Source organism: Brienomyrus brachyistius, chromosome 22, assembly GCF_023856365.1.
Source record: "Brienomyrus brachyistius isolate T26 chromosome 22, BBRACH_0.4, whole genome shotgun sequence".
Lineage (NCBI taxonomy): Eukaryota > Metazoa > Chordata > Actinopteri > Osteoglossiformes > Mormyridae > Brienomyrus > Brienomyrus brachyistius.
The window spans coordinates 13422683-13549075 of NC_064554.1; the positions used below are offsets into that span (position 1 = coordinate 13422683).

The 126393-nt window shown below is 45.0% G+C and overlaps 17 protein-coding genes across 39 annotated transcripts; 7 read left to right on the forward strand and 10 right to left on the reverse strand.

Moving 5' to 3' along the window:
* Positions 1-11462: 11462 nt before the first annotated feature.
* LOC125717969 (lipid droplet assembly factor 1-like) lies at positions 11463-15425 on the forward strand. Of its 15 annotated transcripts, none has more exons than XM_048991397.1 (5): positions 11463-11748; positions 12782-12915; positions 13543-13711; positions 13813-13951; positions 14121-15425. In XM_048991397.1, exons 2-5 carry the CDS (start codon positions 12820-12822, stop codon positions 14182-14184), a joined length of 468 nt encoding a protein of 155 aa, XP_048847354.1. In that variant the 5' UTR covers positions 11463-11748; positions 12782-12819; the 3' UTR covers positions 14185-15425. The 15 variants fall into 15 exon arrangements, with proteins under 15 accessions (XP_048847354.1, XP_048847358.1, XP_048847359.1 ...); XM_048991401.1 differs by having other exon boundaries at positions 12785-12915; XM_048991402.1 differs by having other exon boundaries at positions 12799-12915.
* LOC125717968 (ER lumen protein-retaining receptor 2-like) lies at positions 15255-20736 on the reverse strand. The gene is made up of 5 exons (XM_048991387.1): positions 20508-20736; positions 18774-18874; positions 18164-18322; positions 16972-17224; positions 15255-16503 (listed from the first exon to the last, which is right to left on the reverse strand). Exons 1-5 carry the CDS (start codon positions 20596-20598, stop codon positions 16469-16471), a joined length of 639 nt encoding a protein of 212 aa, XP_048847344.1. The 5' UTR covers positions 20599-20736; the 3' UTR covers positions 15255-16468.
* Positions 20737-21986: 1250 nt separating this feature from the next.
* Positions 21987-25883, forward strand: si:ch211-139g16.8 (immunoglobulin superfamily member 6). The gene is made up of 6 exons (XM_048991386.1): positions 21987-22135; positions 23007-23318; positions 23772-23866; positions 24029-24082; positions 24890-25000; positions 25425-25883. The coding sequence occupies exons 1-6, from the start codon at positions 22081-22083 to the stop codon at positions 25476-25478; spliced, it is 681 nt and encodes a 226-aa protein (XP_048847343.1). The 5' UTR covers positions 21987-22080; the 3' UTR covers positions 25479-25883.
* Positions 25824-29897, reverse strand: mfsd13al (major facilitator superfamily domain containing 13a-like). The gene is made up of 6 exons (XM_048991373.1): positions 29420-29897; positions 28347-29087; positions 28086-28240; positions 27326-27409; positions 26420-26563; positions 25824-26276 (listed from the first exon to the last, which is right to left on the reverse strand). The coding sequence occupies exons 1-6, from the start codon at positions 29576-29578 to the stop codon at positions 26135-26137; spliced, it is 1425 nt and encodes a 474-aa protein (XP_048847330.1). The 5' UTR covers positions 29579-29897; the 3' UTR covers positions 25824-26134.
* A 33-nt stretch (positions 29898-29930) lies between these two features.
* Positions 29931-38227, forward strand: cdr2a (cerebellar degeneration-related protein 2a). The gene is made up of 6 exons (XM_048991374.1): positions 29931-30249; positions 31233-31345; positions 32432-32580; positions 33355-33573; positions 34762-35528; positions 35618-38227. The coding sequence occupies exons 1-6, from the start codon at positions 30168-30170 to the stop codon at positions 35653-35655; spliced, it is 1368 nt and encodes a 455-aa protein (XP_048847331.1). The 5' UTR covers positions 29931-30167; the 3' UTR covers positions 35656-38227.
* A 458-nt stretch (positions 38228-38685) lies between these two features.
* On the reverse strand, positions 38686-51864 carry sdr42e2 (short chain dehydrogenase/reductase family 42E, member 2). The gene is made up of 11 exons (XM_048991406.1): positions 51186-51864; positions 50775-50870; positions 50271-50328; positions 49317-49435; positions 48156-48231; positions 45478-45560; positions 43402-43539; positions 42901-42966; positions 42613-42676; positions 41806-41879; positions 38686-39714 (listed from the first exon to the last, which is right to left on the reverse strand). The coding sequence occupies exons 1-11, from the start codon at positions 51531-51533 to the stop codon at positions 39496-39498; spliced, it is 1341 nt and encodes a 446-aa protein (XP_048847363.1). The 5' UTR covers positions 51534-51864; the 3' UTR covers positions 38686-39495.
* Positions 51865-60411: 8547 nt separating this feature from the next.
* Positions 60412-69496, reverse strand: vwa3a (von Willebrand factor A domain containing 3A). The gene is made up of 24 exons (XM_048991358.1): positions 69332-69496; positions 68685-68759; positions 68384-68492; positions 68092-68230; positions 67525-67628; positions 67175-67255; positions 66985-67079; positions 66432-66551; positions 66028-66102; positions 65796-65937; positions 65495-65672; positions 65336-65406; positions 65018-65167; positions 64824-64911; positions 64506-64607; positions 64255-64352; positions 63997-64143; positions 63403-63511; positions 63002-63146; positions 62112-62256; positions 61570-61721; positions 61356-61479; positions 61154-61251; positions 60412-60515 (listed from the first exon to the last, which is right to left on the reverse strand). The coding sequence occupies exons 2-24, from the start codon at positions 68726-68728 to the stop codon at positions 60452-60454; spliced, it is 2580 nt and encodes an 859-aa protein (XP_048847315.1). The 5' UTR covers positions 68729-68759; positions 69332-69496; the 3' UTR covers positions 60412-60451.
* A 4719-nt stretch (positions 69497-74215) lies between these two features.
* On the reverse strand, positions 74216-79459 carry mosmoa (modulator of smoothened a). Its single transcript, XM_048992299.1, is given in 4 exon segments — positions 74216-74553; positions 75136-75298; positions 75300-75349; positions 78460-79459. Coding segments are annotated over 4 exon segments (657 nt in total). The 5' UTR covers positions 78566-79459.
* A 1505-nt stretch (positions 79460-80964) lies between these two features.
* Positions 80965-87387, reverse strand: LOC125717960 (cytochrome b-c1 complex subunit 2, mitochondrial). Its single transcript, XM_048991375.1, has 14 exons — positions 87236-87387; positions 86462-86539; positions 85936-86085; positions 85491-85555; positions 85149-85205; positions 84277-84401; positions 84092-84189; positions 83951-84008; positions 82633-82728; positions 82353-82552; positions 82104-82184; positions 81939-82015; positions 81649-81802; positions 80965-81191 (listed from the first exon to the last, which is right to left on the reverse strand). Exons 1-14 carry the CDS (start codon positions 87266-87268, stop codon positions 81108-81110), a joined length of 1356 nt encoding a protein of 451 aa, XP_048847332.1. The 5' UTR covers positions 87269-87387; the 3' UTR covers positions 80965-81107.
* A 1116-nt stretch (positions 87388-88503) lies between these two features.
* snu13a (SNU13 homolog, small nuclear ribonucleoprotein a (U4/U6.U5)) lies at positions 88504-90071 on the forward strand. Its single transcript, XM_048991405.1, has 3 exons — positions 88504-88661; positions 89080-89200; positions 89498-90071. Exons 1-3 carry the CDS (start codon positions 88659-88661, stop codon positions 89758-89760), a joined length of 387 nt encoding a protein of 128 aa, XP_048847362.1. The 5' UTR covers positions 88504-88658; the 3' UTR covers positions 89761-90071.
* A 142-nt stretch (positions 90072-90213) lies between these two features.
* si:ch211-256e16.3 (kelch-like protein 20) lies at positions 90214-96451 on the reverse strand. Of its 5 annotated transcripts, XM_048991367.1 has the most exons (11): positions 96292-96451; positions 94560-94863; positions 93928-94254; positions 93625-93768; positions 93318-93504; positions 93080-93226; positions 92876-93004; positions 92510-92686; positions 92276-92422; positions 91738-91903; positions 90214-91194 (listed from the first exon to the last, which is right to left on the reverse strand). In XM_048991367.1, the coding sequence occupies exons 2-11, from the start codon at positions 94827-94829 to the stop codon at positions 91026-91028; spliced, it is 1863 nt and encodes a 620-aa protein (XP_048847324.1). In that variant the 5' UTR covers positions 94830-94863; positions 96292-96451; the 3' UTR covers positions 90214-91025. The 5 variants fall into 5 exon arrangements, with proteins under 5 accessions (XP_048847324.1, XP_048847321.1, XP_048847322.1 ...); XM_048991364.1 differs by having other exon boundaries at positions 92510-93004; XM_048991365.1 differs by having other exon boundaries at positions 92510-93004; positions 94560-94875.
* An 825-nt stretch (positions 96452-97276) lies between these two features.
* anks4b (ankyrin repeat and sterile alpha motif domain containing 4B) lies at positions 97277-101292 on the reverse strand. Its single transcript, XM_048990453.1, has 2 exons — positions 101025-101292; positions 97277-99005 (listed from the first exon to the last, which is right to left on the reverse strand). The coding sequence occupies exons 1-2, from the start codon at positions 101183-101185 to the stop codon at positions 97871-97873; spliced, it is 1296 nt and encodes a 431-aa protein (XP_048846410.1). The 5' UTR covers positions 101186-101292; the 3' UTR covers positions 97277-97870.
* A 787-nt stretch (positions 101293-102079) lies between these two features.
* LOC125717478 (peroxisomal membrane protein PMP34) lies at positions 102080-106202 on the forward strand. Its single transcript, XM_048990457.1, has 9 exons — positions 102080-102370; positions 102915-102975; positions 103129-103195; positions 103443-103597; positions 103709-103825; positions 104246-104391; positions 104471-104566; positions 104924-105006; positions 105085-106202. Exons 1-9 carry the CDS (start codon positions 102296-102298, stop codon positions 105230-105232), a joined length of 948 nt encoding a protein of 315 aa, XP_048846414.1. The 5' UTR covers positions 102080-102295; the 3' UTR covers positions 105233-106202.
* Positions 106203-106215: 13 nt separating this feature from the next.
* Positions 106216-109317, reverse strand: dxo (decapping exoribonuclease). 3 transcript variants are annotated; one of them, XM_048990456.1, is made up of 7 exons: positions 109242-109317; positions 108496-108933; positions 108047-108273; positions 107639-107858; positions 107336-107471; positions 107133-107227; positions 106216-106680 (listed from the first exon to the last, which is right to left on the reverse strand). In XM_048990456.1, the coding sequence occupies exons 2-7, from the start codon at positions 108921-108923 to the stop codon at positions 106566-106568; spliced, it is 1221 nt and encodes a 406-aa protein (XP_048846413.1). In that variant the 5' UTR covers positions 108924-108933; positions 109242-109317; the 3' UTR covers positions 106216-106565. The 3 variants fall into 3 exon arrangements, with proteins under 3 accessions (XP_048846413.1, XP_048846412.1, XP_048846411.1); XM_048990455.1 differs by having other exon boundaries at positions 109141-109302; XM_048990454.1 differs by having other exon boundaries at positions 108496-109308.
* Positions 108741-111961, forward strand: stk19 (serine/threonine kinase 19). 2 transcript variants are annotated; one of them, XM_048990459.1, is made up of 7 exons: positions 108741-108865; positions 109772-109861; positions 110401-110546; positions 111003-111238; positions 111317-111414; positions 111489-111636; positions 111730-111961. In XM_048990459.1, exons 2-7 carry the CDS (start codon positions 109774-109776, stop codon positions 111773-111775), a joined length of 762 nt encoding a protein of 253 aa, XP_048846416.1. In that variant the 5' UTR covers positions 108741-108865; positions 109772-109773; the 3' UTR covers positions 111776-111961. The 2 variants fall into 2 exon arrangements, with proteins under 2 accessions (XP_048846416.1, XP_048846415.1); XM_048990458.1 differs by lacking the exon at positions 108741-108865 and adding an exon at positions 109426-109582.
* A 168-nt stretch (positions 111962-112129) lies between these two features.
* On the reverse strand, positions 112130-117447 carry LOC125717481 (ras-related C3 botulinum toxin substrate 1). The gene is made up of 6 exons (XM_048990460.1): positions 117105-117447; positions 115189-115260; positions 114920-115037; positions 114627-114689; positions 114371-114530; positions 112130-114277 (listed from the first exon to the last, which is right to left on the reverse strand). The coding sequence occupies exons 1-6, from the start codon at positions 117137-117139 to the stop codon at positions 114147-114149; spliced, it is 579 nt and encodes a 192-aa protein (XP_048846417.1). The 5' UTR covers positions 117140-117447; the 3' UTR covers positions 112130-114146.
* Positions 117448-118226: 779 nt separating this feature from the next.
* On the forward strand, positions 118227-120308 carry LOC125717482 (small integral membrane protein 10-like protein 2A). 2 transcript variants are annotated; one of them, XM_048990463.1, is made up of 2 exons: positions 118227-118791; positions 119173-120308. In XM_048990463.1, the coding sequence occupies exon 1, from the start codon at positions 118591-118593 to the stop codon at positions 118777-118779; it is 189 nt and encodes a 62-aa protein (XP_048846420.1). In that variant the 5' UTR covers positions 118227-118590; the 3' UTR covers positions 118780-118791; positions 119173-120308. The 2 variants fall into 2 exon arrangements, with proteins under 2 accessions (XP_048846420.1, XP_048846419.1); XM_048990462.1 differs by having other exon boundaries at positions 118335-118770.
* Positions 120309-126393: the final 6085 nt, after the last annotated feature.

Sequence of the window (126393 nt, forward strand, 5' to 3'; positions counted from 1 at the left end):
CTTACTGTTATAAGGTGTCATTAGTATATAAATTTTGTTAAATTGTGTCCAACAATTTACATATGATGAATGACTGCAAAGGTCTTCTGTTAAAGTTGAATGTAAAACTAGGAGTTTCACACACAAGATTCACATCTTACAGTGAAAACACACACACACACACACACACACACACACACACACACACACACATATATATATATATATAAACACATATATATTCATACACCTTCCTTTCATGTATAACTTACTGACATGTATGGAGATTGTTGCATGTTTGACATTTGTTTTTCTTCAATTGCGATAGATATGAATGTAGCTCCGCACATGAGCCTGAATTTGTCTGGTGACTAAATTAGTTTCCTCTAAAAGCTCGTCTACGCCTGATGCCGGGAGGTCGTGTTTTCTTCTTTGACACGCTGTAATAACTCCGGTGCACAGTCACAGCTGCCTCATCTGTACCTCAGTTGTCTGTTTTAAGACTGTCATTAACATTTAGAAGGTATATTCTAAAAATGTAGAGTTGTCATTTCCTGGTAAAAAGGCATTGGCCATCCATCCATCCATCTTCTGTACCCACTTGTCCTATGCTGGCTCCCTGGGGGTCCGGAGCCAATCCTGAAAACTACAGGCGCGAGGCAGGGAACAACCCAGGATGGGGCGCCAACCTATTGCAATTTGAGGTAATATTAATGACTATTACCACATTCGGGAAAAGAGGCATTTCACAATATCTGCCAGTAAAAAAAGAAACAAACAGTTTGTTCTACTTAAATGACCAATGATCAAACTTACCTGACGGCGACTGAGGTGAATGTCTGGCCTCCCTGGCCAAGGGCCCCTCGGGAAGCTACCCAGGGGCCCTTGGGGTGCAGGGGGCCCATGGGGCCCCTAGCCTAAAACAATTTGCAACGCTTATCAACAATGTATTTTCGTTTGTCTATTTTAGAGGGCCTACATTCTTTGATCCTCTGCCTACAAGGGCCCCTGACCCTATAGGGAGGGCGTTTGGCTGCCAAGGGCCCTTGAATTGTGGTGGTGGTGGTGGGGGTGGGGGGGGCCTCGCGAACGTTTTGCCCGGGGGCCCACACAACCCATAATCCGTCCCCGCCCTCGGTTCATTTCGAAAGATATTGCGCCACCAGGTTTCCTTTGTTAATCTTTTACAATCATCTTGCAGGAACTTTCAAGCAATTCTTCTATAAATAATTTTGTTGTAAAAAAAGGGAACCTAGTTCATATTAAATCATGCAAATCGGTAATAATATCAGATCCTTCTGCGAGTGGGTAACCTTTGCAAACAATCCAGGGTTTTTATAATTATTTTCTCAGAATTTCCATGTCTTTCCTTTTTTCATAAAGCTTTGAAACAACTTAATCTTCGCCGACTGTGCGCTTAATACCACAGTCTAGCCTTTATCGGTAAAGTATAATTAGCATTGACAGCATTCACAGTGTTTTAATTAACAATTCTGCCTGACTCCGCATTCGCCTCGTATGTTACGCAAGTAAATAGGTGGGTATTTGATATCAGGCAATCAGACCTGCACTGAACAGCCTGAACAGATTCTCTGGCTGAATCAATCTTAGAAAAATCGGGGGCAAATTGTTTGTCATTTTACCTGCTACTTCTCTTATTTAAGAAGCTACTGGAAGTTCAGAAATACAGCTAGATTTTCCAACCTGTGTGGACAGTGACGATGTTGCTATGGGGATAGGTGAAGTTGATTTTATTTTTTATTTTTTTTCCGGTTGTCCTCGGTTGCTAAGCCGGTAGTTCAGCCTGGCTACGCAGCTCACACGCGGCGGGGGTAACCCCCAGGTACGTCGCCTCCCTGAAGCCGTCGCCTTTATCCCTCTCGTGTGTCAGTGTCCGAACAGGGCAGAGAATGTGGATTCTGACCTTATTTTTGGACTGTGGGAAACACAGGAACGCAGCAGATACCTGGTCCACTAAAACTGACGCCAGTGACCTTACAGTGTATAAGAAGCCTTAAAGCGTAGAGGTTGGGTGAATTAAAGGACACTATTATGCCCTGAGGTGCACAACTATGTGAAGTTAAGGAGGACTGAAAGTAGAAGGGTATTTTTTTCTATTCCTTTAACTCTCCTGCAACACAAACAAGCCTTGACTGAGTCAACACACAATCCTGTTTGCCAGAGATGATGTCAGTGCAACCATGGCAACCATTCAACCCCCCCCATCCCCTTCCACTGTATGGGCAGCAGTCCAAGTGGTATTTCTCTTTACCACAAACACTGGATCTCACACCTCTATAATAAATAAGTTCTTCTCAAGGAGAATCAGACTGCCACAGGTGGTTTATGTGTGTGTGTGTGTGTGTGTGCGTGCATACAGTGGGAGGGTGTTTGCATGTTTGTGTGTCCTGGCCGCAGTGGTGCTGTGTTCATATTGCGTGTGTGTGAAGTGCGTATGTTCTGCACGGCAATTATTCGAGTTTTTAAGAGGAATTTAAGACCATTGTTGGGACCATTAGGAGAAGGAGAGAGGGACAGAGAGAGAGAGAGAAGGACAGGAGGTGAGAAAGAGTGGGAGGGGGATAGAAAAAGTGTGGGAGAGAGGGGGGAGAGAGAGGGAGACAAATGGAGAGAGAGAGAGGGAGAGGAAGAGAGAGAAGGACAGATATAGAGAGTGGGGGAGAGAGAGGGAGAGAAATAGACAGAGAGAGAGAGAGAGATAGGAACAGAGAGAGAGAGATATATCAAGTGTGTTGGGGGGGGTCCATATCTTATCTGGAAAAGTCTGGAAAAGATGCACACTGCCCTGGTGCATGATGGGAGATGAGAGACAGCCATGGCTCTTTCAGCCCCGCCTTCTTCACGATTCAGTGACGCACACGAGGGCACGACCTGCTCAGACTTCCAGCAGCACCTTATCCCCCAGCTGGGCTCCACGCATTCACTGCGGACCGAACTGATTTTAATGCACAGTGAATCCTGCTTCCTCGCCTGAAGATGTGACTTGCTTTGGGACGGCACACGCACACACAAACACACACATGAGCACACACACACACACACACACACACACGCACACACAAACACGAGCACACACACACACACACACACACACACACACACACACAAGCACATACAAACACACGGGCGAACACATACTCGCTTCGGGCACATTGTGGTACCTGTCCATTTACGGCAGACGCACTTCCTATGCAAACACTGGCCTATTTTTAGAGCCGGTGCACCGGTGGCTCTGAGACGCCAGCTAATGTAGGAGACTCCACTCAGTCTTCCAATCAGAAGCCAGCTAACGTAGGAGACTCAACTCAGTCTTCCAATCAGAAGCCAGCTAACGTAGGAGACTCAACTCAGTCTTCCAATCAGAAGCCAGCTAACATAGGAGACTCAACTCAGTCTTCCATTCAGAAGCCAGCTAACGTAGGAGACTCAACTCAGTCTTCCAATCAGAAGCCAGCTAACGTAGGAGACTCAACTCAGTCTTCCAATCAGAAGCCCCGTAACAGACATACCATGAAATAACAAGGGTATTTGTAAAACAAATGTACGTGTAAATCTCCAGTCATCCTCTCTCATGTGATGTGTTTGGAGATGCAAAACATGCATCCTGTAGAATGACTGCAGATCATAATTACAGAGCTGATAATACTAAAGAGAACTTGCTTGTGAACATCAGCACTAAATCACATAACGACAACATGAAGAACAATGAATAGTCTTTTTTCCGTATTTGTTACAGCGTCTTTTTTAGAGCACAAAGGACACTGCGAAAGACTCGACTGTTATCATCGACAGCTGACACTGCAGCATCGAAATCTGCCGTCGTCTGCCTACAGGTCTGCAGCACGATGCACTAACGGGCTGTGTGGCTTTGGTGGCAACAGTCGAACGATCGGTATCCTGGAAACAGCAGCGCGTTAAGGAGACAGGAAGCCGATCCAGGAGTTTCTGGGGCCGACGACGGTACAGCCAGACCTACGTCAGCTGCAATGAAGAGGCCTAGAAGCGACAAGTAAACCAAAGACTCCAGAGCTCAGGGTTCTTCCCTAGACTTTTGGTGCCTTTTGCTTTAATAGGCGGAGCTGAGAAGGACATGCGTGGCTTTCTGAGTGACATCGTCTACAACCCCAGGGTAACATCCATTGCCCTGAGTCTGAGAGGGGGGTTCGGTGCGGATTAAACCAAAAATGAGTTTACTTATCAGGGCAAGCTCTTCTTAGGGAGCCACTGTGCGGTGTTGTGCTTAAACATCAAACACACATTAAAATGAAGGAATACATATTACATATACATATATGTATGTACTGTATATAGATATATATTAGACTGCAGTGCAAACTTTCACACAGAGACACTCGCAGTGACTTGGGGTGATACGCACACACATGCCAGCAAGGCCAGTGGACACCTTCTTCCCCCCCCACCACGAGGATCCAGTTCTTCCTTATTAGCGGGTCATATTTCCCAGCCGTTCGCTTGCGTAAGGACAGTGCAGAATAGAACAGGAAGGTGAACAGATTAATAATCACGGCCTGTTGTTTTTCCTATCGGGTCAAAGGCCTTTGAAAGAGGAAAGCACCGGTCCCAAGTCGACATGGACTCGCAGATCTCTCGCAACAAACACTTAAGAACGTTAATGGAAAATTGAGCGTATTCCTCCCTACTCAGAGACATCCTTTGTGCGGCTGTTTCAACAGGCCGCTTATATGTGTAACCATAGTCCTTTCTGTTGCTAGGTAAGTGTCTCCCCGCCCCTCGTCCCGATTGGTCCCTGCACGTCTGGTGTCTCCGCCCCCTTCAGAGGCGTGACCTCCACAGGGATTCCAGCTGCTGCTGCCCGGAGGTGCTTAAACCCTCAGCTGTGATGACGTGCCAGGGCTCGCCGGCCGTGGGCGGCCCCAGCGCGCAGGTGGACGTCAGTGACGCGAAAGGAACCAAAAAAAGAAACAGGCAGGGAATCCATTTCCAGAACACACACCTATGGCCTTTTAACAAACCGGAGCCATTAGCCAGCAGGGTTCACCAGCGCACAAACGCAGAGGCAGCGTGTACACAGCATAAACGCGAACGATAAACACAGAAGAAATACAAAACATGCTTCCACAAATCGTAACGGTTAGCATTAGCATTGCTTAGTGTTTTAACGCTTCCACAAACCTCATCAGGTTTCCCACCCCAGCCCAGTCCAGTTAAACGGTGCTGTGAGCTTCTATGGCTACGACCTTCTACGGAACTCAGCGGACAGTCATCTTGCCCAGGCCTGAGTGAGCAAACTGGAGCAGTTGGGCGAAAAAAGCATAGCCAGGCAGGCTCTGGGGGGGGGCGTGAAGGGGGTGTGGGGGGCAGCAGGGGGGTGCATGACTGACAATCATAAAGGTCTGACAGGTGCTAGTCAGCTAGCCAGTAAAATGAGCTGCATGGCCCGTTCCAATCTACACAAGACCTGGAGAGATCCACCCAGAGCCCACAGCTATCAGGAACCAGGCAGGCGGTGAAGAGCAGTCCCGTGTTTCCTGTCCTCTGAGGCTATCTAAATGTCACCACTGTTACCTAATCTGGTTAAACATATAGCTCTTGGTGGGGGTTGGGTGAGGGCAGACTGACGAGCCGAGGCCTTCTGTTAGGGGGCCAGTGTCCCCGCCTTGGTCGTCATGACGATCGCTTCCCCCCGCCCTAAGCAGAACACTTTCTGCACACTTTCTACCCCTGATCTGGCACCCGAGAGTGAAGCATCATGGGTATGAGTCATTGTCTCCTAGGGGGCGCATGATGAGAGTGCCCAGGGAGTCACTCAGCGAGTCACTCATCTACATCAATAAACCTGTAAAACAATAATAAATACATCTCTAATAATTTATTATTACACATTGATATGACTAACACAAGCCACACTTTCAAATATAGCTTTACAGTATAATAAAATTATATTGAGTTTAATATATTCAAATAGCATTTTTATCTGACCAGTAGGGGGTGCTATTGCACCCCCTGCACTAGCAACCTGCCAGGCCTTGAGTTCCAGCCAGACCAGATCCAGATCCAACCCAGACCTGAGACCCCGACTGAAAAGAAATCTGCTCGGGAGTCTTCGACCTTAATCCAAGCATCCAGGGAGCTTCCCTGCGGCGCAATCTGCCTTCACCTACGACATGAATGCCAGCCGAATGAGCGAAAGCCGTCAAGGGGCACATACATGTCCATGCCTGTTGGCAGTGCTGCTGTGAGCCGGTGGCTTTACACGCCTGCCTGGCTGGTTCATCCAGGCCTGCTGCACCAGCAGATCTGTGGCCTGTAAAATGTCACGCACTCCCCCACCCCCACACCCCCCTGGGTAACATCTCACCCAGCCCAGAGCAACAGCTTGAATCCTGCAGAAGCTAAGCATCTATTCCACGTTTTAGCCAGTTCCAGCCAGTTAAAGTTTCTCAGAAGGCACTGGATTCCATCTCACACACCGGCTCACACAGCTACGTGAGGACACCTCTGAGCACCCCCCACCCCCCCGGTCCCATTTCTCATGCTCAGCACACATGCAGACAGCACCAGGAAGGGCCACAGAACTGTCCCCTCCAACCATGTCTTGACGGCGGTCTACAGGTTTAAGCACCGAAGCTGGACAGATTGGACCATATCAACTTGCCCAGCTCATTATCTGCAACTCAAACCTGCAACTCATCGCTGAGGGGATCCTGTCTCCCTAAAGGTCACGCTAGCAGCACACCATGCAAACAGAAACACATCTCCATCCGCCACCAAGAGCCTTTGAGAGTCCAACACTGTCAGGCTTTAAAGCCACAGAAAGCCTCACGTTCAGGTTTAACACAATCATTCCCGCCGCAGGCTGCTCAGCGATGCATGTTTCCCATGTTTTTCTGAATTGCGACAGAAATCAGCAATTCTGCCATTATGGGATATCCCAGAATGCACCTCTGTCAGCATCACACCATCCCATCACCGGCAGACAAATATAAACAAACGAAATACTGCCAGGAGCTGCAGAGCTACAGCGGCAGCCGTATGCTGGAGGAGGGTGGGAGGGTGGGAGGGGGAGGGGGAGGGATCCGAAGGCTTGAGCCTCGCCATTGGCTGGCCGTCCGTTTCCACGGTTTCCACGGCCAAGGGTCATAAGCAGACGCAAGGCACTCATTCTTTTTTCATCTCACGCCCCAGGGATTCGCGGAAGGTTCTCATCTCCTGACCTGCATTAAAAATAAAAAACAGAGAGCAAACAGCACTCAGTAAATTTATGGATTAACACTTTCTCAGCAGCAAAGGCATCCCGTCAGTGTGGAATAAGCCTGCACATGACAATTATTTGCGGTACGTTTACGACTGACCTGGAGCGAGTGAGAGCTGAGATTTCTTTGGTTGTTTTTTCCTGCTTTGCATATTGAGACCAAAGTTTGTGCTTCTGTGCTTGTTTATGACATAGAGGCTGGGGGGGGGGAGGCAGAAGCCTGCGGGGAAAAGCTAACCTGTGGGGGGGGGCGTCTATCCATCTGGTGCTGGATCTCGGCATTCGCTCCAGGGTGAGCCTGACGTGACGAGTGGTTATAAATCACGTCTGCTGGGCCGTGATCCCATGCCCTCCTAGATCGTTACGGAGAGTAGTGGCTGTTTGGAAAGCTGCCACAGATCCACCCCTAATAACAACCCCACACCTGTATCATCATTCCTGCACCCTCACTGCCCCCCCCCCCCCCCCCCCCAAATATATTTAGTAAATATATTGGTATGCAGTCAAGCAGGCTGCAGCTCATTTCTGTGGCAGCTTTGGGGTCACTTGGGTCAGAACCAGTCATGCCAGGCCCAGGATGTGCAAGGGAGGAAGAGGCGGAGCTTAATGGCGGTGTAACCAGGCAACCGGGTCTGCCGGTCACCTATGGCTAAAGAGGGATTGTGAGTCACATGCGGTCAGTAGGTGAGCAGCTCAAATCTGAGAAGCAAATACAGCCAAACTGATATATAAGACTTTGCGGAAATCTATCCATCCATCCTTATTCTGATCGCTTGTCTCGGACAGTGTGACGAGGGGGGGGGGGGGGGGGGGGGTCCAAAAGATGAGTAGAAGGTGTCGGATAAAAAACATGACAGACTGCTAGGGGAATTTACAGGAATGGTTGTTGGCAGAAGTTATCTGGATGGGAATGGGTGAAGTACGTCGTGAGGAAAGACGGGATTAAATGCAGCATTTAACTGGAGCAACAGCCTGTTTTCACTGGGAAGCTGGCCAGCATGCCCCTCCCCCAACTCCCTTTGCTCCGCCCACAAGGGAGCTGTCAGCACTGCTACCCTCCACAAATGGGTGCATCCTGACCAAGGCCACAGAATGGAGGGCACCTCCATCACTCCTCAGGGAGCAAGGCTGTGGTTTTGGCCAGGAACGGGACACGGACACCAGGAAACTTCATATCAAGAAGCAAGGAATCTGACACAAGCCTGAGATGGTCCTTAGTCATCGTTATTCTTTACCCTCAGAGCCGACGGCATTTAGTCTGTTTGATGACTAGCTGGGGAAATAGACCTTTGGGCCTTGAATGAGCTGAACTCCAGAAAAACAGTCTTTGGCCCATTCGACGGGAGAATGTGGGCTCCCTGCCTCCCTGTGACTGAAAGCCGCGGTGATATTTTCTAAGAGAAGTCCATCCATCCATCGTCGGTGGTGGGAGTTTCAGGCACAGGGACTCAGAAAAGACCCAGAACTGAAGCCAAGGACTCGAATGAATTACCAAAGACCAGTCGGCCCTCTTTAGACAGTGCAGAAGAAAGCAACTCGTAAACGAAAGTGAGACTGACAGGAGACACGAAAGTAACATCACTGAAGAGAAACCGTTTCAATTATATTTCTTATGTTTGACATGATAACGAGAGCCGCAATTGGTCATACATATTTTCGCAGCATGGCATAGCAACCCTATAAATACAAGCGTTGTTATTTCTAGATTCCGAAACATCGGTGTTTAAACGGCAAGAAGAATCCATGCGTGCTGACGATCAGAGCGGAAGGAGAGGACAGGAAAGGCCAGAGGATGTCAGCCTCCCTGCATGTGGAATCTCTTCACTCCCTTCACTCCATGAAGGTAAAATGACAAGCTTTGCACTCAGCTAAGAGCAGAGACGTCTGTGGAGCGATGGACAGTGAAATACACTGAGACCTTCAGAAGCTGTGGGAGAAGCCGTCTGAACGCACCGTCATTTACATGTATTACACAATATAATCACTGTTGGGGTGCAGATTTCTTTTGATATCAGCACTAGAATAACTAAATAAGAATAAGAAAAACATCCACCGAGTAGTTTAGATATATCCAGTACCAGTATCCAGTACCATTATCCAATACCAGTATCCAGATTTGTGTATGCAATCCATCCATCCATCCATTTTCCAAACCGCTTATCCTACCGGGTCGTGGGGGGTCCGGAACCTATCTCGGAAGCAATGGGCACGAGGCAGGGAACAACCCAGGATGGGGGGCCAGCCCATCGCAGGGCGTGTATGCAATCGAAAAAGTAAAAATCCTTCTTCCAGCTACCCACCACAGGTTTCCATTAAACCAGAAGCCTGTCCCAGTAAACACAGGACAGAGGGAACCCTGACAGGAGGCCTGACCACAGTGACCCACACAATCGCACACTATGCAAATCAGACACAGCAGTTGACCTAGACTGCACGTCTTTGGCCGGTGGGTGGAAACCTGGATTACCTGGAGGAGGCCCATGCAAACACGGGTGGGGGCAGGCAGACATGCAAAGTCTGCCCACACGGTCTCAGTCGCCCATCATGGTTTCCGTTTCCATTCTCCAGGTCGCTGTTTCCAATTTACGGCTCGAAAGCGGATCCCGGGCGTCTTTTCTGAAAGACGTCGACGGTCCCTCCGTTTCACCTCCTCCTGCTGCCCCCCCCACCATAGCCGCTGTACTGGCTTGACTCTTCCGTCTACATGTGCATGATTTGGCTCATCCGAAAGAGGATTATGCCTGGTCACCGGGTTTGTTAAGCTCCCCCCATCCCTGACCCAGCTGTGTCCTTCCTCTTACCCACAGCGACTCCTTGGACAAACAAGTTTATTCTATACAGCTCCACCCAAAATGTACAATACAGGGGAGGGCGCTGCTGGACCAACGACCCCCTCGTATGTCTTTCTTTGCATTACCTGTGTGTTAAATATATTAGCATTACTTGTTACTTTTTTAAACAGTAATTTTTTATTTCTATTGCTGTTGATCTGTCCTCATCCGTCTTCACCGTTGATCGTCGTTGTGCAGCACTTTAGATTAACGATGGTTATTTTTAAATGTGCTATTTAAATAAACTTGACTTGACTTTTTGTTCGGCGACATAAGAGTCTGGATATCCTGCTTACAAAGCAACCTGGGCTGCTACGTCCCCAGTCGTGGGGGAGGGGGGGGGGGCATCGAATTACCCTTAATTACCCACAGACTGACAGATCTGGCCAGTCGCAAACACCAGGGGCAGAATGTGTACAGTGAAGACGCAGAGATGGCCCAGGCTCGGGGTATTCCTGTCCCCACCCTCAGAAGGAGGAACCGTACTAAGAGACCATGCAGAATACGTCCCATCATGGAGCCATCATCCTGCATATGTTGAGTGGGCTTTGCCGTCTCAGGGAACGCGGTGAAAACCCATTCCATGCTTCTGCTAGCCAATTATAGTAACTCTCTCTAGGGTAGCATAGCTGGGCATGTATGTGACATTTGATTTGATTGGCTGATGGTGCCGCATGACGACGAGGTTCCCTTGCTTTGCTTTGGAGGCTTATTTGAAAACATAATGGCAACATAATCAATCATTACTCACGGCTCGAGAGGCAAGGGCACACCACAATGCCTGTGTCCTCCACTAAACACGGCATCAGGAGCCGAACAATGGAAAACAGAACGGAGAACATTAAATGAGTTCAAAGTCCCATTTTAGCACACGGCTAAGCAGTGAACATAACAGTCATTTATACTGGAAGCAGCCGCTCTGTGAGAGGGGTCACAGGGCAGTCTGAAAGTACACTCTGGGAACGGAAAGGTACTCTGGTTAAATGTGGGTGTACTCTGGCGACAATCCAAGACTTAGACCCAAATTAAACGCCGGAGACAGCTGGAGCCCGGCTTCTCGCGCAGGGCACGGGACCAAAAACAACGCAGCATGCCATGTGCATCCAGCCTGAATTATATTTGCTGGATAAACAGGGACAGCATTACACTTGAACATTGTCCATGTTTAGTGACGTGTATATGCATCAAAATGCTGAACTTTTTTTTTTTTTTTTAATTAAATGCTGTTCAGCTATGTATTTCTTACATTAGTATCACAAAACATGCTCTTTCAAGGCTGGAAATTGTCATTAAGTATAAAACCTGTATAATTATTTGAAATGAGAATTGCGATTTTCATTCGGTAGGGCACCTACATGACGTCATCAGTATGCGTCAATAATATGACATTTTCAGATTAAAACAATATATAAAAAGTGATCTCCGCCAGGCTCCAAATATTGAGCTCCGGGTCAACGGGATCGGCCTCTCGGAACCCCATACCAAGCCCAAGGGATGACCAACACCAGGGGGCGTAATGGGAAGCATAACCAATACCACCAAACATCAACACCAAAAGATCCATGAATCTTGCCTGGATGCATTTCAAGTGCCTGCTAAATCTGCATACTTGACCGATTTTCTCTATATCTTTTTAAATAATTATTTGACATTTACTGCCATCATTTTCCTCTCTTCAGAGAAGTAAGCTACATGAAATAAAAATTACTCATCCTTAACGTCATAGTGCAATGCTGCCACCTCGCGTTACATTATATATCTCGTATATTGTGTTTAAATTACTATTTACTCATTGCGTTCTATTCGTAGGAGTTTTCTGAACCAGCCCAGAAGTTTGCGGTTGATTTTTTTATATTTTGCTGCGGATGTTTATTGGATTAGACAAAGAAAAGTACAGTAAAGGCATTATACAGTAGGTGCTCAGAAGATTGTAATCGGGCGTGCTGTCGGAGAAGCTGCAGTGTTGTGTTTGATGTACGCGCTGTTTCATCAAAGCCTGGATTATAGATCCCGGAGTTTCGGTAATTCCCGTTTCGGGCCGCGAACCGCCGCCGCCGCCGCGAGTATGTTTTTAGCGGTGAGAATTTCCCCACGATTTTTGCCCTTAATAACCAGCTGCTTATCAATCACTCACCATTTCTCCAGCTTCTTTACTGCCTAATATATTCAATGCACGTTCACCCGTCAGAAGACAATTGACTTTGGATTTCTCGGTTTCTCATTCAGATTTAGGGGTACAAACACAGGCCTGTATTAATCCCACGTGTCCGTCCATTTATTTTGTTGATTGCGTTTATGTTTTCAGTACGTATACCCACTAAATAATGCGTAAATAAGAAGTATTTTCAGCCGGAATTTTAGCAGTTAACTACGGATCCACCACGAAGGCATTTGCGCCTCTGAAATGATGGAAACGTATCGGAAACATGGGCCTAGTTATTTAAATATATGTCCCCCTTTGCATGTGCATGGAACTGTCCGCTTTATTGTCGCTGCAAGTTAGTAAAACCGATGTATTAAATAAAAGTTGTTTAAAAATAAGATAATATGGAATAACACAGCAGATTTTGCCGGAATATAGGTAATTTTAATTAAGAAAAAAGTATTTTGGTATTGCTTTTATTCATTAAAATGTCAAAGCAACGTTGCATTTGAGGGAAACGCACGGAATACTTAAGTACAAACGAAGTGTGAATTAATGACACTCTTTTTAAAGCAGGTATTTCCCCGCAGCGATCTGCACCCTGTGAACGCATGGCTGGCAGTGAGGAGCCCAGCGTAACTCGGCTGCTCATGCAGACGCACCACAGACTTCACAGCGGCTTAGGCCGCCTGACCCACGACGCCAGGGTCAGTCTGGAGGGGGGTGGGGGACTTTGCAGGGGGGAAGGGCGCTGAAGGTTAAACGGGGCATTTGGGGGTGTACAGAGGTATATTTTGGTATTGTGACATGAGTCTGTTTAACATGTGAACAAGGACACACAAAAGAGGAAGCTAACAATCTAAATGCACAGCAGCGATGACATCTAATGTTTCCACAGAGCAATTATACAAAATTAGAAAACAAGTACAGAAATGAATCACGTTAACACTAATTGGTAACATTATATAGTTTAATGGCATTATAGGTCTTAAATGCTTTATGATTTTGTATAGCATTTATAGAACTGTAATATTATTTAATTTCATTCAAGAACTGGAAACATTTTAGGGTTGTAAGATGAGTCTTTATCCCATTTGTTTTCGGCAGAAGGTAACTATTTACCTAAACGCTTACTGAGCCCTGACTCGATGTTTGCGCTTTCAGTGCAAATTCTTCACAATTTTTTCTTGTTTGTATTATTATATCATATAGTGGTTTGTTCTCTACTGTTGTTTATCTGTAGGCTGTGACAAATACACTTTCCTGGCGTGGGATCAATGAAGCCTTAACTTATCTGATTTTATCTTATCCCACTTCTGTTGCACTTGCCCCAGGTGGCTGAGTTGCTGGACACCTGGCTGGGGCAGTACCTCTCCTCCCATCCATTCCTAGCTCTCACCCTGATGCTGTTCCTCGTCATGTCCACAGTTCCGATTGGTCTCTTCCTTATGTTTGCTGCAGCCACCATCCTTGCCGCCAGCGTCGGGGCTGTTATACTGGAAGGTAAATGAGTAGAAGTTGTTGCAACTTTCAGAAATAAGCATTTAAGTTGAGAGACCACTGACTGGCAATTCTTTTTATTTGTTCGTTGGCTTCCTCTGCAGGGGTGGTTCTCTGCCTCGGGGGGGCTACTCTCCTGTGTGTGCTCTGCTGTTTGGCTATTGCCGCCTTCATGGTGTCTGCTTTCCTCACTGCCGTATACATAACCGGATCCACTGTGCTCCACCTATACTACACTCACCGGTATGGTAGGACTCGTCCATCTGGTATTTGAGTTAGTACCTGGGTCAAGAGAGGCGTGGAGGGTGGAGTCATTATTTAACATAACCGGAGATAATGATTCATCTGCAAGCGATGTTGGGATCTCTCGGCACGTGCGAACTCCTCATGGCTCCGTAATTTACTCCCACAGCTTTTTGCGAAAGGAGGAGCTGCCAGCAAGTCTGAACACAGAGGAGGTGAAGAAAACTCAGTGAGCAGGTTTTGACAAACATCAGCCTGTCTCCAACCGGAGCAGCATGCATGGGCGCCGCTGGACCCCTTTGACTGGTGAACCAAGTAAAATCTCATGATCAAATCATTTGAGTAATGGGGGGTGGCCTGTGCCCCAGTAGAGATTTATTTCTACATTTCCCCTGCCAGCATCTTCTGCTGGACCTGTGTGTCCTAGAGCCTTTCTGGCTGCGGTTTCACAAGCAGGAAGTGACATGCGCTGAGAATCCCCGGGGGCGCCCCACTGCCTCTATGTTTACTCAGCGTCAGAGTGTGATGTAGGTGGGAAGTTCTGCTGGGGGGGGTGGGATCCCAGGGATTCTGTAGCTGTTGCCATTTATTTTCACAAACCTGAGTTCAGAAACGATTCAGTGAGTAGATTGAGATTTTTTTTTATGTATAACTAGTGGAATTGTTTTCAAGTTTTACTAAGAGATCGTTTAAACATTATTGGAAGTTAAGCCAGTCAGCGTTATTTTGCAATATAGAACAGATTATGTACCATTGTCTTAAATGTAGTTTTTAGGTCAAGCACAGTGATACGGAGTTCAATTTCTGAATGTGCTGTGGAAACCAGTTCTACTAATAAATCCAGTATGTGGGAGTGTTGGAATAAAATCAGCAGTGAGGAACGTCAGGAATTTAGCCACCAGTGGATCTTTGAGAATGAAATGAATGTGAGTGACAGACAGGAGCAGCAAGTGTGCAGAGGTTTTACAGAAGGACGTTAAGGGAAAGAACAGACGCATGTCAATGTGGCCAGAGCCCAATTCTGACTGTTTTATATTGTTTGCAAAAGATGCCATAACTGAGGTTAACTCAATGTTTGGTCCTTGGCCTGCTGCCACACTTCTGAACTGCCATTCTTTGAAAATCGTGTTAGTAAATCTTTGAAAAAAAATCTATGGGTGTGAGACATTTTCAATAATGTTTTGGCTGCTAAGTCATTACATTTCAGTTTTGTTTGTTAAAACAACCCCCTAACAATTGCTTCTCTGATTACTTACAAACTCCATTTACTTTGCCTGGTACAAATTTAACTCCTGGAACTCAAAACGTTTCCCATAAAATCTTTATTGGAGGTGTTCCCACGGCGTAACATGCAATGTACAAGAAACAAACAAACAAAAAGCTGTCGTCAAAATGTGGAATCTAAATAATTCAAAATGAATTCCTCACAAACTTCCAGGATTTAAAAAAAAAAAATGCATAACTGTCCACAAATTGGCATTTTAGTGTCTCCACTTTACTAATTAATCTTTGCATTCATAAATTGATCGGAGGAAAGTAACAATGTTCTTCCTAGTTATCCCAGTAGGGGGCACTAATCTCCCTTTAAGCAACTTTGGCCCTGCCAAAATCCATCGATTCAGCCAAGTCAACATGAACACTCTAACAGACCTAATCATCCATCAACAACATAGCAGTCTTCAGACAAAAGCCACAAGCACCTGCATGACGACAACCCAAATCACACACTGCACACCCGAGCCTGACATTACGCGAGACGGCCAACTTCAACCGGCAAAATTAATGTGACACCTCCGGACACACTCCAATCAAGGATTCCAGAATAGCAGCTGGGTAAATTAAGTGAAACAAGGGCTGTTTTGGGTCAGTTACACAATTAAAAGAAAAGGCTTTGTACAGCAGGAAACCCACATGGAAATAAGAATTTGATGCAAAGACATTTTACTCACACATTGATGGGAAAAAAACTAAATTCTCTATCTCCATCCTGATCACACAGACAGATTCCTCCCGTACTGAGGAACGTAGATCTGGCCTCCATGTGTGGGCGAGTGAGTGAGTCTCCCTAGGATTCACCAGTCAGGAGATTCTTTACCAAACCCCCCCCCCCCCATATCAGGTCAAACGATCAACTGAAGGAAAAATAAGACTCCAAGAAACCTAAAATGGTCTCAATTTAAGCACGTTGCTTTGTCACACTTGTACATTTTCGAAAAGCATGTTTAGCCAGAGTGCACCTCCTACATAGAAAACCACATTCCCCATTATTTTCTATTCATTAAAAAAAAAAATACTAATAATAATATAGACAAAGATGTAAAACACATCCGAGACAGAAGCCTGGGGGGCGGGGGGGGGTCACCCCGGTTTTCCAGTACTGCGGGCCGATGGGACGCAAGTCATCCTGCCCTCCTCCTCGGCTGCCCTGCGACAGTGTAGTAGCTTGACCACACGCGCGCCCCCCCCCATCCCGTGGCTCTGCTCAGAGTCACTGCAGCGTGACCGGGGGAGGGGCATTTATGCTGGAAGGCTCAGCTTCTTCCCCTTCAGCACTGTAGAGGGAGCAGAAGGAATTAGTCAGCAAAGTTACTTTAATGAGCTCTCCACCGTAAACGTCTCGCAGGCTCGCATGTTTCAATGCGCGATGCAGCAGTCAGCCAGACGGAAGAGTTTCCAGCTTCCGGTCCTTATAAATCCACCACTCAGCGGTCAGCACTGCCACAACTCGCGTCCAAAAATATGCAGCCCAACTCAAGCGCGTACCGTTAGGTCACAATCCTTATTAGAATGGAGGACCTCATATTTAGTGAGTGAAGCAGATCGGTTCCTGGTTTAAAATTTCTCCAAACTATCCGTTTACAGTGTGGTAACTCATGGATTTGGAACGTAAAGCTGCCTGCGTTTTTTTTCCTCTCCTCTCAACAAGGTCAAGGTTCATCTCGCAAAATGCGTTTTTTTTTTTTTTTTTTTTAAATACTTGCCGCGACTGCAGTTGTGAGGCGGTGCCCACGTACGCTCACCTTTGGTGATATACAGGTAGAAGAAGTCACAGTAGAGGATGGTCTGCACCAGGCCGGCCACGACGGCGATCAGATCGAAGAATCCCTCGAAGTAGAAGCGCCAGATCCAGTTAAAGAGGTAGAGCGTGCGGTACAGGCCCAGGAAGAACAGGTAGTGCGTGGTGATGGTCTCCGCCTCGCCCGTCTTGCTGATCATGAACAGCTGGGGCAAGATGGCCACCGACTCCAGGTAGATGGAGAAGGTCCAGAGGATCTGTAACGAGGGACAGGGTCAAGATCCTGGGCTCCTAGGGGTAGCATGCTGAGATTTCTGAAGTGGGGAGCATCAGAAGTTCTGGGACTTTCCTGTGAACGGGGGCCATGCATCGTGCCTCCATTAGAAAACCATTCGAGCCCCAAACATTTCATGGGACGAGAAAAGCAAAGGACTGGACCAGGGTCGGCGTGGCGGGCCGGACGGGGAATTCTGCCCTGGTTCATTTCGTTTTAAACATCGACAAACTTTTCACAGGTTTAAAACATCATGATATGCAATACTTGGTTTATTTTGTTAGAGAGAACTAAAGTGAGGGTCTTTCCAGTTACTAAGCACTTTCAATGGTTACTTCAATGTTTGAACTGTTTTTGTCTTTATTTTGAAACTTCTGCATGTAATAATGGAAAATAAACCACAAGTATTCAGTATAGATTTGGAAACCCTGGGCGGCATGGTGGTGCAGTGGTTAGCACTGTTGCCTCACACCTCTGGGACCCGGGTTTGAGTTTCCGCCTGGGTCACATGTGTGGGTTTGCATGTTCTCCCCATGTCGTCGTGGGGTTTCCTCTGAGTACTCCGGTTTCCCCCCACAGTCCAAAAACATGCTGAGGTTAACTGGACTTGCTAAATTGCTTGTAGGAGTGCATGTGTGAGTGAATGGTGTGTGAGTGTGCCCTGCGATGGGCTGGCCCCCCATCCTGGGTTGTTCCCTGCCTCGTACCCCCCGCGACCCAGTAGGATAAGCGGTTTGGAACATGGATGGATGGATGAATGGATGTTTGCGTCATGTGGCTTTGACAAAGTTAAATACTTACTACTTTGTGGAAAACAGCAACACACACTATTGCTATTCTGCCTACAAATACTGAGATATGATTTTGCCGGAGGCAAATTTGCATCAGCACCACCCCCAAGGCCTTTCCTGAGGAAGCTCACCTCCATCGGCGCAAAGGCGTGGTTGATCAAGATGGCCAGCAAGGTCACTGGGATGAGGAGGAACTCCACCCTGAAGGTGTCATGGTTGCCGTCATAGGTGGCCTTGAACTTGGCGTAGATGAGGTAGACAGTGGCATACGAACACATAATGTAAATGACCTGAGGGCAGAAGACACAGGCGACACTGAGAAACATGCAGGGCAAGAGGGGCAGACATGTGCAATTCAACAATATTCTTGTTTCTTCCAAAACTGGGGATGTAATTACAAAGTATTACCCAAACCACAAAGCCCAAGAAGCACTAAACTTGTTCAAGAAAATTCAGCCTTTTGTCCCAATAACACATCAAGTTACACTGTGTTACATGGTAGTTAGAGGTTATGAAACCTGAGGGGACATCTGTGACTAAGGTGGGGGGGATATGATTTTTGTGTCTGTGTGCCTGTAATCAGAAGGTCGCCGGTTCAAACCCAGCCTCAGACTGCAGGCCCTTAACCCCCAGCTCCCTGGGCGCCGCTGCGAGTGGCTGCCCTTCGCGGAGTGAGGCGTAAAGATAAGAGAATAAAGCATCAATTATTATTATGATGTGAGGAACAAAAACCAGCTTTACCTTCATGACTGTGTTATAGAGGGAGATGAAGGAGGTGAAGAGGTCCAGGTAACGTGTAGTGAAAACCAACGCGAACAGGATCTGACTCTTCCCAGAAATGCCTGGAACAACAGGAACCACCCTTAGATGGGACCACAGCCGCACATATCCCAGTGCTTATTTACACAAACCGAGAGTTACGTCAGATATATTTGTAATACTGCGTCAACATCAGGGAGTCAAACATTCCCTCCGAAACTGTCTGTGGTCAAACTGCAAATCCTCAAACTCATCAGACAATAAATATCAACCGAAATACAAGTGTAGCACCAGAAGGCTTCCTGCCCATCCAACAGGATGTTACAGAAGGTAGCAGAAGTCGCAGATTTCAAAGGCATATGCGGCTTTAAAACATTCTAACCCCATAATCACTAACTTGGCTCTCTGGTAGCACCTTTTGGAGCAGGGGGGGGGGGGGCGCTCAGCCTCCCTGAAGTTTTAGGTGAGCAATTAGACACGACAGCTGTAGTCACTGAAGTTCACAGATCCGTTTACATAAAATAAAGATCACGGCCCAGCACAGGAGGGCCACACACAGCCACATAGCTTCATATGACTACCGATTTCCGGTGGACTATGCAACTCCTTATTCCAACGAAGAAACATTTGTCCAACTAGGAGAAGAGGACATCTGGGAGACTTCAGTGATTATTGTTCAACTTATTGCCATTGAAATGTAATATTTAGTCGTTTTTTAATTCAATACAGCTGCATGCTCCTCTCTAAACTAAATGTAAATAAAGCTTCTAATCAGTTTTTTTTTGGTGCACTATCAGCTGTGATTTCCTCATTCCTTTTTTTTTTGTTTTTGTTCTTGCAAGGCTGCGAATATATTCAGACAGGTGCAAAATGCTACCCGGCTCGGTGCAACAAACTCAACGACTTAATGCACATTGAAAATGGAGCAGTATGATATGGACAAACTAACAGAACAAATGTGAAAGCATCATTTTTTAAAAGTGCAAAGTGTGCGCAATGTATCCGTTTCAAGCGAGACCAGACGCGGATCTTCCCGGATGGCGCTGCCACGTCAGAGGCCTCGCGTCCCCGTCCTGTCCCCCCCAGCCAACTAACGTAACACGTTATTCAATAAAACCTAAATTAAACAAACCACGCCTAAAATACGGCAGATGCGGGCTATAGCTGGTTAAAATTGCCCACCGCCTACATGCATTTTACGTGCCAAACGCCGATAAGCTTACATGCTAACATGGCTAACCTGCAGCAAGATAAAAATGTTCTGGAAGCCGCATATGTAATTTTTAACCATAAAACACTACTAATCTCATGGTTTTTGTTAACTACCTGCACTTCAAATTACGAAAAAATGCCGTGACTGGCTGATAACACAATGCATCATGGATCGTGTTTTATTTTAATAACTATGCATCGATTAGCTTCCAACAAATATATTTCTTGGTCACAGGACAAACACAAGACGTGCAGCGAATTAAAAATCCGTGTGTGCAGGTCCATTAATCCTAATTACTGCCCAAATTTAGCGAACTTTACTAGTGCTGAATATTTCTCCGCTAAAATCAGTGACATTTCCGATCTGCTGCGCCCTTGCAAAACACTCACGGCCTATCGATCGACTTGGGGAAAACTATACTGTGTAAGTAATTTGTACATAATCTAGTCATAAATATTTGCTATTAGCCCAACTTCCCGTTTAATGTATTTTCGTGAACTTACCGGCACATGATCTGGTTTTCCATATTTTAAGGAGCAAAATAATAATGGCTGCCAAATGGGAAAGATCGCCGGTAAGCCTGAAAATGTTCATAGCTGCGCCGGATTAAGTTATCCTCCACCGGATAGAGTAACAAAGCGTTTCTAAGCCGCTGAAACAGCGAGTCTCCGCCGGCGGACCTGCAGGGCACCGGAATATGGCGAGTATCGAGCGACGTGGCCAAACGGGAAATGACAAGGCAAGCCGGGAAGGAAATCACGGTGCAGTCTGGGAATTAGATGCGGAGATCAGCAAGAAAACCTGGATAAAAAAAGGAAATCGCAGTACGAACTGGGAGTTGGATGGAGGGAACAGCACCAAAACCTTGGGGGAAAAAAATCACTTTGGGAATCACTGTGCAAACTGGGAGGGGGATGGAGAGACCGGTAGGGAAACCAGGATAGAAAAGGAAATCACAGTGAATGATAGGAGTGGACTCCGGTTTCCCCCCACAGTCCAAAAACATGCTGAGGCTAATTGGAGTTGCTAAATTGCCCATAGGAGTGCATGCGTGAATGAATGGTGTGTGAGTGTGCCCTGCGATGGGCTGGCCCCCCGTCCTGGGTTGTTCCCTGCCTCGTGCCCATTGATTCTGGGATAGGCTCCGAACCCCCCGCGACCCATTAGGATAAGCGGTTTGGAAAATGGATGGATAGGAGTGGGATGGATGGATCAGCAGCAAAACCTGGATAAAAGCGAAACTATAAACAAAAAAAAGCACGGAGCGGCTTAACAAATCAGGATGCAACCAGGGATGGGGCTGAAGGCAACGGCATAGGAGGCAACTAGGCATAGTTTGATATTGGGGGCACATACTGTATCTTAATCAGTCAAATACAAAGGTCAGTTTATTAGGGTGGGGAAATAAAAACTCACCCCTCTCACGGTTCCTGCGCCCGCATCTTGAAATACCAACACATAAACTCATCTAAAAGGGACGTACGATGCAAACTGTGAATGCACTGGAAGCAACCTATAGGACAAGACCGAAGTACAGCATTTGACGGTTCACTGTCAAATATGTCATCAACATCCTTAAACCTATTCCTCTTTTATGCTGCTGCTTATTTAATCAAATCTGGTAAAGAGATACAGTAATGCCACGGTCATCGGTACACAAGGAGACTGCTGGTCACGCATTCAGTATGATGAACAGCTATTTAGCTAATGACTTTATTTATTTTTCAAACATATACTCACACAAAATAGGGCTAGCTGCTCCTGGGACTCAGTCCACATATGATTGTACAAAATTTTCTTTGTTTCTGATCTGTTCATTCATTTTTAGATCAGACAATTATTGCTTGCTGTCCGTACAAAACGATTTGGAGGATCCCAAAACACTGCAGATCGTTTGTAGTAAGATATGTTACCACACAACACGACCGATTTCAAAAAAGTGGATAGATGAGACGCACAAGAGGAAGGAAGACGGGCATGAAACAGAAAGAGAGTTCAGTCTTATTCCTTCGTTTTGCAACAAGTCACAAGACAGCGGTAGAACCTTCAAGGAGGATCACAGGCAACGTATCAAACATGACTCTGGAAACGTCTTTAATCTCACTGTTTGCTTTCATGCTCACATGCACAGGTAAGTGCAGGAAGAACAATGAATCAGTGAGGTAAATGTTTTTTTTTCTTAAGTTCACTTATTTGTACTTTTCAGAGTGCAGTGTGTACCAGTCACTTAGCACTCAGTGCTTGTACCGAGAGGGTCACAAGGTTAAAGCCGTGTCTGGCAGAGTAATCATATATCATTTAATCCCTTGACTTCTGTAGGGATACTGGATGCTGTCTGACCTCACGGATCTGTAACTTGGAAATTGCTTTGGACTGAAGTTCCTGCTGAATAAATGTAGTTAAATTTATTGGTGACATTTACATATGTAAACTATTTAAAACTGTTTAGTTTACTTAGTTTGCTGTACTGTCTGGTGAAAAATGAATTTGTATATATCTGAACTGAAGTGTTACTTCCTCTGAGGACTGAACAGCAGCCTTAGGGTATCCTAAAAACTCAGTTTTGTCCAAAATCGTCCATTGAAATGTCATTTGGTGAGGATTCATATAATAGGTGGCTGTAAACGCTAAGATCAGTGGAGGATAAATCCAACCACAGCTTACTTGTTTCCTGTATTTTTTTTCCGGTGATGCTCTGGTAAATTGATTAGTAGATAACTGAAGTGAACTGTGACTTCCTCTATAGTCTTGAGCATTTCGAGGAGTGAAAAATGTCTCAAAGTTACAAGCCTCTTAGCCTCCTAGTTGTAATCATTGAAATGTTTCTTGAAGAGAGTCATCAATGTAAAATCTGGTAATTTTACATATTCTTAGTTCACACGTTTGATAAATTCAGATTCCCCCATTGTCGCAACTTTTGTCCCAATATAATGGGAGGGATTTTGGTCATATTGTCCCGTGTATAAGTGCCCGCAATAATCTGCTCTCCCCTGTGCGTCCAGTGCACGCGTGCCAGATCAACATCCAGCAGCAAGACTTGGTGTCCAAGTGGAGAGGAAGTGCTGAAACCACGCTTCACTGCGAGGTCAACGGCACCAGCGACTGCGTAGCTGATCGCACATGGACGTTCGTTTGGTTCAAGTTTGAGGCCAATAGCAGCAGGAGTCTTTGGTCTAAGGGGAACGCACGAGAGCTGCTCATCAGGAACGTCACCGTGAATGACAGCGGCGTGTACTATTGTGGCGTCATAGTCAACGACTTCACCCAGAGCGGGGGCCGTTATATTGGAAGGGGGACCCTGCTGGTGGTGAGAGGTCAGTGCAGGCAGCTATGCCGTGGCTAGCAATAATGGTGGCTTTTAGTCCTGTTCTCATGGTCCTTGCTGCGTACTAAACCTTATTGACTCTTTCTTTCTTTAAATAATAGATGCCACCCACCCTTATTCAGTGCCTTGGGGTGACTGCAGTTCCTACACAGCACTGTATTGCACTGTCGTGTCTTTTACTATCCAGCTATTTTGTCCCTAATTTGCACTGATGCTGGTGCTATTGTCTCTGCCCATGTACCTGGTCCCCAACCCTGAAACCACAGCACAAGAATTTGACTGTGTTCTTTGCAACAAGTGACAATAAAACCTGAAACTCGCTATGCATTGCTGATCTAGCAGCTTCTTAGTGCTCCGCCCAGCGCTAACAGGAAAATATTCTGCTCTGTTTTTGCTAACTTTGCCCTGGACCTGCATCTGCACTCCTCTGTTGGTTGAGCAGAGTACAGCCACGTGAAGCACGCTTTGGTGTGGACGTTGTTTGGCCTTCTGGCTCTGTACAGCCTGGCCCTGCTGGTCCTTCTTATCCTAAAGAAGGTAAGATAACAGCTGTTAAAGGGGCCATTAGTTGGTTCTTGTTATATGGACGCACTATCGTGGACGTAGTAAATGTCTTTTTCAGATCATGTGTCAACTCTGCAGTTTTAAGCCTGGGTTGAGCTTCACTGGGCCATAACCTGGTTCCTCTCTGTGTGTCAGATGCAGAGGAAAACGGCCACTTTCGCCGGCAGAGAACATGGCAACGGTGGGAAGGTTCGTGCTTCACTGAGATTCCGTAGCTTGTGGTTTTGTGGGAACCCGGCCTGTATTTTTTTGATGGGCGGCCAGTGGTCTGGTGGTTAAGGAATCATACCAATCGCCAAATGGTTATGGGGTCAGGTCTCAGAAGACGCAGCTTCAGGGAGGGCTGCACGACACCACGTCGCAATTGTCTGGCGCATGCGCAATAAACACCAGGGCTTCGGACGAAGGGCATAAATTTCGTCCGGATGCCGGCTTTTCGGTGCTGTATGAACGTTTACAGCAGTACGCCAATAATATTAAATACGAGGTGTACTGTGACACCCAAAAGTTAGTAATCTGAATAAATTCAGCATATACTTGGGTTTACTAAACGTGTTGGATTATTAAGTGCAATTAGCATCGTCGACGTCTTTCTACCTGGTTTATCCACAATGTCTTCTCTTCTCAAAGACGTCATGGCTGCTGGTCTGTCCCTTTCTGCACCGTCACTTCAGTGCGTGTCGCCTCTGATATACCAAAACAGTAGCATGCTCCACTAATTGAACTGAAGAAATATAAGCGTCTGCCCAATTTATGCAGATTACTAACTTTTGGGCGTCACAATGCCGGCACAAATGTTTACACCTGTCATCTAACGTCCTGGTGATTATTGCACGTGTACAGTCCTAGTGAGTGGCTCCTACACAATGGCATGACCCCAACGGGGAAGGAGTGCGGATGATCTCAGCAGCCAGTGGGGTTACGCTGAGACACGGCGACCGACGTGCATTTGGCTGGTGCGGGAATGCCGCGATTGTGACAGATCTTCCTCTGCAGGGCGAACCCAAACGATCAGCCCAGTTCCGAAGTGTGGTGCGAGAGCTGTACAGCAGGAGGAACTTGCAAAAGCACATGAAGAAACACTGCGTGACCCCTGCTCAGCCAAAGGTACCCGACGTCCACATTCTTAAGTCAAACCATACATGGAAACACAAATGACTCCGAGTTGATCACAGCCAGTTGGGAGACTCCATACAAAGAACTAGGACTTAGTTTGAATCCAAGGGAAACCCCAGTGCAGTGTTTTGACTATTCAGAGTTAAAATGTGTTTTTGCGGATGGACACAGAAACAGCCTGACTCAATAGACAAATTAAGTTCCTGTTTAGAGGTTCTCCTATTATCTGCAGGTTTAGCACTTCCACACTAACAAGCATAGTTCAAAAACATGGGCAGTTTGTTTGCAGTATGGAGCATCTCACTGTCCAGTGCTCTGTGCCTGGATACTCGTGATTGTCAGGTGTGTCAATGCATGCAGTGATGTTCCACCTGAGGCGTAATCATGCAAACAGTCCACTCTGTACCCCTTTCAGGACGAGCTGACCTGCTCTGATGCAGTGGACGAGACTGTGTACCAGAACATGTGACCACAGAATGCCTGGCCTGGAATTATGGGAAACTGGAGGAACCTGGGAAATTTTAGGCACCGCGGACCCTTAATATGGAAATGCTGCAGACTGCTTCACTGGGCAAGTCCGCTTCCAGTCAGTGATCAGCAATTCCTCCAGACCTCCGAGATCCACTTATATGTTAAGATCCTGTCAGGTTAAGTTGTAGTATCTCTACTTTAGACTCGGGGGTGATCTTTGGATGGGGGGAGGGGTAATCACCAGTGTAATGAGTATATGATCTGGCAGAATTGGTTATGCACTGTCTGTCAAACGACTATCAAAGGAACAAAAATATACATTCAGTGATGAGTAAACTTGCAGTAAGTAGTAAAACAATTAAATTTTTTATTTTTTCTATAATAAATTCTATTTCAATAGTAATGTGGTTTAATCAGTGCTTAATCAAAGGCACATAAATCAAAGATTTCAGTTTCAAAAAGATCTACGATTAACAAAAGTAAAGAATAAATCTCATGGTTAGGTCCACTGTGATCGGTTAGTGTAGGGAATTCCAGAAGCACATGACTAAAGCTGGCTTGGCACTACATGAGATGCCTTCAGTAATAGTTTATCGTGATTCATAAACGTTTCACATTTTACCCCAAATTGACATCCCTGCGGTGTTGAGCGGCTCAGGTTTCGGCGTACTTGGCATCCACTGTGTGGCTTTCTCTGATGGAGAAAGGCCTCCACACAACAGACTGCAAGAGGGCGACACACAGGGGCACCAGGCAGACCAGGCGGAACATGGCACCGTGGAGCATCTGCAGGGAGCTGGGGAGGAACCGAGAGCGACAAGGCTATGGGTACTGATGGGCTTGCAGGCTAACAGCGAGGCCACCGGGGTGAAAGCTGGCGCGGTACAGAGAGTCACCGTGACCGCTGATGGGAGGACGTGCGACGTGCTCCGAACGTACCTGGGCTCCGCCACGACGCCGACGTCCTTCAGATCCTCGTAACCGAACTTGTTGAGCAGAGTCACCACCAACATGGGCGCCAGAGACTGGGCGGGTTTAGTGAAGAGGGCGTTGGTGCCAAACACCATGGAGGACAGAGGCGAGCTGGCATGTCATGGGGGGAGGGGGAAGGTCACACTATTGCTGCAGCGCTCTGTTAAGCCCAGGTCAGTCTGGGAGCCTGAGCTTAACTCTACATAGGCATGCAGTGAACTCCATCAGAATAAGAGGACTACAAAACCAATCATTCACCATCAACATTAGGCTTGGGTGGTATGACAGTATGACGGTATCCCCCAGTATGACGGTATCCCCCAGTACTTAGGAATCCCAAAGGTATTAGTTTTAATACCGTAAAAAAAAACCGTCTTTCTATGAAATGGGTGCAGAGATGGTGTGTTGAGGCGATGTATTCTGGTGCACAGCGTTAGAGGTGAAATGAGCTTCAATAAAGGTAAAAAACACAAGTCAAAGAATAATATGCATGTAGGGTTAATGTCGCAAAAAACAAAATGCGCTGTGAATGCGTCATACACGGTTGTAGCTGCGTGATGTAGGTTAAACCTAGTGTTCAAGCAGCTGCAGATCAGGCAGTGACAGTGTCAATAAGCAAAGGGTGACGCGTCTCCTCAGTTCCCTAGTGCTGGTCCATTCGGGCTCTCCCTGATCCCGGAGTTACAGACCTATTCTGTATACTGGGGTAAAATGTCTAGAAGGCATGAAAAAATGAACAGTGCCCAAGCCTAAACAGCATCATCAACTGCTGATCATCCACTGCTGATCATTCACTGCTGATCAGATAGTCAACCAGCGATCATCCTAAAGTAGACAGAGTGGAACTGACAACATGGCAACTAAAGTGATTACCTGCGTTTGTAAGTGTGAAGATCCGAATCTATGATGTCTGCCAGGGGCAAGTTAAACAGATTGAAAGTGGCCTGAACCAGGACCCTAGAAGAAAGAGGAAGACGGCAGCGATGAAGCTCAAAGATCAAAGACTCACTGTGTCACATTTAGCAGTCTGGCACCTTAGAATCACACTGTGCAGCCCTTCCGAGTGCTGAGCAGAGAACCATTAATATCACTTATCTCCTGCACAAACAAAACTTTGAATACAGGGTATCATCTCTTAAAATACAGAAAAAGAATCCATCACACAAGAACGCTCGTATATGCACCATTATCATTCTATTTTAAAAGGTAAACAACTATTCCTCTGCTTTCTACATGACGTATGTATTTGACATTATGGCTGCTGTTACTGAGTTACTCTGCAGCAGATGAGTATTAATCAGCTGCTTATTAATAAATGTTATTTCGGTTTAATGTTTTCATGTGTTAAGCCAGTGTTTCCCAGCCCTGGTCCACATTTTTGCTCCCTCCCAGCTCCCTGCCAGACAGTCCACATTTTTGCTCCCTCCCAGCTCCCTGCCAGACAGTCCACATTTTTGCTCCCTCCCAGCTCCCTGCCAGACAGTCCACATTTTTGCTCCCTCCCAGCTCCCTGCCAGACACTCCACCTTTTTGCTCCCTCCCAGCTCCCTGCCAGACAGTCCACATTTTTGCTCCCTCTGCACACTGTAGCTGCACCTATAGCCAAAAAGAGCTAGTTGGGGCCTGTGCTCACATGTTGCAGGTGATGAAGACGGCCAGGATGTAGTAGTGGCTCTGCCCAAGCAGGAGCATGACCAAGGCAGCCCCTGCTTCCAGGTAAAAAGACAGCAGGATCAGCCTGTAATACCCCAGGCTCTGCAGCAGCCTCTGGGAACTCAGCACCAGAATCTAAGAGACAAGACGGGCAGGAAGCCGATTGACGATGAGGTGAATCAATGATGAGGAATCATTGGCGAGCAGTACAATACCATATATACCGTATAGATATTCACACCTGGGGGCAGATGAAACCAGCCCCGTACATAATGCTCTTAGCTGTTGAGGACAGGGCGTCCTGAGGGATGAGGTGTTCTGCAAATATCAGAGTGAAGTTATTGCAGAAAGCCACCATGAAGACCTGGAAAAAGTTCATGATCACAAATAACTGGAAGTCCCTCTGGGAGACGATCTGCCAGGTCATGGAGCCAATGGCGGTGAGGGAGAGCGCGGGAGCGGGGCCAGGTCGTGAAGAAGCCCCGCCCTCATCTGCACCATTCCGGGTGTCGTAGCGACTGTCGCTATGGAAACCAGTGTAGAGCATACAGCAGCAGGCCAGGACTGCCACCAGAACAGTCACACCCTGAAAGGTCCCGAAATCTTCCATGTTATGAGATAGCAGGCTGCAAAAGAGCACGCTAGACGAGCCCAGCAGGGAGGCCACCTGGCTGTACTGCACGAGCTGCAGGCGGCTCTGGTGCCGGGCCGAAATCTCAGCAAAGAGGGCGCACTGCGCTAGCAGCACGAACGTCAGCAGACCATCGAAGGCGCACAGCGCCACCGACAGGTGCAGGCCACTCATCCAGTCGCCCGCTGAATAGGTTCGCCATGGGAACCAAGCGATCAGGAAGGCCAGGCAGTACAGGGGCGCGCCGTACAGGATGGACAGTCTGCGCTGGGAGCAGCAGGGCAGTCGGGAATTGTCCTGGATGTATCCAAACAGTGGGTCATTTACAGCATTCCAGATCATGTAGATCACCTGAAAAGGGAAATACCGCACATCAGTAAATAGTTCAGGTTTAAGAAACAGGGCTACTCTACGGATGATTCCAAGGGCCCCTGAAAAATGTGGAGCATAATTGGATTAGTCTGGGTTGGGGGTCTAATATGATACGCTTTCATGGGGCTCAAAATCTCTAGCGGCACTCCGAGTAAGAAATACAATGTGCAATTATTTCCTAGACGTATGCTATTTTCATTTATATAAGGTTTAACTGTGCATGAACTGTAAAAGTCTGAAATGAGAATAAATTGCTAATATTTCGCTTTAAATTGCAAATCAAAAGTACAGATGATGTATATCCTACTCACCTGTGACCGATGGAAATCTCCTTCGGATATCTTGTACTTGTTCAAGAAAAGTTTAACGTAATAGAAGCTGAAAATGCTGTTCATCATCCCAGCTCCTACCGTGGTCATACTGTATGCTACAGCAGCCGGATTCATCCCTAAACTTACAAGGAATCTCATCACGTCTTCAGTGGATTTTAGCAAGATTTCCCTAAGGCATGTGCTGCCGTTTTTCCTTCCTTATGACCGGTGGAGTGCTCCAAAATACCAGACAAAAGAGAATCCAGCGACTAAACCTTCAGATACAGACAGCCGAAGAAGAAACTTGACAATACAAGGATTATATAAAGGTAGTACTTTCAGAAAATGACTTGCTGTACTTTTATATCCCCAAGCAAAATAAACGTGCATATTCCGTCTGAATTGCATACATATAAAAAGCACGGCTTGTTTTTCCTACCATTCAGACCTGCTTAACTGGAAGTACCGGCAACAAGCGTTTGTGCGCCTCAGCTATTGGACAATTTATATTCCGAACCCGCCTTCCTTATTAGTCATTGGTTGACAATATGATCAATCAAGTATAGTAGCGACGTCACGCCCGTAATTAGCATACTGAGGAAAGAGGCGGCTGCCACGTTGCTGCAGAGCGGGCGCGCCGCTGGAGGATGTTAATACGCCGCAAGGAACCCGGCAAGCTTGTCGCCTGAGACAACGGGACCGGCAAGAGAAGCCCGTTAAAGGCAGGCAATACATCGGCAGGGTGAAAATGTTAACCGATGTGACCCTGGAGCAGGAGTTCGAAGGCAAGAAGGATGTTTCGTGGTACGACGTGGAGGATGTGAAGCGAGGTGAGACCCTTTAAAGGATGGGGGGGGGGGGGGTTTGGAGAGAGACAAGGAACAGTGATCTGAAGGGCATCGGTCGCACCCATATAGCATGGCACTACAGCATAAAGTGTGCTGGATAGACAACGCCTTTTAACTGTTAAACCTCTTTAAATGCACTGTGTGTGGTAATAATGTTATATCCTATAATAAAAGATAAAAAAAACATGCAGTGATTTCATGTACAATGCTGTTCAGATTCTGCAGCGTTGTCTGATTTACAGCATTTGGAAAATGGTTATTACTAAAATACCAACTCGTCCTAAAGATGATTGTATTAAAGTATTGCTAAAACCATCAAACGAGACGATCTTTCTGTCTAGGATAACAGACCATTTTTCTTAACATTATATATATTAAAGCTAACTTTATCGATCTGACAAAAGGATCTCTTTAATTCCTAGAGGTTTTTCAGTTATGCTTTTGTTCTACAGCCTAGCTTCCAAATCAACGTGACATCAGAAATTACAACTGTTTTTTTTTACTACGTGCTGACATACTAAAATTGTTTTATATGTTCGAACATTTAAAGAGTGAAAATACTCTTCTTTCAAGGATAATTATTTTTCAAATATTAAGTGGTTTCTGACATTTCCTTACAAATGACACTAAAGTAAAATTCGGAGGAGTATTTGCTCCTGACAGCCGTGAAAGAATTTGTTCTAAATCGTGGAAATACAGGATTTTGCCTTTTAGTGTTAACACAATAACTATGCAAAAATACATAAGTGAGGATTATGTTTAATGGTGGATTCATATGAAACATAATTTACCTTTGTTTAAAAGCGTTTGAAGCATGAAAATGCGCTCATAATATTTGGGTCACCCCGTCCTGCGCCCGGACAGCTGACGGGCCGGTCGTCCCACCCCCACCTCGCTTGGCGTGAGTGGATGGGCGTGCGCATTCTAGCACTCAGCTCTGCCCCGTGTGCCCGTGTGCGTTTCAGACCTCCACTTGGCCGCCGAGCTGGGTAAGACCTTGCTGGAGCGCAACCATGAGCTGGAGGCGGGGCTACGGCAGATGTACTCCACCAATCAGGAGCAGCTGCAGGAGATCGAGGTGATACTCCGGATGCGGCGGCAGGACCAAAACTGCACGGGGGAAGAGAGCCGAAAGTCACCGAGCTGTCCTGTGGGGAATATTAGCCAGAGATGTGTTTGTTTTTAAAGAGGATCAATAATCTGTACTTATATTTTGGCAGACCTAACCCTCTGTGTCAGCACTGAGCTTTCGTCTAGGAAGCCACGTTCCAATAGTTCACCGGTCAGCTCATGCTGATAGCCGCAGTCTATAGAACAAAGTTTGACGTCTAACTTGACACACAAAGCGTTACATCCGCTCCTCTGAAAAACTCTGCCTTTAGCTTCCTGAAGCGACTTCCTGCTCTGGTTAGCAAGGAAGAAGGGGTTTAAACTCTGAACAGCGGGGAAATAAGCTGAAAGAAAAAACAAATAAAAGCTTGAGCCGTGCTGATCATGATTAAAAAGGAAAACTGCAACGATATTAATAAAGAAGATGTACAGAAGCAGCAGAATTTCAGAGGGTTAATAGGTGGATAATCAGCTCTGCTAGGAAGTAAACAGCAGAGATGAGGCCTGTTTTGTTCAGTGTTTTGCATTAATCTTTGCTGTCTGTAAATATGTGGCACCACATTACGCAATGTTTTTGTCATGTTTTACTGCATGGAACGGGAGCAAAAGCGTGACATTCCCCCCCCCCCCCCCCCCCCCCCCCACACCCATGCCGGATTCCTTAATGATAGATAATTACACTTGATGGTAACTTGTCAAAATGCACAAATACTGCTCCTAAAGTGTACGGCAGTGCATGATTATGAGAGTTGATGCCTTTTTGGGCGCATAGAAGTCCACTGAAGTCACCCAATCTGTGAACAACTACCAGCTAGCTAAAAAAACTATGAAGTTTATCTTATTAAACATTCAAAATGCGTAAGAAAGTTCCATAGTATACGCATAATAGTTAATGCCGACTCATGTAAGCTTGTCACCAGTAATATTAGTCTTGAGCGATATGGAACCATAAAGTCGGTTAGTAACCTGCATCTCACCACTGGCTGGCTGTCCTACCCTGTGCTCCTGTTGAACTCTCCCATACTCACATCTTCCTCTCACTCCGCCCTCTCAGTACCTGTCCAGGCAGGTGGAGCTTCTTCGACAGATGAGCGAGCAGCACACCAAGGTCTACGACCAGCTGGAGCTGACCTCGCAAAAGCTGGAGCAGGACAACCACCGGCTGGTCTTGGAGAACCGCATGGCCCAGCAGAAGATACAGTGGTGAGACAGAGCTTCGACGGCGGGGCATCTGTCAAGGAACTGGACCGTTATCATATCTCATCTTGTATATCATACTATTAGGGCTGCATGATATCACATCGCGATATAGTTGCAACTGGACATTGAACCAAGATGGCGCCGAAGATGGCAGCTTTGTCACGAGCTCCCTCAAGCAACTACACACATAGATTTGTCAAATGTCTTAAGTGTTATATATTTATACTTCTATTTTGACTGTTAATTTGTGTCATACTGTGGCTGCTTCGAGAGGCTTGCAGCTGTGTACAAGTGAAGTGACAATAAATGTGATTTGATTTGATATTTGCCATCCATCCATCCATCCATTTTCCAAACCGCTTATCCTATTGGGTCGCGGGGGGTCCGGAGCCTATCCCGGAATCAATGGGCACGAGGCAGGGAACAACCCAGGATGGGGGGCCAGCCCATCGCAGGGCACACTCACACACCATTCACTCACACATGCACACCTACGGGCAATTCAGCAACTCCAATTAGCCTCAGCATGTTTTTGGACTGTGGGGGGAAACCGGAGTACCCGGAGGAAACCCCACGACGACACGGGGAGAACATGCAAACTCCGCACACATGTGACCCAGGCGGAGACTCGAACCCGGGTCCCAGAGGTGTGAGGCGACAGTGCTAACCACTGCACCACCATGCCGCCGATATTTGCCATATGTACTATAATAATTTAAACTATGAACCAGGGCCTTTGGTCTGAGACGTTCACGCCTGCTTCTTTGTTACACTCAGCCTATCAGAGACCATTGAGGGCCTGCAGACACAAATGATGGAGCTGCAGAAGCAGGTGGAGGACCTGAAGCCTGCCCAGCCAGACAGCACTAGCCGATCCGTCCAGCCAGACAGCACTAGCCGATCCACCCAGCTGGGCAGCGGGAACAAGGATCCGTCGGAGTGGGTGTCGGGCCTGGCCTCCCCAGGCATGTGCTGCATGGTGGAAACCCCCCCTGAGTGAGTACCTCCCTCCCACCCTGCACCACCGGTGCGTCTGATCAGTGCTGTACTCTGCACACACATCGCCAAGAAAGAATCCCTGCACTGCCTTTTTCTTCTATCAGTACCTGAGAATCACAGCTCTGACCACTAGGGGGTGCTGACACGTGGCCTGGTAGTCTTGCACCATGCCTGAGAAGAAAAGTGCTTTTACACAGCAGTGGACGTCATTATTAATGGGCTTATTTTAAGGATTATTTGTAGTCGTTTTGGGCACGATGACACGATGACAGCCCTCTCGCAGATTTATCGAGCATGCAACGCGGTGATTTCCATTTAATCGTGCTGCAGGCATAAGAACACAGTCCCGTATTTTACCAAATATCTCTGTGGGCTGCATCCAGTTGTTCCTGGATACTCACATCAGCCCAAATTTCCAGCAAACACTGCACCTCTGACGCTCACCAAAGTGATCCCTTAAGAGCGATGTTTGTTAAATGTTTGCTGCAACCAGGTACCTGCAGGAATGTCTGTGTTCTGTGCTTGGGACAGCGATGGCACTAGACATGTACCGTACACAAATCCAACTGAACCGTGCCCAATCCCACCTCTTCAAGTAATTCTGGGCAGGGAAGATGGTATGGAACGATTACACTAGTCAAACAAAGTAGACTTTGGAGGTCAGACGTGCTTAGGCGTGGTATGGATTGCCTCGTGTGAGTACACTCTTAGATGGCAGTCAGCCATCACTGATGACAGCAGATAGAACACTCCAGTTCCGACAAGCTTCAAGATGACCCAAAATACCCTGTTTGAGTTAGATTGTTGACTAGATCACAGCAGGACGCCATCTTCTGGTTTTGGTTTCCTCTCCTAAACTCACAGCAGGGATCTTTTTAGGTACCAGCTAGTTCGTTTCACCACTGTAAACTGTCCCTTTGCAGAATATGCAAAATGCAGAATTTGCAAAATGACGATAATTGGAGTCAATTAGCCATCTACGGCCTAAGCGCAAGGAATTTGTTTTGCTGTAACTGGTTACTTTAAAGTAAAATAAAGTAAATTGCAAAAGTGATTAACAGCAGTGCTTCCAAAGTGAACGTGCATGTAAAATCCTCCTAGGTGTGTCGGGGATTTGGTTATGTGGTGGGCAGTCTGGGCAGGGCCTTGGTGAGCGTGACTGTAAGGGTTCATGGCTGTGACCAGACACGACACAGACTGCAGCTGGACCGAGGTCGACCTCGCCAACGCGGAGGAGGAGAACGCCGCCCTAAAGGTCTCCCTGCAGACGCTGAGGGCGCAGCTACGGGCGGAGGAGACGCGGCGGCAGGTGGCCGAGCAAGAGGTGGAGCTGGCGGCGCAGGACAGCAGCGTCCTGGGACAGCGACTGGCTGAGCTGGAGGGCTGCTGGGAGCGGCGGCAGCGGCTGGAACAGCAGGTGGAGGAGCTGCGTCGGCTGTGGAGCATAGAGGCAGCCCGGGCCAGGGCGCGGGGAGGCAGGCTGTCCTCCGAGACGCTCCTCACCCCCTTGCATGAGGAGGAGATTGACACGGGGGCGGAGTCCGGGGCAGAGTCGGAGGCAGAGTCTGACGTGGGTGGTCCTGAGGGCAGGCATCCTGGTGATGGCAATCTGCTGAGGAGCCCAAGTACCGAGGACCTTCTCCAAGTACATGAGCGCTTCTGTGCTCGGCGCTCCCAGGCCGTCCGGCCACGCGGCTCCTCCCTCCTACGCAAGGTGGACGAGCAGTACAGCGCCCTGCAGGCCCGCTACGACGCACTGCTCAGCCGCTGTCAGCAGGTGGCAGACGGGCTGAGCCACACGGCCGTACAGACCGCGGGCACCGACAGAACTCGTCGTCGCTCCACCTCCTCCGCCGAGACTCCGGGTGCCGACGTGGACACCTCCCCGCCGGAGTACAGGGCTCTCTTCCAGGAGATCTTCAACTGCATCCGCAAGACCAGAGAGGACCTGAGTGAGAACCACAGCAAACAAAGCTATTGATGTCCTGATAAAAGCTGAAAGGATATGAGCTGACACAGTGTGCCTTGGTTTACTTCCTAGGTCACCAAAACAAGACAGCTACACCAACAGTCCAATGAAAGATCACCACCTCACTCAGTTCCAGAAGAGCCCGTTTCACTGTAGTTTCTTTATAAAATGAAAAAAAAACATTGAAACTTGGATTCCGTATTCTCCCAACAGCTGACTTTGGATTCCAACTCCCAGAAGGGGGCATTAACCATCAAATTCATGCCTGTACCTACCATTGAGGGCACTGAGGTCAAGTCCTCAGTATTTTTTTTTGCAACTCCAATAACCACGATCCATCCCAGGGCACAGCTAGGAGGGGTATCACTTCTGACCTCGGTATTTTAAAAATCCTGGCTACGGCTTTGGTGACATTGTATCGATTATAATTCTGCATGATTCCATAGCACTATAACGTCTTCCTTAATAATGTTATTGTGAAGGATTATCCATTTGAAAATATTACTCATAGTCGGTGTGTTATCTGCAAGTGGTAATGAAGTCGTCTTGTCACGTAAGGAACTCGGTAAGTGTGCGATGCTGCTTGTGTTGCTTTACACTTCAGTCAACAGACCATATTGATATTACCTCTAAGCCTTTCTGCCATAGCATTGGCTGACCGCATATACTAGGTAAGGGCTCTTCAAATCTTCAGGCCCTCGATTGCAAATCCAGGCAGTGTTTTCAGTTCTCCCAGGGAGTTACTTTAATAGTTACTAACTCTGATTGGCCTGTGCTAGGTGAATTAGTATGAAGCTAAATCTTTTTTATATAGTGTGAAAACCACAACAGGTCTGATGTAAACCAATCCATACCTCAGTGGAATGTTACCTCTGCTTACCAGAGGTTACAATGAATCATTTCAGGCAACAGGTGGCGTAGTGGTTAAACACTCAGGCTTATTCCATTTTGGGAAATCCCAGTAGGGATTCTGCTGTAGTACCTTGTAACAGGTAATTTTCCCTGAATATCTCTACGGATGTCTGACTGTATAAATGCATGAAAGTGTATTAAAAATGTTTAAGTTATTTCAATCAAAGTGTTCAATGAATGGCGAAAGTGACATGTAAATAATACAATGTAACCATCTTTTACTAGAATTGTAGCAAATCGATAGGCACTAATTGATGCTTAAGCACACAATGGGTGTGTTTACCTTTTAAAGGCTATTAAGCGTATCTTACGCATCTTTAATGTTTATTACGATAAACTTGACATGGTTTTAGCTTGGTAGTTGTTCGCAAGTAGGTGTTGATTTCCGTGGATTTCTGTGGACTGAAAAGGGATCTGCCGTAGTGATCATGCACTGCCGTGCACTTTAGAACCAGTATTCATGTGCGTTACCATAAAATATGCTAATTTTCCCATGCACTGCACTTAATTTGGGACCAGTCTGTTCATCCCACAACTAAAATGTGAAGTTAAATAGTGCAGTTCAAGTTTAATGAAACAGAAGGATCTCTTCTGAAACGTACTCATCTGTTATGGATTATGTTATGGTTGATGTATAAACAGAATGAAAGGCTGAACGAGAGAGAGAGAGAGAGAGAGAGAGAGAGAACGGTGACGGATCAGCCTGACTGAGTGGAAACTGCAGTGATGAAACAGCAGTCTGGGCAGTGGAGGGTTAGGGTCACTGTAATCAACGGGCCTCTTTAGATCCTGTGTCTCTGAACTACTGTCAGCATGTATGTACGTCAACCTGCCACTGGCTGCAGACTATGGCTATAGGCGCAAATCCATGTGTGTGACACTGTGAGGAGGGATGAAAAACAGGGATTTAACGAGGACACCAAAAAAAAAGGATTGTTACATTTCTCCATTTCATGTTTGTGTATTATTTATTATGCAAGTCATTTTTGTAATCTCTGCTCTGTCCCAAGTCCACGCATCCCACTGGCCTGTCGTCGTTTCGCATTGTACTTCGTGTATAGTGGGAGCACTGGGCAGAAATACTTCGGCAGCCTTCTGAGCAGTGGGTTGATGAATTGCACTATGGGGAAAAAATGTGAATTATGTGAAAGAATGACGACAGACCAGGCGAGTAGCTTAAGCGGATTAGGAAACTGAGCCGCTGTACTTTGTTGATGTCTTTGCTGGATTTCCGTTTGGAATGGAGGTCAGGAGAACCATATGCTGTTTGGGGAATGTACCTCACCTGTATCTGCGGACGGTCCAGGTGTGACTCACACTCGCAACCAAGGGGGGTTAAGTGTCTTATTTCAGATGTTAGGAGGACACACACCAGCACACAGCCTTTAAGACCAAGGGGGAAAGCAGCTGCAACCTCCTTCCCAGTAAAGGGGAAGAGACGCCCTGCATATCCTCCAGACGCCGCTCCCAGATCAGTCCGTCCGCCCTGACCTCAGCCTCTCCAAATCTGTGCTTTGTTTTTTAAAGTTACCCAGGAATTTTAGTACCGAACACTTTTCGTAATTTCTAAGTTGCAATACTGTACATATGAGTAGTGTAAACTAACATGTAAATGCGTTTTTAATTGTTAACAAAACAGTATTGATGTCCTGCAAAAAATCCTTTCCCTGTCATATGTAAACTTCTCAAAGCTGTTGTACTGATTAGTATGATCTGCTGCTAGCATGTGCACTTACGAAAGGTAAAATAAAAGCACTGGTTATATAAAAACGCTGCGTATGTCACTGTTTCTGATGAATCCGTGCCATAGGTGATGCTGATTTATATTTATCTACTACGCTGTAATGTTAAATGCGACGTGGTTGGAGCATTTTTTTTTAATTAAAACTTGCGAGTGAAATTTCTACAGTCAGACTCATAAGATGCATAAAATTAGCGAATGTTCAATTTTGCTTTAACTCGTATAAATACCAGGATTGCATGACCGAAGGGGTAATCGTATGGTTAGCAATTAGCATGTCAGATCGTAGCAAATCATGGAAGAAGAAACTACACAGTCCATGGAGTGTGCAATTTTGTTATAGCGCCACAGCGTGGTTCGTAATGCACTGTTCCGCACGCGCCGTGGGACTATATAGTGCCTGCGTTAATTACAGAGCATTGTTTACGATTATCACCCAGCATTAAGCACAAAAAAATTACAAAAAAATGATGAAATGTGTATTTTAATCAGAATTTTCCATTTACAAAGGTTACACATCTAAATAAATTACTGATTGACTTACAACAAAGTGAAGCCTAAATTAATAAAAAGCATCAGGATAAATGATTAAGACGCTTCACTTTTTCAGCATCACTACAAAGTACCAAAACAACCCAGGCAGGTTTAATGTGTCTTAGAATATCTGATTCCCATTAATTAACTGCTGTCACTGAAAATGATTCAAATTCTCAGTTCATACAGCAATGCGATGGCTACAAAGAAACAACGATGCATAATATCAAAAATGTTACAAAATAATATTCGTATGAAACCTAGCTTTTTAAATGCATATTCATACATATAAAACTGTATGCACTCAGAGGAAATCCATCAGTTTCCCTTCATCCTAGTTTATATTATGTTGTGTCTAATTTTACAAGAAAAGAAAAACTTGTAAAGATTCCTTTTGTGCACAAGCAGTTTGGACTGCAGTGGAAATATTCAGGCCCAGTGGCATTAAAATATACGTACAAATATAATACAATGTAGCTATAAAGACAAAGCTGTGTTAGAGGCAGTTCAGTGTCCTGAGTTTATAAAATGTATGACATCATGTAGCTTCTGGAAGTGAAATGCAGAAAGAGAAGAAGCACAGGATGAGAGTGTGAGCAGAGAAGGGGATGATGCTGCTGAGGATGGGACACATCTGTCACCAAGGCATGTCATGTGACTGGTGCCATGTGACTTTAATGTCATGACTGGACCAGCAATGTGTCAGTGATACATTATGGGTGTGGCCAGAGGTGGGTGTGGCCAGAGGTAGGTGTGGGCGTGGCTAGCAACATTGCCAGCAGTATATGAGCAGAGCTGCCAGGGAGAGCAGCAGAATCAGCAGCGCGCTGTATGCGTTGGTCAGCTGTGGGTTTGGTCGCACAGGACAGGCTTGCAGGTACTGGTCCACTGAATCAGCCAGCTTGTACTTGCGGGGGTTGAAGCCCAGTTCCCGCCGTGCTTTCTCGATTCTGAAAGTGTGGGTGACAGCTATGTTCCTGACCTGGGGGGATCGATAACACCGTCAGAGAGCGATGCTCAATGTTAGCAGTGCTGTGCCTCACAATAAGCGGCTGAGTGTCCTCTGCCCTACAGATGAACTCTGTGCCTCACTGGACAAATGGCCAGTTCATCCTTCACAAAGGCATCCTGAGGGCAGAATGAAAAATGATTGGTTCAGAGAGATAACCAATCAGATTATAGAGGAGGTGGGTCCAAGCAACTCAAGGAGGCGGAACCAAGACGCCTGGTTGGTCCCACCTCCTCTACAATTTGATTGATTTTCTCTCTGAACCAATTATGTTTTCGTTCTACCCATAGAACATTTTTGTGTAAATAAAACCCCTGAAGCTCTGAGCTTTCTGAAGGTTACTGCTGGCCTGTAAGCAGCATTTATAAGTCTTAGAGCCCTGCTTCAGTTTGCCTCCTAAACAGGGTATCACTGCCATCCCCGAGAGACTGATGCTGAGATGGAAGTATCTTGAGTGTCTTAAGTTTATTATGATGTCAGCTCAAGGTCACTCCATGGCTGATGGCTTTCCTCCAGCCAGGCCTGTGCCCCGTGGTTCAGCGACTGCCCTGCCAAACGGCTCTCATGGATGCCAGTTTCATTGTATCCCCTTACCGGGCGCCAGATTGAATGTCTGTATGGAATATCCTGGGAGCGGACGGAGGTTTTTGCCATATGTGAGATCCACACACACACACACACACACACACACACACACACACACAGGCTTGTAATTATATCTTTGTGGGGACTCTCCATTCATTTCTATGGGGAAAACTCTAATCCCAACATGAGGACCTTAACCCCCACCCAGCCCTAACCTTAACCATATGTAACCAAACTAAATACAAGGCTTTTTGACATTCTTGTTTCACTGGTTTTTGTTTGCAGTCACCGATTTTTATAAAACTGAGTTTCCCCTTGTGGGGACTGAAGAAATGTCCCCACAAGGTAATAATTACCGGTGGCCAAAATAACATTTGATCATAACAATGTCATATATACATAACCCCCCCCCCCACACACACACACAGACACACACACACACACACACACACACACAAACGAGCACACAGAGCCACTGGAATAGCCGTGGAGCTACGGCATCAGTTAACTGCTGCAATTTTCCACGATCATCTCACAGCTGATGAAAAAAACCAAGATGGCGGCGTGCACCGACGCGGCGGCCCGGCGCTCTCCGTTACATTAGCATTCGTATATTCTAAAGGATGATCCAAACGTCATGTCATTGTACTTGTACAATGACAATAAAGACATCTTGTATCTTGTATTACTTTCTTTAACAAGATTCTTTACCAAGACTAAAAAAAAAGCATAGATCAACAGCTGCCCATACTTGGGAGTACCTACAGCACAGGTGACGACCCTGAAGGCCTCCATTCTGCCTGTGCTTCACAGACCTGCGGCCGCATGGTCAAATACACGTAAGAGCTACACCCCTGGAGGAAAAAGGACCCCAGCGGGACTTTTCTCATTGGTCGAACTTCAGATCACCAGTGTCCAGCCCCGCCTTATGTTTTATTCAAGCATAGTCGTCGACTTCGCAGCCGTATGACGAGTTTTGCCCCTACTAGCCCGTCCGTGTCTGTACACTCATGAAATGCTCTTTCCATAAACGTCCTGCTCATACTGACCACTATAAAGCACTTTGCCAATTGACACGTGGTCCAAAAACCTCAACCTCAAGTGCAAATGTCATAAACTATCTCACAACCCGAAAGACATTTTTTTCTTTTAATCATTTTAGACCCATAATAAAATAAGCAATCCATCCCTTTTAATTACTTGTAATTAATAATACATATAGGAGCAACAGAAACCTGGAGATAATAATTCCTCTAAGAGGTTCTCTCAGTGACCCTATCCTGGCCCTCTGGCAGACTTAAACAAAAACCTAATCAGGTACTGTAACTCAACCCTCCACTCAGCACCCCCCCCCCCACCCCAGGATTGGCAGAGCAGCGTCATGTGACATAACTGTGTCATGTGACCCAAGGTGAGTGGTGTCATCTCAGGCAGTCCTGTTCAGGGACAGTCAAGCAGAGGGGATATGGAAAGTCATACCTCGTTTCTTGTGAAGAGAAGTGGGATCTCGACCACAGGCCTCATGGCCACGTGTAGGCACTCCATCAGGACGGCTTTAGAGAGAGCGAAGAGCACAATGAAAGGGGGTTCCTGTGAAAGATCTCCATGAAAAACCCAGGAGCAGTCCTGTTATTGTAAACACTGGGAAATACAGCTCTGAACAAAAAAAAAATTAAGAGACCATAGCAACAGTTTTTGTTTCACTCACTTCTCAATTTATGGGTGTGAATTTTTTATTTTTTTTTTGCAAACTGCAACCTGGTTTTTCTCTGTTTCTCGAAGGGCCCCTTCCTTCCTTTATGGGTCTTCAGTCCTGCTTCTAGGACTCTGATATAAACTGTCCTAGCAGTGCACTTCACACCACTTAATGTTTCCCAATCTTTTTGAAGGTCACCTGATATCATCCTACAATAGACAAGAAACTGTCCGATAAGTTGATGGTCATCTCTGACGTTAGAAAGTTGCTTCTGCCCTCTACCTGGCTGGATTCTGGTCGTCCCCAGTGTCTCCTGCTTCACCTTATTCTTGTGTACTGCTATCTTAGCTCAGCATAGTTTTCTCCCTTCAGAACCATAATTAAACTAGGATTTTAAAATGCAGTTTTTAAAAAAACATGTAGAGTGGTCTCTTAATTTTTTTACCACAGCTGTGTTTAGCCATTGAGTACAACTGTCCTCAAACTAAAAGCGGACCAGTCAAAATGATGTCATTCCAGTTTTAAGTCCTGACAAGACTTGTGTCGTGACGGAATGGCATGTCAGAGATCCAAACAGATACGTTCTCTACCTGCAGAATAGACCAAGAAGACAGGGAGATGAATCGACGGGCGACTGTGACCCAGCTTCTCAAACTGTGAACAGACAGTAGACACCAAAGTGCTTGAGGGGACCTTGCACATTCTGAATTAATTACACAATCCCACTGAAAGAACGAGGTAAGCCAGACTTAATATTACCGTTTTGAAAAGAGGGCCTTTCTACATGACATCATCGAGGCACAGGACACAAGCAGGTATGAAATGTACGAGGCTACTACAGAACTCAAAAGCAAAATAACTGGCCAATCGGAACTTACCAGGGGTGTGAACCATTCAAACAGGTTCACCGCCTCGCCATCATTGATGAAGTAGGCCTGTCCACTCTGAAGCACAGTGAGATCAGCTCTTACATGCGGTCAGACACAAACAGGTGGACACACAGACCCACATGTTTATACTGTCACGTGTATTTGTATAAGTTCGTAAAAGGTGGGACAGCCACACTAACATCTGTGGTGGCATTGACCGTCTACGGCATTGATCGTTTATGGTATTGACCATCTACAGCATTGACCGTCTATGACATTGACTGTCTATGACATTGACTGTCTATGGTATTGATCGTCTACGGCATTGACCGTCTATGACATTGACCGTCCACGGCATTGACTATCTACGGCATTGACATTCTATGGCATTGACTGTCTCCCTGGTTCTCTACTTTGCTGCTTGTCCTACTAGCTGTGTAAGTCTCCTGTGCGTCTGTGGTGCTCTGGCTGTTCCGCCTCAGAGACAGCAGAGGTAGAGGAAGCCCTCACCGCCACGTAGCCCTTGCTGGGCGTCAGGCCGTCGGCAGCCAGGACGTGGGCCATGACCAAGTTGTCCACGTGCACCCAGTTGATCCGCGCCTCCTGGTTCCCAAAGCTGAAGCTGAAGAGCCGCCTTTCCACGTTCACCTGGGATCACAGACACGGCTCCCTGTGTCACACACACTCACTCGCGATGGGTCACATACACCTATGTATTACCATAAAAAGCATGGCTGCTCTTTTCGTGTAATTCGTGATCCTTAAGCCCAAATCCCTGAAACATAAACTTAAAAAAACTTATATTTGTCCTCTTAGGACACAAATACACACTCAAATATCCCCCATCACGCATGTTACCCAGACACCCACACACCTCTCACTCATTCAGCCCAAAGCCTAATCTGAGTAACATCTGGTCGTTCCGAGGCATCGGAGAGCTACATGACCCCTTCAACCATCAAAACATTTAGCTTAAATGGGGAAAACTAGGTAAATTTAAACTGAAACAGACTGATTTCGCCAAGTACAAATATGTACAGGGAATTTGTCTCAGGGGGCGGCATGGTGGTGCAGTGGTTAGCACTGTTGCCTCACACCTCTGGGACCCGGGTTCGAGTCTCCACCTGGGTCACATGTGTGTGGAGTTTGCATGTTCTCCCCATGTCATCGTGGGGTTTCCTCCGGGTACTCCGGTTTCCCCCCACAGTCCAAAAACATGCTAGGCTAATTGGAGTTACTAAATTGCCCATAGGAATGCCTGTGTGAGTGAATGGTGTGTGAGTGTGCCCTGCGATTGGCTGGCCCCCCATCCTGGGTTGTTCCCTGCCTCGTGCCCATTGCTTCCAGGATAGGCTCCGGATCCCCTGAGACTCAGTAGGATAAGTGGTTTGGAAAATGGATGGATGGATGGATGGAATTTGTCTCTGTGGATCTGGTCATGCATATTGCACACATAAATGCAGGTCTATCCATTTAACGTCCATTCATGTTAACGGCCACGGGCTAAATAATCACAGTAAAAAATAAAATCTGCGGTCAGTGTGGATCCCAGTGCGGCGATGGGGTTACTGTGCTGCATAAACAGTGCCAACTTTTCGGTAAGATATGAAACTGATTCCCTGGTCATCCGTGACTGCAAACTAAAATGCCTTTGTTTGTGTTTGTTTGCTTGTTTGTTTGTTTGTTTGTTTGTTTGTTTGGTTGGCTGGCTGGTTGGTTGGTTGGTTGCTTGCTTGCTTGCTTGGTTGGTTGGTTAGCTGGTTGGTTGGTTGGTTGGTTGCTTGGTTGCTTGGTTGCTTGGTTGGTTGGTTGCTTCGTTGCTTGGTTGCTTGGTTGGCTGGTTGGTTGGTTGGTTGGTTGGTTGGCTGGTTGGTTGGTTGCTTGCTTGGTTGCTTGGCTGGTTGGTTGGTTGGTTGGTTGGTTGCTTGCTTGCTTATCGTTAAGGTTAGGGCAGGGTCCGGGGCTAAAATTGCCAAATGTGTCCCCTATATCTAACCGGTGAATTCTCTCTTGTCCCTTCACCACATTGGCTACTGTGTAGTGAGCATGCTGGTGCAGAATGGCTGCTGTCACATCATCCGGGTGGGGGCTACACAGTGGTGGGGGTTAATGTGGCTCCCCATTGAATCTGTAAAGTGCTTTGGGTGTCTTGAAAAGCGCTATAGAAATGTAACATTCATTATCAGCTCGTTTTTCACATGGACATTGACTTCCGTACTTAACGGGATATTTAAATTCAGGTTCTATGCTGCTACGCTCCGAGCTGCTCTCGCAGTGCCGCGCGGGACACGCGCAGGGTCAGAGAAAGTGAGGTAAGTGGGGCACAGCCGCTAATCTGGGAGAGCCTCTTAGCAGCCTGTCCCATGGTGAACCCGGCCCATCTCCTGCTTACAGGGCCGGAGAGCGCGGGATATGGAGCAGGTAATGAGATCCCAGGAGCTCATTAAAACTGCATGGCCCCGAGGTACGCTCTGCCTCCCTCGACCTGGGGGGGGGGGGTCACTGCTTCCCCAGCCTGGGGGTTTGCTTAGGAGGCTAATTGCTGCAGAACCAAAGGTGGGGGGGGGGCAATACAGAGAGGCTCACCATCACCCGGTGAAGATGCCTCCTCTCCTCAGGGCCATAGATTCCTGAGGGTCGCAGCACACAAGCCTGCAGGCAGCCCCCACCTGTAAGGGAGCACACAGACACGGGCACATGGGCACATGGGCACATGGGCACACACACACACACACACACACACACACACAGACACGGGCACATGGGCACATGGGCACATGGGCACACACACACACACACACACACACACACACAGACACGGGCACATGGGCACATGGGCACACACACACACACACACACACACACAGACACGGGCACATGGGCACATGGGCACACACACACACACACACACACAGACACGGGCACATGGGCACACACACACACACAGACATGGGCACATGGGCACACACACACACACACACACACACAGACACACACACACAGACACACACACAGACACACACACAGACATGGGCACATGGGCACACACACACACACACACACACACACACACACACAGACACGGGCACATGGGCAAATGGGCACACACACACACACACACACACAGACACGGGCACATGGGCACACACACACACACAGACATGGGCACATGGGCACACACACACACACACACACACACAGACACACACACACAGACACACACACAGACACGGGCACATGGGCACATGGGCACACACAGACACACACACACACAGACACACACACACACAGACACACACACACACACGGGCACATACACAGACACACACACACACAGACACACACACAGACACACACACACACGGGCACATACACAGACACACACACACACAGACACACACACACACAGACACACACACACAGACACACACACACACAGACACACACACACACACACACACACACACAGACACACACACACACAGACACACACACACACAGACACACACACACAGACACACACACACACAGACACACACACACAGACACACACACACACAGACACACACACACACAGACACACACACACACGGGCACATACACACACGCACATACACACATACAAACATGTTTATATTCATATCTCTGCGGGGACTGTCCATTCATGTAAAGAACCCTAATCCCAACTATGACAACCTTTACCGCCACCCAGCCATAACCTTAACCAAAAGTAACCAAAATACAAGACTATTTTTAGTTTTTTTGATTGCAGTCCAAGATTTATATAAAATTGAGTTTCTCCTTGTGGGGACTGACATAATGTCCCCATGTGGTCAAAATTTTTTTTTATCACGTTGTGGGGACATTTGGTCCCTATAATGTAATATGAACATAACCCAGACAAAGACAGATATGTGGAACAAAATTTCCAAAACTCAGCCCATTTTTCGTTGTTTTTGAGGCGAGACCACTAATGACCTAAAGTCCGGCTTCCTCATCAATTGTCATAGTACTGGGAACCAAAACCCAGTCACTCCTCATATAATAGAATGACGACTTTTCCTTTCATTTCCAAAATTTCTAAAGTCCACGGATATCTTCTTGGAAACGTATCCCATGGATTGAGCAAGTCAGAGCAATATTCAGAGTATTAAGCGAATCTGAATAAATATAAGAATAGTTTTAAAATGGCTTTGGGTAGAAGTGACTGATCCAAGCCAAGCCAAGCATTAAACATCATCTCTATTAACAGTCAGATTCTAGCTCAAACAAGCTATTTGACTGATGGTACTATGTGTACTGATTTTAATGAATGTACAAATACTGACTGAACAGCTTGCTAAACAAAATGGTGTTCTAAATGAAAAGATGGGCTTGATAGATTATGTATGGATGTCCGACTGGGCATTTACATGGAAGTGTTTCCATTCGTTCTTCCTGTTTCCTGACCGACCCATAGCGTCACTTGTGTGAGTATGGATATCTCTCAAACGCCTGGCATCCGGTATCAAGTTGATGTACTACCCCTATTGTACCATCCAATGCTGCTCTAAATTTAAACCGGTATCAGGAGGTCTTTGCATATTGGATTGCAACCCGAACAGTAGATGTGCTGTTACGCAAGTCACTCATTGAAGATGACAGTGCTGGCAGGCCAAGCCACCTCATAATGGGGACCCAAGCGGCCACTGTCACTACGGGCACACCACTGCTCACATATGCCAACAGTGCCAGCCGTAATCACAGCACATACACCTCCCACACTCCTTCAGTTGGTGATCCACATCTCCCACACGCAGAGCCTAGGGGGTTCCACATCTCCCACACGCAGAGCCTTGGGGATCCACATCTCCCACACACAGAGCCTTGGGGGGTCCACATCTCCCACACACAGAGCCTTGGGGGGTCCACATCTCCCACACACAGAGCCTTGGGGGGTCCACATCTCCCACACAGAGAGCCTTGGGGATCCACATCTCCCACACAGAGAGCCTTGGGGATTCACATCTCCCTCACAGAGAGCCTTGGGGGGTCCACATCTCCCACACACAGAGCCTTGGGGGGTCCACATCTCCCACACACAGAGCCTTGGGGGTCCACATTTCCCACACACAGAGCCTTGGGGGGTCCACATCTCCCTCACAGAGAGCCTTGGGGATCCACATCTCCCACACACAGAGCCTTGAGGGGTCCACATCTCCCACACACAGAGCCTTGGGGATCCATATCTTCCACACGCAGAACCATGCACACTGTGGGTTTACCTTTCAGAGGATGGCCATTGGCTTCCAGCACCATGGCCTCGGCGATTGCCTTGGTTCGGGAGTAGTGGTCTATGTGCTGAGGTTGGGTAGAGAAACCAGTGTTAGTTGCATGTTTGGTGGTAATTCACCACCTTTTATGAGCCAAGTTTGCTGCGGTGATGTTATAAGTACTGCAAGTTAACTTAAAAAGTCCAGGTGATGGGATTCTGAGTATCCCGGGCAATGTGTGTCTAGGTGCACCACACACTCCAGTCATAGCATTTCATATTAACGTATTATCCATCCATTTTCCAAACCGCTTATCCTACTGGGTCGCGGGGGGTCCGGAGCCTATCCCGGAAGCAATGGGCACGAGGCAGGGAACAATGCCGTCACAGGTATTGCTGCATTAACATAATGCTAAAAGCAGGAACTTATCAAATCTTAGTAGACCATGTTTTAAGCAATGGCCTTTGGTTAATATGCTGGTAAAGTTGTTAAACAGTTTGTGTCCTATGTACACTATTCAACTGTTGCACCAGTTACATATTCAATTGTCCAATATATATTTAACATTTTTGATTGTTTATAAACATTTCCGCCCAATATTCGTGTAGTAATTTATTACTACTAGTGTAATACCAAAAATGCTAGGTGTTTCCACAATTTTGGCCACCAGTGTATCATATGCCGGTTTGGAATGAAATATTGTGATACGGTCGGATTTATAAGAGAACTTTTTGAGTTAAGATTATTGAATTTATAAGAGAAAATTTTGATTTAGGACAAGTAAAATGGTGTGCATCAGAATACAGGAATTATTATTAACAAGGTTATTGTTTGGGTAGTTCTGTTTATGAAGAGCAATTCGCAAAACAGAATATTATAGTGGAATGTAACCTAGGAGGTTTCTGCATATGCAATATCACCAGTTCAGAAACATATATTACAGGAGGAACATTCCATATAAGAAAATGGTGTCAATATTAGTACACATTCCCTGTCAGAATCATCATAATTTCTCTTTTATTTTATGGGATGCCCGCACAGTTTTTGTTATGGAGAAATTAATATTCTAGACATCCAAACAAGGGCGATGCTAGAGGAAAAATTATTTTTGAAGGGGGCTGAGACAAAAAATAATATAAACTGGGTATAGGACCGCCTATGCATCAGACTTACCATGTCCAAAGGTACATACGGCACAGAGTCTTCATCGCCCTCCTCTATTGGCAGTCCAGCAAAGGCTACATTCACTGTGCTGGTGTACACCAGCCTGGAGACTCCCCGCTCCAAGCAAGCTGCAAGAAATAGACATAGGTCAGCACATCACTGCACAGGAAAACACAAGCTGCCTCACATCTCTGCACAGGAAAACACAAGCTGCCTCACATCTCTGCACAGGAAAACACAAACTGCCTCACATCTCTCCACTGGCAAACAGAAGCTGTCTCACATCTCTGCACAGGCAAACACAAACTGCCTCACATCTCTCCACTGGCAAACAGAAGCTGTCTCACATCTCTGCACAGGCAAACACAAACTGCCTCACATCTCTCCACTGGCAAACAGAAGCTGTCTCACATCTCTGCACAGGCAAACACAAGCTGCCTCACATCTCTCCACTGGCAAGCACAAGCTGCCTGAAATCTCTCCACTGGCAAACACAAGCTGCTTCACATCTCTGCATAAACGAGAGACGACTAATATTTATGTACAGGCTAACACAGGCTACTTCACATCTCTCCACAGACAAAGGAGAGCAAATGTATATTTCTGCACATACCAACAAAGGCCAGTTCAGATCTCTACAAAGACAAACACAGCCTCCCTTGTATTTCTACACAGGCAAACCCAGCCTCCCTTGCATTTCTACACAGGCAAACACAGTCTCCCTCGCATTTTCTACACAGGCAAACACAGCCTCCCTCGCATTTCTACATAGGCAAACACAGTCTCCCTCGCATTTCTACACAGGCAAACACAGCCTCCCTCGCATTTCTACATAAGCAAATCCAGACAACCTCACATTTCTACACAGGCAATCACAAGGAAACTGACATCTCTGCAGAAGGTATTCCTGAGTAAAGCACTACAATAACCATCCATAATGGTTTTACAACGAGAAATAAATACCCTTGATGACATTGCTTGTCCCGCCAACATTGATAGACTCAATTTGCTCTTTCTTCAGCTGCAGAACACAGAAAATAAATTTGCACAGGTCATTATACACTTGGGACATCATTAATGTAAATATGTACCATGAATAATGTGTGAGCACTTCAGCAACGACATGAAATCCTTTATCACATCATTTTTGTCACAATAATGTCAATTCGTGCTGTAATTATATTAACAAAAAGACGGTTTACATTATGCAGAAATTCTTTAATGAAAACACTGTGCCCAACAGACAAGGAGGAGAAGGATTCAGTAATATCATCTTTATTCGGCTTTATTACTCATGTCACAGGTGAGGGGCCACATTGTTACACATCATATTATCAACAGCAGAGATTCCACCGTGACCTTGTACTAGTAAAAAGTCAACGGGGTGAGGATGGAATATCACACCATCTGTCATCATTAAAACATAACAGATGAGGAAATTCCTTGATTATTCCTTGTCCGGTTTACCTGCTCAGGTCCCGACATTCCATAGGACGCCACGTGGAAGATGCAGTCAACAGCCTGGCACACTTCCATCAGAGAATCAAAGTCCCGTACGTCCCCCTGAGAAAAGTAAGAGGTGTCACATCCATGGCCCCTGAAGACGGGAAGCTTAAATCTTGCTGTCTTCGTGTTTCCCACCCTGTTCAGGTTTTAGGCTCAATGCTCAACACCAAGTCAAGTCAACAGGATTGTGTGTGTTCAGGGGTTTCCTCTGTTCTGTGTTTTTCTCCATTCGCTGCCCCTGGGCACCCTGCCCGTTTGCTTCTGACGGGACTTTGATTAAGCAGGCTGATGGATTCGGACCCAAAGGCTTTTTAGAGGCGAAAAGAGTCACCGTGAGACAGGATGGCGGGGAAATGCGAGTGGCTGAGTTACCTGGTGGAAAGCGACGCCTTCGGGGGTGTCCCAGCGCGGTCGGACAATGTCCAGCAGGATGACCGAGTGTCCGGCTTCAGCTAGGGCCCGACCCAACCTGTGGCCGAAATAGCCGGCCCCCCCCGTCACCAGGACCTTGGACGCCACCCCCCGCCTGATGTCGCTGCCCGTGGTGTCGCTCGCCGCACAGGCCCGCGTCTGGCGCCACTCTGCTACATTTCCGTTGACTTTGTACTGAGTGCCGTTAGCCCAGAGCGCGTGCCCGTTAGCCTGACCCGTACACGCACTTCCGTTCTGCTCCAGGGCACAGGGGCTCGGCGGCCTGTGGGCCGCCCTCTCCTCATGCATCCTCCGCGCAGGTCCTGCGACTGTAGGATTAGACCGCAATAAATCAATACTATGCACCAGGATAAAAACATAGACAAGGTCAGCGTGATCTACCAGCCATTCACTCAGATCTGTGCTGTGCAAAAACTGATGTTTGAACTGGGGGGGGGAGGTACTTCAGTACCTCAAAAAGTTGGACACTTTCAGTTACTCGGCAAAAAAGGGTCGATATTCTGCCACCCGTAGCCCCCCCCCCCCCTCATCCTCACATGCCTGACCCATATAAATGCATTTGTATCAAAAATATTGAATACGTTTTCAATTCAACTCAATGCAGTTCAATTTACTGTCATTAACAATTGTGCCTCAATGCATTATTATTGCACATTGATATATTCAACACACGGCACGTTCTCAAATGTAACTTTACAAGGCAATTTCATTTTATTGAGCTTAATATGCTCAAGTGGCATTTTTACCTGAACAGTACCGAGTGCAATTGCACCCTCTGCACCCGCGCTATAAAATCGCTTACGTTTTTACTGCCATTTTGATACTACATGATGAGTCCCAGGAAAAACGTCTGCAATATAAATTATCTAAAATTTCAACATTTATTGAACACTTAGTTACATATGTCTATGCAATTTATTTTATTAGAAAAGCAATTACTAAACAATTACTAGACTCGCATCTCAATTGTGCACCATCTGTAAAAATGTAATTATATAGGCATAATTTAAATTATATAAAGAACACAGTACAATTTATCTATAATTAAAATAATGGTAAACTACTTATATTGTTAGAAAGAATAATTAGTTCTCTTATGAACGCACATATTTAATTTGATTCAAACATGCATCCTTCGCACGTACCCCGGCTCAAAGGTTGTATTCATCCTGCGTTTGAGAGGCAGTAATACATCTCTGATCCGTATGGTCAGCTCTCTCGTCACACTATTAGCCGTCGGCTAATCCTTGGACAGTATTATTAATTCATAAACAGGCACCACCAAACAGGCATAAACTTTCCCCACATTAATGCATCACGCGTGAAATTAATTAGTCTTTGCTATCAATTACAAGCACGCTTTACTTATTCATATTTGCAATGCAATTTTGCAATGCAATGCAATTTTATTTATATAGCGCATTATCACAATATTACATTGTCTCAATGCGCTTTACATTTCTGCCACGTAAAGACCCCCCAGTGAGTAAGCCAAAGGCAACGGTGGCAAGGAAAAACTCCCTAAGAGGAAGAAACCTTGGGAGGAACCAGACCCAAAGGGGGGGCCCATCCTCCAGGGGCCGGCAGAAGAGTCAAACAAAACAAGATTATATAATTTAAGATAATAAAATTTCAACTGCAGTAAACAGAAATTAATAATTATACGCTTTCTTGGCCTTTTTGATATTTTCAAAAACATTTCTTTGCACATCTTCCAACTGCGGAATATATACATATAACAATAAAAAAATCCAGGAAAAATTACTGCACTTTCATAAGTGTCATATGTTACTGCGATTAACCTAATAGAAAAATCCAGATTAAAACGTACAATCTCGAAGAACTGCTGTTCAGTCCCTCTGTTCCACATTATATGACATGAACTACCTACCAAAAATCTTCCGCTTCATCAATTTAAATTCTCTTTTTGAATGACCATTTTAATGTAACTAACTTTTTATTACGTTGTTAAATGATACATTGTAATTGTAATTTTTTTTTTTTCAGAATTAAGTGAGGTACTCATTTTAAAATGTGGCAGCAATTACAGCAGTCAACGTTTTTGGTTGAATTAAACATTTCATTGTATATGTGATCGACACAATGTCTGCAGTAACGAATGCATCAGAAGTTCCATTCAATTACTCATTTGCGTCAATATATTAAGATTCTTAATATAACATCACAGTTATTACGTTACCCTCCTGCGTCCTTCTACAAATTCACTTCCGACTCACTGCGTCGGACAGCCTTGAATACCCCAGGCTTTCCGAAGGGGTCTCCGATGCTGCTCGCTACCTGTCAATCACCTGTAGCTTTGCGTTCTCTCTTATAACTCCCTTACCGTATATCATGGAGAAGCCACGCATCTCACGTATCGTTGGTGTAGCTTGTCACAAATCTTTCATTCCTGTCCTAATTTCAGCACAAGAAATCAACTTGTTTGAGTATATTTGTGACATTAGATGATCATTAAGAAGCATTAGGCTATAAAACGGCTGTAAAACTGTGCGATAAATTGGTATTTCTGGCGGCTCAAAGTAATGTAACTGTTACATTTGTCTCCCGATTCCCAATATTTGGAAAGAGATGCAAATTACAACCATCGTAACATCAGTACCTGTAATAATATGAGAATCCATTAAGTGTTTGAATAGAGGACAGCATTTATTAATAATACGGAGCAATACAGACAGCCCTCGTGCATTCGCGCTTTGTGACTCGCGAATTCACAGATCCGCGAACATTTTATTCTGTATTTTATTAAATATTTTTAATGTGTGTATGTATTTTTGTTCTCTCTCTTTTTCGTGGTTAGCCACACATAGTATTTTTACAACTTATTTCTGTACGTCTTTACGTAATTTTTAATTGATTGAATACCTGTACCCTGTACGTACAGTACATGTTTCCTTTACCTATTTTATTGAGTTGTACCTTGGTTACGTATATGACTCCTGTCAACAAGTTTGCAGTCCTGTTCGTTTATTCATAATGTTACCCCTTACTATGAATGCAAAAGAAATCGGCAGCCAATGCCGTGTTCTATGACTTAGTAGGGGTAACATTAGTATACTGTACTGTAAAAGTGCTAGTGTGACAAATATCCGTTAGGCGATATTGTGCTTTATTTTTACATCAAACATTTGTTTTTTTTAGTTATTGTATTAAGCTAACTTTTAAATGAAATTAAAGTGTTTCGCCAGCATATTTAGAGTTTTAACTATAGAATTAAGTACATATTACCATTTTTAGTGACTCTACCAAACATTCGCGAATCATCCTCTTTCGCGACGGGTTCTGGAACCAAACCTCGCGAATCTCCGAGGTCTAACTGTATAAGAAACTGGACACACTGAGCCAGCTTGCTAACACACACTCTTTATTCCAGCTGTTTATGAATGATATATCTTCGCAGGCATGGTGAATAAATGTCCAGTTTCTGAATTATTTTCGTGACGTGAATTTTGCCCTTTCATCAGGGGAGCCCGGTGTACGGGACGCTCTGCTCACACAGGTCATGTTTTGTTTTATTATTTCAGGTATTGAGAAGTTTTCGTTTCAATGACGTAAAACCTGCTGGAAGTGTATTTGCTGAATTCGAATGCAAGCTGAACTGTGGCGCTGTCTGTTTTGTCTAGCAAAAGAAGGGAGGCATTGATTAACGTATGTGTTAAACATGTATTAATTATAAAAAGGTTATGGATAATTCTATGCTTTTTATGTATGTGTAGGTAAATATTTTTTTTTTGTTATGTTAAAAGTCCAAAAAGGTGAGGAGGGGAAAAAGCTGCCCTAACATGGCCGGAGGGGAGCCCGGTGTACGGGAAGCTCTGCTCACGCAGCTCATGTTTTCTGTTATTACTTCAGCGCTTGAGCAATAAAACACCTGAGACTCAGACCCGTGTCCAGTCCCTTACTTGCGGCAGAACTCAACGCAGAGGGGACAAGCCACGCGGCACGTGGGGAAGGGTTACATTGGTGTCATGACTCGGATTCTACAAGTATCGACGTCATCTCGATCGCCGTGGGAATCTCATCTCCTTCACCATTATTCCAAGTTGGTCACAACAGTAATGTGTGGAACACCTGATGTGCTGGGACAACTAATCAGGTTGAGTAGGACTTTAAAGGGTCGACAGTGCAAATTGTATGACAGTTATTTTTTTTTTTTTTGAGAGTTTGTACCTAGTTTGTACCTCCGGTCGCCCAGAGGAAGATGGGGGTATACCCTTCCGAGTCTAGGTTCCTCTCAAGGTTTCTTCCTGCTAGAGGGAGTTTTTCCTTGCCACTGTCGCCTCAGGCTTGCTTGGTGGGGTTCTGGCCGGTTAAATGTAAAGTGCTTTGTTGTTAAAAGTGCTACATAAATAAAATTGAATTGAATTGAATTGAATTGAATTGAATTGAATTGAATTGAATTGAATTTAATTTAATTGAATAGTTTATTGTCATGGAATCGGTAGTGAGTTCAGAGGGAACTGGTGTTTATGAGGGAGAAGCCCCACTTATGGGAATTTTTCGAGAGGGTGGTTTCACAGAGATGGGGTTCAGACACCTAAGGTAGATAGGTTGAATACCCACAGGTTTTGTTCCACTTGTGCCCGGGGTCCTTCCAGTGGATTACAAACCCCACCAGCAGTACCTTGAACTGAGCACCCTTATTTCAGAGCTGACTAATCAGATTGGTCAGTCTATTGTAGCACAACTACAGTGTGATAGGAGAGACAATGAACCAATGTCAGACAGACAGAGCAGAATCCCACTGAATTGAATTTGTCTGGGGTGAGACTTGTCATGCAGTCAGATGTCAGAGAGCCTCCAGTTTTCAGGAGTGACAGCAGTGATAAGTGCTGTGTCCGTGAATGGGTAGAAATGGCAGAGACATATCTCGCGAAAAGTAATACACCATCAGTGATAAGAGATTTTACGTAGGCTAATGGGCAAAGCTAAGGATGTGGTGAAGGTCCCATTGCGTAACAACCCATCACTTAACCATATCCAGAGTCCAGCACTGATCTTTGATATCCTGAAACAGCACTTTGGTGATTTAACCTATTCCTGCATGCCAATGGCGGACTTTTACAACACTAAACCACTACCGCATGAGGGAGTGATGGAATGCTGCCTTAAATTAAATAATGCTATTGACATTGCTGATGAATGCTTATGGAGGCAGGGACGGTCTGTTGAGGATCCAGGACGTGACGTGTCAGTGATGTTCATCAAGTATTGTCCAGACCCTATACTCTTTAACAGGCTTAGCGTTAAGGCAGCTGAAGAGTGAACAACCGCCGAAGTTCAGGAACGCACTGACAGCTATCGGCGTGAACTCAGAGCGCAGACTCAGAACGTTCCTCCAGCTGCGCGGAGACATTCTATCAGCCACAACCAGACTGTCATTATCCCATGAGGCAGAGACGCCACAATCAGAGCAGGTCAGTTCAGCCTCCCAGTTCACATCAACTCAGCTCACCCAACGCCCAGTGTCTTCTGTGGCTACTCAGCCCACCACAGAATCAGCTAATAGCCAACCTGCTCTGACCGCCACACCAGCATTTCATATAAATGGGCTACATTCTCCAATCGGCTTACTGGATCACATTATATCACAGCAGAATGTGCAGGCAGCAGCCCCAGTGCAGACATTATCACAGAGGGTCACCTCAGGGTCTTTCCATAAGAACAACTGCCAGGTTTGTGGTGATGCCAGTCATTCCACGCTTATGCACTGCAGGAGAGAGAATTTATGTCTTTGGTGCTTCACCCCTGGTCACTGGAAGAAAGACTGTGACAGACGTAGATGGAGACAGATGGGCCACGCTAACACCAGCCAGGGTCATGCTTCAGAAAACTAGGACAACCATACTTGGAGAAGGGCAGTGTAGGATGTGGACAAAAAACCCTTAAAGATGAGTTAGATCTTGAGCTTCTTGATGTTAACATCTGTTCAGCCATTCCAGAAGGATATCAAGTCGTGGTTCAGGGGTCTGGAGAGGTACTTGCCTTCAGTGAATTGTTCTACACTCAGGTGGTAGTGAATGACAAGGTTGAATTGTAGGGCATGTTGGATTGTGGGTCCATGGCTTGTACTATGAGTGAGGTGGCTGAAAGTTCACTCAGAGAAGCTGGAGCTCTTGTGGGAGAACCTCAGTCAGCAGAAAACATTATGCTTGTTGGATGTGGGGGTACTCCGGTTTCCCCCCACAGTCCAAAGACATGCTGAGGCTAATTGGAGTTGCTAAATTGCCCGTAGGAGTGCGTGTGTGAGTGAGTGGTGTGAGAGTGTGCCCTGCGATGGGCTGGCCCCCCATCCTGGGTTGTTCCCTGCCTCGTGCCCATTGCTTCCGCGATAGGCTCCGGACCCCCTGCGACTCAGTAGGATAAGCGGTTTGGAAAATGGATGGATGGATGGATGGATGGATGGATGTAGGGGAAAACAGACTCATCTCAAGTGCATATATGACTTAACACTGACTGTTCATGGAGTGAAATGCATTGTCCCTATCTTAGTAGTGTCCGGGCAGTGTGACGAGCTCATTCTTGGTTCAAATGTTCTCAAGCATCTGATACATGTTATGAAGAGCAATGATGACTACTGGAAGTTTGTATCTGTGGGATGTAGACACTCGTTCCTTGACTATGAGCATTTCTTGGATGTTATGTCGTGCACCATCAGATGGAGGGACAGCGAGGTTCCTTGCAAGGTTGGCACAGTGAAGCTGCCTCATGCAGTCACACTACTTCCCCAGTGTGAACATCTAGTGTGGGGCAAGTTGTCCAGCAGTGTGCCAGTGTCTCCGGGTAGCACGATTATCATGGTGCCTAGTACTTCTAGGTCCAGAACGAGGGACATTCTTGCTGGACAGACTATCACACCGATGTGGGGAGACCAGTGGGTGCCGGTGAAGATGGTTAATCTTTCATCGAGACCAGTCGTTCTAAAGAGGAACTCACCGATGTTTCACCTTGTGTTGCAGTGGAGGACTATGACATCCAGTAGAGCTCCTGTAAGATGGTGGGAAGGAAGCAGGAACGTGTGCTAGCTGCCACTGAGGTGAACTTTAAGTCTTGCAGTCCTTGAGGGCCAATGCCTTCTTCAGCACAATGGACTCGACTTCTGGGTTCTACAACATCCCCATGTGCGAGAAGGTAACAAGTACACTGCCTTCACAGCACCTGCTGGTTTGTATGAGTACAATAGACTGCAAGGGCTCTGCAACAGTCCAGCATCATTTATGCGCATGATGTTGAGTATTTTTGGGGATCTCAGCTTTGCCAGTCTGCCTTGTTACTTGGACAACCTTCTTGTTTTTGCTCCCACTGAAAAAGAAGCCTTGAATCTTATCCGAATGCGCAGACAAGACTCTGATCAGGTTACGATGCGGAGCAGAGTAGTCACAAGAGTCAGTAGGCTTATAGAATATATGGTCCAAAAACCCATTGTGTGGGGTCTCTTATCATTGCAGAAAACTCAGCCTGTAGCATAAGGGGTTTTCATGTAAGACTTCATCAGCTTGAATTTCAGGGGACCAAGTAAAATGGGGTGTAGACCGCACCTTAGTGTTCTTGAAGGGTAGGAGGCGTGATCAGCCTTCCCTACTGCTTTAAATCTGTTTGACGGATAGTTTCCTAATTGAACCATGAGATGAGATCTTTTGTGTGAACTGGTCCAGAGAGATTGGGGAGTTTGTCATCAGACCTTGTGGGTGTTGCAGAGAGTCTCAGGAGTGGAATGGTTTTGGGCGAAATTCAAGGAAGGGTGATTGCAGCAGTTGTTAAAATGCGATTCATAAATTCATCAAAACATTCACACTTATTATAGTATATAGATACTTTATTGTATCTTTTTAATCTCCTGCCTGTATGTTTCTGAGTCTGTGTGTGTGGGCGCGTTCCGGGGGGGGGGGGGGGGGGGGGGGGTGGTAACGCCAGCACGTGTGTGAATGTGCATGCACTGGTAAAAAGCTCTCGTAACGTGTCCGGAGGTAAGTCGTTCATGTTACGCTCAAGTGGATTAAATATGGATTAAAAATTCAATTCGAGGACGAACCAAGCTATTGTTTTGTTCTGTGTAACGCCTGTTTGGTTTTGTATGAATCCTGCAGCAAATTGGTTTTGTCTCGACGGTAGCATATTAGCGTGCTAGCTTATTGGCATGCTAAGGAGATGGTGCGGTTCCACGTTCGTGACGTGCATTTTGCCCTTTCATCAGGGGAGCCCGGTGTACGGGACGCTCTGCTCACACAGGTCATGTTCTGTTTTATTATTTCAGGTATGGAGAAGTTTTCGTTTCAATGACGTAAAACCTGCTGGAAGGTTATTTGCTGAATTCGAACTGTGGCGCTGTCTGTTTTGACTAGCAAAAGAAGGGAGGCATTGATTAACGTATTAAATATGTGGTAAACATGTATTAATTATAAAAAGGTTATGGATAATTATATGGTTTTATGTATGTGTAGGTAAATATGCATGCTAATGTTTGCATTTGTTATATAAGAATTTCAAATGATTTATTTAACTGATCAATTCGTTATTTTTTTTGTTTGTACCTGAAATTATTTAACCAGATTGTTTTTTTATTTTGTTATGTTAAAAGTGCAAAAAGGTGAGGAGGGGAAAAAGCTGCCCTAACATGGCCGGAGGGGAGCCCGGTGTACGGGAAGCTCTGCTCACGCAGCTCATGTTTTCTGTTATTACTTCAGCGCTTGAGCAATAAAACACCTGAGACTCAGACTCGTGTCCAGTCCCTTACTTACGGCAGAACTCAACGCAGAGGGGATAAGCGGCATTTGGCTTCTGGTTAAGCGGTTTCTGCGCTGGAGGCTTCATGATCCCAGTGGACCAGCATTCCACCGCTGGTGTGCCGCTGGTGTCTTTGACGGTTCTCACATGCATCGTTTGTTTGTGTTCTCACATGTAGGTTCCCCGGTTCCTGTTTAGCAGCCCGCTGCATCGGAGTCCGCCTTCTGCTTTACCCCTTCCCGGAGCCGTCCATCCAGGCAGCCCAAGCCACCCTTGTTCCCCATTTCCAGGACTGCTGGAACGGTTGGTCTCAGGGGCCAGAAGACCTGCCATGATGGGCGTTCTGCCCAGGTTGAGGTGTTCTCTCACAGACTTCGTATAAACCTGTTTAATCTGTATGATCCGAGTCAAGACAACAGTTGGGTTTCGTATGTTAAATTTCCTTTTACTGTATTTGTAAAATCTTAGTTTTCCGGAGATTGCTGGACCTCGGTCATTCCTCGATTCTGTTTCGCCAGGACGATCCGTCTGTTAAAACAGAAGAATGAAATGTCGGGGCTTTCAGTCTGAACGCTGCACAAAAAGTTTTGGTTCAGCGCAAAAAGTAGGTGTGGTTCTCAAAACACTCTCTTGCCATTTCGTTGTTGCCCCAGATTGTGGTCAGTCACAACACTGCATATTTCACACACTAGAAGACGGTAAACTTGCGCCATAAAGCTCTGGGAACTCAGACATGGACAATACAAGTTTCTCATCCATTATGATTTCTCTGACCGGCTCGATTCCTTGTTTCTATTGGTTGTGCGGCACAGTGCGTAGCGGTCAAAGTTCAAGAGAGTTGACCTGTGACCACTTGCGTTCACACGCTCGCCAGGCAGCATGCTGTGGCGTGTCTGTGCTACTCTTGCGCTTGGCTCAGCGCACCGCAAAACCATTCTTGCGCCACGCAAGCCATATAAAACCATGGGTTTCAGAGAACGCATGCTGTGTTCAGTTTGAACGAAATAAAAGACTCATTCAGGATACATCTTTAAATCAGTATACAAAGAAGCATTTTAGTTTTTATGTTATTTCTGGCTTGAAATCACCGTTCTGTGTTTCTCATGGTTGAAGCTAGATAGTCCTCCTAGTGACATCACCACCAAGACAGTGACATAAGGACCAACCTGAACACCTCTGCTTGTGCGCGGAATTGCTTCACTTTGTCTATTTCCTCTGCCAGTTTCTTCAGATCGTCACCTTCAAAAGCTGGTAGCGCTAAAAGCTAACAACCAAGGCATCAAATAAAATAACAGATCTTTTGTAGTTTCGGTCAGTCAGGTTAACACAACATCAGTACAGTCACTGTGACCAGAACCTGCCACTTACATCCTGGTCACTGTGGCTTTCCTGTAGCATTGTCTTGGTTGCCTGGATGTCACTGTTGCCCTGGTAACGGTGGAAACGACCTCCTGTTCGCTTGGCGAGTCTCTTAAGAAAGTCATTGGCTGTGCTGTCAGGATAATTATTTGGGAAACCAAAAATTAATACCATCAAGGAAAAGTATGAAGAGAGCAAAGCATGGTGGGCAAAGCAACATTACCTATCAGAGCAGAGAAGCGAGACTGTGTGGATGGTGAAACGTCTCCCCACTATCCGACTCGCTACCTCCTCCAGTACCAGACTGCAGCTGGAGTCGGGCTTTCCATCACTCAGCAGGTAGCATCCCAGGAAATCTCCAAGGCCAATGGCCACCTTGGCCACATGGACAAAATCCAGAGGTCAACATGAGTACTGGACGTGTTAATACACATGTAGAATCAATACCTCCAGTCATAGTGATGAACAGCGATAATTCTGAACGAGGGCCATGAACACGAATGGTGATAATCAAACACTGTGTGCCATGATTCATTAATGATGAGCAAACATGAGATCAGCATTTCACTTGTGTTATTCCTGACTTGTTCCTTCAGTAGTTTCTTCAGTAGTTCACAAAAGGTTTACAGAATTTGATATAGCACTGGGATACAGTCCCTCAAAGTCACACCCGTGATTTAGAACTAGCTCAGGCTCAGGTTGAGTTTGCTCACACTGTCGTGCCACATTGGTGTCATTCGTATCCGAGTGGTTTACAGAATTAACCTGCAGGGCCTCCAGCAGGCAGGTTCCTCCATAAGCAGAGAGCTGAGAGAGCCAACGCACAGCGTCCTGACAGGCCTCCTGAGATGCCTCGACCAAGGTGGAGCGCCACGCCCTGACCACATCCGAGAAGGCCAGCAGGGTGAACCTACAGCATGCACAGGCTGCTCTCAGTGGACATCAAACCCACGTCAATATCGAAAAACGTGCCCATAGTGGATCTTCGCTAAAGTCCCAGAACCAGTCACCCAACCAAGGACAGGCATCCATCGACTTATGTCCAGGTTTTGTCAACCTGGATGCATCTTGATCATTTTCAGAGAGAGATCAAACATCCTGTATAGCAGTGTTTGCCAATCCGGCCCTCGGCATCCCGACAGCGCCTCCCTCAGGACCAGATTGGGAAACACTGTTGTATAACATAAGTCACAATATCACAAACCTTTAACTAAACCTTTGTTTTGGTTCTTGACACATGTTAAAAAATGCCCATTAACGTCCACTACATCTGTTTCAGGATCTCTTGATCAATTTTATTGAGGCTGTTATGGGACACAAGTTACTTGATAGGATATAAATCGATAGGTGACTAACAGTTAACCTACATATAGTATCGATTCCATTGTTTTCAAATTACTTTCATAGTGTGATACCAGACAGTGATTGTGACATTGTAAATAAGCAGGAAATGGTTCATTTTGATTGAATACAATCAGTGAGATGCAAAAGGCTTGTTTTGCCAGCCCTATGGATCAAATTATTCCCTCATTTTTACTTTTACTTTTCTTTAAACAAGGAACTTTCAAGGTTTCAGGAGGGTGCAGGTTAAGGTTGTGCTATATTGTCAGCATTAAGGTTATGACCTTAATTTAAAAGGCCAGTCTTTCTCTTACCTCACACCTCTCTGGTGGAGCTGATCCCAGATCAGAGACTCAAGCTCCTTCCTCACATCATCCAGGCAGGAGGCCATTGACCCAGATGTGTCCAGGAGAATGCATACGTCATGCTCCAGGATGGAGCCGAACATGCACCTGCTGCCTGAGAACGCAAACAGCGGGGTGCTGGATTTAAATTAATGAAGGAGGCTTCGACATGTTTCCTGGCCTCATCTCTAAAGTGCGGGGTGGGCCACAGGAGTCTCTGAAGGGGCTGGGGGACGGGGTGTTAAGCTGTAAATATTGGCTTATTTGCAACGACCATTATGGTTGGAATCTGTTTGACTTTGGGGTGGGGCAAGTTCACGATTGGATGAGCCTACAGTGGGCGTCGCCAAAGAGTAAAAGCAGCAGCCTACCGGAAAGAAGCCAGAGCAGCCTTCGAGCATATCGCCGCAGAAGCTTCTCTGTCTGCGTGAGGTACTGAGCAAGTTCCCCTGAGGTCAGCTGCAGGTGCTTCACTACACCCTGCCCCCAGGAGGGAGGACAGACACCCCCAGTAAGCAGACCTTCACAGTGGCAAAGAGAACAGAGCTCCACGGAGACTACCAGCATGTTAGCGTACAGGATACCGTCACAGAGCATCCTACGGAAGACGATGATGTAACAACGGAGACCGTGAACATGATCATATGAGCAAGCGTCCATGTGCCACCGGGTTGAGTTTTTTGCGCACTTCACTGAATAACATGTTTCTTAAAGATTATTTTATTCATCAGTTCCCATTGAGTAGGGCAGTGTTTCTCAAACCCGGCCTTGGGGACCCCCCCCCCCCCCGACGGTCCAGGTTTCCGCTCTTTCCTGATTCTCTGGGAGTTGGGACAGAGCAAAAACATTGACCGTCCAGGGGTCCCCGAGGACCGGATCGAGAATCACTGGAATAAGGATTTACTGCACATGCTGTTCTGCTTCGGAGTACAGACACGAAACCCGATGCTTGTGGTCTCACTCACATTGATTTGGACGCTGGGGAAGACGGAGCAGTACTGGGGGGACGTGCCCCTTTGGGCCACTGCTTTCTTGTTATGGGTGCAGTCTGGCCCAGAAGCCAGCTTGTGAAGGTCCAGCTTTAGCGGCCTAACTCCAAAAATTTTTAGCCACTAATTCACAGGCATATACAAAAAAAGAAAAGACCAAAAAAGACCAGAGTTAAGAGATGACTGAGGGAAAATAAATAAAACAGGGACAAGTCTATCTGGGGCATACTGTACCTGTTTGGTTGAGCAAACGTCTTCATTCTTGGGAAGAGTAAGAGCGGGCACACGCCGCTGTACGGTTTTTGCTTTAGGATAAGTCTTGAAAACCACACCTCAAATAAGAAAAATGTCACAATGTAACTTGCCGTTTACAGCATAAGAATATGAACAGCCCACTGTTATGGCCAGTTTGATGATCGACTCGAGCAGCCTTGGCCATGACTAAGAGCAAAAGCGCTTAATGAGACACCGCGTGTCGATCTTACCCAGCTTGTTACCCTGTTCGGTGTAAAAGAGGGACAAGGAAACCTCAGGCTTCGTCTGCTTTCCTCTAGCCTTCGACATCCTCCCGCTATTCAGTGACTGTGCTTAAGATACACAAGCAAGATAAAACAAACGTTTGCCTACGATACGCTAAATTTATTACCTCCGCAAAGATAAAATGTACAAGGACTTGTGAGTGTGTTTCATATTATTGGTTGATCAACTTATTGTTGGACTCACTGAGCTCAAACGGTTTGCTTGACTCAGACCCATGGGATAGGTCACTAAATGGTCAGGCCCTCCCTGCCATTGGTTCTTACCTGGAGAAACAGCAACTTTTGCAATGTTAGGAGGCCGAACTGATGCCCTTGCACTTGAACACTCCACCATCTTGTGTGTCTTTGCATCCTGCACAACACAGGGATGGTCAACATGAAGCAGTTAGACGACCTGCTCTCTAATGACATCCACTAGCTGTTGGGCAGGGTGTTTCTTTGGACAGTGGAGCCCTTACCAGCCCAGTGAGAGTGTGGTCTGTTGCCAGAGGATTGGGACACTCTTCCTTGCGCCCTTGAGTGGGCAGAGTTGCAGCTGACTGGGTCCTCACTTGAACGGAATGCCTGACGGTAGCTCCCTGACTCATGGAATCCACCAACCGGGAGCACTGAAGGAGAAAAGTAAGACATACCACCGACTAGAATAGGCTCATTCATTAGATCGATCGCTTGCCACCAACACCAGTTAAATCACGTCTCAGGTCCTGACACTGCAGCAAGAATGAACGTGAGATATTTTCATAGCTGTGAAAATTTACTGGACCCCCCATGGACACCTTATGGAGGTAACAGGATGCCGTCTCAACTTCTCGCCTTAAAGCACTGATGTCATCGCTTTCCACAACACCTGCCAGCCAAAAGATAGACGAAAGATTAATCAAAGGTGTCTGGTTTGTACCCGTATCATTGAACAGGCGAAAACCCCATAAAAATACCTGCACCGTTGCACCAATGGAAGCGCCCAAGGCCGGCATGTGCCAAACTGCGCAACGGCAGCATAATGTCAAACGAAGAAGACAGCTCAAGGTCCTCGTCCCCTTGACTATAGAGGCAGACATGGAGTCGTAGGTCTTCACCACTGCATCGCTCATTCACATAATCCAACACCACAGTCTGCAGGAGAAACAAAGAGCATAAAACATAGTTTAGCAACATCGATGCTACACAATCGGACTGTCCATGGGGACTATCCACTTATTCTTGGCTGACCATACAGTGCAGCAAAAATCTTCTCACCATGTCTTGATCTAGTACTCCACTGGTTAACAAGTAAACGCCAAGCGTTGGAAGCTGCCCCCTCTGGTCGGTGTGCTCCACTGCATGTCTCAGGGCCTGTAGCAGGTTCCTACTACCTGAACACTGTAGGCACTGAACCCACCTAAGAAAAAAAGTAACAGAAAACCTCTGACTGGTGACTTTCGTCAGTCCCAGAGACGGGCGTTAGCAGACACACGGGCGAGTTTCTCACAGCCAGGCTTCTTGTAGGTTTTCAGCAGTCGGTGGAGCCATTGTGTCTCCCCATTGTTGCACATCTGTGCCAAACCTGTCCAAGGACACAGAGCAACTTATCGGCACATAAATTGTGGAATATGATGTATGATATCCACAATTTGTGGCTTGCCTGCGTTCCTTTTGATGATCATATAAGCAAGCAGTCATGACCCTTTGGATCTTGGTCCCCCCCCCCCCCCCCCCCCCCACATGTCAATAAACAAAAAGAAAAAAACTGCCGGATAACCTACACTAGTGTTTCTCAACCCGATCTCAACCAAAACTGTCCACATTTTTGCTCCATTCCAGCTCTATCTAGGGGCCCCCAAGGACTGGGCTTGGAAACACTGACCTACACTATGATACTAAAGCTGTACTTACGCTATTATGTTGAAGCTCTCCTTATTTGCCAGCTGTTCCTCCAACAGCAGCCTCAGGCACTGCTGAATGTTGGCCAGGATCAGGAAGTTCATCTGACACAGGTCCACCACAATCAACACTCTACAGGAGGATGAAAAACGAGAATCATGCAGGATTCAGTGAAGTACAGAATGCTGCTAGTATCAATGGTGGGGGGGGGGGGTTGGTGGTCTGGGTTGGGTGCCAAATATGATACGTTTTCTTGGGGTCCAAAATCTCCAGTGAAACCCATGAGTATCACTATAAAGTGGGACAATTTTCAGGTAGAAACCAAATTTTATACAAGCTGGTACTTCGTACTAGTGCTATACAGAGATGAATAGTTCAGATCCAGAAAGTAAAAAAGATTTTGTTTCGGCCAACCAGTTGAGTATAAAGAGCCGCAGTTACAGAGTACTCAACTGGTTGGTTGAAACAAAATCTTGGTCTGGATTTTTTACTTTCTGGACCTGAATTTTCCACCTCTGAGTGCTAATTTGCAGTGTTTGGAGTACCGGTGACTATGGGCACTTGCCTGGGCTCACACACCATCCCCCAAACCCGCCGGCTGCCAGTGTTCAGCCAGAGGACCCTCTCCTCCAGCCTACGCACCGCCTCATACACCTGCTCCTGGAGGGACACAGTCACACAACGGCAGCGATAAATCAGGGGCCGTCCGGCGTCACACTCACAGCATCCGCACATACAGCTCGCGCTTCAGCCACCTGATAGTTCTGCAGAAATGGCAGGTCCACTTGCACGTTTCTCATTGAGCCGTCGTGCCACTCAAACTCTACCATCGCCCCCTGGTGGTGTGGAAGCAAGAGGCCAAGAGAAACATGAGCACCACAGCCGCACGGAAAATGTCCCACAAACCCATCCATCCATTTTCCAAACCGCTTATCCTACTGGGTCGCGGGGGGGGGGGGGGGGTCCCACAAACCCTGAGTGTTATATGTCCTTATAAAGGATCTTTTAACAAAAATTATCACTGATCATTGCATTGAAAAAAAAAATCAGAACTGTAGAATAGGTCTTAGTTAAGCGGGTTTGCTATGTGACAAAAGAGACATACCTCATTCACTGTGGAGGTGACAGTTTTACTTTGAATGGGCCCAGACTGGGATGCAAACAAGTATGAGTTTGGAGACAGAACTGCGTAGAGATCCAGGCCCTTGGCTGTGTGTGAGAAACAGCTCAAATCCACACCTCGGTTCACCAGATTTGGCTAAAATGCTAAAGCCAGGACTGAGCAGGGTTTTCACAATAATATTCCTAACCAGATATGCTGGATCTTGCAGGTTTTATAGGATTTAATTCAGAGATGGAAAGTACAAATCCAGACCAAGGTTTTGTTCCAACCAATGAGCTGAGTCTCTGTGACTGTGACTCTTTATGTTCAACTGCTTGGTTGAAACAAAATCTTGTACTCTCTGGACCTGAACCACTGAGTTTTTGCACTGGCTCTCAATGACTTTAATAAAAACTATCATTTAGACAGTCACACTGCCCATTGTATCAGCTGTTGATCAATTGCATATCAGTATGATTCTCTAAAACCTGCAGGATCGATGTTTTATTGTGCAAAAGCCAATCGTCTCCACTCTAGGGAAGAACCACGGCAGGAGGACGGAAGGGCTACCAGTCAGTCCATTGATTTTCAGCCAGTCTGCTGATGTTCTGGGCAGGAAGCTGGGGATCTTTATATTGAGAGGTGTGTTATGATTGGGCAGTTTGGGAAGCAGGCAGGACATGGATAAAGCGTCGAATTTCACAGAAATCTGTTGGGAATTTAATCCAGCTTATTATAAAGTCGTGTAAAATTCACACTCTTATTCTCATACACTAATACGATGAGAAATGCACACCCTACACATACTGTTATATTGCACTGTAAAATGGCAGCTTGCGCTTAAGAAGACTGCAGAGCTCACCGGTTGGCTGTCAGAGTGATTGACAGCTGTGAGGAGCGGCCTGCTGTCCAATGAGCACGAAGCTGTCTCCCACTTTCTCCCCAGGGAACGTCTGCCCTGCTGTATTAAGCTGCCAGGTCAGAAGCAACATCAGGTTCTTTGTTTGTGCATCAGCCCCCTTTTACATCCTTTCTTGCTTAAACAAACATTCAGTTATACTAGGAATGTGCATTTAAATACCAACACATCGAAACGTTCTTATAGTGTTGGAATCCAGCACTTCTTGGGGTTCCAGCCACGGTTATGTGGACTGTATACTCACAGGCTTGTGGTGCATTGGGGGTCACTGTGCACATCCTGCGCCATAGTCACAGTACGGACCTCGGCAGCACGTGGTCTGCAAAAAGGGTAAACGCACACTTGGCACTGCCCATGTCTCCGTTTTCTACCGATTCGATACATGGGCACAAACTCACCTGATACGAAGTATTTAATCCAAAGTAAATTAATTACATTTTCTTTTGGATTGATTACATGTTGCAATACAATTAATTGTTGCAGACTGATTTGCACTAGTGATTTAAAAAATGACGTTAAAAATTGCAATTTATAGTTGTCCCTTAAAATGATTTTCCTGAGAAACCGCAGGACTACTTATTCCCTAATTAATGTCTTGATTTTTCATGGTAAATAAATTTGATATAAAATACCTTTAGAAAACAATACTGGAATCAGTACAAACACAAGTCTAAATATATACAACCATCACACATAGTTCGTAAAATAGTGCGTAATATTTCTCCGGTGGATTTAACTGGAAACGAACGTAAAAACTCATATTAAATTATCATATATTAACAATTAACAATAATTAAGTTACAAGGGACTACGCACACTTCTCGTACGACTGTTGCTAAGTCTACTTGAATAACTCGTCAGTAAACAATTTGCTGCATTGGTAATACTTACTGAGTCGAAAATGTTTTTATATTCTCATTCTGATTTTTTATATATTCCCATTGTGTATATCCCCAGTTCTTCAGTCACTTACATTTTCATTCTTAATAAAACGAGATCCCAGAGCCATTACTGCCGAAGTTCACCGTGCAAAGCGGAAGGCTCCGTTTGTTTGGCGTCACCAGGGAAACAGGCCATGCCCTATGTTATAGATTTAAAATTATAATAAATAAATAAGTAGATAAATAAGTGACATTATTCTCAATCTTTTGCTGTTGCTTGTACATTGTTCTGAGCAAGACCCGAATGTCAATAAAGTGTTACAAGAAAAACAAGACCTTCGTGTAATCGTTTATTACCAAATATCTTCCTTCAGAGGTTAAGAGAAATATAAATATGAATCGTCCTGTCACAAAGCAGATAAGTGCTTCGTGCCGAGAAAAAGTATTGAAAATGTATATCCGAATCTCAAAGTCGTAGTTACTTTAAATTATGGCGTTTAAAAATTAGACTAGTGCATTTCGGTTGTGGGTAGTAGTATTTCTTAAATATTCTAATTATATCCTATTATTTACATTTTTTGTTAAATGTTTTAGGCGAAGCGGACAGCCAGCACACCGATGCCATTTTTCGATGAGATTAAAGTTTTGATTGCCGCCTGCAGAGGGCGCCAGAGCTCCACTTTTCAGTCAGGGTTCAAGCTTAGGCTGATTTCGTGCTATAAATATGCATGTTTTACTAAATCACTATGTTGCTATGGTTTGGTTATAAAATTAGTCTGACATGTTTCTACAAATAATACTCCCTATTAAATATCTGGGTTATAATTCTCTGATACTTATTTCTCTGATTCGTTTTCTGCTTCACTAAGCAAATAGACTTTTCTCATCACCTTCGGATTAGCAGTTGGCTGGATAGTTATGATATATGATGTATTTCTGTTGTGCCACCTGATGAAGCAGAGGCTCTCCTCGTATCTCCAGTTATGAGCGTTCTTAATGTGTTCTCGAGCCAAAGATAAGCGACACGTGGTTAACCATTCCGAACGAGTCCAGCGATCACAGAGAATAAACCCACTTGTTTACAAATATTCTATGTGGCTTTGTGGGCAAGGCATCGGTGTACTGTAAGTGAAAGATTTGTGTTTAAATGTATTCGTGATGATAATGATGACGCTTAACTTTTGTAGCCTCTTTCTCAGGATTCATATTTATTCTTTTCTTCTTCTGTTTAGTAGTTTTATCCAAACTGACAATCCTTTTCTTCTACTTCTAACGGAACCAAGCCAAATTGCGCATGCAGAAATATTGCAGAGTGCTATAAGCATTCACTGCACTATGATTTCTTTCAGTATGTACAACCAATTTTCAGACGGCAACATACTTTAAGCAACGAAACACATCACGTTACTTTGTGGTGCTCTGAGTGAGTAAATTGTTTATGGAAATAAAAAATGATCGGTGCAGATTTCAGTAAGGCAACAGGTCCAGCAGAACCTCACAAAAAAATGCAAAAGAATAACATTTATCTAGAATAACTGAATATATTTGAATGCCACTTTATCATCATACCGACCATTTCCATCCACCACCTTTATCCCGATACAAGGAACTTCAGTGAAGCAAAACATTTCCTGCCTCACTAACAGACAGCAATGCACCGCTCATCTTGACTTCAGTTGTTTACTGGATAAGTATGGAATAATACGTGTTTTTTGGGGCAATGTCTTAATATTTGATCAGTTCCAGTTTGTCACACATAGAACTGTCTGCAGTGTAAAACTGATCCATCAAATACTTTTTGAGTTATTGCATTAAAAAGTGTCTGTCACGGGGGCAGACTAGTCCTAAAACCAAATGTAGACCAGTGAATACAATAAGGTATTGTAACTTTGGAGAATAAATGGAATACACGTTTACTCTTACTAATGGCAGCATTTTTATTCTTTCGAAGTCCTACAGCAGCAGCTTAAATAAAATGCTCAATTCTTGTGATATGAAATCCGTACAGTTTAGCCCTGTTAAAAATCACATGCAATTGTCCCCCAGTATTAATGCCACTTCAATAATGTTAAAGCACAAAACATATGAATCGTCCAAACTATGCTATGAGAACGTTCACTGGTGACTACCGATAATTAGCTTCATGATTTTTTGTGCTGAAAATAATGAACAGTGCAAAGCAAATACAGTATAATACGGTAAGCTAGTCTTTGACAGCAACAACAAATTCTTACGCCACTTAATTATTCCCGTTAAAACCATTTTATTGCCGCGCAAGTTTCAAAATGGAACAGTAATGAGGGATGGCGCTTAGGAAAAATGAAGCAAAATAAATCTGACTGTGGCCGTTTCCCTTCATGGATTCGTCAGACTCAGGGTAGAGACGAGCCTTTCACTTTTCGTCGGGTGGTCTGAATCCCTGATTAGTCAATAGACAATCGTTCAATGAGAGCGGTAATACCGTAGTATAATTCTGGACCATCACTATTACAGACAAGGCAGGCGAGTCTTCATACAATATAGACACGGCAGTCTCCAACACTTTTCTTACCCAACATAAGATAAGATTCTTAAATTAATAAATAGTTTATTTGTTAACATAATCAGTTCTACGGCAAACAATAATTAACAGTAACACAGTAAATAGAAACCAAACAAGACTGTTATCTTTCACTTTGTGCAAAGCGAACCACAACATTCTGAAAACAGTGCAGCATACAGGGGGCCGTGCAGCATGTGCGCGCTCACAGTCGTAGTGCAGCACCACCGAAGTCAAAACACCGAAATCCTTCTCGCACCAAATACTCGGGGCTTCACTGACTGAAACGTGACTTCACCGAACAAAAAAAAATGTAAACCAAAGAAGAAAAAAAAAGTTAGAGAGAGAAATGAGAGAAAATTATGTTTCAGGTGAAAATTTAAGGGCCAGTTCTGACCTAAAGCCTTTTCGACGGGAGCGATTTACCAAATGCACTAATTGCTGTATGAAGACTTCACAGTTGCATTAATGATAACGTTTGCATTGCTGTATTTTTGCATAGTTGATGTTGGTTTTAGGTACTAGATTTAAAACAATAAATAACTTACATAAATTATATAACTACCTAAGCGCCACAAAATAACCAGTTCTGCTACTTAAGACGCCGTTCATACTATTGTATGTATACACATTTTGCACAGAAACAAAACTACTTGTGCTACTGTCTGTACTGTATAAGAATGTCGTGTTTACAATTCAGCGACAAAAAAAAAAACAAACATTGGTTTGAATATCGTTGAGGGATGCAGAAAAAATTTTTGCCATGTTCATGGACACACTGTCATTTGTAGAACTGGCTCATTAGAAGCAAAAACATTATTGTAAGTTCTACCCTGAATGGAGGCTATAGTGAAGTCAAGGCCCAAGCAGGATTTTCTACATCTATGACACAAATTGCTCTCCCTGCAAAGAAACCAAAATCTATCAGTTGGTTTTAGCTCAGCTGAAGTCTATGAATGAGGATGTTTGTGACATGTATCAAGTTTACATTAAATTTTACATTCATACAGGCTGGCCCGAAACATTCGCAATTTACATAACTGATCTCGAACTTTCACTAGGCATCATATCCAGTCAAACGTGTAGGAATGGGGAACAAAGATTCCAAAATCGTCTGCAGTTTAAAACGCAAATAAATAATTTTGAATAGAATAACATTAAGTTAAACCCTTCATACGTACAATGTAAGAAGAAAAAATAATTTCGAAGAAAGGACGCATTTATTAGTTAGGTATGCATGTCCCTGTATCATGTAAGCTACGGGAAGCTGGCATTTGCTGAAGCAGAAGTGATGCCAATGCTGCGGGCAGGAGAAAATTCATTTAGTTTAATTGCGTCCTTTTAATCTCTCATTGAACTTCCCCCAAAGTCCCTGTGGTGTGAGGATACGTCAAAGAATTAACAAGCATGAAAGAGACAAAAAAAAAAGAAAAGAGTTTGAATCACATGAGGTAAACTTTTAAAATGCGTTTGCGGGGCTGATTCTGCAGTCGGCTTCAGGAAGTCAATGCCCAACGGTCTCTCAAAAACACAACTGTACAGAAACTTGCCGTCCTCTTTACAATATTAAACAAGTCATGGCACAACAGCAAATCCATAACAAAAAAATAAAGGGCTCTGGATTTCGAAATCAATGATATATTGAGATTTTAAAAAATAAAAGAGGTATTCATGTTGATCAAAAAAAAATAATAATAGGAGATTAAAAGACTTCTCCATTACACCTACAACAGCTGGGGGGGGGGGGGGGTAGGGCGAGTCCATTTGGTTTGGAGACCTAGAAGCAGGCCAGTCGGTACAGAGAGCTTATTTTCAATAAGCCTGCTCAGTTAAACTGGATCCGCAGTCCTTCACACAAAGCCTTCGGTTCCATTCACATCCACTTACGGATCTCCTTTTCAGGTCCCGTAAGCCTAGAACGTTTGAGTGCCATCACAGTCCAGCCCAGAGTAGCAGCCCTGTGTGCTTTCACTGATCCCAGAACAGCTGCACCATAGGAGGACTCAGAAGAGGTGGGAATCGGGAAGCAGAGGTTATGAAAGCCACACCTCCTACTTTTGCACTGTCACTTGTGTCTGGCATTCTCCAGCGCCCCACCCCCCTTCTCCAGGGACCAGGACTCCGACCAAACCTCCCCCTACACTCGGGGCGATTCCTGTTGGACCTGATCTTGAGACTCCAGGCTTCATAAACACCTCTGTGAACGGACAAAAAACAAAAAAACCCAACAGGGACATTAGGGAGTGTGGTGGAGTCGGCCTTCGCAGAGGCGACACCCTTTCAGGGCTATGCTCCTTCCCCAGGGACGCATGACAAGCGAGTGCAGGCTTTAAAAAAAAGCACAGGGAGGAATGCTTATAGCCAGATGTCCTTCATCCGCATTTGGCTCGCTAATTTGTTATTTCTGGGTGCCCAGCAAACCCCCCACCCCACCCCCGCCCCCCCAATCGACACCCGTGCTCCAGTCGGATTCGATCTCTCTCCGGTGCCAAACGGCAGAGAGACACAGTCAGCCAGGCAGGCACACTTTCCAGCGAAGAGCAGTCCCACGATGGTGAAGAAGATGGAGAGCACAAAGAGGACGTACGAGGAGCCCACCACCGTGTTGTTCGGCAGCTTGTAGGGCTGCCCCCCCACCTCGCTGATGTAGAATCCGATGGGGAAGATCAGGGCCGCCATGCAGAAGAGCACCACTGCGGAAGAAGGGAAGAGCGTGTTGCTCACGTTTCGAGGAGGAATGCTATCAGGGAAGGGCCTATGAAACAGAGGATCTTGTTGCTAAGGCGACAATCTTATAAAAGACTAAAAAAAATGGACAATTACTTGCACTAATGCAGACATACACAATGAGTCACAAAATTCGCCATCAAAATATCTAAGACCCATCTAACAAAACACTTCCGTCAAAGCGAATGCATTTCGTTGCGTCTCCTTTTTGGGTGTCTATATGGACTCCAGTGTTGCAGTGCTATCAGTGACACTGGATGCTTCACACATCCCTATATGCCATTTGGAATAAGCCAGACACAGGACTGGGAGACCCAGAGACACTCAGGGGGGAAAACCAGTGTGCAGAGAAGGTAGACAACTAGAGGAGGCGGGACCAAGACATCTGATTGGTTAGTCCTGCCTCCTATAGTTGTTTAATCCCACCTTCTCTATAATCTGATTGGTTCTCTCTCAACCAATCATTTTTCGTTCTGCCCTCAGACTCCCACGGATCCCAGAGACACACCCATCCAGGCTACAGAGGTCCATGTATGCGGGACACTTACTTCCTGTGAAAGCGATCCAGCGGGCGTACTTGGTGGCCTCCCGGTGCCAATGCGACGCAACCAACAGGCCACAGGTGACAGTTAGCGAAACGATGCCCATGACGATGAAGAAGAGCGTGGTGACCCACTCGGGGGGCAGCCGGGGGGGAATGCAGGTGCGGTCCACGGCCATGGATGGTCTGGCACTGACGAACCAGTCCCACCGTCAGGGCACCTGGAGAGAGACAGCCAATCCCGTCACATGCTGGGCCTCTGCCCCGCCTCCTGCAACTCCACCAGTCGCTCACTGATTGGACCGCCTGACTAATCACTCTGGGCAACCAATCAGGGCTCATCATTTAAATGTCCAGCAGCATCACCCACCAGAGAACCAATCACAGGTCAGCCCCTTAGAAAACACCTTTTCTACCAAAAATTACAACTAGATAGAACAAGCGAGAAATGCTTTCATCGTGAGACCTGGTCATTAGCAGATAAAATTTTTCAGATAACCGTTTCCATTAAGAGCTGAAAGATCTATACCAGACAAATCACAGCCACAGAGGATTTCATTTCACTCCAACTCAATGCAATTATTGTACCATTTTCTAGTCACTTAATGTGATCTTTCGAGGGCTGTTGCTTCCATTATTGATGTATTTGAGATGACAGGCAGGATGACCTTAAGCAATGCTTTCACCTGACTTTGGGACGTAATGTCAACAAAGCATCACTTGGGGGACCCCCTGACCCCGGTTCAGCACCAACCGTAATGACTGGGAGTACAAACATAACGCAAAGTATTCACCTTTAATGCCCGGAGCTGCTGGTCTTCTGTTAACGTTTGTGACTGAAGTATTTTAAGCATAGCAGCCTGTTCTATAATAAGTAAACAAATTAGGCTAATAAGATTATACTAAGGAAACAGAGTCCCTATTTCATTCAGCCAATGAGAGAGAGATACCAATGACACGGGTTGCACCACTGCCGACGAAATAATGAAAGGTTATAACCCTAACCGTGCCGTCTCTGGGGGCACTGATCCAAGTGCTAGCTAAGAGTCTGCTGGTGTCCCGGCTGTCACACCGCCCCCCCCCCCCCCCCCTTACTCAGGAAGAAAACATAATGCCAGAAAGTCGCGTTGTCCCTCTTAAATTACAACTAAGGAGGGAAAAAAAATCCCATTCAAATCCCAGCCTATCTGAAACCAGATCAAAATGATTACATTATTTATGCGACTCGCCCAGCGTGATGCGAACTCTTCCCCCGAGGCCAAGCGACTTACAAACAGGCTGAGGAATACAAACCCTAAGCAGGTGAACCTTATGATGATTATTAAACTCTGCCCACATGGCACAAATCCTACATTTCTCGCTGGTGGGGAAATAAAACTACAGCCAGTACATCTGACACTCTACTATCTCCAAACAGGAATATGGTCTCTTAATAACCCTTTTCTCCCTCTAAATAATGTGAAGTTTTACTAACAATGCAGAGTTTTATTTTAATCACTAAGTATGCACATCTATGACAACATGCCTGTCAAACAGACATGCAAGTGTCATTGTTTGGGAATCACGTTGCATTCGGTGTCTTTGATTCAATCACTTTGATTTCATTTCCTTTTGGTTGGGAGAAAGATGATTATGCATTATGCCTTTATGTAATGCACATTTAAACAACATGCAAGCCCTCTGTATAACCCTGCACTGTATAACCCATAAATGTTTCAATCTGACAACGTGTGTCTGTATAAACAAAACATTTGCTGGACATTTTTCACTTCCCTGCGACAACCGCATCAAGTTCCACCATAATCCCTTTCAAATCGCGTGCTTTTCTCGTGTGCGGGTAGCTGTCCCGAGTTTGCTTTCATCTCCGCAAAAGACATTTGAGGAAGAAATGTGGGAAGAAAACTATGGTGGCTGCAACAGTTCAAAGCAAAGTCTTTGGCAGGAAGTCTTCCAACTATTGTTACAAAGTGCCGCAAACTAAGGTGCTAATGGCAGCACCGGGGCTAAAAATCCACAGCTGTCTTTCATTGTTTTGCTTACTGGGAGGAAGTTAATGGTTTTCAGCACCCTCCGAGTGTGAATTTCCTTACCCGCAGGAAATTTCACTGAAACCAATGCGCCGAAATCAGTAATGCATTTTGTTTTGCAAACTGCGAGTGCTTTGATGATACCGTGTTAGGAATTGAAACCATAACGAAGGAAAAACTCGTCAGAAAGCTGAGACCAGGGCGTCCCTTCTCTTAAAACACGTGCGGCTTTTCATGATGGCTATTGTAAATAATCAGACAGGAAGAACTATATGTTGTTCCAGTGGCATTTCTAATCAATGGAAAGCACACATTTCGGATAAATCGATTTTCCAAGCGTGCACTGAACAAAAGTACCTGAGCAGCTGGACATCGGGGGCACGAAAAGCTTCTGTAACCGGAGTTATGACTGCATAGTGTAAGATGCGGAGGATAACTACGATCTATGAGAAAAGGCGAACAGGCCTCGAATTATAGAAAAAGAAAAAACATCGGCTATTTCTAATATAACACCATAACAAGCATCCCATTCGACAAACCAGGCATAATTTCACAGATTCCCAAACTGCAACATATTCTACAGACAAGTTACGTTTATACTACAGTAAAATACACATACGCTTGTATTGATATTGTGAAGCGAATAGCACCTTTACATACATTAAACTGGATTTACACAGGACTTCATGAATCCCAAAGATCCTAAACAGAGTCGTGATTAAAACAAAAAAAAAAAACAATTAGACTCACACGCAACTGTAATGTTTACATTGGTAAAATGGAGCAGCCAGTAAAATGCAATGCTTTAGGAGACGTGCAACTAGTTAAACGAGCTATAAAGTAAATGCATGTAGCACTTTTATGTGAAACATTTTTTGTTTTACAAAATATCCAGCTACTAGATTATAACAACCTCTTTTTCGTGTTGTTTCCCGTTAATAGGCAGGAATGCGTTTGTTTTTGCGGTTATCTTAATAATCTATCTGTTTAGTTTGACGCCGATACAATCAAGCTGAACTATGTTTCGTTTTTCCAAGCTGTGCGAACGTCAGACGGCAGACAATGCAGACAAAAGACGGCGATGATGGTGAAAGTACAGCTGCAGAGTGCCGCTTTGGATAATATCTTTGTTCTGGACACAGCCAAGCGAAGGACAGATCTAAGCAATCGATGCCGGGACACACCAGCTCTAAGGCAGACGTTATAAGACCAAACAGCCTAGTCTGCCCGACACAATGCGAGCGACTTGCCATCTGTACTGATTAGACACCACGGGGAAGAGCTTGGAAATTGCACCGACTTACCCGCCGACTCCCCCGTGTTGATCCAATCTGGGTTCGCAATACTGGCAATCGCAAAAATATCAGCCGCCAGAAAAAGGCATCCTGATATAATGGTCAGTTTATCCATCCCAAAGCGCCGGCGGGAGCCTCCGAGCCGCACGTATACTCGCCGATCGCCACCGGGTCTGCAGGTCTGGGGACGGGTACCTTTACCCCCCCGGCTTCAGTAATCGGGTAGCAGATGGGTATCTGGGTGAATGTACTGTTTATGTTTATCAGTCCATCAGTGTCGCCCCCTCCACTGGGAGAACTTGCCTGGGAAGGGGGGTCACCCTTCCATTTTATCGCCACATATAGTTACGTCCTTCGGTGTGACTATACAGAATCCAAAGCTCCATTTACATGCAGAAAAGGTAAAAAAAAAGTCACGGTTCCCTCCGGAAATCACATCCCTGGCTTGTAACTCTGTCGCCCCATGTTTCCGTTTCGGGGGGCAAAAGCAGCAGCCGCTGCGCCCGAAATCGGAGTTACCAAGCGGATGGCCGAGTGAAGTCCGGCCCGCTGAGCTTCCATAAGGTTCTGCTCGGCGCTGGGAATAGTGGCATTTATCCGCGATTAAACGTGCCGGACGGCGGCCTGCTGTCAGCGTCCAGCGCCTATTCGAATGCACGATCGTCACCTGGTTAAATGAGCAGAAACGAGATCACATGCATGTAGTGTCTCCGTGAAATGCATCAACGCGAAATCATCCTTCCTGCTTATTCACGCTCCTTTTTTATCCCCTGGAATCACATCTGGAGTCATTCACAAAGCTACCGCACATTAATTCAGCAGGGGATCGTGCTCAGTCTACCTGCGGAAAACAACGCCATCTTAGCTAAAGCAGGGATTGTAGGCTCGCCTTCTCCTAAAAACGCGAAACTATTTGGGTTATCTGCTGCTCCCCTTCGCAAAAGCCCAATACCAATGAATGACAACAGAAACGCAGCCGTCTGCGCAGGAATTGAAGGGGGGGGGGGGGGTTGCGCGTCGGGTCTCGCGAGAATTTCGGGCTCGCAACGCTCGAGCAGATGTCGTGGGAAGTGGCTGTGACGTCCCCCACCCTTCGGCCCCCCACTACAGGTAAAATGATACAATGACACAAGCCTGGCGACGCACATTACTTATCAGTAATTGTCTTCATTTCTCGTGCACAAAAGCACGTTTCCATGGTATCCATAACTGTCATCATTATTGAAAACTAAAATAAAAAACAGTACAGAATAACTTTATTTTAGATTAACATAAAAATAGAAGATTTTCCTTAAAAGCTAAAATTAAACAAAATTTCTTGTAAAACTAAACTTAAAATATATATTTTTCCTCCATTTGGTGTCGTAAAAATTGGGTAATGTTCCGGAACATTTTGAATATAACTTTTTATGTAGTTCCAAGCCGGAGCAGGGATTATACCGCAGTACTTTCAAGAAAGAATCCGACATATTTTAAAAACGTACTTGAGGTTAGAGGAGTACAGGACTCCTTACATCCATCCATCTTCGAAATGCTTATCGGGGGCTTGGAGTCGACCACAGACAGCTGGGGGGCACATTCTCCCTGAGAAGCCAGTCTTTTGTGTTGTATACACTACGGGTAATTCAGTGATGCCAGTTAGCCTAATGTGTTTTGGAGTGTGACGCAGGGAGATCATGCAAACACAGCCCGCAGGGTTTCACCCACCCCGTTCGTCTTTCTTTTATAGTACAGGAAACTCTTTGGGTTTAGCGGATAAACACATTTAGCATTTAGCAGTAAAACAAAGCGAACCGACACTGGAGCATAATTCTAGACAGCAATATCAATTAAACCTAAACTGAAACAAAAAAAATATATAAAATGATTAGTAAGTTTAACTAGGCGATCACTATGTCTATCCCTGATAGTCCACAGAATTTAACTAATTATAGTAGATAATGGAAAGTCTAAATTAATATTTAGTTGTTTTACCAAGTATCCTTTGAGAACATTAAAAAAAATCCGTCTTAAAATGTCTAAACAAAACTAAACAGATTTCCAAAATGACAGAACGCTTTATCGAAATACTTGTTCAGGCTTCGTGTCTGGCTCTTTGGCCGTTTCATCGTCAACATCCTTTCGATGATGATGGGGCAATGTGACACGTCACATTATACTGGCGATCGCAGCAGAAGCACCGCGCGCTCACCGCGTTCTCACTTACCGAGTCCTAACAAACGCGGACAGCGCTGATAATCAGCAGGCAGCTTCTGTTAGACTACTGCAGTGACACAACGCTGATTTTAAATCAGACTTCACAAACACCTTATTCGCTTTCACAACATTTTAAGATCACAACCTGGTCAATTACTTTCAACTAGTTAAATACACAGCAACAGAACCCAGAATCACTTAGGAAGATGTACGACACCAATGTAACTCCTTACACTTATGAACAGAATCCACTACAGGCGTCTATTAGGTAGCTGACTTGACTGCTGCCATTTAAATAAAGGAAAGTTGATGACAAAATATAGTCATGATATTTTAATGAATATACACCAGATATACAGCGCTCTGACACGTCACAGAACAAACACTCTGGACTGAGGATGAAAACGTTAATTTCTGTGGAGTCGAGTTATTTCGGGAAGTCATGAAGCAGGAGTTCATCGTCACAGTTCATCCAAAAACGGCGTGTTCACCAACTGTCCACTGCAGGCCATCGATTTCTTGCCAGTCACAAACTTCTTTGCAGCCTGGAAAAAGAAAATTTGCTGCCTAAATACGTACGGGCTAAATCCACTCCACTCACGGCAAATGTTCTCAATTTCAAATGCCTAATTGTTATCTGGGACAAGCGCACAAATTAGCACGTCGACACCAATGGGATTTGAGTAATGGCGCCCCCTGGAGGACAACACTGTTCGTGCAGCACAAGTCACGGCCCAAGAAGCACCCAGTTGACAGCCTAGTGATGAGTGGAAAGGATCCAGGCAAACACACCAAACACAATGCGAAGCCAGGCTGCCACTAGAGGGCGCCAGTTACACAAACTATGGACTTAAACACTAGTCCTACCAAGTAAGTTCTCAGGTTAATAATTTCAATAAATGCATTTTAGGAGGTTTCCACGGTTACACATGTGACAGATTCAGGAATAAGTCCAGATCATCACTGGTATTCGGGCTGGAGGTAAAGAGGGTGTGAACTCACGTTGGCCACTGCGTCCGAGGTGATGGAATCGATCTTCTGCAGTACTGCCTCAGGAGGGTTGTAGGCCCCACCCACGAGGCCCTGCAGCCCCATCTCCTCCAGGAGACCATCTGATGATTCCAGAGACATCAGGTAGTCTGCCTTTACCTGGTTCCTGTGCATCACACGAGAAAAACAAAAACCGCACAGCCAATCAGGTCTAACCATCACCACTATTGTATGATCCCATAAGTGTTTACATTGGGTGCGACTTTGGGGAAGGCCGTCATGTGACGGACCATGCGACTTACTTAGCCCTGGCGAGGTCAGCGGCAGTCAGCCCGCCCCCGGCCACGGCCTTAACCTGGGCGAGGGCGGCCTGGATCACCTGTGAGGAACACGGCCATAAGTACGACTAGCCTATTGGGGGGGAAGGGTTCCAGCTGGCTTGCATTTTAACTGGTGCCTGTACTCACATCACCAGCTGCGCCATACTGGGAGATGGTGTAAATCCCGAACAGCCCAGAGTCTGTGTAGCTGGCATTGAAAGCTGAAGCCTGCAATGAAACGAGATGTAAAAGGAGTCGCAATCACCTAATAAGTTCTATATTGTCAACATTTCAAACAGTACTGCGGAAAGGGCGCCCCCTGTGGTTCCTGCAAAGGATAGCAGGCTCTCACACACATTAAACGCAATGTACTGGGTCAGTCTCCACGCCACTCACGTCGAAGGGCTGCGTGGTTGCCTTGGAGATGCCCTGGCTCAGCTTGCTGGTGGCATTGGAGCCCCTTTTGACGTGAGGCCCCACCCCTAGCACCCGCTGTAACACGCTGAATGCGTCGGCCTCCGCCGTGCCGATGGTCGCCCCCTCGCTCACCACGGCGGCGTGAACGAGGCCGTCGCCGTTCTGCTCCCGGTGCTCACCTGCACACGTGTGGAAACACATTCTGCAGTAGGGATCGGACACAGGGTACCCCGCACCCTGCCCAAATACCAGGCCTCACCTCCCTTGTACTGGGCCTTGGCGCTCGAAGTCCCAGCTCCACTTCGCACGTTGAGGAACTGCTCCCCCACCTGCTTGAGCATGGTGTGCTCCACCCCTGAGCGAGAGAGACACGTCAGGACATCAGGCACACACCCCTGAAATTGCCCAGTACCAGGGCTGGGCGATATATTGATATAGTTTCATATAAGATACATGATGAGACTATATCGTTTATATTGATAGTTTGTTGCTTTAAAATTACATTCATAGCGCCACCATTTCGCCCATTTCTCCTCACCCGGTCTGTTTCTTACAAAACTGCACACCGCCCACCTCCCTCTCCGAACACAACCCACCCCTCCCGCTCACTCGCAAGTCCCGCATGCAGAGACAACATGGAGACAGGCACGGACACGAGGCAAGCTAGCGGAGAGGAGCTGGGGGGTGTTTCACGAAGCAGGATTTCTTGTTTAGCCGCATGACTTGTCTGATTTAAGGTAGTTTGAGCTACATTTAAGTGGACGATTATATAGTCCATTTAGCCGAGATTTCCATAAATCCAACAAGTTATCCGGCTAAGCAAGAAATCCTGCTTAGTGAAATACCCCCTGGTTGGCAAAATAACATATGCCAGTGTTCTAACATTTCATCCTAACCTATGGAAACGTCCTACCTTTGGGTGCTGCCCCTGCGCACAATGACATCAAGCCCCAGTTCTCATGCTTGAAGAACCACCCATGGATCTATCCTACCTTGCGTTGGAGTTCATACATTTTAAATATTTTATTAAATACATTGATCACACATACTGCCAGCATCACGCTGATTTACTATGCTGTATGCCGAATTACCTGACATGTTTTAAACACTTATAAGATTAAGGTATTTCAGACTCGTAATGCCGTCTTGCATTACATTAGTTCGTGTTTTTTAGACAAGTTACGTATTTATTTTTCGGATTATCTGTTTTCAGTTTCAGTCCATAAAAATGACATTTTCGGTAAGGTAGCACCGATTGATATATCTGTCGAAACGCAGTAAGGTAGGACAAAATCAACATTTTTGAGCCATTTTTTTCATGTACATGCACAGCTGTCTATAAATAAAAGTGCCCGTGTGACATTGAGGACATCCGGCTCTGACTTTTTGTTACTTTATGGGAAAACAATATTGAGATATATATTGTATATCGGTTCAGCTAAAAATATCGAGATATGATTTTCGGTCCATATCGCTCAGACAAACCAGGTACTAGACTAACTAGTCTGAACCTCCCTGAAAATCTGCCAGCCCCCAAGATGCACAGGGGTAATGCACACACAGGCAGACACACTTACCTAAGCCGACCAGGGCCATTCTGGCACTGGTGAAATTGCTCTGGATGAAGGAGTGCAGCTGGGGAGAGGAGAAAGAGGCGGTTTACTTCCCTGCCCGTGGCCCTTGAGCCGGCAGGACCATGATGCCGACTCAGGAGGTACCTGCTCGGAGCTGATGCGGCCCATCTGGTAGTCGGGGCAGTACAGGGAATTGGACAGACCGTTCTTATAGGCGACCGCGTGAAGCTTCTCAATGACGCCTTCAAGAGAGAAATCAGAAGTGAGAAGTCGATAACCAGCCCATCATGCGAAACGAAACTAAAACAAAACAGAAGGGCTTAGTTCACCAATCTGGGGACTCTGGCCAGCCAAGGCCTTGTCAACTTTCACCCGCTCGGCGAGTTCGGACACCTCCCAGGGACGGAATTCCGGGGCCGTGGTCACATTGATCAGGTACTCCATGACGGTGTCGCTGAAACGAGGACAATCGCAGTGTCACAGCAGAGTGCTGATGGGAAAACAGCCACTTGACACTTTGGCTCGCTACATTCCAAGAAGGCCGGCAGAGTCAATCATTGCAGACATCTTAGATGTCAGAAACAAAATATCCCGTACAAAGTATCTGCATTAGTTGATATTCTATATGAACATAAATAGTGAAATTACCTATTTTTCACATCACTTATACAAGTAATTCCAGTTATGGAAAAATCTATGGTAACATAATCCATACATCTTCTAAATCTTTAGGCGGGTCAAGGTCACATGGTAATGCAATTCAAGCTGCCCAAATTATCTTTATATTAGCTAGTCTAGAAAAATACAAATACCACATCAAGATGGGAAAAGTGAATTGAAAGTGCTGGGATATAAGAAAACTCACATATGAATGTTACTCATTGCAATTATGACACCTTACTGCCACTGACCTAGATCGATGCTGATGCTGTGCAGCAGATAAGGGGGCCAAGACAAACTTGGTAAAAAGTCGCTCAAATCCCTAACCAAAGGTGGAAATTTCAGGTCCAGAAAGTAAAAATCCAAACCAGGATTTTGTTTCAACCAACCAGTGGAGTATAAAGAATCACAATCACAGAGTACTCAACTGGTTGGTTGAAACAAAATCTTGGTCCAGACTTTTACTTTCTGGACCTGAAATGTCCACCTCTGCCCCTAACTGAAGGCATAAACGGTGCAGGCGATGAGAGGCAGCACTCACACGTGATCTCGCAGGCAGTCCACAGTGTAGACCATGTTCTCCCGGGATGATGTGACGCTGCGGTGAAGACCAAGTGCAAAGAGCCGTTAGGAAGCCCACACAAATGGCAACAGTGGCACAGGAAACAGTGGAACAGGGAAGACTTCAAATCTGGACCTCGATTCCAAACCCAGGCCGTTTTCTCACATCTCCCAGGGAGTTACTCTAATAATTACCGATTCTGATTGGCCACCGAAGGCTTCACACCCGGCTCACAGGTAAAGTAATGCTGGGAAATCAGCAGGGCTCGGCCCTTGAGGGCTGTGATTTTTGTAGTCCTACTTCAGTGGAACGTTCACTCACCTCAAGCTGCCCCCGACAGCCTCGATGCCCCGGCAGATACGGAATGCCGACGCCCCTTTGGTGGTCTGGAAGAGATCAGTAAGAGTCAATCCCCTTCATTACGTTGCGGAATGACAAAGGAGCAGACTGTGCTAATTGTGTTACCCATACATCCATGCACCTGCCTCCACGCTGCCCAGATCCTTATGGTACAGGGTATGTAAAAGGTGTTAACTTGTGCACGTCAGTTTCATCCATAAGCCAAAAAAATCATGACATCAATGAGGCCGGCCTGTTCAGTTTCTTACAATAGTAAACTGGAAGACTTGTGTACAGCAGAAGTGAGCATTGCTTCACTAAAACAGTATGGACGAGGTAAACCCTCTGTCTGGCCCTTTCTTCAACGCACAGCAGAGAACAGAAGAGCTTCACCAGAACATTCCATGAGTCGGCCCCCAACCCTTACCAGACTGGCAGCCAGGCGGAGCAGGTGGGTGACACCCAGGTGACCATCGCCCTCGTAGCGGCTGCCCGCCTTCACAAACACGCCGATCTTGGAGGCAGGAGAGTAATTCTCTAGGGAGGCGATCACAAGGCCATTGGGCAGCTTGGACACCTACAGGCCAGCAAACACGTTGATCATGTTCACAAGGGTCTCCATTTCAAAATAAAAGTCACACTATGCTGTATTCACTGCTTTGACTAACCATTACTAAATTTCTGCAAAACTATAGAATGTTAGTAAAGTACCGAATGACTCAATTAACTGTATACAACACAATAATGTGCAGAAAGTAACAGGCAGCTAAAAATGCAGCCTCTGAATGGTCTACAATACCATAAATTAGAACCGTAGATGCCTGTCCAATGTGTAAACGAAGTCAGTAAGTAGTACAAGTACTACATCCTCAATTATCAGCACTGGGACAGACATACAGATGTGTGCAGCGTATCCACGCACTCGTGGAGTAAAACGGGAATGAAACACTGACCTGGACCTCTTGGGGATGTAGGGTTAGTCGCTCGGAGGCGTCACGCTTAGCAGAAGCCTGGGCTGCAAACAGCCGTTTCTGGGAATCACAGCACGGACACAAGGCGTTAACGCGCTAACGCTCAGGGAAGCTCCCAAAAGCCATAAAGCGGATTTCCGTCCTCACAGTAAATATAAAACCAGAGCATCACGTATGGGTTGCTGACAAAAACATATTCCTGATTCTGTTCAATGCCGCGGCTGGAAACACAACAAAATACCTATCATGGATGATAGCAGTTATGCGGCTATCAAGGGATAATCTTTTACTCCACGGAATTGACAGCTTGCTAATTAAACAGAGTGTTTTGTATCCACCCATTACGCCAGACGAAACTCGGTAATCCAGGCAAAGAATGGGGTGAAATGTAATTATTATAAAGCATATTAAAAAGATTAGTATCAAACGTATGCAATTCTACAATGACCTTCAACGTACTCGGACCCTCCGAAACCTGTTTTAAACAATTTAGAAATTCTCTATACGTCTATTAAAGGATGCACTCCGCAACCACCAAAAAATATTCTTTAATACGGACCCATTTTACACCTGCACTAACAACATTCTGCGGTCCGCAGCCGGTAGTTACCAGGGACGTTATATGATGGCTTTAAGAAGGCCCGAAATTCTGCAAATAGCTCCGGTATTTAAGACAAACTACCACACTAATAGAAAGACAGTATAAGTAATAGTTCTAAAACTACGAAAACATCCTTAAAGAAAGTGAGCACTTACAGAAAAATGGCTGAGACCCCGAACCCCCTTCATGACTTATATCTCCTTCAGCAGCAAGGTAAGCTAATAATGGCCGACCTGCTCTCCGCCCCAGCATGCACTGCGCCCCTTAACCGAGAGGACATCCGGTTACGTCACGGGCGGACTGGTTTCTCCACGTCTTCCATGGGAATTAAAAGTCAAAGAAATACGGTTTAAATGTTTACACTCAATTCATCTTACAAACAAGTAATTAAAAATATATAAACATGAAAATAATTAAACTTGTGCTTTTTGTAGTATTTGTACTGAAACCATTTCGCATTTATTTTATTACTGTTTTCTTCTTATAATAATCGATACTTTATTGATCTTCGTGGGGGGATTCTCTTTTTAACCGCTCCTCTACCTTGCTCCTTGTTAAATGCTTATGGATTGACGTAGAACACCAAGTGTTGTCTGGATGTAAAATTCATCTACAAAATTTAATTATGAAAAAAGGCAGAAGACTGATTCATGTTTGTAATTGCAATTCATTGTTTGTGACTCGCTATTAAAAAACTAAGTTAAAAGAAATATACGATGGTTATAACATTTGAAATGTGGGTCTTATTTAAATATATAAGGTATTGAGTCAAATACATAAAAAAATACCAAATTACTATAATCTGCCATATACCTGCGCATAAATGTTAATTTTATATATTTTTCGTTACTAATCATATTAAAGCTTTGCTCAAAATAATTAAGTATTACCTTGTAAATGCGGCAAATTAAGGTTTTTCATCTAAACAATCCAATTGTTTAGAAACAATCTGGACCACTTCAAAGTCTGAAATATATTGTGGAACTTTATATTCACGAATAGCATATTTAAATGCTAGAATTAAAAAGATATTCGATATCAGGAAAACTGCTCAAGTAACTTCAATTTCACACACAAATCAAAACCCCTTGCTTTTAAGCCAACTGTGTTTTTAAAACCGTGAGAAAGTTTTTACTTCTGGTAAACTTTTGCTACCTGGCGGATGTAAATGAATACTGCAATTATCGTGAGAAATGTCTGCTATCTATTTTGGCCACTAGATGCAAGCATACATAGATAGAGAAACAGTTTTAATATCAGTAAAATAAACATTGTTGCACATAACGGCATCAAACACGCAATCTTAAGGTAAATACACTACTCAGCTGTGTGGAGTAGGTAAACTAGGTCCTGTAAGACATTTAAGTACTGTAATTTGAAATAAATGTTGACAACCAATCACATTCCTCCTATCGGGCGCCCAAAGATGACGTGTGGTCGCGGTGATTCTACTGGCATGCCGGGCGCGTTGTAGTTAGGGACGGTGAAAGCGCTGTTCGGGTATCTGCAATCTAAACCTGAGTCCTCCGTGAAGCACAAGCCGAGGGGACGCCGTTAATACGCCACACAGCCGCAGACATGGTACGTAACTGATTGTGGCGCACACGTTTAGTTTAGCTCATTGGTATGTATACCTGGCAGATTGCACGCTGTTTCATTCAAATGGAGGTTTGCTAAAATGTAATATATGCTGGTAGATTAAAAATGATTGTGTTAAAGAAAATCCAGATTTTGCCTTCCACGCTGTTGAATTTAAACACTCAGCGGTTTATAACAATTCTGTCTGTCTGTAGTATAGCCATGAGATATGGAACATAAACTAAGGTGCAACTAGGGTATCACTTAACGGTGTCCTACGACATTTTGACATAAATGTTGGAAAATAAGTCTGTCTTCAATGAGCTGGAGACGTGGGCAGTAGTTTGACAAACGTATTTAGAGAACTAATAAAAAAACCATCAAAACGAGCGCGTGCTTACATCATTTTGGCTCTCCGCAGGCGGATCCGGAGGTGAACCCCAAGGCCTACCCTCTTGCCGATGCTACCTTGACGAAAACAATTCTGGATCTTGTACAGCAAGCGTCCAATTATAAACAGCTTAGGAAGGGGGCGAATGAGGGTAAGAGATTTTTCTGCCTTTGTTGTCCCGGAATTCACAGTAAGCTTGTTGTACGTATTTGGAACACATACGTATTAGGAATACAGTTCTTTGGTATAGGAGGAGCTCTTTTTTTTTTTTTTTTTACAGTTGCTTCTGTTTAATGGTACGTTTAGAGTTTTACACTTTTCCCTCCCCCTTTACGCTATTACTTTCCTCTGCAGATATAGCGTTGTGGAAGAGCTTGTCCATAATACTTGTACTTGGTATATCTCAGCTGTTTCTGCCTAAATGTACAGCAGTCTTTCCCTGTCACAGCCACTAAAACCCTGAACCGCGGCATCGCGGAGTTCATTGTGATGGCCGCGGACGCTGAGCCTCTGGAGATCATACTCCACCTCCCATTACTGTGCGAGGATAAGAATGTGCCGTACGTGTTCGTCCGATCCAAGCAAGCACTGGGCCGTGCATGTGGTGTGTCCAGGCCCGTCATCGCCACGTCGGTCACCGTCAAGGAGGGATCCCAGCTCAAACCACAGATCCAGTCCGTGCAGATGGCGATCGAGAGGCTACTTGTCTGATGGCTCCGGTGGCTTGCTGGTGCTTGACATGTTTATGGAACTGTCTTAGTTGATACTGTGCTGCAGCTTCATTTGAAGGGATTTTAGATTAGGGGTCATACCTTAAATAGTGGTATGAAACTAGTCATTAATTGTAGATTTTTATTTTTCCTTAGTAAGGGCCATTCTTGTTTTGGTGAGTTTTTCTATGGCTCAAAACTTTGTCCTGTCCTTTTATTTACTTTGTACGATTATGCATATATGACAGAAACAGTATCGATTTGGTATGGGTGAAACCCATGCCCTTTGTAATAAATTGAACCTCTGCAGAATTTGCTCAGACTAAATAGTCATCTTAACCTGTTTTTAATTCATTCAAAGAACATTTCACAGTAGGCTGAAAATTGTACAAACTGTAGGGGGGACAATGTATTCCACTGATCCATAGTGAAAAAAATCACAAGTTCCCAGGTATGGGGAGACAGCACCTTTATTTCCTTCAATATACATTTCAACATGTAAAAACAGGCTAACCACCAATTCCTTGTACCTAATACAGACTTAGTAAAACTTTATTGTAAAGCACTTAAACAAGATTGTCACTATTAATACCGCACAAACACTACCAAGGCATCCTCTTTGAAGAGAGCCATTTACACCGCATAAACATTCAAAGCTTAAATACAGAGGTTCCGCACGGCTTGGATCTCAATCTGCCAGCGTGTTGAAAATAAACTCCGGACGGGATTCACGTCAGATGCCTGTGTGTGAGCTAAGGGTGCGGTAATGTGGAGAGAAACGTCACCTGGATGTGTGTTGACATCTAGCAAATCAAAACTAAATTTAAAACTACAGTTCTTCCTGTTTTACTGCCCCCCCCCCCCCCCATCTATGAGCTGCTCTTAATGACAATCATTAAAAATAAATTACTTGCACTACAACAAAAGGTTCCTCAGACTGAGGTGCTTCCCTCAGAGTCCATGGCAGACATCTGTGCAAGTCTGAGTTCCACACAGAAGCCCTGCCTGGATTCAGGATCTCACTCTTGGACAGAGTTTCCCAACCCAGTCCGCATTTTTGCTCCCTCCCAGCCAATCAGGAACACCGAATGCCTGACACAGGCACGCTGGGACAGACACAAAAACGTGGACTGTCCGGGGGTGTCGGGACGACTGAGCTGGGAAACTGACCAAGGAAGTAGCTGTGTATCCCTCTGTCCACGTGGGCAGGATCCACGGAAAGGACCGCTGATCTGAGGTCAGCTCTGGCTGCAGCCCGAGTGCCGCTTATTCCAGACAGAATGTGGCGTCGGGGGCCGTGTCTGGGCGGGAAGCGCCCACGTCCTTCCTCAAAGGCAGCGAGGCGCAGCTCAGCCAGCTGCGGCTGGTCGGCATCTCGCCCACGATCTCCCAGGTGTCTGTCTCCTCACAGTATCGCTCAATGGTGTCGTGGTACCTGGGGGGGGGGGGGGCTGTTACCCATCATGCACTGTTTCACTGTTGCACAACGGTCACCTCAATTCAAGATATCTGCGCCCTTTATCAACTGGAGTTAAACCTGTAGTTTTTAATACTTTTTATTAGCACATTTTTTTGTGGCTCAGACGAACACACAATACCGTCCAACTGCTATCTGACGACGCGTTGCTGCGGTGTTTTTATGTTTAAAATACTGCGTAATGTGTAAACTGATATTGGAAACAATGGCTGACAATTGCTGAAATGGGTAGAATCGGGGCCTATTTCAGAAAGCAGGATTCCTAGCTGGAGAACTTGTCGGATTTAAGGTGGTCTGGTAGCCTTTTAAACTGGGGTACCTTAAATCTGGCAAGTTATCCAGCTAAGCAAATAATCTTGCTTTTTGAAACCCGGTATTGCTAAATGGCTTTACGACCTGCTGCACCGGAACGCATTTAACTAGCGTGTGACGTCGTTCCCAGGTCCGACTTCCAACATCCGAGGTAAATGGAACACATCAATCGTCCTGCTCATCCCTTACCTGTCCCAACCCTCTTCGCCACCCAGCACGTAGATCTTGCCATCCACGGCTGCCACGCCTGGACGGTAGCGCCTCTCCTTCATCGGGGCACACATGGTCCACCGGTTACTCTGAGGATCATAGTACTCTACCTTGTCTGTGTTTTCGGTGGACGCGTGCCACCCTCCTGCCAGCAGAACCGAAAGACGAGACTGTAGACTTGGCCAAATGGTGTCATCACGCTTAGCATGCAGCGCTAACGTTTTTGCCAGCCCCACTGGAGCGCAGTGCTAATGCTCCATTATCACATTCAGCGCAGAGTGCTAACACTGCAGTCATCACAATTAGCACATCCTGCTAATGTTCTCGCCATACTAAACAAACTGCTATTGCAATTAGCACATTAGCATGCTAATGCTCAAATCAGTCCTACCATTTGACATTAATGCTCTACCTCATACTTTTCCCATAAGGCCTTTCATATCTCTAATATCTGCATTGTGCAAAAAAAGCACATCAGAAATGGAGATGAACGCTCCGTGGATCCTGCCGACTTTACCGATGACGTAGATCTTGCCCTTCAGCGTGCAGGCGGCCGAACCGGAGCGGGCGATCTGCATAGGCGCTACCTCGGTCCAGAGGCACATTTTAGGGTTGTACACCTGCGTCAGGTCTGTGCCGTCACCATCCTCCAGGATGGCACCCCCTGTTAGTCCATTAAAATTAGTTTGACTGATCAAATAAATTGCATTGTACTATTGCTGTCAAGTCGCGACGTTTCAAAAAGGCCGACCTGTGACATAGAGCAGCCCGTCGAGGGCCACCACAGCCGGGCTGGTCACGGCCATCTTGACAGACTCCATGAACTGCCAGCTATTTGTCTGGGGGTCATAACATTCCACCGAATCGAGCCTTGACTGGCCCTCCCAGCCGCCAATGGCAAACACAAAGCCGTCCAGCATGACCAGGCCTGCGAGTGAGAGGGATGGGGGAGTGTCACCATGGAGACCATGTTGCCTGGAATCACGAGTATCTACACAGAAAGAGAAGTCTAAATCCTGCCAAGGCCAAAGGATAGACGAGCGCTGAGCTCGGGTGATTGAGGCGACATCCGAATCCACTCCCGGGCCGGCAGGAGCTGAAGCTGCAGCCCCCTCACCCAGCTCAGAGCGCGCCACGTTCATGGGCGCCATTTCCAGCCAGGAGTCGAAACACGGGTCGTAGCGCCACATCTCCCTGCTGGCCGAGCCGTCGGGGAACTCGCCCCCTGCCAGGTAGAGTGTGGAGCCTGGAGACGGAGCAGGACGGTCAGCAGGGCGCGTCGGTCTCGCCGGAGAGATGGGCGGGCCACGAGTGTCCTCACCTGAGGCCACCAGGCCATGCTTGCTGACAGCGAAGGGGAGGCAAGCCAGACTCTTCCACTGGTTGGTGACGGGGTCGTAGCTTTCAACGCTGCGGAGGACCACCTTGTCGTCCTCGCCCCCGACAGTCACTATCACCTCTGCCGTCCCTGTGGGTCAGCAGATGGGGTCGTCCTCTGCATGCAGCTCAGAAGACGGGCCGATGGTCAGCCGGTTAGTCGCCGAGCTGGAGGTGCGTACCTGTGGAGCGACGAGGCCGGGCTCTCGTGCTGTAAAGTTCTCCGCGACGGTCCTGTAGCAGAAGGTAGTCTTTGGCCTCAGAGATAAGCCTCTGACACCGCAGGGACTCTCGGACCACTGGCAGCGACTCCACCGCATCATGGAGGTAATAGGGGCTCATTAGAGGCAGCCTGATGTGCTCCAGCACCTGTGTCAGGTGGTCGTGGGTCACATGATCAACACATCACATGATGAAACAAAAGGCCGTCGCTGCTTGTCGGCCCTGGTCACTGCTTATGGACGGCCGATGGTCGGTACCCCCACTCACCTTTTCGAAGCTCGTCTTGCGGGTGGCACACTTGTTCAGCCACAACATGGCCGCCTCAAACACGGTCTCCTCCTTCGGGACATTCAAGTGGTCGCTTGAGATGATTTCCGTTAGCTTGTCTGCACAGAGGGATAGGAATTCCTCCTGGACACACACACACACACACACACAAACTGTAACACATCAGGCATGACCCACAGGTGCTGCTTATTCAGGGCCTGCATCAGAGAAGCTACATTTACAAATGGCTCGGGCATGGCAAGCTCCCCTAGCGATGTGCTAATGAGCATTAGCCCGGCTTACCTGCCGGCACACGGCGCTGAAGTGCTGCAGGATGTAGTCCATACTACACTTCTCCAGCTGGCTGCAGGAGTGCGCCTCGGCGAAGCAGTGGATCCCCACGCAGTTCCCCTCGTCCATCTGGCGCTCCATGAAGCTGCAGCAGGCCTCGCGCACCGCCTGCACGTCCAGCAGGTTGGCGGCTGCCAGCAGGGCCTGCACATTGGCCCGGGAGATCACCACCTGGGCCGTGTAGGCGTAGTCCACCAGCATGCCAATCATCTGTGGCTCCACCCCATTGATGGCCACGCGATCCTGTCTTGACTCCATTAGGTCAGTGGAGAACATGGCCTGGGAAGAGAAACCATAATTTAACCCTGTAGCACCGAACTGGGGAACATCCACACCTTAACCATATACATCACTGAACTGGGAGAACTGGGAAACATCCACACCTTAACCCTGTATCATTGAAATGGCGGAAATCCACCCCAACCTTTTTCAGCATCTCGTTCCCAAAAAAACAAAAATTCCGGTCCTGCCAAACTAGCTGCTACACGCACAGCGGCTCAGAGTGACGCCAGCCGCCCGGGCGAGTGTCCCGCAGTCTACCTGAAAGTGTCCCGCAGTCTACCTGAAAGTGTCCCGCAGTCTACCTGAAAGTAGGAGCTGAAGGAAGCCAAGACGATACGATGACAGGGAAACTCCTGACCTCCGCAGCACAGCGTGACATCGCAGAAGGCCTTGTTGAGGCGCAGGCTGTTCAGCCCCTCCAACACTTTACTGGAATGCTTGGCTTCCACAAACATATAGTCCTCACTGTCCAGGTGAGTCCCGGGTAGGCCTGGGTCCCCAGGGCTTGAGGCAGAAGCCAAGACAGGGGCTGCAGCTGAGGAACCAGGCAGGTCTGCAGACACAGCATCCATCTTCGTTCTTCACAGAGGACAGAGCAGCAATCACCTGAAATGAAAACTGCGAGTCACACATTCTTACTGGCCGTGCATATTGACGTGCATATACCTTCAGAAATAACCAGTGTACTCTACATAGGGTTATACTGTGGTGTCAAAGGACTTCCACATTTTTATAACAATTAAATGGAAAATTGATGAATACTTTAACAAACATGGCAAAGATGGTTCAAATTACTCATGCATGCTTTGCTATTAAATGGAGGCCATCACATTTTTTGTAGGAATAAGAGGCGAAATTCTCTTTTCTCCCCTATTGTCAATCGAATATTTATGAATATAAACATCAAATCAGTAGATGCCTAGGTGGCGCCATGGGCGGAGTCGGGAGGGGGGGGGGGGGGGCAATGGCCGCCCTAGCGGTAGGAGTCGAAACTGCAACGAAAACAGGGGAAGCAGGAAACGTTTATGAAATGATACATTATAATTAGAGCTCAGTTGAATTGACTTGAAGAAATTTTGTCCTGGATTTGTTGCACTTTTGTGGTCTGCGGAGTAAATTGCGTATAATGACATCGCCACTTACCAACGTTAATATAGTGTTAACACGCCAAATACGGTGGGACAGCGGTTTCCTCTGTAAAGTGAAAATTGTCATTCCGCGATTCTGCGGCGGTAAAATTATTTTAAAAAGTTTCTAATTTTTAATACCGTTACACTGATCAGATATACTACGGTTAGGGTGTTTTGACGGTATTTTAAAAACCATCTCTGGCATTTCCCCAGCGGGGGGGGGGATCGGCAAAGCCGAGCAACACCCACCCCCTGCCGGCGTCCCTCATTGGCCTCCCCTAATCAATACGCCAAAGGTGGGAAGTCTAATCGCCACAGGTAGTAAAGATTCGGGATTTTGTTCATGATTGTTACGTTTATCTCTGTTTTCAGACACAATGCTTCATGTTTGGCTTATAACGGTTCCTAATTTCACTTTCCCTGCTGCACCCAAACTGCACCAAACCATACACTCAAGACCGAGGTGTGTCAGGAGCTGTGGATTCCGTGCACCATTACACCACGAGATACACTCCACTGTGCAAAGTCTTTATTACAACTTAAATACCTCTAGTTGTTTTTTTTTCTAAAGAAAGCATTTACACTTTTCATTAAACCTTGTGCTTTGGCCCAACTAATCTACTACTTGATCGCCTGAACATACAATTAATCATTTATAATTAATCATCGGTTTTCTGCAGCCCTAATTACAAGTGTTGTGCCGTAACATGCAACATAAAAAAACACTTTGTCTTTGCTATTACGACCTTTGCACGATACTGGCTAGTCCGAAGCTCCGGGCGTATCCACAATCCACGACACGCCAATGTCGCTACTTTTCCTTCATTTCCCAAGTACCGAAACTGCAGCCGCTGCTCTCCCACATAAGCCACACTCCGCTCTGCTCTCGTCGCCTTCCCCTTACCGCATTTCCGGATCAGTCCGAAGAGTTACTTCGCACGCCCCAATGTCATGTTATTTATCGGTCACCGTTGACAGCATTTCATCTTCCTCCTCCTCCGCCCCCTACTCAGATTCTTCCAACGGTTTCTACTACTTTTCCTCCACCTCTTCCTCTTCTTCGTTGATGTAAATATCGGATTTATATAGTGACAATGTTTGTGAACACTGTCGCCACCTAGTGTCTTGGAGTGAATGAGCTTGTATTAAAAAAACCGTAAGGTTTGCCATTAAAACCACTACGGATCCCGGTAACATCAACAATGACCTGCATTGCACTGCAGTGTGAAGCCTCTTCTGTGATCATGTCTAAACAAAGTGTAAGCTATGTAGAAAAGCCGAAGCTTTTTAGATCAATGTTCTTATAAATATGATTCATGGAAAGTGAACTTGAAAACTTCATGTTTTTTTGGCTGGCAAAACAGTGCGACACAGGAAATATTTTCCCATGTAAGGATGCATTGATATAAACGGAGATCAGCAAACAATATAAGCAAATCTCCCATAACCAGGAAAATTAGGAAATTGAAATTGAAGAGGTTGTTTATTGCAGATCAATTAATGTAAAATGTGTCAATAAATCCATTTTAAAGCACGTGAGGTATTTGAGTTTCTCTTTCAATTTCCAGACTTGAAAATTATTGCAGATCTGAACACTTAATAATAGCTATAGTATTTCTAGAATAGCGTCAAGTTCCAAAGAAAAAATGATGACATTTAAGAGGTATGTTTGAAAATCATCAAACTGTAATTATGCAATGAAATTTGCAGAAAGCTGTTATACGCTGAGTGCGAATCTTTTCATTGAAACATTCATTGAAACGCACAATTTCACTGGGGTGAAAATACTGCTACACACGGACGTGGGATTTTACATGTCAGAAGGTAACTGCGGTTTCTGTATTGTCCGCTGTCTCAAAAGAAGCAACAGACCAGGAAAATGACTCAAAACTAGGTCCCAGTTTAATGATTTAGCCAAACAAGCCCTCATTGCCAAATCGTTCGCCTCGCTGCAGCCATTCACTAAGGCAGCCCATTAGCAAACAGCCTGAAACAGAAGCTGTAGTTTTATCGACACTTACAAATTTATTGCACTCCGCACTTCCTTAAGTTATATTGTATTTTCACGTCATTAACGTCATGTTACACAGTAAAAGCACAGTGCAAATATAAGGTTGTTCTCATCGGAAAATGCACATAATACATTTACACCTTAATTTACCGTCAATTTAAGAACATGATTTCTAAGGAATTATAAAACAAGTGATTATGTTCGGCCGCAGGGAATTAATTGGGTGCATTTATATGACGTCTTACAGTCACTCAGACATGAGTTTTTTTATTTTGTTTTTATTTTTGGTTGCTTCAAAATCAAAAATTTGCAGAATAGGCAAGGATTTATATTTCCATATAAGACTACTGAGAAATTTTTTGATTGCAAAGAAACAGCAGAAGATGAATAGGACAGATTCCCAAGAGAAGCAGCAGAACAGTCTACTGTACACCTTCGCCATGCAGTCATGTCCACCTTCTTATCGCTCTACTCACAGCGGACTGTCCGTTAAGATGCACGTTTTGTTCAGGACCTCCTTCCTGCGAGCCACAGCCTCCAGGATCTTCTTGCGAGGGCCCAGCTGGATGTAGATTCCCTTCAGGTCCTCATCTGAGCACAGTGTGAGAGCCTGCAGGTCCAGCTGTTCACGGGTAAACACTGGGGTAAAGTCCACCAGGTTGATGGAGGCCAAGAAGGCGGCCAGTGGTGAGGTCTCTTCATCCTCCTCATCCAGGCTGATGTCCTCCACATTCCATGGCACAGTGCTGTCCACTTCCTCCTCAAAGGCTTCCTCTGCTGTGGTCTGGAAGAGCTCCTCCCGGATGCGGAAGCCTACTTCTTCTGAAGTCCCGCTAGAGAAGTCTTCTGGCTCCAATCCCATCTCCATGGAAAAGTTCTTCCTGAAGACCATTTGTCCCAGGCCCGGTCTCCTGAATATGGATTCTTTAGTTTGTCCAGAGTCCTCTTCATCTTCCTCGTCCTGAAATCCCTCTGTTCCACCATCTCCACCTTCTTCATCATTGATCTCATCCTGCTCAGCGAAAACATCTAGAAATTCAGGCGCCTCCGCCGTGCCATTTTCCTGCTTGACGAAAATAATGTTGTCATCACCTTGCTGTATGGTTCCAGATTTTTCCTTCTTGTTGCCAAACTTGCGCTGCAGGGTTCCCTTGACACGAGCACTCAGGGATCCTGAAGTGTCTGAGGCGATCAGCTTGGAGAACTGCTCATTAGCCCTGCCGATGGTGCCAGTGCTGATGGTGGACCCCACGCTGACCTCTGAGACCGTGCCACGGTGCATCTTGTCCATCTTATTCTGGTGCCTCTTCTTCACCTCCTCACACATCTTCACTCGCTTCTCTGCCTCCTTGACGGCTTGCTTCTTCAGAGATGCCACCTTCTTGGCGTTCTGGCTGGTCTGTCGCGAAGCGGTGTCATCCAGATAACGCACGCAATCCATGTGGTCTCCTGATGCGGCCACGTCCATGGCGGTGTGAAAGTCATTGTCCAGAGCGAAGAGGTTGGCCCCGAAGTTCACCAGGAAGCTTACAATGTGCAGGTGACCGTTTCTCGCAGCGTGGTGCAGGGACGTGTTTCCCCAGATGTCGCTCCTGTTAGGGTCTCCCCTACAACAGTAGGAGCACAGACATCAAATATGGTTACTGCGATCAATGAAGACAGAATAAGGGAAATATTCCTACCAGTGACACCACAGAATATTTACTTTCTACTTGCACATTCAGTCACATCGTCACAAAGTAGCAGGGATTGAGGGTACATTTGGCAGACCCTTGAGGCTACAGCCCCAGTGACAAGTAATTGTACCCTTAAAGGTACCAATTGGTGCTTTTACTCACAGTGTATATCAATTAAATAACATTTCTGTTTAATGCAGAACACGACTTAAACAAGCTAATAACCAGAGAAGTAATTTATCCCGTGGACCTGTTACCATTCAGAATGGCGAGAAAGAGCAAAGTGAAAATGAAACTGAAGGACGCTGGTAGCATATTCCAGCATATCCCAGGCTAAAAGTAGAAGGACTTTGTAGAGAGAGACTACGTCAATAAAAAGGACCAATAGAAAAAGAGCAATAACCATCATCCTGGTACCAGTCAAATATTTGGCTGATGTACCAATAAAATTGTATCGATGTTTGCCCTGAGCGTTTTTGATTCTGTACTAGTTTTGATGAATAACTAATAGAGAAAAACTCTAAACTAATAGAGAGGAAAAGAAAGCAAAATTAACTTTCTGCGTTTATAGATGCATATCTGAAAACATGATGGTGGGATTCTGGAATTCTGTGTGTCTGTGGAATGCGATGGCGCTTGTTAATTGGTGAGCGATTAAAGATGAAAGTCCACTTCTGCATATCCATCACAAGAATCATAAAACTACCCATAAAGAAGTATAGCGGGGAAAAAACATACATTTAACGATGGTTACCAGACGATTTAAAACCAGATTTGTAAGATATAAAAAGTATTCTCTTACTCAAGGTTAGATATATACTGTAGAAAAGCTTTTGACTAATTGTTTTTTTGTTGATAAACCACTTACCAATTATTACAATAGAAAATGCTAAATGGTTTACACAAAGCTATTTGTACAGAGCCATTGTTTACTCCCGAGTAATGATGAAAATTGAGACCCTCAAATTTTTAACGGAAGAAAAACGTATTGTTTGAAAATGAAGAGACCCTTTTGTTGTTCGGATGCATGACGTTTGGTTAATTGGTGACTTGGCATCGCTCGTGGGAATTTCGTCATGTAATATTTCTATTACTTTTCGGTAACTTGAGAGGATCAGAAATCCAGTGCAAAAAGGAAATTGCGCGGCAAAATGATTATACATATAGGAACACAACAGAACGTGACCCTGATGAAGTACAACAACGTAAATTCCGCTAAATTACGTATTCATCCAGGATCACTAAAATATACCACATTACGAAATATGTGTAATACGTGGCAACATACAGAAACAGAAATAAATAGTTAACGACTCCTGTAAAGATACAGAAAAAGGCTATAAAATATATACAGATTTCCATCATTTAGTTTGAGTAAAAATACGCTTTTCCTTTTACACTTTCTGCAATCAATGAGTTCTACAGGAAATGCCCCCGATTTAAAAATGGGATAATATGTGTAATATATTCATACACGATCAGTTAACATACAACTTAGCATGAAGCCTTATCAGTTTCTATCATATGATAGCCCGTTTATATGAGACCGCTATAGGTTTATCTAGTAATTTAAAACAATCTAAAAATGCGAGGTATTTTTCTTCTTATTAGACCACAATTATAATGTTCTCTACATAGCTTACATTAGTTTACATTTGTATTAATACGTTTTATATATACCTTAATTGGTACAATGCGCTGCAAGGCTTAATCTCTCGTGTGTGGTATAAATGGGCCAATTACCGTGAACGTAAAGTCATATTTGCTTAATTTTCTTACGACTGGAAGATACTAAGCGTTGTGGCAGGAACTAGCTGGAATTATATTCAAACTCGTTCGAAAGCGTTACTTGATTTCTGCTGGAAGTTCAGAAAATTTTCGACAGGTATTTTATTTTGACATCATATATTTGGTGGGTGGTTGAGTTGACTGGTGGAGTGAAATGCTCACCGTCTGCTGCATATAAGCTGAAGAGCCTCAATGTGTCCGTGAAAAGCTGCCCAGAGGGTTGGTGTCATCCCGTCGTCGTCTGGCGTGTTCAGGTCTTTCGTGGTGGCCTCCTTTAGGAGATCCAGATAGCCATCAATCGCGGCTTTATGGTATCTGGACATAATCGCTGCTGTTTTGAAAATCTGAAATACGCTATCAGAGAATTAAAGAAGCAGAAACGTGTTTGCGGTACAAAAAGAAACAGCAATGTTGGCACCTCCTGTCTCTGCTCTCCGGTGGGGGGAAAAGGTGAACGTAATCTGGGACGTGAAATAGCTAGAAGGCACGTCATTGTCACAGAGAGTCATAAACAGACAGCAAAGTTCAGATGGACTTTCTTTAAGGTTTCCTTATGGACCGATCAGCAAACAGGGTGGTTTCAATCCCAAGAATATTAAACAAAACCTTAAATACAAATGCCTGTTTTCCGAATGACTAAAATGTATACGAATCATACACGGTATAATAATGTAAGGAAATACTTTTTTATTGGAAATATTTAAAACCATGTTATTACGGTGGCAACATACCAATGTATCAAATGTAAATTCCGAGGAAAACAATATATATATAACTATATATGTGCAGAATAATCAAACGCATACCGCCAACTCTAGTACACACATGAAACTTGTATATTAACAGCCAGAATATTTTATTGTTAGTTGTATGCTTTTCCTGATTATAAACGTGTTTTAAACTATGAAAAGTAAATTCGACGATACATTAATTTAATATTGTGTTTCATTCTAGTGTAGGGGTGCCCGGCCATTTTTCCCAGAGCGCCAAATTCCACCAGCAATAAAAATCCTTCGTAAAAAAATTCCGACCTATCCGGATATAAGGCGATGCCCACTGTTCTAGTGTTTGAAAGGAAGGATGTATTTCTCAGTTAAATTAATGTAAAAACAACGGGGATCCACCCGCGATAACTGCTGGGACCCCTAATAACGGGCTGCTTCCTTCTTGTCATTGCAGCCTCCTTACACTAGGAGGCGCTGATGTCTGACTGCTGTCTCGTATCCCAACGAGAAAGAACCATCTATCCTGCTAATCGCCCATCCAAACAAGTGCCGGTGTCATGGCGAGAAGTCTTGTTTCAGGGGGTCTTGTTATATTTTGCCAGGTCACGTTGTAGACATTGCATTAGGTCGCAAGGTACATCTCGAACAGCAGTAGTCTAATCTGACATCTTTCTGATTTTTTTCGGGTCCCGTCAGCCGAAGTCTGAAATGTCCCACAGCGCCGGCGGGGCGGTCGGCCTGCTGTCTTACGAGACGCTGGTACACGCTGTTGCGGGTGCAATGGTAAGATGCATTAAACTGGGAAACGCTAATCACGTAACTACTGCGAGGAACCTGCTACGTCTTCCGCTGGTCCGTTAACTACCTCAACGAAGTGCAAATAGGAGACCAGTTGTGCTTGTTGAAGTTCGCCTTTTATTTGTGTTTTGCACTAGAGATTATACATAGTTTGTTTAAATTTGTTTAACAGTCTTCTGAAGTTAACTTCAATCAGGGTTTATCAACCTGGGGTCCATAGAGCAGTTCCAGTGTATTCGTGGAAACGCATCATAAATTGATAAAACGTTTATAATTCTCTTCCGGTTTATGCAATGCGAAAAATATTCAGACCGGAGCCCCACCCAGCCCCAAGGTGGATATATTAACGCCCCCGCTCCGGTCGTTATGTATGAAAATAGAAAGGATTGTGTTACTCATCAGTTTTCTGGCATGTGAATTGGGAATGGTGTGTCTTGCAATGAATCGGGCTATTAATATGTGTTACTTTTATCGTTATGCAATTATGCAGCCTCTTGAATAATTTTTCAAAAATTTGTTTTGTGTGTAGGGAAGTGTGACCGCAATGACCGTGTTCTTCCCCTTGGATACGGCCAGGATCCGGTTGCAAGGTGAGAGTAACAGTCGTGTACAGGTCTAGGGCAGAAACCTGGGATTTATTTCTAAACCAGCATATCTACTTCTCTGTCAAGCACACATACCTGCAATGCAGCGTATTTGAGGAATTTTCAGATGCACTGGCCTTGATTGACAATTTGTTTCAGTGGATGAGAACAGAAAATCTAAATCAACTCCAGTCATCATCGCAGAGATAGCAAAGGAAGAAGGAATGTAAGTAGAGCTTCAGATGTCACTGGAAAACATAGTCGATATGTTAAGCTTCTCTGATACCTTTGACTGAGGCTTTTCTCATCCTTATTGTCCACACTGGCTGACAAGCATGCACCCTAAGTGAGTCATTTTTCACAGTCCCAGACCAGGCCTTCAGTTGACTTGCTTATAAAATGGAGAATCTGTGGAAGGCGGGTTGAGGAACTTATAGGTGCAAGTGTGATGGTGATGATTGATCCCTCTCCAGATGCTCTCTGTACCGGGGCTGGTTCCCAGTCATTTCCAGCCTCTGCTGCTCGAACTTTGTCTACTTCTACACATTCAACACCCTGAAGAGAGTGTGGGTGCCAAGCGGGGAAAAATCGAGGCCTGGAAAAGACCTGCTGATGGGCTTCATCTCAGGTTCGAGGGCCGACACTGGCACCCTAAGTATGAGTGGCTGAAAGCCACATGGAGCAGGTTAAATTATTGGCCAATGGACTGAGCTGTAGCATTTTTTTGTTGGTTCTCCAGGGGTAGTGAATGTGCTCCTGACTACGCCCATGTGGGTGGTCAATACTCGGCTCAAGCTCCAGGGGGCGAAGTTCCGCAGCGAGAACCTGCACCAGACCCACTATAAGGGCATCTTTGGTCAGTGCGTCGGAGCCCCCAAGGGCAGGAAAGGGAATGTGGAATAAGCCGAGACTTCAGGTTCATGCTTGGCTCATTTGACAGCTGCACGTCGCCTAAAATGTGTTGTGAAAGTTGCCTTTTCCATTGTCGATGGCGGCTAGAAAAATCCATCTAACTGTTGACGACGGACCAACAGAATTTAATTAAATCTAATAAAACTCTTGGTCTCTAATGCGAAATTCAACCCACCGGACGTTAAAGATCATGTCATTGAAATGGGTTAAATACACTTTAACTTGTACGTTACCTACACTAAATTATACCCACAAGATCTAGAAAAATGAGAACTAGATGTTTGAATCTGTTGGGTCTGCAGGAGTACTAACATGCAGCTCTTTGGAACCAGACGATGACTGGGCATCTGTTTCTATGTCCTAGATGCGTTCTCTCAGATCGTGGCCAAGGAGGGCGTGTCTTCTCTTTGGAATGGCACTCTGCCTTCGCTGGTGCTGGTGTTTAACCCAGCTGTGCAGTTCATGTTCTACGAGGCGATGAAGAGGAGAGCAGGCCGCGGAGGAAGAAAGGCAGGTTCCTTCCCGGTTCTCCTCACAGCTTCGTGTGTGAGCTCATCCAGTAAGGCTGAGTGATTATCCTCTCCCTCAGATATCCTCGATGGAGGTGTTTCTGATCGGCGCGCTGGCCAAAGCTATCGCCACCTCAGGCACCTACCCACTTCAGACCGTCCAAGCAATCTTGAGGGTAACCGTCACACCCTTTCTGCATGTCTGCGCGCTTCCAAAATCATCGGGGCACATGTCTTTGTGCCTTGACTGTATATGGCAGAGCTGTTCATATCACGGTCATCAAGGGGCGAGCACTCCTGATTTCCTTTACCCATAAGCCATTTGTGAAGCCTCTGTGGCCAATCAGAATCAGTAATGTAACTACCCTGAAGAACTGAAAACAAGGCCTGGATTTGGAATCGAGGTCCAGATTTAACGTATCGCGGATTTTTATTTTTTTGCATTCTTGAGAAAGCAACATCTTAGTCCACTCCTTCTGTGAGTTAGCGTTTTAATCACAGGTGCTTCACTCACTACTGACTTTCTGTCCCAGTTTGGCCAGTACAAAGGAAACAAGCAGAGTGGTTTTATGGGAAGCCTAGGCAATGTGGTGACCCTGCTGATGCACAGGATCAGGTACGTCTCCAAGCCTTCCACCCCATCTGTGAGTTAGTGCAGGCCGACTGTAATGCCCCTCTCTGCCCCGTCTCTCAGGAGACACGGAGTCCTTGGCTTGTACAAAGGGCTGGAGGCCAAACTGCTTCAGACGGTGCTGACGGCAGCGTTGATGTTTGTGGTGTACGAGAAGATCACCGCCGCCACCTTCAGGGTCATGGGCCTGAAGCGCAGGCTCAAGCATTGAGTCTAGGAGAGTGGGCCTGACTGCCACCTCCATCTCCCATCGCACGCGCAGACACCCCCGTTTGACAGTCAAGTTTACTCCATCGCTGCGTTGAATCTATGAGGTGCTTTCGACAGCCGTCCATGAAAGGCCGCCGAGGGAAATCGGCGGGGATTCCAATGTAGCGAACTTACTCACAGGCGACGAATCGATTTCTGACGTAGTACCCGAGTCCTGCAGCGTCTGATGGGTCCAGAATCATAGTTAGCATGAGAGAACTAACCCCGCGAGGAAGCTTTCCACTGGGAAACCAATAACCATTAATGGCAAACACCCTTTGGCCTCAGGACGGACTGTTATCGTGGTGACTAATCGCAGCGGCAACAGGGGCTGCTCTTGTTATACACTGATCACTCAAGGTACTTACCATTTTACTGTATTACAAACATATGTCGCTCACTGGAACTGGTAACCAGAAAGACCTGTTAGATGTTAGCTGTACAAATGCCAGTTTGAGCCTTATTTACCATGTGTGTATTTTAGCATTAGCAGGATTTAAAGATAAATCTTTAGAGTTGGCAACGTGCAGCAGTGTTGGGGATAGGCTAATGCCATTTGCTGACCACCAGTACTGTGCACAGACCCGCTTACATAGATGAGAACTGTCATATGCGTCACAGTGGAGGTATCTCAGTCACTAGCACACCATCGCCAGAGAGGGCGCTGTGGTACCTGCGTCATGAACTGAGGTTCACCAGCACTGACACCCATGATATAACCAACCCTTAATTGTATTGTTTTAGTGCATAACTGTTCCTTATTTTTTCTATGATTTTTACTAAATTAAATTAACTTTGTTGAAAGTAACTTATTGGGGGATATTAAAAATCTTTAAAATGAATAATGATTTTTTTTTGACAAAGCTGTAAAACCATGCATGAGAATAATATTCGTGGTGGGAAGAACACTATTAAAATGTAGACATGACTAACTTCTGCTTACCTCTGTTTTATAATTTATTCCCTGTATCTGATATGTCATAGATTACCGCTACAGTTACAGTACACAATGTACTTCACTTGCTGACTGGTAAAACGTAAATCTGAAATGTTTATCCTCAGTCACAAACACTTGGCACAGCCCAAAGCGCATGAGAATACTGATTAAAATGAACCATTCCAATTTTACAAGATTGTACTATAACTCTTACTGGATTAAAAGGGTGTTAAAATACAGTATTTTCAGCATCTCGCCCGCTCAAACTGTCAATGTAACTCCAAGGCTGCCAGTCAATCAGTACGGTGGAAATGGAGTCCGCCTCGAACCTCTGCTGGGTCCACTGGGTCCACTTCAGTCACGTGTGCGTCAGTTCTCTCACGAACCAGTCCGTGAGGAAGGTGTACTGTGAATTCCGGTGGATGGAGTAGGTGACATCTCTGTTAGGGTCCCAGGAGAAGAGGTAGACCACCCTGGGAAGAAGGACAGACCACCTACGTCACTTCAAGCTAAAATTACTCCTCCTTGCGGCTGCCTTTGTGGTGGTTTCTGTCTTATTGTCTCTCGTTTAATTTGGTTTGGACCCTTTGATAAGTATTAATGACTAACAGAAACTGGAGGGAGTGACAATCTTACACGTCAAAAAATGAATGAATGGACAAAATGAATGGAACTCCAACACAGTGAAGGTATAAAGGCACAGACATGAAGATACAAAACTACTAAAAGCTGCTAAAATGCCAGAACTCACAGGGACAAATACATCTCAAAATATGTTTCTTCACTGACTCCCTTTTATAAAATTAGTTTTTGTGGGAGATCTGGCACATATCAAGCATGCAAATGCTTTCAGACTGTTTGTTAACCCAGTAATAGGCAATAAAATCAGTCATTCCCAGACAGATATAAATACTCTTCTGCTCACTCAGGATCATCTTCAGTTGCCACTGTCTTGGCAAACGTCAGGAAGTCGGCGCAGAAGTTCATGCACACGGTCGGCTTCCAGCAGTTCTCCTCACTCTGAAGTGTCAGGAAAATGAAAGGGATTTACTCTGGTACCACTCTGGCACACTGGAGGTCTAGCCGTCACATGGCCGTAGGAGAAAACAGAAGGTCGTCTGCACTCACCTTGATAAGCTGGGATATTTTGGAGGTGTGAAAGGTATCCACGGAAACCACAATTCCGTCATTGTCACGGAAACCGGCGACGATTCTGGGGACCCCAGGTAGGAAGGATTGAGCCCACCATTTCAGAAGTTTGTACCTGAACGACAAAAGCCAAAAAGTTACACGAGGGGACAGATAGTCTGCTTTGCAAGAGACCATTTTTAAATGAAACCCTTCTCGACCACACGGCAATTAAAGGTAATCTGAAGTAGTCCCTGTTACTGCTCATTCCACATGATTTCACTCCACTCCTTATCGTTAGACCTGAGGAAATTGCTGTGCTGCTTCGGGGTGCAGATTTCAGCAGAGGTCTTCAGTTCAACGTAGCAGCCTGGAGCCGGTGGGGCCCGAGGGTCTCCATCCCTGCAGTCCACCTCCCCAGAGAACAAAAGCTTATGCCCCGCCAGACGCGTCTGGATGACGGTGCAGTAAGCCTCGTTCGTGTTCACTACTCCAGCAGGATCAGGCCGATTCTGAGCTCCGTCTTGTAGGAAAGAGCAGCAGACACACAAAAAGATGTTTTTTTTTTTTTTATCTTTAATGGTCAAATGAGGGTAATTAATTAAAAACCACAAAAATGGGACCACACTTGAACCTGGACACAGTCAGTCATGAAGTGAGGTATCGCTCAAAGTCATCAGCACACCACCGCCAGAGAGGGCGCTGTGGTACCTGCACAGATGTACTGCTCGAACTTGTACCCCCAGTACATCATCTCCTCGTGCCTCTGGGGGCGGCTCTCCCGGCTGCGCTGTGCCGCCTCGGTCTCCACCTCGCTGATGTACAGCGCGCCGCGGAAGCGCGTCACCGCCAGCAGCCAGCCCTCACGCGCCTCGTAGGGCGTGGTCAGTAGCTTGGTCAGGTGACCCCGCCACGTGACCACATCCACGTTCAGCTCCCTAGGGACAAACGACACAGGGTGGATTTCATTACTGACGATTACAACACAAACATTTACAATGAACAGATACTGTAATGTATTGAATGTGCATAGTTACATGTACGAGGTACATTGCTGTCCTTTATTTGCCATTTTACTTGTATTTGTATGTGTATAACGGGTCCTAAATTCCACGAATCTTAACATAGGGCTGACATAATGCCAAATTACTGTCACCTACCGTGATGAAGCCGCTTGGATCTGGATTTTTGATCTGTTTGCCAAAATCCACCTGAGAAGGTGGTCCAGTTTTTCCTTCACCCCCTCGTCTCTCTTGATGTACCGGTCACGGTACCCATCACGGAGATTGAAATTCGGGTGTCTGTCCGGATGGATGTAATATCGCAGCTGTCTGTCATCGTTGAAAAAACGGCGCTTGGCATCTAGAGAAAAGTGTCCCACTTCCACAGGTTGTTTGTATAGAGGAAAGTCTCTTTCGTACAAGTGTCGCCTTGTGCTAAGAACCGGAGGATGTTCGGAAACGGCAGCGGCAACACCCACGTCTTGGTCGCGTCGCAGGCGTTTATGTCGTTCATCAGACTCGACCCCAGGTTCGTCTTGAAGTCTTCTGTGATCCGGTAACTGCTTTCGATAGTTACGGTGGTCCATGTCTCTTTTTCTGTGTTGTTAAACAAACGCAACTACATTCAGACTAAATTACTTTCATTCAGTGTAGCTATTTAGTAAGAAACTAAAATTTAGAATAATGAACAAACATGTTAAGCTGCCTGATAAAGTTACGTGAAAGTCAATTCCGATAAATCGTGTGTAATTTATAAAATATACAACAATGCCTTTAGTTCGTCGTTTGTATTTTCTTAACTACCTTTGAGAGGTACTAATAATCCACGAACTGTAAACGCGTAAACTTTCCGAGCCTTTAATGCGGTTTCTAAAATTGACAGAAAAATCTAAAATAATTCATACCCGCAGCAACAACAACAGCCTACAGTTACAAAACACACGCTGGCAAAAAACTTCCGGTTCCTGGTTATGGTAAAGTGACGCAGTGTCGCCACCTAGCGTTTGGAGCGTGAAAATTCTCAGGTCGACGAGCTCGGCGTTACATTTTTAGACTCGACCGGAAATTAAAGCTCCGCCACTGCAAGGGGGCGCTATAACTTTCTTCCACTAGAGATGCATAATTTCCGCTACACCAGCAGCTGCAGTCGGGTTTCCATTGCTATGCTGGAATATATATGTTATAAAAAAATAAGGATTTTTTAAATTCCTCATACTAACTTTAAAGTATGGTTTCATTGCTATCGGTAAGATTTTCTTAATTTAATAAACATGTAAAAAGAGTTTCGTCAGCTAGTTGCTATCAAAATGTTATCAAAATATGAAAACCTCCTGGTAAACAGATTACCAGCCATAGTCACCTGTGGATCAAATTAAGCAAATATTAACTACGCAATCATATTTAAGGGTATGACCATGTCGCCTTGACCTTACAGCGATGAACAGGAAAAGGACGCTGATTCCTGAAACGTTCACAGCGAAAAAATGGAAAAGCGGATCTGATAACGTCGGTGTGCAAGCAAATGGTAAGAATTCTACTACGTACGATATCTCTTCACGTTTTCGTTTTTATTTTTATTAGCCGTAATGTACAGAACAGTACAGCAACAATATAATGCTTTTTTATGTGTAAAACGTAGACTGCCATTTCATTTTTCCACCCTCGGCCTACATCTGTATCACTTATGCATAGTTAAGAGACCTCTAACTGGTTTCCGTTACTGTTAGCAGCATGTTAGTTGCATTAACTTTATTTAGATGGCGCTTTTGTCCACGTTTAGGTGCCATGTCACTCTTTCATATGTTTATATGCACATAGTAAGTTAGTAAGTAAAGTTTATTTTTAAAGCGCCTTTCACAGACACAAAGTCACAAAGCGCTGTACAGAAAGCGATAAGAAAATAAACATGATAAAAACACAATTACATAAAATAGTATGAAATCAGAAAAATGAATAACAAGAAACAGAACCAAAGGCCTGGTTGAATAAATAGGTTTTCAGCTGTGTTTTATATAAACATATGTTTTTGCATTTGTGAGCCGTGTTACTCTTGTTATAATGCAGATGGACCATTTGACATCAAGGCGGCTTTGGAGTCCTTGATGTCCCTGTTCAATCGAAAGCTGTTCAACGACACTCTTCCCCGGATCGTGCTGCAGCACCAGCTGTACAGCCTGCACAGCGACCGGACTTCAGTCGATCGCCAGCTGGTGAGTCCTATTCCTCCAGCTGGACTCGATGATGATTTTTATTCCAACTCTGTGCCAGCATGGAAGTGCATAGTCTTATGGGAAGTGTAAGAACTGCCCCAACACGCTTCAGATTCAACTTATCAAATATCACCTTTAATTTTTCACGAAAATAAGTTTTTTTTTTCTTGCTTTTTTTTTCTTTCAAAAACACTGAAATGCAACAATTTTTCAGCATTCTTCAGCTATAATTTTACTCAGTTTCGCTTTCGGTTTTCTCCGAAAAACCCACAAAACGCTCACCTGGGTAAAGTTTTTCAGGGGATTTGCGTTCCTGCTTTATTTTTTTTTTCCTTTTGTACCTTCCTTTGGTCATTTTCACTTGCTGGTACCTGTTTAAATGGACGATCGGAATGATAAAACACTGCATCGTGCTACTGAAATGCACTTTTTAGATGTGTGCTTTGCAATCTGCAGAACGAGCTGAGGGAGAATGGAGAAGTGCTGGTTTTCCAGCTGGGCTTCGACGCCGAGGCTTTCGGCGTGGTCTTTACCGAGGACTACAGGGAGAAGGTGCTCGCCGGCGAGGCAGGGAGAACCACCCTCGGGGCCGTGGAGAAGTTCCTGAACAACGTCCTGCCCTCTTGCCCCAACATGAGCTTCAACAAGGACCAGATGCTCAAGCAATTCTTTTTCACGGACGCGGAGATAACGTAAGGTTATGCGGTCCTGCCCCACCTTCCGAGTCTCAATGGCTGTAACCATTATAAAAATTTGCATCCCCCTGTCAGGCAGTTGGTGAAGAGTGGGGTGCTAACTGTGAAAGATGCGGGTAGCTGGTGGCTGGCCATCCCCAACTCCGGCCGATTCACGAAGCACTTTATCCAAGGTGGGTTTTAGGCCTACATTTTTAGGCCTGCCTTTCCTAGATTGTCTCCACTAACGTGTCTTTCACTCCTCTAGGACGCAAAGCTGTGCTCGGCATGATCAAAAAATCCCGATACAATGAAATTCTTATGTCTGACTTAGAACGGCGGCAAACCACGTCTCAGGTTAAATTCCAAATGAAGTATCACATCCATGATATCATTGGGGCAGAAATGGTGAACTGGTAGGCTTTTCCGCACATCAGGCACAATTTAAGAAGTGAAAATAAGTACGTACGTGGAATAATGCTTGATCTGTTTTGCTCCCCTCTCATCAGCATACCCACAACCTCAGGTGTGTTGCTGCGATTTGTCGAGTCCTGATGTAGCTGGTGTAATGAGTAACCTTCAGACACCAGGAGGCGCCACTCACCTGAAATTTTGCCTGCCATGTTGTATATGCCTTAAAGCGTACTTGTAAAAGTCATTGTATAATAAACTGTACAGTTTGATTTAGTGCTTTTTGGAATCTGGATATTAAAGTGGCATTTTACTGGGCTGTCCTGAAAACTGATGCAGTACATTCCTGGCATCTTGCCATGAAGTAACTGAAGTACTTTACGTTCCGATGACTTTTTAGCATAAATTTATCAGGTCTTACACAGATTGCTGAAACATAGCTACATTAACCAAATGTGGTACCACAAAGAAATATCACTTTAAAAGATAGCAACAGTCTTGTTTTATTCAAATTTATTGGCTTACTCTTTAATTCAGCAAAAAAAAGTGTAAAAGGAAACAAATTTACCCAGAAAGCCGAGGTCATACCAGAAGCGTCTGTATTCTTCCTGAACGTACACAGCTAAATGCCTGAGCACAAACAAATTACTTGAGCACATCGGGCTGTGCCAACTGAGTGTTTGACGGAAGATAAACATTTCAGATTTACTAAATTCTACCAGTCAGTAAGTGAAGTACTTTGCATACTGTAATTTTAGCAGTTTTTAAAAGCTATACAGCTTTAAGTAAAGTTACTTGCATTAAGAGGTAATGAGCAATATTCATAATGTAACTCCGCTACTTCAACAGCATGAATCATATTTTTGAATATATAGGCTAGTATTTTTTGGGTTATTTTTGGTAATTGTTTGTCTACACTGTGATTCGCCTAGTTTATATGGGGTATGGGGACAGAACATTTTGTTGGGAGTCACTTCCGGTGGGACGAATTGAGCAGCGATGGAATAAAGGATTTCCCTGTGTTTCAATCAAACTTCGTGTCTGTATAACCGGGAAGCCGCAAGAAAAACTAAAAAAAAAAATAAGGCAGTTTATTTACAAAGCGAGCTAAAGGTGTTATTGCAAGTTGCTGTATGACAGTCATGTTTAAAGGATTGTTCTGGAAATGCGTTGTAGAGAAAGCTGAAAGTTACGAGGTGAAGAATTAGCTCCTTTGGTAATAAGCTGCCAGCGGGTTTTCACTGTTCCGCTCCAGTGCCCCATATAAACTAGCCATAGCACAGTGTATGTGAACAAACAAATACCAGAAATGAATAACCCAAAAAAATACTAGCCTACATATTAAAAAATGAGATTCATGCTATTAAACTAACTGATGCGTTACACATAATGTTAGTTAAAATACAGTGATGTATAACTTCGTTGATTAAAAAATAAGATCAAAGATACTGACCCAACCCTGGTAGCCAGACTGTGGTCAGCGTTTCCATTTCTGAACTAAAGGTTGGTATACAAACAATTGGAGTTACCCTAAATCGCGCATCACATTTGGAAAATGTAGTTGATTGATAAAAAAAAAATAAAAAAAAAAATTGAAAGCTACTGGACTACTGAACAATTACTGTAATTATCCAAGACTCTTTCAGTCCTGAATTATGACAAAAGGTAAATAACACATCCTGGGATTAGGTGGCTCGAGTTTGGTGTGATATATCAGAGAGATGATGCATGTGAAGTATATGCATGCCTACCATGTCCTCACACAGCTACCCCATGACAAATGGGGAAGTTCTTTGTAAAACACTGCTAGAATATAACATTCCCCTAGAACCAACTTGGATCATTCGGGTATAATGGACACAATTATGGTACATAAACTAAATCCGTTCGAGTACAGATTGCATTTCTATTCATATCGTCTCCACCATATGTTCCTTGACAAAAGGAGTCTTTAGTATTTTGTGGTACCAATTTAAAAGCAAATGTCGTAGCAACAGGTCTGCACAAATCAATTTGGTTGTAGTTTCATTTCTCCTCAAGCAACCATTGCCTTCAAAATCTCAGGTTGTTACTTCGACTTCACAGAAACGTAAACAAGGAAAAGGGGGAGGAGGAAAAACAGATTATTTCTGCTTAGAATTATAGCTTGATCTTAATGCTGGATTTTGGCAACACCTTGACTCAACAACTAAAGTGTTTAAACAATATATATTCTCTTACAGGAAATAAAAATGAGGTTAAAAGAACATTCAGTTTACAGTCTAGAATTTTACAAGTTAGTGTAGTTTTTAGAAGGCCGCTGGAATTTCTGTAGTCTTTAGTGAAGTTTAAAAGAAAAAGGGGGCAGGTCTTTCATCATTTCCATTCCTAAAGCTAACAGTACAGTCTAGCTAAGATTTTCTGCGTGTGGTAAAATCTATTTATTGTAAGTACCGAGTAGTACTAGTTACAATAAGCAAACATGGCCTGTCTGTCTGTCCCCATCCTGCAAGTGCAGGCATGTATTCACGGGTACTTAGAGTAACAAGCATTTCCTCTTCCTCTTCTTGACGGGTGGGGGGCAAAGCACGGCACGGATGGCCTCATCAAACACTGTCTTCAGGCCCCTCTGCGTCAGCGCTGAGCACTCCAGATATTTCACTGCTCCTGTGATGCACAGAGAGGGTCAGTTAAGTTACGCCTCTGGCTGGCTGTTGGGAAGGGCCAAAAGCGGACGCAACGCCACATCGGGACACAAACCTATCTCCTTGGCCATCGCCAGGCCCTGTGGGTACGTGATGGGAGTCAACTTCTTCTCCTTCAGTTTCTCAATAGTGTCCTTGTCGTCCCTGAGATCGAGCTTGGTGCCCACGAGAATTATGGGAGTGTTGGGGCAGTGATGTCTGACTTCGGGATACCACTGCACGGAACGGGACGGCAACTCAGCTCTCGGCTCAAAATTCGAACAGGAAAAAAACTAAAACGGAAACTAAATAAAGGAAAATCTCTCACTCACCTTGGCTCGCACATTCTCAAAGGATGCGGGGCTCACGAGAGAAAAGCAGATGAGGAACACATCCTGGGGACAGACATCACACACTCATATCCACAATGACATGCAACAAGCAGATGAAAATCCTGAACACAACCAGTGAAACAGAATAAGAATAATAAAGCTGCCGGCCTGCAGTGCAGGAGATGACGACGAATGCCTATTTAACACTGTACACCGACATACTTTAGGGTAATTTTGACAGTATCATACAGAAGTCATTACTCATTCCAGAATGTAGCTTTAAGCCGTTTTACCGTCTGGGGGTAGGAGAGGGGGCGGAGTCTGTCGTAGTCTTCCTGGCCAGCGGTATCCCACAACCCTAGGTTGACGGGTTTGCCATCCACCATCACATTGGCGGAGTAGTTATCGAACCTGAAGGGGGGGGTGAGGTGTTTATTTCACACACTCAAAAGCAGCCAGCAAAAAGGACCAGGTGAGGCAGTTGTACTGGAAGTCAGTTCAGCATAATTTCATATAAAAGAGAGGAAAAATTTGCATTAAATTCCCCCCTCCAAAAACTCACACAGTGGGGATGTATTCTCCAGGAAAAGCGTTAGTGGTGTAGCTGATGAGCAGACATGTTTTTCCCACAGCCCTGAAACACAAGAAGGTAAAATGACTCCACATGAATGTAAACATCGGTGCATCTTCACATCATGATCAAAACCAAGATAGCCATGTGTGGCCGAGTGTTTATTCCAGCTGCACACGGCACTGGCCCATTCCAAGGAGCTGTAGCTTTGACATACTAGAAGCTGCTCATTGTCACCTGGAGAGGCCGAGTCTTGACAAGACAGGACTTGTTATACAAGGCAAACATGTTCTACAGAGAGCTGACATAGCTACCAGTCTGTTCACCCTCCCAGAAAACACACACACACACACCCAGCTCTAGTATATGTTAAGGTTTCCTAGTGAGCGAGTCTGATAAGTTATCGGAAGGTAGTGCTTATCTGTCTCCATAATCCTGGGCTCTTCATTGCATTGACCCACACAGAGAACAGACAGAACATTCCTTCACCACACCCCACAAAAAAATTAACAATCCAATATTAAGTAAATCTCTCTGCATCTAAGCTTACTTTTCGTAGATAAGCAAAAAAAAATACTAAAATGTCTTACGTTTCCAAAAAGACTTAAAGTAAAACACTTCATGTTGATCGTATTTAAAAAAAGAAAACGGTAAATCAGCGCAGAACGCACAGGACAGCCATGCGCACGATCAATCAAAATCCAACATTCTTTATTGTCGTCTCGCAGACATTTGTGCACAATGCTCCACATGGCAGCTACAAGATGCCTTTTCCTCTGGGGGCACAGTGCAACCTGTGCAGAGGTAAAAACAAAAAACCTTTCCCCTTGCAATTCTGAACATGAGCAGGTAATAGGCAGACACGTGAAAAGGTTTTCGCACTGGCCGATTTGTTTACACTTGGATCACAACGTAGTGAAAAGCCAGTCAAGGCACATAACCCACGTTACAACTTCAGCATAGCTACAGAACTACGCCGGCTATCAGGTAAACTACATCTAACCACATACATCTAACCACATCTGTAAATCACTGAAATTCTCCTCTAGTGCTCATTTCAAAGTTGAGTTGTGATGTTTCGATAAACACCCACACAACATGGACAACTATATCTCACCCTATATACTTCATACAAGCTTGCAGTGACAGCCTAGCTATTACTACTATGACAGGTGATTAATGCACACTCCCTGAAACCAAACCAGATTTAAATCGTGAAAAAAAACGTGCAAAATGGGAGTTCTTAGAATCCTGCGAAAAGGGCCAAAAGAAAAAAAAGATCAATCATGTGATTCTATCCTAAATGAGGAAGTCCCTTCAACCCCTTCCCGTAAGTGCCCTGCGGAGAAACTTAATATTAAAAAAAAAAAAAAAAAAAAAAAAAAAGTTAATCAACCTTGAGACGACTCGTGCAATATGCTCCCGAATTGCTGCTGCTCACTGAAATCTGGAAACACTACATTTCTTTTACTGGTCGGTGGCACCCTTCATACACATTTTTAATCTAAAAACATGCAGGGAGGGGTTTGCGATCCCCGCTTCGCCGCTCTCACGGACTAGGGGTATTTGAGGCTAAGATACAAATCTCATTTATCCCTGGAAAAAAAAGAACGATGTCAGCTTATAATAATTTTATAACGCACACGGGGGGCATGCCGCTATCGGGGAGTGTTTAGAGAGCGATTTAAAGAGCAGGGCACACTCGGGGTGTTTTAAAAGTGCAGCATCCTGCGAGTGGCCTGCAAAGGCTAAAGTCTGGAATGCGGAACATGGAGGCGCTAGCCGGAGCTGGCTAGCCTCGCCTGTGCCGCCGAGCAGCGACGCCTCGCCACTTCCCTTCGGGATACTTCATGCACCGCGGGGACGAAACAAAAGCATAACGCGCCGGCTGGCCGCCGCCAACTTACCCGTCTCCCACAACCACACACTTTATGGCCTGCATCGGTCCGTGTTAGCCGGAAACTTGGTGAAGAAGTTGCCGAATGGGGCGCAGGTTTTTAAGGCTCTTTGTGCGAACTTATTTTCCCTCAAAAAAAAGAGAAACTCTTGGCAGAAGTCGGACGCAGTTGTCCTTCGCCAGTCTGGAAACTAGCTTATTTCACGAGGCGCTTAAAAACTAAAGTCTAGTGAGTGTTCGCTGTGAAATAATACCCCCACAATAACTTAGGAGCGGTTTGAGAATGGAAAGCACACAGCCACCACCCCAAAAAACAGTCCGGATTAAAAAAACCAGTGATCCAGACGGCGGAAACTGCAGCTCCCAGTGAGTCACTTCCGGCCGCTCCTACTCCCGGGAATCCTGAGTGCGCGGCGCTGGCAGCTCCTTGCATAAGCGGAGAGATGCTCTTTTATGTCATTTATTTATCGGTTACATCGCATATCTGCGTATTGCAGGAACGATCATTATTATCCCGTTGCCAAGTGGAAAACACTTCGAATTTCTTAAATGTCGGAGTACTCCATAAATACGCTTGAGAGTCGTAACTGCATTGAGTTTTTCGCGTTTCACACATTGAATAACTCGTGCATGTGTTAAAAATACATATTTAAACGTCTTCAGGTGGATTGCATTACATATATATGATGGGTTTTTCCGTTTTATTAATATGTTTTATTAACTACCTGTCATACATTCCAAACTAGAACTGTTTGTTTTATCTGCTGGTTTATATAAAACATGTAAAACAGTTAACGCACCTAGGAAACTAATCACAGCAAGATCAAGAGAATCAGTTGTCATATGTAGTGGTAAGCTGTAAACCATCTATCTTCCATTTAGTTATGTTCATATAACATTAATTTGGGATCATTGTTTTATCTTTACTCACTAAACTTTTGCGAATCATCCCAAATCTTTCATGAAAATGTGAATTTTGATCTGTTCACTGTATTACTTTAAATGGTAATATCCACTACCATTTAAGATTTAAAATGTTTATAATTAAAATGCTATCACAGAGTAATAACCCAGGTAATCCTACCCCGTGATAACATTTTAAAGCGACTTTTAAAGCAGCTTTCTCAGAGTAAACGTCATTTTAAAGTTTAGTTAACTTTAGTAAACCTTTGGGCAGATCCTGTCCTCCTGCTGGATCAAACAAAGGCATGCGCCGCTGCGCAGTTGCAGCGCAAACTGAACGCCACCCACGCAGCTGCGACGCGTCACAGGAAGTCATGGGGAGAATGTGGGAGATCCCTGTAATTGCAGCTCCGGGTGAATGAAAAGCCGAGGTCTGGCGTACGTGGGGAGAAGGCATAGTCACTTATAAATGGCAAGGAAATGTATTTTGTTGGGCCGTTCTTAATAGTGACAGCGTTTAAACAGTGTCCTGCGACGAGCGGCTAAGTAGCCCGCTAGCTAATCGGACAGTACCTGTAGACGGGAGGCGTCTTATGGCGGGTCTGTCTTACTTAGTCGTCCGCTTTTCTGGGTCCGCTGGCAGGACGTATGGGGTGTTTTCCAAAGGGCTGACGAGAACCTTGTTGATATTTTTTGATCTTGCATGGCGACTGCGAATCAAATTTCCTTACCTCTACCTCATTGCATCTATGATGTTCAATGTACGATTACAGGTAAGGTAAAGGGGTGACACGGTACGTTTTACCGCAAGTATAATATTTAATGCAGTCTTGCTGGAATTATATGGAAATTGATTCCTGGATGTCATGTTGAATGAGTCAGTATTGTTGTATTGTGGATTAAAGTCGTCTTTTTCAATGCATATGTATTACTGTATTGGGTCAGTGAAAGTTGTAAACAACTCTGCCGTCTAACCTGTTTTCTTAGACTAAGTATAATTGAACTCTCGGTAACATTTTGACAATTGAACATGCATAGAATAAAACATTGTGTAAATGTTTAAATCTGCGGGGCATTGTCAGAGTATGATATATGGCCTTAGGCTAGTGCAAGTAATGTTTGCCATTGATGGCGACTGATCTAATTTCCTCTGCTTGCGTTTTCTTATTCTGCAGGTGCATATTGAAATCCATTGATATATGGCTGACAAGGCTGAAGACGTATGCCTCAGCCATATTATAATCCCTGCATACGCCGAGTGTGCTGCTGGTCATACAGAAACTAGACAGGATTACTTCACAAGGATGGCGTGTGAAGTAGCAATGATTTTTCCGGTCCGCTCACATTGCACGCTTGAGGAACGTTACCAAGACAATACTAAGCTCGACACGTACATCTCTTAAGGTATAATATCATGGCAAGGAGTTCTTTAAGAGACGAGAACTTGGTGAAAGACAGTGTTCAGGAAATCATAATGTGTGACCATGATATAGATCTCAATGTTCAGGGCTTTTTTTTCTTTTTTTTTACTTACCTCAGCTGTGAGGATTCCTGTCTAACCAACCTTCCATATGGTCAATGATGAGAAATCTGGAGCCTTACCATCTCTGCAATTGTTGGAGTGAATTTGAGCACTATTGTGGCCTTTTCTTTTATAATTTCCTTTTGAAATATATATTCCCTATCCTGTGAACTTATACTACTTTGCCCAGTAGTGGAATCGAGCATTCTAGGACGACTCTGGGTACAGGATCATCTCGATCGTAAGAAGATTGAGGATTAGCCCACCTCTAGCTTGGGATCATGTGATGTGGTTGACATCTTAACGCTAGGGTTTTGTGGGTATTGGGAAGTGTTGGGTTGGAGGAACCCCGATGGGAACTGTGTATTAAGATGTAGGACAGAGTGGCACATGCCGTCCTTTGGTGTAATTGTACACAACATACCCACACTAGTTACTGGAGACGAGTCTCAATAATGGGTTTTAAATGAGGAATCTGAAGTATTTTAACGTAGCTTTGTAAGGTTTGTGTTATGTCAGTTGTTGGTTTACATCCTCTAATAACCACCGTATTTAAAACTGCAGAATGTAATTTGATTTCACCACTTTTGATCATTTGAAAACAATAATTTATCAATTTGTGTTGTTTTTTTTTGCATGGTAGTGGTGTAGTCAGTTATGTATTTGGTAATGTTTTTAGTGGTTTCTGATTGTACTTTAGTTACCATGGGATACAAAAGTATTGTACATCATAGAATAAAGCTTTGTGCAGCCGTTTTAAAAATGACCATTAATAAATTATGAAGAATACGTGATGTACATTTTCGTGTCTCTGAAGCTAGGTTCTACTTGGTATTTGATATTTATTACAGTTGTTTACCTCTCAGAAGGAGAACGTGTGTTGAGGCAGCACACAGCTCAGTCCAGTTTTTAATGACACCGGCTCCCAAACCTCTCATCGTTACCCGTATCGTTTCATTCTGACACACCTGATTCAACTGATAATGTGCTTGAAGGTTGGTTGATCAGTTTATTCAGATTATCTGATATTGGAACAGAGCCAATATATAGAGGAGCTAAAAAAAAAGGTGTGAGAACAGCCACTTTAGGCCATGTGACATGCAAATATCCTAATACTGTTATATCTGTAGTTATTCATGACAAAAGTAGGAAAATATGTATTAAAGATGATAATTTTCTGTGAACTGGAGATCAAACTTTTGTGTGTAGATAACACTCCCAGGGATATATTCCACAGAGTCTGATATCTTCTTGCTGCGATATATTTTCTGAATTAAGGGCCGAGGTTTACTACAGTCTGTTAGAGCAGTGGTTCTGAGCTGGATTGGCTTCAAGACATATATTTTTCTTGGTCATTAAGTCATGACCCACATTTGGGTGGCAACCCACCACTTGAGAAACACTGTTCAATACTTGAAAAGAAAACAAAAAAACTAAAGAATTTCTTGAGCAGATTGGACAGTACTGACAGCTTGTCTGTACTGCATAAGACCAGCATTGCTAATTCAGATTTAAATTTGCTCTAACTTTTGATCAAAAAGTAGTTTTTTTATAGCTTTTTAGTACAATTAAAATATTAATATTTGGAGAAGTCACATTGGTTTTTTTATGGTTTATATAAACTACCAAGTACTACATGCGAACAACTTGTTTATTAATACGCCAGTATATGATCAGAGTTTATTATTAGTCCTAGAATCATAAGGTACTGGTGTGTGATAAAAAAAGATGAAGTGATACAGAATCTATGCTAAAGTGATGGCCGGTCTGAATAACATAATGAAGAGCAGAGTCATCAGTCTGTCCACAGCGGTGCGTATGGTCAAAGTCATGGTGTTTCCATTAATGACGCATGGACAGCTGGACTGTTAGTAAGGCTGAACACAAAAGAACAGATGTATTCAAACTCTATGGTTGGAGGAGACAGTTGAGAGTTCCGACGATCAAAAGAAGCGTGAGCAAGTTAGTAAACGAGGTAATCCAACTAGATTGCTCCTTGGAAGAACTGATGATGAGGTAGAAGCTTCAATATTTTGTACTTATCTTGAGAAGGCGTCGGTCATTGGAGAGGGATCTCGTGATGGGGAAGGCAGAAGGAGAAGAGGAAGGCAGAGGCTGAGAAGGATGGGCAGTTTGCTGAAGCCCATGAGGTCACAAAGAGTCGGACTCGACTAAACGACGATAAAACAATGCTAATGTATTGACCAGATTTAAATACGTTCAGTCACTCATTTGCAGACTTTTCTGCCTCAGTTTCAGATCAGTGTAATTATATTGTATGCCCCTCGGTCAATCAAAGGAGTTTACGGCTCTGTTCTCCAGAAGATCATGGGTTCAAGCTCTATGATTGACAGAGTATTACAAACACTACTTTTTAGCATGTGCACTCTGTATGGATCATTATCCCATTAGCTCTGGTTTGCAGATGAACACTGCATCACCTCATTCTATGTTTCTGCTTTGTCCTATAAGATTAATTGTCCAACATGAGTGGTGCTGCTGAAAAGGCCAACGATGACTTGGAAGGAGCTTTGTCGCGAATGCTGTAGATCACGTACGCCTGTGGGAGTTTTACATACGCAAAATGTTCTGAGGGCAGAATGAAAAATGATTGGTTCAGAGAGATAACCAATCAGACTGTAGAGTAGGTGGGTCCAAGCAATTAGAGGAGGTGAGACCAAGACATATGATTGGTTGGTCCCACCTCCTCTACAGTCTGATTGGTTATCTCTCTGAATCTCTTTTTCATTCTGCCCTCAGAATATTTTTGCATAAGTAAAACTCCTATGAGCATCAAGTACATTCTTCAGCAGCATCACAAAGGCTTTCAAAACAAGTTTACATGTGGCGCTCGTTATAAGTGTAAATATGTAACGGTGAGGGGCAAAGAATGAGTATTTATGGGATGGTGCAGGAATGATTTCTTATAGCACCACACCTCCTCCTATGATCCTGCCTCGCTGGCAGTTTTTCCCCATGTTTTGACCCTGGTCGAATTCTGAAAGTATCACTGCTATGCCTCACGAGGTCACTGCTGTCAAGGGGGCCACTTAGCTGAGCTTTTATACCAGTTATTTACACCCCCTCAGTCTCTGTCTAGAGGGAAATAGTTATTAAAGGCGCGAGGACTGAAAATTTCTGTTTCCATTGCTGAGCCATAGCAGAACATAAGACAAAGGGTCATTGTTCTGTTGTTATTTTGTGTGTGACAAAACTTAGCATGAAATTACAATGACGTGAGGTTTTTAGCTGTTCACTGTAACATGCACCTTCAGGACCTTTGACTGTGCTTAGAAACTTTTTAAAATGCCGTTACACCATCAATTAGCGTTTTACTTTACATTTTTCAAACTACACATTTTATGCATTTGCAACTATTGCAAAAGCAAAAAACTACTGTCTTAAGTGTGCCGTAATATGCAAGGTAAGCTATTTTAATACTTGCTGGTATTCATGCATTCTCATGGATTAACATTTATTATTCTTGTTTTTATCCGTAAGCATGTGGCAACTGCTTTATGAGATTAGTTATAGTTCTACAGCAAGAAATCTTTTAGGTCTTCAGTTTTTATGAGGCAACCACCTTGCAGGCAATACCTTGGTTCAGGGTCATTTGTAAAAAGAAAACAAATAAATTAATTCTGGTTTGTCCTGTTTTGATGTTTTCTTGCTTAGCAGGACAGTAAAAAAAACATCCAAAGTAGTTTTAGCATCGTTAGAGAATGTTTGCCTTCTAGCTAAGCTTTCTGCTAGGCTGCAAATGACAAACAGGATTTTTCGAGTACATTTTCTCTACATATATCTCCTCCACACTCTCAGACACACATGCATATAATCATGTTTTTAAATGTCCCATAACGTCATCAATTTTTGCCATAGTTGACATGATCTCCCTACTGCTTCAGTTATACCACAGAACTAAACAAAATGTAAACTCCAACACCATAATTCATTTGCACACAACCACATGTTTATTTAGAACTCAAATTTTACACATGTGCTATTGTAAATGTTGCTATTTAAAACTACACACAAACGCATCCTTTCACCAGGCCAGTCGTAATTACTGCAACTTGTCTTGCAAACTCTGCACTGGTGCAAATTAAAGAATGTATCACCCAACTGACTAAAACTAAATGAAAACTGCAGAGATAATTTTAATACAATTTGTCTGCTCCACTGACCACGCACCACCAAAATATAGCGTTCATTGGCTAATTATAGGGATAGAGTTGACATCAGTGAGCTGAACTATATTTACACAGCTAGCAAGGCTAATAATTTTCATTTTAAACCTTTACAGAGCAATCATGCTGTACACTGTAAAGAGTTTTGTATGGTTTGTGGCTTTTTAAAAGACTAAATACCTACAGTGAGCAATAGCTGACACATGCTAAAAGATTTTTCAGCAAATTCGGTGCCTAGCAGAAGTAACTTAGTGTTCAATGTCAATTGATTACAGTAGAAAACAACAGGACTAATTTCTGTAGCGTATCCCAGCGATTTGACGTAGAGGAACAACCAAGCAGATCTGATGCGATCTGCTCGGCCTCCCACACAGGAACATCTGCCATCCACACAGGAAATAACCCCCCTCTAACAACAAGGGGTCCTTGCACCCATCCGGCCTTCAGCGAACGCTGCCTCGCCTCCGGCATCCATCACCACTCCACCCTGGCATTAATCACATGATGCGCCAGCGGTTTATCCCACTCTGTTCCAGTGCCGAACACACCAACTCACTTCTGTTCCAGCGCGCTTCACACTCTCAACCTGTGTTCTTCATGTGGTGCTCGTCGTATACTACTCCGACATATATCAGATACTGAAACACCACCATCACACACTCCAATACAGGTTAATCTCTTACAACCATACATCTATATGTCTCCTGGTTTTTATCTGACGTCATTCCACTCATCTCCTCCCTCCTCTCACGCAGTGGAATAAATCAGCTTCTCCAACTTAGCATGCTGCCCTTTGGTCTAGAGGAACCTGTCTGGAGTTCAGGATGTCAGAGCAGACCACCTCCACATAAACTACATCCTGTCTAGCTGATTGCGCGAGAGAGTTTTATAACCTTAGCTGCTTTCCACTGCTGTTTTGCCGCTCTCTTGAACTTCTGTTACATAAAGTTTTAATGGTTCTGTAGTTTTTTAAAGGTGTCCAACAAAAATTATGCATTTCTAAAGACGTACATTGTTTTGTTCCAGTCGTTGTGATACACTGGTATGAAGTTGACACAGAACACAAGTTTATGTGACATACGTATAGTAATAAAATAAATTTAACCACACAAAACTTTATAAGATGCACCATAACTGATGTTCGCCTATGACAGGCTTCCAAAACCCCGTCATTAGATGGACAGACGTAGAGATCATTCAAGAATAACCAACAATACCCTGAGCCCTGAAATGAGACACCGACATAAGAAAAATATATGCAGTACATGCAAAGCCCATATGCTCGCACACTTGCACCAGTTCACATTCTTACACGTGTGAACACTGGGAGAAAATTCCACACCTACTGAGCCGTGACTGGGAAGTGAACCCCAACAGCATAGGGGCTCACAGTGTGCCACCAAGCAGATATCCATCCATCTTCTATACCGCAAGACCGTAAATAAACCAGGATGGGATGCCAAGCCATCACAGGGCAGGACACACACCATTCACACCTACGGGGAATTTGGCAACTCCGCTTGTACCTTATCATACCTGAATACCCAGAGGAAGCAGGGGAGACCAACAACACAGGGGGAGCCAGGGCAAAGACTTGAACCCCAGTGCCAGGCGTATGAGGTGACTGTGCCAACCACTGTCACACCATGTCCCCATTACAAAACAACGATCGCAATATAGCTGCAAATTAAGAACCGTATTCTTGCAAAACCAGGGGTTCTATGCAATACTGTAATGCTGTAATGAGTTGGTACCCTATCCTGGATTGTTCCCTGCCTTGTGCCGATAGCCACCATGAAAGATTCCGGTCCCACGGATGGATGGATAGATAGATAGGTAGTACTGTAACAGTGCAACATTCTTTTAACATTAGCTATGTGCTGTCTAACATAAACTAGTAAATCTTGTTTTTTCTTCCTGTTGGCATCGTCTCAAACATTTATTTTTATCTTTAAAATCAAACAAATGGAAAGACCGATAAATGTGATGAAACATTCACATTCGTTCTTAACCTTGTGAGTAATGTGTATAGAATAGGAGCAGTCCACTCCCTGAAAATGAATTAATGTTTTAATTGAATAAAGGGATACAATAATGATGCAACAACCTTTTCACTAGGCTGTGGTCTGGTAAGCACTTTCACTATATCAGCGTTTCCCAACCCAGTCCTCGGGGAACCCTGGACAGTGCATGATTTTGCTCCCTCCCAGGTCCCAGCCAATCAGGAACAACAAATACCTGGTACAGGTGCTGGGAGCTGAGAGGAAGCAAAAACGAGGACTGTCTGGGGTTCCCCGAGGACTGGGTTGGGAAACTGCACTATGTCACAGTGAGAAGTGAAAGGCTCAGAAAGAGTTCAGGTCCAGAAAGTACAAATCCAGACCAAGGTTTTGTTTCAACCAACCAGCTGAGTACTCTGTGCACCTCACACTTAATTAGAATCGTGTTGCACATCTTGTGCCAATTCATTTAGTGATTCTATAGTACAACTTTTTCCATCCATCCATCCATCCATCCATCCATCCATCCATCCATCTTCTGTAACTGCTTGTCCAAAGTTTTTCCCCAATATAAATATTTGTGTTTCAGCGTATCTTTCGTCATTTGTGCATATTTATTATTATATTGTTACTCTGAATGTCTTTTTGCTTTTACTGCTTATTACGGCAGAGATGAGCACCTTACAC

What these genes read in the sequence shown, in the direction of transcription:
- LOC125717481 (XM_048990460.1), bottom strand. Translation starts at nt 117,139, where the DNA reads ATGCAGGCCATAAAGTGTGTGGTTGTGGGAGACGG. An exon ending in TTGAGAATGTGCGAGCCAAG is followed by an intron (nt 114,531 to 114,626) that starts GTGAGTGAGAGA and finishes CGTTCCGTGCAG; the next exon opens with TGGTATCCCGAAGTCAGACA. An exon ending in GGCGATGGCCAAGGAGATAG is followed by an intron (nt 114,278 to 114,370) that starts GTTTGTGTCCCG and finishes TGTGCATCACAG; the next exon opens with GAGCAGTGAAATATCTGGAG.
- dxo (XM_048990456.1), bottom strand. Translation starts at nt 108,923, where the DNA reads ATGGACCACCGTAACTATCGAAAGCAGTTACCGGATCACAGAAGACTT. An exon ending in CGAGCAGTACATCTGTGCAG is followed by an intron (nt 107,859 to 108,046) that starts GTACCACAGCGC and finishes CTTTCCTACAAG; the next exon opens with ACGGAGCTCAGAATCGGCCT. An exon ending in AAATATCCCAGCTTATCAAG is followed by an intron (nt 107,228 to 107,335) that starts GTGAGTGCAGAC and finishes CTGACACTTCAG; the next exon opens with AGTGAGGAGAACTGCTGGAA.
- snu13a (XM_048991405.1), top strand. An exon ending in TAGGAAGGGGGCGAATGAGG is followed by an intron (nt 89,201 to 89,497) that starts GTAAGAGATTTT and finishes TCCCTGTCACAG; the next exon opens with CCACTAAAACCCTGAACCGC.
- LOC125717960 (XM_048991375.1), bottom strand. Translation starts at nt 87,268, where the DNA reads ATGAAGGGGGTTCGGGGTCTCAGCCATTTTTCT. An exon ending in CAAGGCCCAGTACAAGGGAG is followed by an intron (nt 82,553 to 82,632) that starts GTGAGGCCTGGT and finishes ACACGTGTGCAG; the next exon opens with GTGAGCACCGGGAGCAGAAC. An exon ending in GCTGACCTCGCCAGGGCTAA is followed by an intron (nt 81,803 to 81,938) that starts GTAAGTCGCATG and finishes TGTGATGCACAG; the next exon opens with GAACCAGGTAAAGGCAGACT.
- stk19 (XM_048990459.1), top strand. Translation starts at nt 109,774, where the DNA reads ATGAACAGGAAAAGGACGCTGATTCCTGAAACGTTCACAGCGAAAAAA. An exon ending in CTTCAGTCGATCGCCAGCTG is followed by an intron (nt 110,547 to 111,002) that starts GTGAGTCCTATT and finishes TGCAATCTGCAG; the next exon opens with AACGAGCTGAGGGAGAATGG. An exon ending in GGGGCAGAAATGGTGAACTG is followed by an intron (nt 111,637 to 111,729) that starts GTAGGCTTTTCC and finishes CCCTCTCATCAG; the next exon opens with CATACCCACAACCTCAGGTG.
- vwa3a (XM_048991358.1), bottom strand. Translation starts at nt 68,728, where the DNA reads ATGGCGCAGGATGTGCACAGTGACCCCCAATGCACCACAAGCCT. An exon ending in AAAAGTTGCTGTTTCTCCAG is followed by an intron (nt 64,608 to 64,823) that starts GTAAGAACCAAT and finishes GTGTATCTTAAG; the next exon opens with CACAGTCACTGAATAGCGGG. An exon ending in TCCCCAGCGTCCAAATCAAT is followed by an intron (nt 63,512 to 63,996) that starts GTGAGTGAGACC and finishes TCCTGGGGGCAG; the next exon opens with GGTGTAGTGAAGCACCTGCA.
- sdr42e2 (XM_048991406.1), bottom strand. Translation starts at nt 51,533, where the DNA reads ATGCATGAGGAGAGGGCGGCCCACAGGCCGCCGAGCCCCTGTGCCCTG. An exon ending in GACAAGCAATGTCATCAAGG is followed by an intron (nt 49,436 to 50,270) that starts GTATTTATTTCT and finishes TATTTCTTGCAG; the next exon opens with CTTGCTTGGAGCGGGGAGTC. An exon ending in CCAGCAAGGGCTACGTGGCG is followed by an intron (nt 42,967 to 43,401) that starts GTGAGGGCTTCC and finishes ACTGTGCTTCAG; the next exon opens with AGTGGACAGGCCTACTTCAT.
- LOC125717482 (XM_048990462.1), top strand. Translation starts at nt 118,591, where the DNA reads ATGGCGGGTCTGTCTTACTTAGTCGTCCGCTTTTCTGGGTCCGCTGGC. An exon ending in TGTTCAATGTACGATTACAG is followed by an intron (nt 118,771 to 119,172) that starts GTAAGGTAAAGG and finishes CTTATTCTGCAG; the next exon opens with GTGCATATTGAAATCCATTG.
- LOC125717968 (XM_048991387.1), bottom strand. Translation starts at nt 20,598, where the DNA reads ATGAACATTTTCAGGCTTACCGGCGATCTTTCCCATTTGGCAGCCATT. An exon ending in ACGCCTTTGCGCCGATGGAG is followed by an intron (nt 17,225 to 18,163) that starts GTGAGCTTCCTC and finishes CCCTCGTTACAG; the next exon opens with ATCCTCTGGACCTTCTCCAT. An exon ending in CTACCTGTATATCACCAAAG is followed by an intron (nt 16,504 to 16,971) that starts GTGAGCGTACGT and finishes CTCCCTCTACAG; the next exon opens with TGCTGAAGGGGAAGAAGCTG.
- LOC125717969 (XM_048991388.1), top strand. Translation starts at nt 12,038, where the DNA reads ATGTACGCGCTGTTTCATCAAAGCCTGGATTATAGATCCCGGAGTTTC. An exon ending in CCGCGAGTATGTTTTTAGCG is followed by an intron (nt 12,143 to 12,798) that starts GTGAGAATTTCC and finishes ATTTCCCCGCAG; the next exon opens with CGATCTGCACCCTGTGAACG. An exon ending in GCCTGACCCACGACGCCAGG is followed by an intron (nt 12,916 to 13,542) that starts GTCAGTCTGGAG and finishes CACTTGCCCCAG; the next exon opens with GTGGCTGAGTTGCTGGACAC.
- LOC125717478 (XM_048990457.1), top strand. Translation starts at nt 102,296, where the DNA reads ATGTCCCACAGCGCCGGCGGGGCGGTCGGCCTGCTGTCTTACGAGACG. An exon ending in CCACTATAAGGGCATCTTTG is followed by an intron (nt 103,826 to 104,245) that starts GTCAGTGCGTCG and finishes TCTATGTCCTAG; the next exon opens with ATGCGTTCTCTCAGATCGTG. An exon ending in CAGGCCGCGGAGGAAGAAAG is followed by an intron (nt 104,392 to 104,470) that starts GCAGGTTCCTTC and finishes CCTCTCCCTCAG; the next exon opens with ATATCCTCGATGGAGGTGTT.
- si:ch211-139g16.8 (XM_048991386.1), top strand. Translation starts at nt 22,081, where the DNA reads ATGACTCTGGAAACGTCTTTAATCTCACTGTTTGCTTTCATGCTCACA. An exon ending in TTTCATGCTCACATGCACAG is followed by an intron (nt 22,136 to 23,006) that starts GTAAGTGCAGGA and finishes CTGTGCGTCCAG; the next exon opens with TGCACGCGTGCCAGATCAAC. An exon ending in GACCCTGCTGGTGGTGAGAG is followed by an intron (nt 23,319 to 23,771) that starts GTCAGTGCAGGC and finishes TTGGTTGAGCAG; the next exon opens with AGTACAGCCACGTGAAGCAC.
- anks4b (XM_048990453.1), bottom strand. Translation starts at nt 101,185, where the DNA reads ATGTCCAGATACCATAAAGCCGCGATTGATGGCTATCTGGATCTCCTA. An exon ending in CAGCTTATATGCAGCAGACG is followed by an intron (nt 99,006 to 101,024) that starts GTGAGCATTTCA and finishes CTACTGTTGTAG; the next exon opens with GGGAGACCCTAACAGGAGCG.
- si:ch211-256e16.3 (XM_048991364.1), bottom strand. Translation starts at nt 94,829, where the DNA reads ATGGATGCTGTGTCTGCAGACCTGCCTGGTTCCTCAGCTGCAGCCCCT. An exon ending in CCTTCAGCTCCTACTTTCAG is followed by an intron (nt 94,255 to 94,559) that starts GTAGACTGCGGG and finishes TTCTCTTCCCAG; the next exon opens with GCCATGTTCTCCACTGACCT. An exon ending in CCGGCCTCGTCGCTCCACAG is followed by an intron (nt 93,227 to 93,317) that starts GTACGCACCTCC and finishes GCTGACCCACAG; the next exon opens with GGACGGCAGAGGTGATAGTG.
- cdr2a (XM_048991374.1), top strand. Translation starts at nt 30,168, where the DNA reads ATGTTAACCGATGTGACCCTGGAGCAGGAGTTCGAAGGCAAGAAGGAT. An exon ending in GCCCAGCAGAAGATACAGTG is followed by an intron (nt 32,581 to 33,354) that starts GTGAGACAGAGC and finishes TGTTACACTCAG; the next exon opens with CCTATCAGAGACCATTGAGG. An exon ending in ATGGTGGAAACCCCCCCTGA is followed by an intron (nt 33,574 to 34,761) that starts GTGAGTACCTCC and finishes GGCTGTGACCAG; the next exon opens with ACACGACACAGACTGCAGCT.
- mfsd13al (XM_048991373.1), bottom strand. Translation starts at nt 29,578, where the DNA reads ATGAGATTCCTTGTAAGTTTAGGGATGAATCCGGCTGCTGTAGCATAC. An exon ending in GAGATTTCCATCGGTCACAG is followed by an intron (nt 29,088 to 29,419) that starts GTGAGTAGGATA and finishes TTCCCTTTTCAG; the next exon opens with GTGATCTACATGATCTGGAA. An exon ending in GGCGTCGTGGCGGAGCCCAG is followed by an intron (nt 26,277 to 26,419) that starts GTACGTTCGGAG and finishes GTTCCTCCCCAG; the next exon opens with CTCCCTGCAGATGCTCCACG.